Raw genomic sequence first — 144,179 nt, 5'->3', positions numbered from 1 at the left:
CCTTTCTTCAGCTACTGCTGCTGCCCAGGTTACCTCACATTAATCTATTCTTATTATCTTTTTCCCATGAAGAATTTATTTTGGGTGTCCTATAGAAAGCATCCTGATATTTGGTTTGCCCAGAACCAAAGAGAAAATGAGAGGAAATTATAATAGAAGTTAATTGTCTCTTTAACATACACACTTTATCGTGAATCAATTAAAAACTTTTTGGGACAATGACTAAAACTTTGTTCAGTTTGAAACATGTTGAACAGAGATTCGCTCTCCAGAATTAATAAATTAATGTCTATATAACTGTTTTTAATCTTATTTCTCATGTTTTCATATCCAAGTGACTCTCATACCTGTTTTGATGCATTGCATTCCCCATGTACCAGATGAAAAATTAAATCTTTCAGATCCACTGAATCAAAGTGTTCAGTATTTAAATTATTTTATATTTTATAATAGTATTTGAAAGCCACTGATTGTCAAGTCTAACAGAATCTGATTAGAAGGTTCACATTTTTAAAAGGACATGTAATTCAAGTCACATCATATTTTTCTCCCTTGCTTAATTTAATCCAATTTTCATATGACTGCTTATAAAACTAGAGCATTTATAATACTGTCAACCGCACAATATCTTTGCATTGGGGACTGCTTGCTTAAAACATCTGCTGAGTATTATTTTGCATCATTTATCCCCTGTATTCACATCAGCCTCAATTTTCATCTCAGTAATTGCATGTCTGCATCACAAACATGTTTAGTCAACGTGTTTGCAGTTATAATTAATCTGGTTGGCCTTAATATCCCGCTGCACCAGAAATGCTCTCAGCACACAGGCGTGTCAAATAATAAAATCTATTATATTAGAATATATAGAGTGGGTTAGGATGAATGCGTTAAATTTGAAGTAATCACTTCTTATTGTATAACTTGGCTGCATTTATTTGTACTTGAAATTCTTTATTCTTCATTGAGCAAATGTTTGGGTACGAATGGATTTCAGACATGATAATTTATAACCATTGCTACATGGGTGTTCACTACAGACATGGAGGTTTGTAGATTCATTGGTGTCTGTTAGCAGTTTACTGGAGCTAATCCCAATTACTTGCTAGTTTTGTTAGTGTTTGATACTACCTCCTTCCACTATTCATAACATCGGCCATCTAAAATATGATTTGGGCCATTCTGAGTTGAGAGCTGTTACCAATTGGATATCTTGACCTCATTAACATATTGTAATTTAGGCTTTACTTCATTCCTGTGTAAGTGGTGCTGATTTTGGTAGCCACAAAATTTTTTCAACACCTCAACGCTCCTAAAATCATGAGCAACAGCTTGTCGTGCACTGGGCAGCAAACATAGACATTTCTGAACCGAGGTCAGCTGCTAATGCACAGAAGGCTAGCCAGAACACTTCTACTATTTGATACAGCCATCCGCGATTAGTTAATGCTAATATCTACATAAAGCTTGGATCAAGTTCGAAGCTTAATTTCTTTATCTGACAGACCTGAAGGCGAACACGAGGTCAGAACCGGGCACCATAGAGGGAGAAAAATAAATTGTGAACAACAGTTTTAGTATGCTCCCAGGATTTCCTGTAGGGAAATATGCACCAGGTTTTAACCATTGTAAGTAAGCTTGATTGAGGTAGAATTTATTTTCTCTCAAGTCCTTTCATGTGTGCAGTTCTCAGGGTAAGTATTAGTTTTGGTAATTGTTGGTTTGTATAGAATAAGTTTTTACAACGGGGAAGGTGAATTAATTGAATGTTTGAGTTTTACTGTTGATTGAGATGAAGAAAATGAGTTTTTTTTTTGTATGGAAATGTGCGACAGGTGCCATGTTCCTAAATTCTAAACTGTCCTGCAATTTCTTAATATAGACAAATTAAAAAAGGACCAACATCTTAAGAAGGGTGCAATTCTGGTCGATGGGGTGGTGTTGAATGGACCTCTTCTGGACGCAAAAGCTGGTGAGAAGTTCGTTGAAGATGCATTCCCAATCATCATGGAAGAGGCTGTAAGGAAAGCAACTGATGTTAATGAGAAGGTACAAGCCCTCTGATTACCGATGCTATAAATATGATTTATCAAAGGCAGTAATCAGATAAGCATTAGGTACTGAGCTGGAGCTACAATAGGACTTGTTAATTCTCAGCTACAAAAGGCATCAAAATGAACAAGCATGCTATTTTTCTGTTTTGGTTATTTTGTCTCTGTGAGTAAACAACTATCAGCAAATCCCTCAAGAATCTAAGAACAGTTTATTATTCATAAGATAGGATATTGTCTGTAGATTCAGATGATTGTAATTTAACATTGAATAACATTGTGTTGAATCAGTCTTTAGAAATTAGATTTCTTGATGTTACACAAGCCTGATGCTGCAAAGTCCTTGTGTTATTTTATGCACTAGTTAGGCATCTTTAGAAATAGTTATAATCTTTAATCATATTTCCTATTTCAACTCCTGCTGGTTATTATTCAACTGTGTGCCTCAATCAAATTTCTGGAGAACAACGTTTAGCTTTTCTGTTTATCACTCACTGCATTATTTTTATTAATTTTCCTCCAATTTTGGTTTTGAAAGTCTTACAGATAACTAGATTGCCAGTACAACTATTACAACAGCTTCTGCTGCCAGGGTGAAAAAATATTTCTGAATTGTTGTGTGTTTTGTGATATCTGACCCTGTTTCTATGATTTTGAGATATCGATAGAAAACAGTTCTTAAATAAGATGATTGTTAAGTTACAAGGGGTGACTGATATGTTTGTGGCCTAAGGTAGAAGGAGATGAGTTATTAACTTATCAATCACCCCTCATATAATATAGTGAAAATATGATTTTTCATTTGTTACTTAAGGTAACCTATTTAAAGTAAATGTGGTTATTTTTTAACTTGTGTGCCTGCTTGTATTTCCTGTCTTTTCACTGTTATAATCAAAACTACGTGTAAGTTTCACACTGTAACTTCACTAGGGGCATCTCAATGCTACCACTTCGTTTTCTGTCTTCCCATCCAATAAAATAGCTAACTGTTACGTTCACAAACAAGAGAAGATCTGCATACGCTGGAAGTCCAAGTAACACACACAAAATGCTGGAGGAACTCTAGCAGCAGGACTGAAGGGTTTTGGCCTGAAACGTTGACTGTACTTTTTTCCATAGAAGTTGCCTGGCCAGCTGAGTTCCTCCAGCATTTTGTGTGTGTAGCTGTAATGCTCCAAGAAAATTGATTAAAAGACATTATTAAGCAAAATATTTTTATAAAAATAAACCATACGTGTAATATATTTTCACCAACCTAAATCTCTGAATCTGACCACTGGAGCTTATAGTGGAAGTTATGTGTTCCTAACTTTGTATGTATTTTGCAGGTATGTGAATGGCAGCCTCCCGAAGAGCTTAAGAAGCTCCTTGACTTGGAATTGAGGGATGCAGGAGAATCCCATCACCAACTGTTACAACGATGTCGGGATGTTATCAAGTACAGCGTTAAAACAGGTAGGTGATCCTCCTTTTAAATGGTTTTGCATTAAGAATATTTTTCTTTCTTATTTGAAAATAATCCCGCTGGTACACCCATCTGGGATGCCATAAATGGAAGGAACAGTTAGCTATTTTCTCTTAAAGATAGTGGAGTCAAGGGATATGCGAAGAAGGCAGGAACGGGGTACTGATAGTGGATGATCAGGCATGATCACAGTGAATGGCAATGCTGGCTCAAAGGGCTGAATGGCCTACTCCTGCACCTATTGTCTATTGTCTAAATGGTCGGCACAGTCACAGAACTGAATGGAAAATAATACTGTTTTAATATATGTCATAATATCCAATGAATGATATCTTTCATGCTTCAACAATATGTGATTGCAGCCTTTCAACAATATTGGTTGACTCTTAACATACAAAGTAAGAACGTAAGACATAGGAACAGAATTAGACCATTCAGCCCTTTGATTTTGCTCTGCTATTCCATCATGGCTGATTTATTATCCCTCTCAACTCCATTCTCTTCTTCCCATAACGCCCTTACTAATCAAGAAACCATCAACCTCCGCTTTAAACATACCTAATAACATGGCCTCCATAGCCGTCTGTGGCAATGAATTCCATAGATTAACCACCCTCTGGCTAAAGAAAGTCCTCATCTCTGTTCTAAAGGATGCTGTGCCCTCTGGTCCTTGAGACCCCACTGTAGAAATCATTTTCTCCAAATCCACTCTGTCTAGGCCTTTAAATATTCAATAGGTTTCAATGAGATTCCCTTTCATTCTTCTAATGAGTACAGGCCCAGAGTCAGCAAACACTCCTCATGCATTGACCCTTTCATTCCTGGGTTAATTCTCACGAACCTCCTCTGGACCCTCTCCAGTGCCAGCACACCCTTCCTTACACAGACTTCTAGGAGTTTTTGGCAGGCTGCAGTCACTGTGAGCATTGGGAGAATGGGCAAAGAAGTAGCAGATGGAATATGTGTGAGAAGAATTTGGTTGCTCTGGCCTGTACTCAGCCTTTGTTTAATAGTAGGATCCATAGCATAAGAAGAGGCTGGGAACTCTGCCCTAGAGTTTAGATGAATGGTGGGGGGGAAGGGGAAATATCATTGAAACCTTTCGTCTATTGAAAGGCCGAGGTAGAGTGGAGCGGGTGTGGAGAGGATGTTTTCTATAGTGGGGCAGTCTAGGACCAGAGGGCACAGTCTCAGGATAGAAGAATGATGGAAGGACAACCCATTACAACAGAGATGAAGAATTTCTTTAGCATGAAGATGGTGAATCTGTGGAATTCATTGCTATCGATGACGGTGGCCCCCAAGTCACTGAGTATACTTCATTTAAAATGGAGTTTTTAAAATGGACAGGTATTTTGATTATTAGGGTGTCAAAGTTAGCGGGGTCGTGAGGGAAAATAAATCAGCCATGATTCAATGGTGGAACAGACTGGATGAGTCAATTGGCCTAGTTCTTATCTCTGGCTTATCTCTGATGTGATATAACATTGGATGTCTCCTGTGATGCAGTGTTCACTCTGACTATTAGAGTTGCAGTACGTTCAATTGATATTGTCATGTAACAAATCTGAAAGGTGACTTTAACAAAACCTTTAAGTTTTTTTCACATTTTCAATTTGATTTTGAAGACCTAGAAGTGATCATGCTGGAATTAGTAAATGTAATTCATCTGCTGTTTCCAAACACTGAAATCTATCTTTTATTCATGTCTGCTTTTTGCTGCGGTTAACAAAGGTAAGCTTTCTGAGACAGTGGTCAGGTTTGGATGTGGTGCTGACCTAGCAGCACACAAGTGAAATGATAATTGGAAATTATAATTCAATGCAGCTTTTTTTTCCTGCAAGTCAAGTCATACTGCTATTGAATGATGGGATAGTCCAGCTAGAGGGATATAGTACCAAACAAGAGAAAATCTGCTGATGCTGGAAATCAAAAGCAACACACACAAAATGCTGGAGGAACTCAGCAGGCCAGGCAGCATCTATGGAAAAGAGTACAGTGGATGTTTTGGGTCGTGACCCTTCAGCAGGAGGTTCTGCTGAAAGGTCTCAGCCTGAAACGTCAACTGTTTACTCTTTTCTACAATGCTGCCTGGCCTGCTGAGTCCCTCCAGCATTGTGTGGACTATAAGACCAAGTGCCTCTCTGGCCAATCTACACAATCGGACCCAACTGTCTGTACAATCCTGATAAGCGTCCATTTTTCTTCCCACCTTTACTCTTATTCTACTAGTTTGAAGCGTAAAACCTGTGCGTTTGTTGTCACTGCTTTACCAAACGTGCCTTTGCATTTTGTAGCTGAGTGTCATTTTTGTGACTCCAAAACCAACTGTTTGTAATGAATACTGAAAACACAGACGCCTGTCAAGAAACACGTGAAAGAGCAAACCCAATTCCCTTGCACTAATATGGATCTGAAAATTAATAAGGAATCCCACTAGGCTTCCCTCCAGCATTCCACATTTGTAGTGTTTCATTCAACAGAGCTGAGGCATTGTTCAGTGTTGGAGGAGAATGTGACAGCAGGCTGGTTGTGAGGTTGTTTAACAGGTGTAACCGTCATGGCATAAGGGCAAATCCTTTTTGCATATCTGATTGAAAAATGTGCTGAACATAAGCTTTCTGACAGCCTCAGGCATTGGTTTCATGCTGAATAATGAAAAGAAAAAGTAGACTAGCGCACTGACCTTTGTGTCAGCTGTTTGCACCTGTTTTCCTTGCAAATACCATATCAAATTGAGACCATGTTAACAGTGAGCCTCCCAGCTCTAGAGGGGGATTCCTTCAACTCTGCATTTTCTGGTCTGAGCTTCTAAAACAGCTAAGATGGATGTCCAGCAGCAGGATGTTGACTTGGGTTCCCTGTTCATTTTAGGCCAGTATTTAAATTGAGCATCCTACCATATAGATAACAATGAAGGTGAAATCCTTGAAAGTAATTGATGAACATGCTTCTGAATGAATATAAGACAACTATGCCAATATCTCCATTAAACAATAGACAATATGAGAAAATTAAGTTAAAAGAATTTTACATCCCTAGAAAAATACTTATAGCCATATACTGTATTATAGTGCATTCAACAAACTCTTTTGCATTGTAGTGCAAGAACCCCAGGGTAATATTCAGAAAGCAATAATCTCACTTTCACACTATCTAAATTTCTTTGACATTTACGTGCTTAGATAATAAATTGACTTTTTGAACTGTAGCTGAGCACTGGTGCTTTTTCAAATGATTTTAAAATTTACTCCTGTAACTGGATTCCTCCTCCCTGTTTAAGGCTTTGTCTCTTTTTATCGTGCAATTCTGTCTATGCGGAGAGCTTTCAAAACTGACAATTCCTCCAAGTTGCAGCAGTTGACTTTCTGCTGACGTGCGAGGGGTCAAATCACTTTCATGTGTTCCTGAAAGTCTGTCCTTTGTTAGCTTGTTCACTTCCTCTGTTGTCGTACCTTGGAGCTTTTACATTTAATTGACTTGGAGTTACTTTGGACTGCAGAGTAGAGCTATGGCAACAAATCCCACCTGAAGAAAATCTTCATTCACCCGTTTAAAGCTGAAGATTTTCCAGACGTGCCAATCATAAGCAGCACTTTGTGAGAAGTAGCTGATAGGACTTGCAGATGTTGGAAATCTAGAATGCACCCGTCGGTCCTGTTGACTCTTTCAAGCCCAAGAGACTCGATTCAGCAAACCTGACGTGACCTGTTTGTACAGACATGAGAAAATAATAGTTTGCATCAGTTTTCCAGTAAGATATTAAATTAATTAGAGTACCCTTGGGAGGGAAAAATCCACGCAAGATCTCTCTCTTGATCTTCTTAACGAGTGATGATCCTGTTATGAAGTTGTTATTTCATGCTCATGGGATTCACACCTGAAAAATTATACAGGAGGACATGCCAAACCAGCATACTTTAGAATGAGTCATCATTTTCAGGAGAGGAGTGCAGGTGGGGCCATGAAGCTCATGTGGGGATTCGGGGGGGGGGGGGGGTGGGTGGTGGTGAAGCTGGGAGTGGGGCTAAATTCCACCTTTTTCTGTATGACAATGGTGGTTCACGAAGCTACCTGTACTTTTCGCTGGACTGCTGCCCAATCATTGAAATTATGCTCTTTGGCTTTGTGCGTGACACTTGAGCAAATACCAGCAATGGTTTCTTCGCTCTCCTCACATTTTCCACAAGATCTGACATCAACATCTGTTGTCCTGTGAACCGGTGGTGTAGTGCTATCTCCTGAACAGTGCAAGTGTAAAAATAGATCTAATACTGCAATCCCTGCAGAATACTTGAATAATTTCTTACAAACTAGGATTAAAAAACCAACGAAAATTGATTTTTCAGCATTACATAGCAGGTTCTGATAGATTCAATTAAAAAAAAAAAATTCAGTATCTATTTCCTCCTTGTATTTTTTCTTTTTTTTAATCTGCTCTCCTAGGTGTCAAATCCATTACAAATTTACCATTCCTTGAAAGATCCAAATACTGAAGTCTGAATTATCAGTCATAAGGTTACAGGAACGTTTGAAGCTTTTTCTGCCATGGTTCTAAAATGAACTTTTACCAGTTTTAACCCATTTCCTCTGGTTGCACTTTTGCTATTTAATTTAAGTTATTGTGCAAGCTTTACGTGCATTCCTAGCATCGGGCTTCCCTTCCTGGCCGTAAAATCCAAGTCCTTCCAACCTCTCCACAGACGCCAAACCTCCGACACTGGATTTCGAGCTCATGGGCTTTCTCCCCACACTTCACTAAACCAGGTTATAGACTACCATAGTTTTCAAGTTTTCTACCATTGATCCAGATGTGAACTCATGACTGCACAGTGCATCTTTGTAAACAACAAAGGTTTGGATCCTGGTCTTAATTAAAATACAAATGAAAAATTACTAAGAGTGCCATGTGCTCAGGAACAATTCAGTTACTGTGCGGGCACGCACCCACGCAGCTTCGAGGGAACAGTAGTCTCCATCTCACTCAGTACCATGTTGTAATTTTGAATCAGGTTCATGAGAATGGCAAGTGAGACAGAAATCACGACTGCGAATAGGTATATTAATCATTTATTTACAGACAGTAAGAATTCGACTAAACATTCATGTTCCCCAGATTGTAGAAACTATAAAGCTGAATATTCAACAAACAAACTTAGCTAAGAGTGCGCGCAGAGCCTACCTTCCCAATGGTCATGTGCACCACTTGCCTTAAACAAAGGAAGAGAGACAGAACCTCTCACACGTGCTGTCTATATAGCCAGACTATTTGAAACTGGACACCAGGCAGCTCACCCACAGGGAAAAACAGCTGCGGTTTCTAAGCTACCCAATCACGATGGAAGTGACTTTCGACAATCGGAATAAGGCATACCCCCCACAAGACACATATCTAACTTAGCCTTCTCTTCTTTAGGCTATCAGCAGCAACAAGCAGAAGTAGGAGGTCCATGAATGCAGTTTGCTGAGATTGTTTCTTTGCTCTGATTTCGTAGGTCATCCAAGGTTCTATAACCAGCTGTATGCGGGAATGGATCACTATTCTCTTGTTGCTCGCTTTATTACCGAGGCTCTCAATCCCAGCGTGTAAGTAGTTTTCTTAGCTTTTCTTTATCGCATAGTTTCTTTTATATTTCTCATTTATTCTGATGTGTTTTATCTTCTCCCTCTTGCTTGCTACAGGCCATACCACAGCGGTTTAAAAGGGAGATGTTAGGATTAGCCACAAATTTGCATTATAAGAAGCCTTTGGATAACATCTCTTCATCTTGTAGAGGCACTGGCCCACTACTCAGCAAGATGTTGAATAGAGCAATTAGGGATGTTGCCGGCTACCTTTTATTCCACAATGTGACATAGCATTACTGACGTAATATGTAATGTTAACCTGATCCTTGGGTGCTTTAATCACTACTTCACACCAACAAAGTTCATGACATCTACTGAGATGCAATCTGAGAACTCTTCCCTATGAAATCAGAGGAGTGTATAAATGCCATCTTTCAGTACACAATAGAGATGCAAATAAAAAAGTTCTTTAAAATCTAGATATTTTCTTGCACAATCAGATGTTTTAAATCAGCTTTGTGTTTTCCTTTCTATTTTGTTTATTCTGGGTAACTCTACAGGTCTAATAAGCCAGAAAGTTAGATGTAGTACAAAAATATAGGCCTGATTGAATTGGAGAGAGCACACAAAATATTATTTTCCATAATATTCAGTCAATAAAATTAAAGTGTAGTATCGTTTTCACTGTAGAATAACTGATCAATGTAGTATTTAGCACTTTGTACAGACCTTGGAAGGATAAGTAAGCCAATGTCAGTGTCCCCTCCCAGTCACTAGCATCCTAACTGCATTCAGTCAGTTGTGCAGGACGGGTACCATTGTCAACAAACCCCTGAAACAGACACTGAGTTCTGAGCTGTGTCACAGGAAGGAATTACCACACAGACAGAGAAAGTTATTTAATGATATTCCCAAGGCTTCTCTAAAAATTACAGTATCTCCACTGACACCTAAAGATCCTCAGTGCATTACTGTACAAGATAAAGATGGTGTAATGCTATAGGGTTTGCTGAGTGCAAAGTTCTGAACTCAAACGAAGATCTTAAGATCCATCCGATGTGGATAACTACGGGTAAACTCACAGATGATTTCTCTTATAAAAGATTTCCAAGTTACAAAAGATTTCTAAAACACAGAAAATTTCCATGTTACTGATACAATTCTGGTAAGCTAAAAAGATTGAGTTGCAGATAAATGAATCGTCCGTTGCAGAAATCAAAGACAGAAATGGATTCTAGTTTCCTGTCTTTGTGTCATTGCTCTTGAACTTCTTTGACCATTCCTAACAAACCTCTCTGCTCTCTTACGTTTGTACTGTTTTTGCCACTTGGGTGACTTTATAGACGTGATTGTTTTTTTCAGATACCTTTTCACACAGGTAGTCTAAATACTTTTATGGGCAGAGTTCTCAGCTATCCACAATTAATGCTGTGAATGCTGACTCCTTGAGTACACAAACCTTCCAACCATTAATAGATCAGCTGTTTGAAGTGCTAGGTGGTAGTATCAGTCTGGTCTGCAAGCTTCATTGAAATTAATCAGCTTAGCCAGCTTTGTCTCGTTTGATGCAAGCCAATTAGCATAACCCCCTTGTCTTATCCTGCATCTCTTAAGCAATCAGCTTTGTGCTGTAACCAGCAGCTTGAGCTCGATAGTTGGTGATGATAGAAAGCTGAGCTTGGCAAAAAGCCCTCCCCCCCCCCCCCCCCCCCCCCCAGGCACTAGACAGTGAATATCCATCACTCAGGACCATAATGAGATCCTCTGTTCTGTGTTGTGAGCCTGCAGAAGCCAGGTAATGGAGGGAGGAGCATACCGCCTCTCAAAATACCCACCCATCTTTGGAAGAGACACCGTTCCCTATGGTGGCCTCATTAGTCATCTTGGAACTGATAGAACCAGAGTGGAAGTTTATGAGAATCTTATGGTGTGCACACTCTGTCCAGTATCAGAATAGCAATTATATTTCAGTCTTTTGACAGGAATGCTTCCCGAAATAGAGTTGACCCATATCACCATATGGCAGGATTTTCTAATTCCATTGAGTACTGTAGTATAGATACACAAGCAAATTAGCTTAAATCTGTGCTTTGCTACAATAAATGTTATAAATATATTTCTCCATCTAATCCAAAATCCACAAATAAACAGAGGAGATCTTCTTGCCATAGAGTTCTAGTTAGAAATATGCAATTACAGGACATCTCTAAGGTACAGTATATGGATATGATTAATATTTAAGGCTTGACATTGCTGTGCGTGACCTTGCAGCTTGTCAAAAAGAAAGAATAGATTATTCCACGCAGTTAAATATCATCTGGGCTTTCTACCTGATACCTCTTGGCTCTGGCTTAAAGCTGTCTGAAGTTACCTATTATACCAGGGAGAATAAGTTCCAGTCTTTCAGTACTTAGTGTTAATAGTCATTCTTTGTCACATTGGCATTTTGATGTTGGTTTTCCCAGAAAAATTTAAGCAATTTCCAGGTGGGGTGAAACTGAGATATTTCTTTACTCACCCAAGGTTTGCAGTGTTACAAGCTAAGCTGAGAAGGACTGAACCTGATTTTTTTTTAAGTTCCAAGGCCCGAGTTGTCAATTATATGACCAAATCCCTTGTCAAATTCACCCATCAGTAACTATTTGATTGACTGCTTGTTCTTCTTAAAAAAAGATCTCTCAGTAACAATTTTCAGGTTGGATTTCGATCCCTTTATTTTGAGTGAGTTGTTCAAATGATTTTTTTTACACGGTTATAATGATAGTCATGATATAATTTGCTTAGTTTTTTAGCATCTATGTTTATGCCAATGCATCCACATTTATATCTGGATATTTAATGTCCTCTTAGTTATTAGTATCATTTCTCCCTGAGAAGACAATAGCCAGATATACAGTATGTCTTTGAATTTCCTTTGCCTTAATTTTAAGCTGTTGTAAACTGTGAAAGAGACAGCTCTGCTTGGAAATGATATCGATTCACCTGGAACTGTTAGAACATGATAACCTGTGCTGCCCGTTGGTTAAATATGGAGTCAGCAGGAGGTCCTGTTACAGCCGGCTGAGTTTAATTTTTGTGTTTCTTGTTGCTGCACGCGGACAGAATCCAGTCAGATGTTGCTGAGGTTATCTTTCAGATACGTAGTTGTTGAAATACAGCAGCAATGCTCATTGCAATCAGATACCGAGCCAAACTGTCCAGTATTGAGACTGTTGTATCAGATGTCCCAAGCCAGACAAGTAGGGAATAAGCCATTCAGAAAAGATTTTTGAAAGCTTGCCGGATTGATTATTATTAGTAACTATTTACAACAGCAAATATTTAACCAGTCTGTTAAGAATTCCTGTGACAACTTACCCTTTCTTAAAGAAGGTAGTTCAGTGGAGTAAAAGGGAATGATTTAATGTGGATTACTTTCCTAGGTTTACCTACCTAATGAAGTGCTGGTTTAATTTTTTAAATCAGCTGACAACAGCACCCAGAGTATCAATGTTCTAAACAAGAGTTCAAAGTACATTTATTATCGAAGTATATATGCAGTATACAATGATGAGATTTGGCTTCTTGCAGGCAGCCACAGAACAAAGAAAGGCCATAGAATCCGTTTAAAGAAACCCTCCCCCACACACACAAGACCATCAAACACGTGGAGGAGAAAAGACCAGATTGCGCAAACAGCAAAAAGCAAGTAAATAGCACACAGATTGTTAGACCTCAAACCGCAGAGTCCCCCAAAAGTGAGTCCATAGCTATGAGCGGCTGAGGCGGGTGAAGCTGACATAGGAACTGATAGCCACTGAGTTGTTCAGTTCAGCACTGGGTTGACGGCTGCAGGCCACAGCCACAGACCCATTCCAGCCACAAGCCAAGAGGCGATCGAGCTTGGCAGCGTGGGGACCTTTCCGCCAGCAGCAGTCAGGGAGTGACCGGCCAAACACAGGCAGGTGGCACTGAATGCCCACCCGGGTTCTGCTTCCGCCGTGGCGGATTTTAATCTTGCTGGATGCTAAATCCTCCAGCAGATCACAGAAACCTCAGTTCGTTCAGTCAGGTCAAAAATATATTCATACAATGGAAATTACAGGCTGCAATTGATCACAGTTGATAAGAAGAAGCAAAAGGACAAGTGTATTCGGAAGAAGAGTATGCAGTAGTTTTGTAAACTGTCTACAGGATGTCCCCATTGATCACTGGCACCATCTTGCTGGAAGTTGATGCAATGTGCAAACCTGCATATCACCCTGCCAAGTGCATTCTCATCAGCAGTGGCTCAGTAGGAAGTTCCAGGCAGGTACTTCATTGTAGTCCTGACAAACTGTTGCTTTGTCAGCAGTGCTGCCCAGCGTATGCCCATTAGAGGTGCTACCTTTCAGGTGAACACAAAAGGTGAATGTAAGAAAAGCAGGGAGTCATTGTTAATATGGCTTCTCAAGCAACGTTCACTGAAACAGGTTACAGTAATGATATTTTTCATTAAAGAGAGCTGGACTGGACCCTTGCTGTGTGCAGATTGGTGGCTCCGTGTCCGATAATAGGGCCATGGCTGCACTTAAGAACTACTTCATTAGCTGTCAAGCACTTTGGGATGTCCTGTGAGATGTTATTTCAGGACTTTATTTCTTTTCTTGCTTTATTTTCTCATCAATGACCTTGATTGCAGCTACACCTACGAAGTTGCACCAACATTTGTCCTCATGGAGGAAGCTGTCCTAAAGAAGATGAGGGAGCTCATAGGCTGGTCAGATGGCGATGGGATCTTCAGCCCTGGTAAGAGATAAATACACTAATTCTTTTTTTAATTGAACTTTATTGAGATATAATGCCATTAAACTTTTTAAACCATTCTCTTATATTTAAGGGCAATTGTTTGAATAAGAATCAGGTTTAATATTGCCGGAGTATGTCATTAAGTTTGTTGTTTTGTGGCAGCCGTACATTGCAATGCACAACAATAAAAACTATAAATTACAATAAGAAATATATATAAAAAATAAATAAGCAGTGCAAAGATAGAGCAAAATAAATAGTGCACCTGGGTTCAATGTCCATTCAGAAATCTGATGGCAGGGAGGAAAAAGCAGTTCCTAAAATTGTGTGTGTGCGTGCGCTCCTGTACGTTCTCCTTAATGGTAGCGATGAGAAGAGGGCATGTCCTGAGCAATGGGGCTCCGTAATGATGGATGCTGCCTTTTTTGAAGCATTGGCTTTTGAAAATGTCCTCAGGGCTGAGGGGGCTCGTGCTGGCTGAGCTGGGCACTTCCTGCAGCTTTTTCTGATCCTGTCCCTCCATACCAGACGGTGATTTAGGATGCTCTCCACAGTAGATCTGTAGAAGTTATACTGAGATACAATGCAATTAAACTTACTGAACTATTCTCTTGTATTTTGGAGCAATCATTTGAATTTGCTGCCTTTAGTCTTAGTCCACACAGCATAAATATGTGATATGCTAGCTCCCAGGGAAGCAATCCCATTGGTCCCAATCCTTCTTCTCCGAACTTTCCTCTGCCTCGGCAGCATATTCTCTATCACACTATCAACTATCTTTTGATTAATTTTTTTGGCCATTAATCCACACTGAGGTAATTGAGCAGACTCAGTGGAATGTAGAAGGAAACTAGAGCTCACGGTTGGGAAGAGAACCTGTGCAGGCGCGCACACACACACACACACACACACACACTCACACTCACACTCACACTCACACTCACACTCACACTCACACTCACACTCTCACTCTCACTCTCACTCTCACTCTCACTCACTCACTCACACTCTCACTCACTCACTCTTTCATCCCTCCCCTCAAGGTCAGGACAGAATTTGTATGCAGCAATTATCTGCCAGATTTGTGATGCCTGATGCATTTAACAGATGGCACTTGTAGGAATCCGAGTTTGAAGAATATAAATTGTCAGTTAGGAACTTGATAAATGTTGTTGAACTAAGGAATTGCCATGGACAGTGACACTAAATGCATTCAGCAAGAACAGTTGGCTCCAGTTAATAATCTGTGCTCATTTACTTCTCTGATGTGACCTTGCAAAGGCAGGTTCAAAGCTAAATGCTCAATGTATTTGATCATGAACAGCCAGATTGCTTTTTTAACCTCCTGTCCTAACAGGACATTTGATTAGTCCCACAAACAATTTACTCCATGTGTACAATGAAATTCATCCAAGACCTGTCAGCTGTCTTTGTGTACAACTTACTATCAAGAGCTTCAAAATCCTTCAGAATTGCTTCAACCCTCATAATATTGAACCATGACCTTAAAAACAAGTTCTTAAAAAAAACCAATAATGCATTATCATGGAAGAAAGGTACAGTTATTCAGCCAATTTATTAATTGTGTGCAAAATAAGGTGTCATCGGTGCCTGCATTCATTAAGATTATAATGTCGTACACTATCAACTTTTAATATAACAGCATGCTGCCAAGTAATTAAAGCATTCCAATCATGTGATTATAATATAAACAATCATAAGTTAATTGCGGTTTTAATTAATGAGACAATAATGGAATACCAGTATTTTTAAATTGTGCAGAAAGAAAATATTTCACTGATGTTTTTGATAATCGACTTCCTTTTTGTTTGTGAGCTGAAGGAAAATAAAAATGGTCAACCTGGTATGATCTAAGTTTCACTGATTGCCTATCTATCCCACTGCACTGCACTGTTGTGATAGAAGAACTGCTCATTTCCCAACCTAGTGCCTCTCAACCAGTAATGATGTGCTATGCTCTCTGCCTGAACAGGAGGCTCAGTTTCCAACATGTATGCTGTGAATCTGGCCCGATACAAGTGCTTTCCAGGGTTAAAGGAGACTGGGTTGGCAGGTGCACCCCGCATGGCCATGTTTACGTCTGAGGAGGTACGTGACTAGAATTTGGCTGAAGGTTTAGAGGTATTGTTGACTTGTATTGTTCCATTGTTTAGAGAAAATTAAGGCTACTTATTGCATATTATCAGAATAGTAGATGTTTTAAATTTTTATTGAGAGGTGAAGATGAATTTGGACCGAAAGCATTGGGATATCAGGAATGGGAGATCATGACTAGCCTGTATCTCTGCTATATCTTCCTGCCTCTGTACCTTATCCTTCGATGTCTTTTCTAAGCAAATTACCCATCTTGTACAGATGGAAACAATGAAAATGGATGAATAATGGGGTGGGGGGGGCGGGGAATCAGTGTTCTTTGTCCAACAACAGATGATTAAGCCCTCATTGTAAAATAACTATTTGTATGGTAGCCATGAATTTCAGTCTGGTTCCAACATGCATTAATAATTTGTAAGGGTCAAGGTATTGTGCAGAAAATTAATTTTTGTTACAACGAGACAACCCAGCTCATGCTTTCTTTCTCAAAGAAGTATACACTTGGTCTTTATATTTTTTTAAGATGAGTTTCCAGTCATTTATTTCTTCTACTGTGGGGGTCTGCACACACGGGGCTCGAACCGCCATCGTGGCCTGCTCAGGGCGGACCTTCCGGGGACGGTCTGACATCACGTCCGCCCCGCTGGTCGCAGGGACCCATGGGAGGGGGGATTTAAGCGCGCAGGTTTGAATCAGTAAAGCCATTCCAAGTTCAGCTCTCTCTGCCTCCGTGTGTTCCTTTTGTAGCGCATTGCGCGCCACTACATTGGTGACCCCGATGTTCCAGACGGCATCTGGAACTAGTAACTCTGCAACCAGCCATGAATCCGAGCAATTCGCACAGTGCGGTCACTCTGAAGCTTCCGACTTTCCGGGCCACTCAGCCCCACGTTTGGTTCGAGCAGGCTGAGGCCCAGTTCAATATCAGACATTACAGCCAATGATACGCGGTATTACTACATGGTCAGTGCGCTCGACCAGGAGACGGCAGGCCGGATCATCGACTTCCTACGCCAGCCACCAACGGAGGACAGGTACACTAAGCTTAAGGTGCTCCTGATCCGTACTTTTGGACTCTCCCGCCGTGAACGGGCTGCGCACCCCACATGCCATCCGAGCCCATGAATGATATGCTGGTGCTCATGGACGGCCATAAGCCGTGCCTTTTATTTAAACAGTTGTTCCTCGAGCAAATGCCAGAGGACATCTACCTCCTCCTCGCGAGTGAGGATTTCAGTGACCTGCGCAGGGTCACGGCTAAAGCGGATGTCCTTCGGCAGAGCAAGCAATGTGGAGTAGCCTCCATTGGCCTAGCCACAGTCGCACGCCCCAAAGCATCGGCCCCGCAACCAAAGCCGCCGAGACCCACGGGGGGGGAAAAGACGACAGTTCGGAACAATGGTGTTTCTATCACCAGAGATGGGGCTCAGGCACGTGCCGCTGCCGTCCACCATGTGCTTTTCCGGGAAATGCTGGGGCCAGCCGTCACTAATGGCTATGACGACTGGCCACCGAGACAGCCTCCTGTACCTCTGGGACCGGCACTCCGGGTGGCACTTCCTGGTAGACACCAGGGCCGAAGTCAGCGTACTCCCCCCCCCCCCTCAAATATGGACACTCATAACATGGTCCGAGGCCCCGAAATCACCGCCGCAAATGATACCAGTATTCGGACATACAGCCTGTGAACTATCGCACTGCATCTTGGGTCCAGCCGTTTCACTTGGACTTTCACGTTGGCAGCGGTGTCACTGCCACTACTAGGGGCAGACTTCCTACGAGTCAACTGCCTCCTGGTCGACTTGAAAAGCCGCCGTTTGGTCCATGCCGAGACGTTCCAGACTTTCCAGCTCGGAGAAGCCAAGCTGCCAGCCCTCCACTTGGATTCCAAATTCGCCAGGGTGTTGGCAGAATTCCCCTCCATAGTCACCCCGCAGTTCTTCATGGCCGACCCCAAGCACGGCGTGCAGCACCACATCCCCACACAAGGGCCGCCGCTGCACGCCCGAGCTCACAGGCTCCCACCCGACAAGCTCCACCTCGCCAAGGAGGAGTTCCGTAAGATGGGAATCATACGCCGCTCAGATAGCCCTCCTGCACATGGTGCCCAAATCCACAGGAGGCTGGAGGCCCTGCGGAGACTACAGACAGCTCAACAACGCCACAACCACCGACAGATACCCGGTACCCCACATCCAGGACTTCTCGGCGAACTTACACGGAGCAACCATCTCCAAAATCGACCTGGTCAGGGGGTACCATCAGATCCCAGTGCACCCCAACGACGTGCCCAAGACAGCCCTCATCACCCCATTCGGCTTGTTCGAATTCCTGAGGATGCCTTTCGGTATCAAGAATGCAGCCCAAACTTTCCAAAGGCTCATGGATTCGGTGGGATGCGGCCTGGATTTCGTTTTCATTTACTTGGACGATATCCTAGTGGCCAGCAGCTTGCACCAAGAGCACGTGGCACATTTGCACCAGCTCTCCCATTCGCCTGAGTGACCATGGACTGGCAATCAATCCAGCGAAGTGCCAGTTCGGGCGGACGGAGATCGAATTCTTGGGCCGCAGAGTCAGCCGACATGGCGCAGTTCCCCTGCCGGACAAGGTCCAGGCCATCCGCCAGTCCCCCAGGCCCGGCACGGTCTAGGGCCTGCAGGAGTTTGTGGGGATGGTCAACTTTTATCATCGGTTTGTGCCGTCGGCGGCCCGCATCAACGAGACCCTTGTTCAGCCTGATGGCTGGCAAGGCGAAAGAAGTGACATGGGACGCGGAGTCCACGGAGGCGTTTGAACAGGCCATGGAGGCGCTGGCGAAGGCAGCCCTCCTAGTGCACCCGAGAGTCGATGTACCCACGGCACTCACAGTCGATTCTTCTGACACGGCAGTCGGCGGAGTCCTGGAGCAGCTCGTCGAGGACCAGTGGCGACCACTCCCTTTCTTCAGCTGGCAGCTCCGGCCACCGGAGGTGAAGTACAGTGCCTTCGACAGAGAGTTGCTAGCACTCTTCCTGGCTGTCCGGCATTTCTGGTGCTTCCTCGAGGGAAGGGAGTTCACAGTGTATACGGACCACAAGCTCCTCCCCTTCACACTGGCCAAGGTATCGGACCCATGGCAGCAGAGGCACCTGTCCTTTATTTCGGAATTCACCACGGACGTCCGCCACATCGCAGGGAAGAACAACGTCGTCACCGATACACTGTCTCACCCCTGCCTCCACTCAGTAGTGATACTGTCCACAGGCATAGGCTACACAGCACTGACGGAAGCACAACTGTTGGACCCCGAGATTCCAGCTTACCACACCGCCGTTTCGGGGCTCCAGTTGGAGGACGTGTCCATCAGTCAGGCAGTGGATCGACTACCGGCAAACCCCGACCCGTGGTTCCAGCGGCATGGAGACGCCAGGTGTTCAACATGCTGCACGACCGGGCCCACCTGGGCATCCATCAAGCTGGTAGTGGACTGATTCATCTGGCACGGTTTGCGCAAACAGGTCGGACACTGGGCCAGGACTTGCGTACACCGCCAGACCGCCAAAGTCCAGCGGCACATGAAGGCTCCCCTCCGGCAGTTCCAGCCGACACAAAGGAGGTTCCAACACATCCACGTGGACATTGTTGGCCCCCTGCCAGTCTCCCGGGGCGCCAGGTATATCTTTACCATGGTAGACAGGTTCACCAGATGGCCGGAAGCCATACCGTTTGCAGACACGTACACTGACTCCTGCGACAGGACGCTCATTGCAAACTGGACTGCCAGGTTCGGCCTCCCAACAGACATCACCTTCGACAGAGGGGCGCAGTTCACGTCTGGTCTGTGGACAGCACTGGCGCAGCTCCTGGGCACCCAGATGCATCACACCACAGCGTGCCATCCCCAGTCCAACGGTTTGGTAGAACGATTTCACCAGCATCTCAAGTCGGACTTGATGGAGCGCCTCAGGGGCCCCAACTGGACAGATGAGCTTCCCTGGGTCCTACTGGGCATCCGCCCAGCCCCCAAGGAGGACTGGGCACCTCCTCGGCAGAATGGGTCAACGGCGCCCCCCCTAACGTTCCCAGGCGAGTTCGTACCAGAGGCCTGAGATTCGGATGAAACTCCAGCAGCGGTGCTAACGAGGCTGTGGGACAAGGTAGGGACCCTGGCACCAGACCCGACCTCCAGGCATGATCCCACGCCATCCTTCCCTCCCAAAGATCTCCGAGACTGTGAGTATGTTTTTATTCGCAGGGGCATGCACAGGTCACCACTACAGCGGCCGTATGAGGGACCCTTCAGGGTGACCTGGCACAACGGATTAACGTGTGTCGTGGAGGTGGATGGCCGGGAAGAGACTTTTACAGTGGACCGCCTCAAACCGGCGCACGTGGACATTGAGCAACCAGTGAGCTCCACTCCCCCGATGGACGTTTCTGGAGGGGGGGGGAGGTGGTGTGGCGGTCTGCACACACGGGGCTCAAACCGCCATCGTGGCCTGCTTGGGGCGGACCTTCCGGGGCCGGTCTGACGTCACGTCCGCCCCGCTGGTCACAGGGACCCATGGGAGGGGGGATTTAAGTGCACAGTTTTGAATTTGTAAAGCCATTCCAAGTTCAGCTCTCTCTGCCTCCGTGTGTTCCTTTCATAGCGCCTTGCGCGTCACTACACTACGACCATTTATCCACTTCCTTTTGGCAAAATTTTAAGTATTATGGATTCAATAATTGCAATGGTTGAACATGTCAGTGTGTAGCTACAACAATCTCCTGAACTTTCTCTTTACTTTTCTGTTGGTTTTATTGCTCTTTTGTACAAATGGCCCTTTTTCCACATTTACTATATGCTAGCTGACCTCCTCCTGACCCCTCCTTTTCTGTGGAAGAAGTCCCAGTCTTTACTGGCAACTCTTAATAACTAGAGTGGCTCTTACCATACACGATCAAAATAATTCCCCAGTGTATTGTTTCCTTGGGTGTATCATCGTAAACAAACAGCCTTTAGTTTGTGGGAGGGCTGGAAAACAGGGCCAGATATGGATTTCCAGAGTTCTGAGATCCTGAGAAAAAAGAGACCATGGGAATATTTACATGATCTGGTTTTTTCCCTCCCCCGCTATGCAAAACAAAATCTAGCTTGCCGTTTGAACTTGCTGTCCTGAATATAGTGTTGCTACTAACTACACTTTTGGTATGACAGGTTCATTTCCCATGGAATTTAAAATAAACCCAAGGAACAATATGAACGAGTCTCAGTGAGCATGTCGGGGGGAGAAAAGGAAGGGCGGTCTCATGTTCTCATACAGGCAGCTCCAGCAAAGAGCCCCTACTTAAAATATAAAAGGAATGATTTTCACGGAGGGAGAAATCCTGGACATAGGAACATGATTATGGTGATTATAGCTATTCATGGACAACATTAGGCAGCATATCTTCACGCACGGGGAAGTGGACAATATAAAAAGTGTTTAATTGTAATTCTGTCCTTGTAATACAGGACTGAAAAAAGAGTCTTCAGAAATATGGACCTGTAGCGGTGTGCTACACGCAGCGCTAAAATAACGACACGGAGTCAGTAAACTGCAGTTAAGGAAAAAGATTTTATTCGAACTTCACAGCCTTGCTTTAAAACCTCCCTGATCCCGCGCTCCCTGGGCACGGATGCCGTAGGAGGCACGTATTCACAATCCCCCGCAGGCTTTTCCCTTTGTTGGTGAAGCAGACCTGGCGCCCTTTTGGGACTAGCCTTTATGACGGCGCGCTGGCTATTTGTGAGCCGGTTCGAGTGCGCTAGGAAGTGGGTCACCACAGACCTAAGAATGTTAATGAGGCGTAAATTATCTATGATGTAATTGAATGGTTTGACAGAAGTGTGGGGATGTGATGATGGTGGATAGGTAGCCCCCATGGTTTTCACCCTTGCACAATTTGACAGAAGTACTCACAACATTACCTTTTAGATTTCCTGTGTTTTTAAAAAAATATAATGAAGAGCGAAGTTTTGTTTCTTTACTTTTGACTGGATGAAGCAACACTTTCTGATAAAGAAGTCTAAGCCATTGAGTTGTACCTAAGTAACAATGTGTGGCTGAAGCGGCTTAACATTATTCAGGAGATCCCTTTGTTTTGCAGTGTCACTATTCAGTGAAGAAAGCCGCTGCCTTCCTTGGAATTGGCACCCGCAATGTTTACGTGGTGAAGGCGGACAAAAGGTAAGAGCAGTGGTCAGGGACTGTAATAGTTGTGTTTTGGAGCAGCTAGTGGCATCTGCCGTTCTTAGTGCACTACCATTCCACAAGGCTGGCATCTTATGCTGATCAGTCTCCTGACATCGGCAATTAGGTACGCCAAATATTCTTTGGAAGAAATTTCCTCTTCTGCTATTTGTGAATAAGGTCCATTGCTTCCTGCTTGGTCATGTAAACGGGAACATAGGCATTGCTGGATGAGAGAAAAATAATCAGTGTCTGATTTGCTGGCATTCTGGTAGCTACCAAACTGGAATGGAAGCAAAGTCAGCCTCTGGCCTGAGTGATTGCCGAAGAAGAAGAGATTTGGTGTAACATTAGTAGGGATATTGGCCAATAATGGCAATCAATTTCTATCAGTGAACAATATGTCATTAGTTAAGGTAAAGTGAATCTTTGGTGGCGGAGAGTTAAATTTATCAGCTTTTGTCCCTTTAAAGTTCAGGTTCAATTTATTGTCCTTTAACAGTAACCATATATGCTGCCAAATGAAACAACGTTCCTCCGGACCAAGGTGCATATAACTCACACACATAAAGTAATATTACCACGAATAGTAAGGTGCATATTAAAAGGTAAGCAGTATAATACTATTGGCGCTTCATACACAATGAGTCCATATGATGAGGTTTGTACGTGGTGGTCAGGTGTTCAGTAGGCTCATGGCCTGGGGGAAGAAGCCTATTTCCCATATTAGCAGTTCTTGTCCTGGTGTAACAGCACTTCCTGCCTGATGGTCGGGGGTCAAAGAGATTGTTGGATAGGTGGGAGGGAACATTGATAATGCTAAGGCCCCTGCATATACAACACTGCTGATAAATATCTCTAATTTGCGGAAGAGAGACCATGATGACCCTCTCAGCAGGACTCGCCATCCTTTGTAGGGACTTGCGTTCAGGTGCCTTGTAATTCCCGTACCAGACTGTAATCCAGTTGGTCAGGAAACACTCGATGGTGCTCCTGTAAAAATTGGATAAAATAGGTGGTGGAGTAGTCTCACTTGCCTCATCTCCTCAGGAAGTGAAGACATTGCTGTGCTTTTCTTAACCAAAGAGGTAGCGTTGAGGGCCAGGTACTCCCAGAAACTTGGTGCTCCTATCTCTCTCCACAGAGGAGTCGTATATATGCAGTGAGAAGTGGTCAGTCTGCACCTTCCTAATGTCCACCATCATCTGTTTGGTCTTGTCCATGTTGAGACTCAAGTTGTGCTCCCTCCATTCTACCAGCTCTTCTACCTCCTCTCTGTATGCCACCTAGTTGTCGTCGTTGATGAGGCTAACCACTGACATGTCATCAGTGAACTTGATGGTTCGGTTTGAACTGGACCTAGCAATGCAGTCATTCATCAACAGCATGAACAGCAGTGTGCTGAGCACGCAGTCTTGGGGAGCGCCAGTGCTCAGTGTGTCGGAGCTAGAGGTGTTTCTGTCAAAATGGATTGACTGCAACCCACAAAGTCACAAAGTCCAGGATCCTGTTAACAGAGAGAGGTGTGTGACCCAACGAGGACAGTTTACCCACCAGCTCCTGAGAGATGGTCGTGTTAAACGCTGAGCTGTAATCAATAAACGGCATCCTGGCATATGAGGCACCGTTTTCCAGACAGACACATAATAACTTTGCTTCCAATTTTTTAAAAAATCTACGTTGCCTAGACGCATATTCAGACATTAGACTTGGCTTAATGATAGAAGTCTTGAATTAAAACCAACCAATTTATTGTTTTTGCTTTTTTTCTTTGAGTTCCACAGTAAAGAAACCTTAGCACAGTTTGCATATCATGCAAAAAGGAAAGAGATTTCGTTTAAAGACTCCATCCTCTGGGAAAATGTACACTTGTGATGGTGACATGAGCTAAAAAAAAGCATTGTGTTAAATGGAAACTGTGCTTCAGCTAAATTATTTGGCAATTGCTACTGAGCCTTTGCTGAAAGATTTAATAACTGTCCAAATTCAATGTGGCAGTAGCATTAAAAATATCTCATGTTTTCTTATTTAAACAGTTATCTTATATTTATTACGTAAAGAGTAGAGATTTACCTTGAGTCATATTTACTGTAAGTCTAAGGTGTTTGATAACAACAGAAATGCTTTTGAGAGGCAGAGAGGTGTAGGCTAGATTTCCTCATCTGTGAGCCGGTGGGATTGCTTGCAGCTTACAGTCCTGCAGTTCTTCTGAGGTCTCTGAGCCTCTACCAGTTCTGGCTTGTTGCAAATACTTGATTCTTACCAGTCCACAATTGGACTGTGTTGAAGTTGACTCAGGTCTTAAGCCTCGAGTATTTCCTCTTTTCATTGCTGTGTTTCTGCTTCTTTCCTCTGCTTTAAGGTGTTAATTACATTCTCATCAGTATCAATTCTTTTTGATTATCCTCCAGTGAAGTAATAGGGCATGTCTTAGTGTATAAATAAAGCTGCTGCTTCCATCAATTGTTGCACAGTTACTTAAGATGCGATGATTTCCTGCACAATATAATAATAATATTTTTCAGAGGCAAGATGATACCAGAAGAACTGGAGAAGGAAATTAAAAGAGCCAAGAAAGAAGTGAGTGTCTTATACAGTTCAGAAACCAAATAGTAATCTGCTGGAGGAACTCAGCCAGATGAGGTGACTTGACCCAAAATGTCAATGGTCAGTTTTCCTCCAAATTGCTGCCTAACCCACAGTGTTCCTCCAGCAGCTCATTTTTGCTCTAGATTCCAGCTTCTGTGATCTCGTGTCTCCCTTGTACAGTTCTGGTTGTGAATGCACATCATCACTGCAAGTAATCACAAAAAGTGCATTCACAAACATGATCATTACTTAACGTGAATGTTTACAGACATTTGTATAGCTGGATTTGGGAATTATAACCAATTACTTTGTTCAGAGGAAAAGGCTCCTGTGCCTTCAAGCACTGCCCCCCTGAAACATTTCGATTTATAGTCAAGGGTGGAGCTCGGCGCAGTGGAGATTGTAATTTATGATGAGAATGTAAAATATAATTATAAAAATTTGTAATTGTCTTTTTAGTGTTCCCATAATTATGACTTGGGTCACTCTTATGTAACCTGGTTAGGAGTTTAAACAAAAGGATATATCATTTTCTTTTTATTAAGGTAGGCTAGGATTTCTTTTCATGATGGGACTCTGCACTGCTGGAATGAAATGTATGCTTAAGAGGCTGCTCTCTGTCGCAACGCCAACCCTGTGATAAGGCTTCACAAATGAGTTCATGCTAACAGATTAGCTTTATTTGTCACGTGTACATCCAAACATTAACATGTATGGTGAAAAGCATCGTTTGCGTCAGTGACCAATACAATCCAAGGATTGTGATGGGGGCAGCTTGCAGCTGTCGCCTTGCTAACATAGCGGTCTCACTAAGCCTAACTTTATGCCTTTGCAGTGTGGGGGGGGGGACAGGAGCACATAGACGAACTCCACGCTGTCACAGGGAGAACCCACAAACTTCATACAGGTAGCAACAGGAGTTGAACTCCTAACTTACACCCAGATCTGTGAAGCGTTACGCTAGAAGTTATGGCAAAATAAGGGTCATTGCTTCAAGGAAATCCTTGTTCAGTAATTTGTAGTTGTCATCTCCTGGCCTGAAATTTTCCTTTTAATAAAATGCCAGAAGTTACCTAGCACTGATATTATGGATGATTATTTTGTGATTATCTCTTGTTGTTTTTAATGTAGTCTTCCAGGTATAAATCTTTTTGCTGCATTCACTTCAGCACAAAGGAAGAGGGTCGTTTGCAGTAATTATATGTGAGATGCCTTTTGAGATGTCGTTAATAGAAGCTGGCCTTGAGATTTCACAGGATTTCTTCTGTAATCCGCAGTGCATTGCTGACAGAGAAAAGCAGGTTAACCTAATCAACTGGAAAACCATTTATATGCTACCACAATCTCCGTGGAAAATAAGGGCCATTTTAACACTATATGTTGTAACTGCAAGGCTGTATTTTCACTTTGAACAACCTAACCTCCTGAACTAAGATGTTTTTCCCTGTAATCTTTTCAACAGGGGACTTTGCCCTTTATAGTCATTGCCACGGCGGGGACAACGGTACTGGGAGCATTTGACCCTTTGAATGAGATTGCAGACATCTGTGAAACTCATGGAATCTGGTTCCACGTTGATGTGAGCATTAAACATATTTAATAGCTAAAAGATCTACAAACTTCCATGTGAGCTGTTGTTGTAAGAATGATAACAAAGTACTATTTCCAATGATTTGTCTTGTGATCTCAATTAGTTACTATGAGGCTGTGGGAAAGAAGAAGCAGGAGCTATTCTTCTGGAAGTAGCTAGTGCTGCAAAGAAACACTGGAGCTTTCAAATAAGTTAATAGAGCTAGTTGATTTTTACTTCAGAAGTGTGCCAGTTAATAAATTTCATAGCCATGGATAGAAACAGGTTTGGTAGACGTGCCTTTTCCAACCATGAAGACATTTATGTGCTCATGAGATTGGATGACTCCATACTTTTCCTTCAAATTGGATTTATTTTGTTCATAATTTTGGATACCAACAGCTTTCAGTTATAGGTCAATGAGGATTTCACTAGTGTGGAAAATGCACACGTCTTCATGCAAGTCGTGCAACAGGCGCGTATATTTTGCCAAATATTTAAAGGAAATGATGCAGATGCTACCAGTAATGGGCAGATCTGTTCCAAAGTGTTCACTCTTTCAGCAACAACAAGAACAATAACATAATTCTGTGTTAAATATTAGTATGTGTTTCAGGAGTATGTAAAAACTGGATTGATAAGTGGGAATAAATTGAAAGCTGTAGTTTCTTTTAATCTATCTGCATCATCAGCAATAATGTGGTGTAAATCAGTAATCTGGGTTAGGTTTTATCAGGAAACATTTACCTTAAAATGCGTGTGTTTACGTTGCTTTTTAACTGTGATATTCCTTTGTTTTCTTCAAGGCATCGTGGGGAGGCAGTGCACTGATATCCAGGAAGCATCGTTCTCTTTTGAATGGTATCCACAGGTAAATACAAAGTGGGTATTCCATCACTTCTAAACGTTATATCTGATCTCTGTCATGCAAAGCAGTGGTTTGGGCATTTTGCCTGTAAGTGCACAAACTTTGATTTTTTTATGATTTGTTTTTCTCTTGCAAAGTGCCACAAAGGAATTGATCCTCACTGAGAACAAAGTTTGATGAAGTCAGCTTTTGAAATTGCTGATTTGACCAGAATCAAATTATTAACTTCTGTCCTCTCTACTTTTCCAAACTCAGCTATTATGTGTATTTACTACAGAAGTTGAATAAAAAACTGCAGATGGTAGAAATCTTTAATAAGGACAAAAATGTATTAAATAATGAAAGTCAATGTTTCAGGTCAATGACTTTTTTATCTTACATATTGCACACTTAGTATGTTTGTCAATTATTAGACAATTATTAGAATTTTATTGAGTTGGACCCTACTTGTCTTCTTTTTTCCACTTTATCTCCATGAACTTCACTGGATGGGCTGAACATTCTCTCTGTGTGTTGCTAAATGGCAATGGAGGGTATTGTCTAGTGGAATCATAGGCTACAACCAGCATTCATTTCATTGATCATGGAGGCATTGGATAGTAAGGCCCTATATTCTCAGAAGATCAGTAAAATAATGGGTGTAAAAAGGCTTTGAAATTTTAGGGCAACACACACAGACTCAGCAGGTCAGGCAGCATCTATGAAGAGGAATAAACTGTTGATGTTTTGGGCTGAGACCCTTCATCAGGATGTCTCTTTGAAAACTTGACATGGGAGATGGTGTGAGGCTGTTTCTCCATGATGGATATCTAGAACTAGGGGTCACAGAGTTTGTCTATTTAGGGCTGGGATGAGGAGAAATTCCTTTTCTCTACATTCTAAGTCTTTGGAATTCTGAATCCCACGGAGTTAATGTGTTCCTAGTTGTAGGGTCTATTCAATATTGTCTGTACACTTAGGGGATCATGGTGTATAGAGATATGAACACTAAGTGGAGATGCATTGAAAGCGTAGCATTACTTAATGAATGACAAAGGTTTGAGCCATTTAGCCTTTTTCTATTTCTGTTCCTTCCATTTAATTGTTTTCTAAGATTTTCCTCAGTAGTTAATTTGATTTGAATTTTAAATCCCCCATTAAGTGACCAGAGCAGCATTCGTACACTTAAATATTGACAATATTAAGAAATACTGACTTGTAATGATGTTGAAAAACTGAGTCATGCCTTTATATTGAATAGACTGGATTACTGCAATGCACTTTTCTCCGGCCTTCCATGACAATCTATTGACAAACTTAAACACATTCAGAACTTTTAATTAAAACCAGGATGAGGGAGCATATCACTCCTGTCCTAACCACTTTGCATTGGCTTCCTGTATCTTTTAGCATTGATTTTAAAGTTCTCTTACTTGCTTTTAAAGCCCTACATCACAGAATTACTTCCTTTTACAATCCTGCTCGAGCACTCTGGTCTTCTTCTGCCATCAATCTGAAACAATCTCCCTCAAAATAAAATTGGCAAGTCAGCTTTTTTGAACTATACTCCCAAACTGCGGATCTCTAAATCTAAAACTATAAAGGATGTAGACAACACACACAAAATGCCGGTGGAACACAGCAGGCCAGGCAGCATCTATAAGGAGAAGCACTGTCGACGTTTCGGGCCGAGACCCTTCATCAGGACTAACTGAAAGGAAAGATAGTAAGAGATTTGAAAGAATTACTATCTTACTGCCCCAATCATCAAATGGAGATGCAAGAGGTTGTAGATGCTAGGATTTAGAGCACAATACAAGCTATTGGAGGAACACCGGGTCAGGCAGCATCTATGGAGAGAAAGGGATATTTCACATTTTGGTCGAGACCCTGCATCGGCTAACAGTTCAAATCCATACTTCCATCTCCCTTGCACAAAATCTGACTAACTTCTTCTAGTACCATTTTGCATTTATTATGGCACACTTAATCTACAAACGTTTGTAGTAAAACATTCTGAGATACCTGAAAATGAGTATTATGGAGTAGAAATAGAACACCAATCCCTGTCAGGAACATCAGGAAAGTTCAGAGAAGCTGTCAGAGAGGGGAAGAGTTGAAGGTTTAGATATAACGATAGATTGTTAAAGTTGTAAGAATACCGAGAAATGTAACTGTAGGAAGTTATAATGATAGATTGTTAAACTTGGGATGGGAAAATTGTGAGAATACACAGATATGTGATTGTGGAACTAGAGAATATTGCAGAGACAAGAAGGGAATTTGAAAACAAGGGTGAGAATGTTACCATTTTTCAAGTTGCTGGAAGAGTGATCTACTCGCAAGGTTCCAGCCCAGTCTAGGCTGTGCCTTGCAGGAGCAGAGCTTTTATTCCCTCTGTATTGAAACTCTTTCTTTATCCCCACCCTTTAGGGCAGATTCAGTTGCGTGGAATCCACACAAGATGCTGATGGCTGGTATCCAGTGCTGTGCATTTCTTCTGAAGGACAACACCGTAAGTATTCTTTAACATTTGCACCAGTCAGAAGTCGAACAAAAGCATCTGAAACTCAGTGCAGCCCTAAGGGAATTTTGAGAAAGCTGACGAATACCTTTAGTTGTCAAATATTTTTGAAAGCATCAGATTTCTTTCACGTGAAAAGGGCCAAGATTCACAGTTCAGATTTCCTTAACTTTCTCATAATTGTACAAAAATGCTTAGTAACTGTTGGTGAGTTTTTCCATTACATTTGGTATTTTAGCAGCTGTTGTAAGGAGAAGTCATGTAGTGAACAGCGACAATAAATTGTGGAACTTCATCACTGATCATGGAGTGTATCGTGTTTCCCATTTGAGTCATTCCAGATGCTGGGAAATTCTGGTATCATTAACTTCAAATTTTGTCAATCTCTTTCTCCCCCCCCCCCTCCAATTATCAAGTGTGAAGTTTAATATATATACAGGGTTCAGGTGAGGCTGCGTGTGCTAGGGAGGAAGGAAGCCCATTCCTTCCCATGGCCACTGGATTTTCATCAATTGTGCATAGAAAATAGGTGCAGGAGTAGGCTATTTGGCCCTTCAAGCCTGCATGGTATCTGTTGAAGTGTGAGCATGAAATAAAGCCACATCTTAACCCACCTGAACTATCCGCACAGTAAAATGCAAGCGTGCCAATATTATCCAAAAGATAAATTGTGCAAGATTGAGATAGGAAATAGATATTAGTTTAATTTCAACCAGAACATTAGTTCTATTATTTGACAATTAAATTTTAACCATGAACTTGATGCTAACTTGAATCAGCGATGCCATAGACCGGTAGGTTCAGACGCATGCCGAAGGTATCTGTAAAGTGAGCAGGTTGACATTGGTTCTATCTTGAACTCATGCCAGGCTCAATCAGTTACGAATTAAATAAATTGTAAAGTGTTTGGAAACATCTTGCAAGTTAGTATTTAAAGAAGAAGTGTTCTGTTTTCACTTAAAGAATAAAATCATTGTGGTCTTTGTGTTCATTCTTTCCTTTTTGTCCTTTTCCAATTACTTCTTGACATTCACACCCAGTTTTCTAGAGTTCTCATTGTGGGTGTTTCCAAGCAGTGTAGGTGTACACTTGCCAATGCGATTCCTTCCTTTTATGACAGCCAGCATGAGTTGGTTTCAAATGAATATAAGTAAAAAATCTCTCAGGCTTTGTTCTCTGCAACAAGGCATATTTGTTGGAAGTTCTCTATCATGTTCTCTGTTCTGGCCTCCAGCTGAGATGAGTTAAGTAAGTACAGGAACTGCTCCATCCTGTCAGCCTTGATTTATTGTTTAGCTTTGCAATGTTCACAGAACTGATTCAAATTGCTTGCAATAAAAAAAAACAATTTATGGCATAATAAGATAAGAATGACAATAGGGATGGAACATTGGTTTTAAATTAAAGTAGAATAAAAACTTACTTCTGGAATCTCTGATTATGTTTTGGTGCTGGGGACCAGCAGATACAACTTTCAAACATTGGCAAAAGGCTGTTAAGATTTTATCTGCCCTGATGGTCAATGAATAGATTAGGAAAACCAAATGGAACTAGGGTGAAGTGTGAAGGATTCATACTCTAGATACAAGTATACAGTTGGGCAAAGTAACAACCAGCAGAGCACCTATAAACTTTGGAGTTGGTAAGATGCTGGAGTGTTCTCAGGTGCATTGAATTTTTCAGTAAAATAACCAGTAGTACTCTGCTCTCTTTTACAGGGCTTGATAGACAAATGCCACTGTGCCCAGGCCATGTACCTATTCCAACAGGATAAGTTTTACAACGTTGAATATGATAAAGGTGACAAGTCAATCCAGTGCAGCCGGAGGGCTGATGCGTTCAAATTCTGGCTAACTTGGAAGGCTGTTGGGTCAAGTGGACTGGAGGAAAGGGTCAATCGTGCTTTTGCATCTGCCAGGTAAGACATTAACCACGGTAGCTGAACTGGAGCAACCAGTGTGACTTGATAGGGAATTGTGTTACTGATTCATGCACACATGTGGCACTCTGCCAGACCTCAGAGGTCTTGTATGCAAAACATAATTCTGCATAGAATCACTCAGCACAAAAGTTGATCTTTTTGGCCATTATGTCAGTGTAGTCGTAAAAGGTGAGGAACAATTGGAGAAGGTGTATTTCAGTCTAGTCCAGAGCTTTCCAATTCTGGCCTTGTTGGATTACATACTTCCTTTGAACGATCTAATATCGCTGAAGCCCCCTTTTACTGGGCACCTCTGGAAATGCAGCTCGTTAGCCTCTTGCTGACAGCTGCAGGATTCTGTGCCAAGAACCCACCTTTCTCCGGCTTTGTACGTCTAGGGAGTACACGACCCTGGTCCTGCCAGATCCATGGGGTTGTGATGTCTCACCCACTGGAACCCTGGTCTGTGTGAATGCTGTGTGATTTATTGCCCTTCAATCATCCGTCAGCATGAAATAATCAGATCGCACACTGCATACAACTATAAAAAAGTATATTTGTGAACATTAACTGAAGAGTTAGAAATGAAAGGAGAGAAAAAAACCAAAAAGGGGTCCAATATAATTAAACAGTCAAATGTGCACATGTTGGAGCTCAAATCTTCCAAAAGCCACATTCACCGATCCTTGGCTGACCTCTGTGCCTGGGCTCCACTGAATCACATTTCCCCACTGGATCGAATCCTACGACTGGCTCTCTCCCGCATCTTCTCTGTTCATCTCCTGCCGAAGAAGGACAAAAACCCACGCCATGTCAGTCACAAAGCCGCTCCCCCAGCCTTCTCTAGAACCTTCTCCCCATCCCACCCTCCTGACTGGGGTGGCCCTCACTCCTAAGCATCCTTTTCCTCGCACAGTAACCCAGACTCTGCTTCTACAGAAAGGTCATTACATGAAACGCCCTATAACGTTAGCAGTGAGACCTTTACCAAGGCATTACATCTGTAAGCGCTGAAAACCTGAACCAGAAAATGCTAGGAACACTCGGCACTCAGCATTGGCAGCATCTGCGGAAGGAGGGACAGTTAATGTTTCAAATGGAGGACCCCTGTCAAAGCTATCATTTGAACCTTATTTAGAGAAAAAGTACCAACATGAGATATGTAGCTTTCCTCACTGTGATACTGAAACTGTCTAGCAACATGCACAAAATGCTGGAGAAACTCAGTAGGTCACGCAGTCTGTGGAAGAGAGTAAACAGTCAATGCTTCAGGCTTTTCTTCAGGACCAAGAGGGAAGATGCCAGAATACAAAGGCTGGGTTGGGGAGGGAGGCTAGCTGGAAGGTGAGAGGTAAAGCCAGGTGGGTGAGAAAGGTCAAAGGCTGGAGAGGAAGGAATCTAATAGGAAAGGAGAGTGGACAATAGAAGAAAGGGAGGGAGAATGGGATCCAAGGGGAAGTGACCTACTTAAACACTTTGAATCATGAAAATACAGAAGGCTGTTTTGCTATTGGATCTGTGTCAGCACTTTGAAAAGGCTATTTCGTTAGTCAGACACCTCTGCTCTTTTTTTCACAGCCTTGTATAATTTTTCCTCCTCCTTCAATTCCTTTTTGAGTTAGTCATGACTTTATTCAACAGTCTTTTCAAGCAGCACATTGAAGTCAGCATTAAAATCATATTTGCAATTGGAATTCAGTTCGGTGTTGAAAGAGACTGAGTACTTTCCAAAGCACCAGTGGTGCTTGTTTATCAGAGGATGAAAGCAAACAGTTGGTGTTACAGGTAGAGAGGGGAATATGTGCATGATAGATATCAAATATAGAGTATTTAGAAAATATGTAAGGATGAGATTATAAAAAGATGAAAGAGTTAAAAAAATCAAAGAAAGTAAAGCAGATATCTAGTAAAAACAAAAACTGATTGAAGTTTGGATTGCATTTGGTCTAAAAGATCATAACAATTCAACATTGAATTGGATTTGTGGCCTTGAGTATTACTCTGTCCTCCTGGACAGTGTTATTGTACCTCCATAATGTTATGGGTCTTCTAGTTGTGCTGTAATTCTCCAATGCTGCTCTTACTTTGCCTTGGGATTAGAGGACTCTCAACAAGGACCCATTGCTCTCAAAGTCATCCGCTGTTTTAAGTGCTCATTGGCATTCTCATAGGTTAGGTGAAGTGTTACACTTTATAGAAAAACTTTGAGAATGTATTTGAGTTGCTTATTCTGCCTGCTTGATAACCTCTTGCCATTAAGGAGCTCGTGGTTGATTCAAGCAACACACACAATGCTGTAGGAACTCAGCAGGTCAAGCAGCACCTATGGAAATGTTAGGAAATGTCAGCTGTACTCTTTTTCCATAGATGGGGGGGGGGGAGGTGTGTGTGTGTGTGTGTGTGTGTTGGGGGTGGGGGGGTTGCTTGGATTTCCAGCATCTGCTGGTTTCCTTTTGGTAGGTTGTCTATTTTGGGAACCTGGTGTCAGGTATGTAAAAACTGTGACCTATGCATTGGAATAAACTGAGTATAATTTGGATTTCAGTGCTGGGTTTGGGCGAGGACACTGATAATAATGGATCAGTTTGTCTAATTTCAGAGTAGGATTTCAAGACTAGTGGAGGACGTTCAGGAGCGAATGATTGCTATTACTCAAGATTGGTGTTATTTGAATTGATGGGGCTAGCAAGTTCCCTAGGCAGGACAGCTGGTGCCCTGGGATCATAAAAGAAGTGGCGTTGGGATATTGGATACATTATGTATAATTTTATAATATGTAATCTAAAATGGATAACTTAGGCCAATTAGTTTAACGCCTGTAGTTGGAAGATTGTTGGAATCAATTATTAAGGAATTTATAGCAGCACATTTAGAAAATCATACTCCAGTTGAGCAGAATTAGTGTTGCAGTGGAGAGGATATTGTGCCTTGCAAATTTAGAATTTTTGAGGATGTCTTGACAGGGGTAGATAGAGGGGAGCTGGTAGATAGATTGTGTTTGGACTAACAGAAAATACCTTCCAAAAGGCTGTGTCTCAGAATGCATGATGCCTGAGATAACATATTGACATGGACAGATAACTGACTAGCAGTGCGTAGGGATAAGGTATTCATTTTTAGGTTGGCAACCTTTGACCAGTGAGCTACTCAAGGAATCAATCCTAGAACAACAAACATTTGCAACATCTATTGAGGAGGAACGAAGTAACCAGATTTGTGGATGGCACAAAAACAGACAATAAGACAAGTTGTAATGAGGGTACACAGAATTTAGAGGTATTGATGAAATAAATGAGTGAGCAAGAAGTTGGCATATGCAGTATGATCTGGGAATACAGGAAACTGTTTACTGTGGAAGTAGGAGCAAAAGAGTAGGGTATTATTTCAATGGCGTATTATTTAAATGGAGAAAAATTGCAGAAAGCTGCAGCATGGAACTTGGGTGCCTCTCTGCAGAAAACACAAAGGAGCAGAAGGTAGGGAAGGCAAATCAAGGGAGTTTTACTGATGAACGACAGGAACAGAGCATCGACTTAGCAGGTGAAAATTGTGAGCAGTGAAAACTGCGTGGCGTTCAGCAACCAAAAGGTTAGTTGTTGCCTTCATAATAGGAGTCAGTAGGTTGTGGACCCAACCCTCTCTTTGCTGACTTGAATATAATAAACTGAAGGTCCGTAACGAAAGTGCAGTCTCGTAGATGGGCTCTTTCAGCGAGTGCAAACAATTCCTGGCCCTATTATGCAGAGAGCAGCAGCATTTTCTGTAGTGTTGTAGTCCTTGTGTTATCCTTTGACCAGTATCTAGTCACTATCGCTGTGTATGAGGCCTTGCATTATGTAAACTAATACAGGTTTATAGCAGTGAGCCCCTTCAAAATATGTAATTGATGACTAAGTTTTGTGACCTCCTGTGAAACATACTATGTAAATACAAGTCATTTTCTTTCTTAATATTCAGATGTTCTTGCATGGACATCGCTGTTAAATGTAACAGTATTTTTTCCAGTATGCCATTTAAAAAAAAAGTGGTAATTATAAGTTTTAAAAGGGCTCTGCAACTCTTGATGTGATACAAAGTTGAATGCAGTATTAGAGTTAGCAAGGCAGATTCATTTCACAAGTTGAGCCTGCATCTGTGTGGTCAATGAAAAGATTTGCTAGCTTTAATATTCACCTTGGGTGTTGGGAACTACGCAGTAAGATTTCCACATTTATGAGGCTGGTAGTTTAAATGTCTAAAGTGCATATACCTGCATCCTTTTAATTTAAATTGTGATAGTTTTTGCAATGTTTGCGATAAATCTTTTGAGTACCAGTTGTGAGCCTGGAAAGGTAGAGCTAAGGAACAATTTGCACTAGATCAGAATAGGTTGGAACATAGAGGTTGCCATTGAGAATTCTGGCCTGCAAAACGAGTATAGGAGATTCCATTAATAGATCAGTTTCTGTTTTGATCTGGTACTGGACTAGCTGAGATTTCTCTTGTGTATGATATTTGCAAGTGCAGACTAATGTCAGTATGCTAATAGTGATACATTTTAACCCTGGAAAATAATAATTTGATTCTTTTTGAAGGTACTTGGCTGATGAAATTAAGAAGAGGAATGAATTCAGGTTGATTTTGGAGGTAGGCAATGTTATTCTAATCCTCAACTTTGATTTCTCCTGTGGAAATTGTCTCCAAGGAGCTATTATTCATTTATCTCTGTTTAGGGAAGTAACTATTTGTATATTTCCTGACCACACCAATGGTCATTCATCCTTTCAAGTCTATGCCAGCTTCCAGAGGAATCTCACCTCCTCAACTAATTTAACATCAGCTCTTCCCACCACAACTCCCCCGCCAAATTTCCACCACTATCTACAAACATACGTTCTTGGGGAAACTTGCAGTAATCTCAATTTACCATGCTGTCTGTGTTGATAATGTGGGAGGAAACACGGGGGGAAGGGAAATCTGCCCAATCACAGGTTAAACAAGCAAACTGCACAGACAGATCACTAGTTCAAGACTGAACTCAGGTTACTGGAGCTGTGTAGTAGCAGCTCTTACTTGTTGCACTGCCTCGCTTTCCTGCAATTATTGCTCTCATTTCAGAAATTGTTAGAGGCCAACCTGAAATTGAGGAGAACCCTTAGCTCACTAAGGACTTAAGATGCTGGAATGAGGAGGTGCAGTGGAAGGGAAACTGAATAAAGCATCCCTCCGCTCCTAAGCATCTTCTGGTGACTATTACTGGTTACAGGGCTGGGTTTTGGTGTGTTATCACCTGGTAGGGACAGAAACCTTTACTGCACTATTTTAGCTTGGCCATGGTAGCTTACTCAAACTTTGAGTGGGTTATTTAAAATTAAATCAGTCAGTAAGAAATATAGCATTGTTCAGCTGCCCATGAAACATCCCCCCCCCACCCCACCCCCAACCTTACTTTCCATTGATGCCGGCTGGGTTAAGCTATGGTGGCCATCTTCATTTTTATGAGTATAAACTACTGCAGATCCAATTTAATCGCCTCTTTAGGAAGAAGGGAATTTTTAACAAGGTAAAATGTATGCTCATGTGACTTGGGAAGGACATTTTTTCAATCTAATTGCATGGAGATAAATATCTTTGAAATAACATAACAACACAAAAGCCAGCAGCTTTTGCCCATGGAACATTGAAGCTTTTCTTCTGTTTCCAAATGGTCTTTATTCATGAGGACTGGGACATTCCTAAGGTTTTAAGACCTATTTGTGCGATTTAAAAAACACCTTGAATATTATTAAATATTATGTTTTTTAAATTTTTTAAAATGTTATGCTTTGTTGCTGAACAAATCACTCACTTCATATTTATCCTGTTGCACCTTTAGCCGGAATACACAAATGTCTGCTTTTGGTACATACCACCTAGTCTTAGGGGTGTCCCCAAGGACCAGGATTTCTGGAAGAAACTTCACAGCGTAAGTGGCTATGCATAATCAAGTCTTCTAGACCTTAATTTAATATATATCATAAATACCAAGGTTGGCATAATTTCATGTGAGGTGGGGCTGTTAAAGTGGCAGTGCCTTCAAAGAATTTGATTGGCCAGATTGGCTTCTTTGCACAAGGGGTTTCAGAAATCATGGACTCCAGTGACTAAGAGATATCAGAGTGAAAACAGAATGCATTTAAGCAGCAGGTAGTATAAAATAGATCATATCAGATTAGTTGCCTTTTATTTATCATCACTGACCTTCATTTCAATTCAACTTAATGGGAACAAAAACTGCAATATGTATTTAATGGGTGGCCTTGATCCAGCTCATGTCCAAAATTACCTCCATAATTGTGAGTGAACTGGACCTTCTTTTCTACTTTCTCTAATACAAGCTATCTATTTTGAGGTTGTCAATTGGAAACCATCGAGAGGAATCCAGCTAAAACATGTTATAAGCTTTGCCGTTCTGTCCTTCGTACTCTAGAAACAAATTTTTAGGAGACAAAGTTGAGTAGCCCAATGAAAATGTACAAGATGTTTAGATGCTGACATGCTTAAACTGGAAGCTTTAAGAAGTCTAATGGACAGCAAAGCTTTGTTCAAGGACTTGCCACTGCAAAATTCTGTAAGTTGTGTGACCTAAGACATTGTAGATGACCTGCCACACAGTTAAGCATTGCATTGGAGGAAAACCCAGTTAAGACGAGCCCTTTGCACCAGGCTGGACAGCCTGGGTCCTGCAAAAGATAGGACCCCTAGGTAATGATGAAGCGGGTGTCACAAGTGTTGTGGAGATCTGCTACTGCATGAGTATCCAGATGTGTGTTACATCTCATTGAACACTGCTTCAAATGTTCAGGCTCCTTCAGATATTATCCTGTGAGGTCTCTCCCAGAGACCAACCCATATTTCAGAAAATCCTGTGAGAACAACCTTAGCCACAGGAGACCTGTGATGGTGGTCAAAGGTAGCCGACAATGTAGCTGTTAATACCTGCAAGTCTTAAAAATTGTTATAGCCAATAATAGAAATCTTGTTTTCAAGTTGATATACAATATATTCTAGATGAATTCTTTATGGTTAAAATTATAAATAAAACAAGCTGCTGACCTTAAAAAAAGGCTAAAGCCATGTAAATGGCACATCCTGCAAAGGCTGAATGCTCCTCACCCACCTCCACTGGATCCCTGTTCCAACTAACTCATCCTCCAACCTCACTACCCCACTCATCTTTCACTTCAGGTTCCTTGTTCTCAGCCTCTCTATCTCATGTCCTTTGACCTCGTCCCTGCTCTCCCTCAGCCCCATCATGTTTCACCCTTCTACCGTAGCCCCTCCAGCTCAACTCCCCCCAATTTCCATCCAACCACCAAACTCCATCATTCATATGTCCCATTTCCATCCACCCCATCTATCCTCAACCCCCCTTCCATCTAATCTCTTTTTTGTTGGCCCCTTCAAAATTAATTCCCCTCACCTCATCCCTCTTCCTCACCTCCACTGGACTGCCCTATCCACTCCACCTCCTCCACTATCACCTCACCTTCACCTCTTCCACCTGATCTGGCTTTCCTTTTATCTCTTCATCACCCCATCACTCCTCATTTTCTTTCCTACCTCCTTCTCTCCACCCCAATATCAACACCCTTCCATCTAACACACCTCCCTCCCCTGATCTCCCTTTCTCTCTGCCTCTTCAACATCATTCTCTACCACCTCAACTCTGCTCCACTTCACTCCAACTTCACAATACCCTCACAACAATAATCTACATAGCATTAGAAAAATCAATCGAAACTGTGGGTGACTTAGAGGAAAAGCTGAGGCCTTTCAGGAATTAACGGGAGGTTTGGGGACTTCCTGAGATCACCCCTTAAAGTTTACACAGGCTCAGTCAGATCATCACTTTAATTAGGTTTACTGGTACACAATACTTCTCAACCCTAGTCTTGAGCGATCTGACTAGTCTTGGTTTGCTGGTTGAAGAGCTACAATACCAGCAGATGGCGATGATGAGTCTTGGTTATATTAAAAAAAACACAGCAACATGAGGAAATCTGCAGGAGCTGGAAATCCAAAGCAACGCATACAAAATGCTGGAGGAACTCAGCAGATCAGGTAGCATCTATGGAAGTCTGAAAGTGTGTTTTCTTTCATGTTTGTTTTTCATTTCTCATGGATCTTGTGACTCTTCATGGGTCTCATCCAACCCCACAACCCAATGGGATTTCTGCCCAAGTCCAAGTAAGAACAATTAATGATTGGAATTTGGATTGCATTTGGTCTAAAAGCTCATGGCAATAATGTGTCAGAGATGTGTACTTTGTATAAGTTGTGAACACTGTAGTTCTGTGGTATTACTGTGGACCTGCTTTATTACTGAGGCTCCCAGCACTACAGTTATAGAGACCATAAGACAAAGGAGCAGAAGCCGGCCATTCGGCCCATCGAGTCTGGTCTGCCATTTTTTCATGAGCTGATCCATTCTCCCATTTAATCCCACTCCCCCGCCTTCTCACCATAACCTTTGATGCCCTGACTACACAGATACCTATCAATCTCTGCCTTAAATACACCCAATGACTTGGCCTCCACTGCTGCCTGTGGCAAAAAATTCCACAGATTCACCACCCTCTGGCTAAAAAAATTTCTTCACATCTCTGTTCTGAATGGGTGCTCTTCAATCCTTAAGTTATGCCCTCTCATACTAGACTCCCCCACCACGGGAAACAACTTTGCCACATCCACTCTGTCCATGCCTTTTGACATCAAAATGTTTCTATGAAGTCCCCCCTCATTCTTCTAAACTCCAAGGAGTACAGTCCAAGAGCAAACAAATGTTCTTCATATGTTAACCCTCTCATTCCCGGAATCATTCTAGTGAATCTTCTCTGAACCCTCTCCGACGTCAGCACATCCTTTCTTAAATTAGGAGCCTAAAACTGCACATACTATTCCAAGTGAGGTCTTACCAGTGCTTTATAGAGCCTCAACATCACATCCCTGTTCTTATATGAATGAGAAATGAATGCCAACATTGCATTCTCCTTCTTCACCACTGACTCAACCTGGAGGTTAACCTTAAGGGTATCCTGCATGAGGACTCCCAATTCCCATTGCATCTCGGAACTTTGAATTCTCTCCCTATTTAAATAATGGTCTGCCTGTTTATTTCTTCTAGCAAAGTGCATGACCATACACTTTCCAACATTGTATTTCATTTGCCACTTCTTTGCCCTTTCTTTCAATCTATCTAAGTCTCTCTGCAGACTCTCTGTTTCCTCAGCACTACCGGCCTCTCCACCTATCTTTGTATCATAAGCAATCTTAGCCACAAAGCCATCTATTCCATAATCCAAATCACTGATATAAAACGTAAAAAGAATTGGCCCCAACGTGGACCCTTGTGGAACACCACTGGTAACCGGCAGCCAACCAGAATGGGATCTCTTTATTCCCACTCTCTGTTTCCTGCCAATCAGCCAACGCTCTATCTACGTATGTAACTTTTCCGTAATTCCATGGGCTCTTATCTTGTTTAGCAGCCTCATGTGTGGCACCTTGTCAAAGGCTTTCTGAAAATCCAAATACACAACGTCCACTGCATCTCCCTTGTCTAGCCTACTTGTAATTTCCTCAAAAAATTGCAATAGGTTTGTCAGGCAGGATTTTCCTTTAAGGAAATCATGCTGAGTTCAGCCTATCTTATCATATGCCTCCAGGTACTCTGTAACCTCATAAATGATCTTACAGGATTGCTGTGATTTCCCTAGATTTTGCTGGTGGTCCATAGGACTGCTGTCATTATCCATACTCATCTTGTCTTTTTATCGTTCTGGTCCTTCAACATTGAATTGGATTTTAAGTACTGTAGTGGCCTTGAGTATTACTCTGTCCTCCTGGACAGTATTATGGTACCTCCATAACGTTGTGGTCTTCTGTTCTCAATTGTACATCTTGATGCAGGGTTTCAACCCACAACATCAACATCCTATTCTTACCCGTACTGTCCTGTGCGGCACAGGCTGCAATCAAGAGACTGTTACCTTGTGGTCCTTCTTTTAGCTTCCTACCGAGCTCCCTATATTTGCTCTTCATCCTACCTTTCTCGCTGAAAATGTATACCAAGACTACTGGCTGCTCACCCTCCCTCCCCTCAGAGAATGTTGTCACCTGATCTGAGACATCCCTCATCCTGGCACCTGGGAAACTTCTATCTGGGATCCGGAGATGGAGTCAGATTTAATATCATTGTGAAGTTTGCGACAGTGGTACATTGCAATGCATGGATTTATACATACATAAAAAATTAAAAAAGTGTCTTGGGTTCATTGTCCATTTAGAAATCAGATGTCAACTTGTTGAGGCATCATCTTTTGAAGATCTGTTGATGTGGCGAGGCTCGAGTTCCTCAAGCAGTTTGTGTTGCTCCGGATTCCAGCGTCTACAGTTCTGTGCATTTCTTTCCTTTCAAAGCTGCTGGTATAGCTGTCAATCAGTTCAGTTATTATTATTAATATTCAGTTATTGTGGAGATTCGAAAACATGCCAGAATCAGACACAGGCTTAATTTATGTCATGAAATTGGTTGTCTTTGCGACAGCCATGCAAGGCAATAGAAAAAAACACGAATTGCAGTAAGTAGTTAAATAAGTAGTGCAAAAACAGAAATAAAAAAGTAGTGAGCGTTCATGGGTTCAATGTCCATTCAGAAATCGAATGAAGCCATTCCGGAATCATTGAGCGTGTTGCCTTCAGATTCCTGTACTTGGTTACTGACGGTAACAATGAGAACAGGTCATGTCCTGGCTGGTGGGGGTCCTTAATGTTCAGTGTGCTGTTAGGTACAAGGCAATCTAGATGAGTACATGGAAATGGATAAGTATGAGCAAGGGGAGGGGAGGAAAATAATATTCTCCTCTGAGCAATTTCCTAAAATGCATTTCATCTGTTCATTTGAAATGTACAAGTGCCAATTTACCTAATAACAGTTCTTTTCCCAAAGTATAATGAAGTTTTTAAGCAACACCAAAAATTACTGAGCATTCAGCTTTTAAATGAGTATCAATTAACTTGAGGTTCACAACCCCCATACTTAAGATTTGAAAGGTACATTTGATCTCAGGCAATATGGCTCAGTTGGCAAGAGCCAACAGTGGACACTGTGTAATGTGATAATGCCAAATGATCCTATAATTAGATAGTGCATTATTTGTGGCTACTTTATTGAGTACCATCTGTACCTAATAAACTGGTTGCTGAGTGTATATTCATGATTTTCACTTCAAGTTCATGTCCACTTCAAGGTTCAATATTTTGTGCGTTCAGGGATATTCTTCTGTACACTGTTTTTATAATACATAGATGTTTGAGTTATTATCACCTTCTTGTCAAGTTGAACCAGACTGGCCATTCTCCTCTGACCTCTCTCATTAATAAGGCATTTTTGCCCACAAAACTGCCACTCACTTTTGTTTCTCGCACCATTCTCTGCTCTATTTTGAAATCCCAGGAGATCAGCAGTTTCTGAGATATTCAAACCTGGCACCAACAGTCATTCTACAGTTAAAGTCACTTGGATCACATCTCTTCCCCATTCTGATGTTTGGTCTGAACAACAACTGAACCTCCTGACTGTGTGCTGAGTTGCTGTCACATGATTGGTTATTTGCATAAATGAGCAGGTGTACCTAATAAAGAGGCCTCTGAGTATATAACTGAAAGAGAACACAATGCACTGATACACAAGAGATTTGGCTTCATTAGGAAGTGATTTTAATGATGTTTAACTTTTATTGCAATTTCTGTCGAGATCCTTCTCCTTGTGGTGAACGCATGCAACTTCTGTCCCCTAGAATAAAATTCATCTCTCATTTAGAGTTTGTGGTGAGGGACTTCAACCTTTGTTGCCTCAAACCACTCCGTAAAAACACAGCAAATTAGGCACTGTTGCTGCTGGATCATATTTAGTAATTGAGGCTTTGGAGAGAGCGCAGAAGAGGCTTACCAGGATGCTGCCTGCATGTGCTATCATGAGAGGCTAGATAAACTTGGGTTTTTAAGATGCTGGGAAAGATTTGTAGCTCAGGTTGAGGATGTTGTTGTTGAGTGGCTTGTATGATTCGAAGTTGCACAGATGAAGTTGCCTCGCTGGGTAATGAAACGTCTCCAAGCTAACAAGCCAGCTCGGTGAGCCACTCAACTACAACAAACTTGGGTTGTTTTCTTTGGAGCAGTGGAGGCTGAGGGGAGATCTGATTATGATTATTTCGATTATGATTATATCTGATCTGATTATTTTGCAAGATTATGAGAAGCATGGATAGAGTGGACAGAGAGTATCAGTTTTCCATAGTTGAAATATCTGATAGCAGAGGGCATGCATTGAAGGTGAGGGGTGACAGGTTGAAAGGGGATGTGAGGGGTAAGTTTTTTTACTCAGAAAGTGGTGGATGCCTGGAATGCGCTGCCTGGTATGGTGGTAGGGGCAGATACATTAGAGGCTTTTAAGAGATGTTTGGAAGGCAGATGGATGTAAGGAAGATGGTGGGATATGGATGTGGTGTAGGTAGGAGGGATTAGTGTTCGGGCAGTTTTGATTTGCCTTTTATCTGGTTCAGCACAACATTGTGGGCCGAATGGCCTGTTCCTGTGTTTAACTGAAAATGATGAATTTTGTAAATTTCTAAATTATGGCTTTACATAGAAAGATAGTTTTAAAAAAACAGAAAATGCTGAAAATACTCAGCAGGTTAGGCAGCCTTTGTAGAGACAGAAATGGAGTTAATATTTCAAACTGATGACTTGTAAATAAAATTGGGGAAAACATTATAAATCAAACTTCATTCATCATGACAAGAGGCCATTTTCTGGAGAGTACATTGGTAGAATTTCCCAAATTCAAAATACATCACATTTTTAAGAGTGATTTGATAGAATTTTAATAGTTAAATTGACTTTAAATATTTTGAGTCCAACAATGCTTCCGTTGAGTTACAAACCTACAATAGGAGGCTCCTCCTGAATGTTCAAATATCTTTGCTAAGATAAACTATCCACAGGACAGTCTAAAGGCTTCTGAAGACCAAGAACCCAGATGCCCAAAGTTAGTGTTGTCAAGCTTGACTCTTGAGTATATCACTATTGATAGGTAAAATATACATGTGACCCTTTTTGATGTGCATAGTGACAATCCCAGTCTGATTTGCAAGCTTCCATGAACTCTGTCACTGTGGGCCCAAAATAACTTATTACCTGGTTAGGTAAAGGCCAATTAGCCTAACCCCATTGTCTTATGTTTTAAACTGATTACTGCTAACAGTTTACATTAACAACTGAAGACTGGTTCTTGTTTGAGTTAATGTCTACACATAATCTCATAACTCTTGAATCCTTTTTTTTGGTATTTTGAATCCATACTGTATCACCTGAGCATCGTTGTTAGATATTAAGGCAATTATGTAACACAAAGTAGTGTAGACCAAAGATATATATTTTGAGGGATATAGATTGGGTAAATGCAAAGAGGCTTTTTTCCCACTGAGGTTGGAGGAGATTATAGCTGGAGGTCATGGGTTAAGGATGAAAAGTGAAATGTTTAAGGGATACATGAAGGGGATCTTCTTCACTCAGGGGCTGATGAGGGTGTGGAGCGAGCTGCCAGCAGAGTGGAGTTTGTGTTTGAATTCAAGAGTGAAAAGAAATTTGGATAGGTACATGGAAGGGTGGGGTATGGAAGGCTATGGTCTGGGTGCAGGTTAGCAGGACGAGGCTGAATAATAGCTTGGCATGGACTAGATGGGCTGAAGGGCCTATTCTGGTGCAACTGTGTTCTATGACTCTAAAGGAGCAAAGTAATTTCTCCATTTTGTTTTTTCAGGAAGAGAACACTTTTCACGTTGCAGGACTACTCAGTTCAAATTAAGCTTTAAAGTGAGAGTCACAACTGTAACTTAGGAAGTAAGCAGCCGAAGTTTAGACAAAGAGTGATATGATAAAAACTAATAAATCTATTTTTAGGAACTTACAGGAAGGAATAGGCTATTTGGTCCCTCAGGCACATTCTACCTTTCAGTGAGATCCTGGCTGATTCGTCTTTTTTACCCATATCCATTACCAACTTTAGGCTATTTTCAGTAACGTCGTTTGAAGAATAAATATCAGTTAAAAGAGCAGAGAGAGTGGAGACATGGATCTTTTATACTCAGCAGAAGAGACGAATGAGGCTCATTTGAAAGGAGGCACATTTAACAGTTCTACGCTCTTTCAGTCCACATGGCTTGGGTGTGTGACTTGAGATGTGACTTCCTGACCCAGACGCAAGACGATGGCTGTAGCAGAGCAATTTGTTGTGTGTGAGGAATTACTTAGTGGTAGATTTGCACCATTTTGCCTCGAGCCTTTCTCAGATACCTAAGCTTACCTGTCAATGACCCCATGAGTGTCAAGAACTTGTTGTATTTGTACCACAAATGTCCTTGCACCAGATAGGCAGTACAGATATTTAATTTCATCAATATATGATACTCTGCCTGAGAGGCCCAGAATGTGTTGGGGGCTGGTCTCCACCAGGTTTTCAAAATATAGCATTTAATAAAACTGCCACAGTTTTCTCTCTTACTTCATGCTTCTCTATTTCTCCTTCTGGGTCAACTTTGATTGTAATTGACCTGTTTTCTCTGTCATACACCCTATCTTAAATCTCAAGAGCCAAGGAGATGAGACTATTGAGGCCAGCTTTCAGGAGGACTTGGAAACTGCACAGACGTTACTAATTCTCATTTGTCACAGAATATACATCAACATTTGTTGGAGCTAAGGAGTGAACTTAAATCTAATTCATGACACACCAGGCACCATGCTCTGTAAGAAATTCTGGGCCAGTTTCCATTTAAAAAAAAGATTTCTAATTACAAACCCATGGAACAATTTTCATCGTCTTGACATATCCAAGTCAAAGGATTACAAATCTTTGCTTAAACAAAATACTAATCAGAGACAGGAAAATCTACAGCATCATTTGTACAGATGTTGTATTGTTTGGCAGTTGAATTACCTACATGCAGATTCCTGCATATGATCTAGCAGTGCCTGGTGCAAACCTCAGCATGTTACTTATTTCTGGGAACCATTCCAACCTCCCTTGAGATAGTTGGCGAGCTGACAGTGGAGACGCTAGCAGTGATGGTACAGTAACTCTCATTTGTATCTGGCTCCACGGAAGCAGTTTCTTGGTGTCACTGACATTGGACATGAAACAACGGATTATCACTAACACGATTCTTACCACACATTTTCCCAACGAGTTTGGGCCAAAGCTAAATCCTCAAATTGTGTGTGTGGTTTCTTGTGAGAGACTGGCTTGTTTTTAAAAATAACAAGGAACTAGAACTGAACCCCACCTTGAATATACTTATTTCCAATTTTAGCAGTGGAAAAGTGTTGACCAGGTCAGGCAGCATCTGTGGAAAGAGAAACAGTTAAGGTTTTGGGTTAATACCGCTTATCAAATCTGTAGCGTGATGTCTGTAGCCTTCAGTGTGTAAAAGAGCAAACATGCAGTACAGCTGTATTCATAATTGCACAACTTTGAAAGCAGATAAATTATAAGTTATGATTCTATAATGTAAAATGTTTCCTTTTTATTATACTTTTGCATTTATTGTTGCATTGTTTCATCAGTGGCATTCTAATTAATAATCATATCTAATACCACTGTCAGGAAGACAAATCAGTAGTCTTATACTCACTGCTAAATGATGGTTTTAAAGTTTTATTGAACTATTTATTTTCCTTCTTGAATTTACCATGGGGGTGGCATGGTAGCATAGAGGTTAGTACAACGCTTTACAGTACCAGCGACCCGGGTTCAATTCCCGCCGCTGCCTGTAAGGAGTTTGTATGTCCTCGCCATCTCCATGTGGGTTTCCTTCCACAGTCCGAAGATTTACAGGTTGGCAGGTTAATTGGTCATTGTAAATTGTCACACAATTAAGCTGGTTTGCTGGGCTGTGTGGCTCACAAGGATGGGAAGGTCCTGTATCTTAATAAAAAATTATTATTCCCACTTTAGTAAATATTATATTTTTACATTGGAGTGTAAGTATCTCTTATATTTAAGATATATTGGTATTGGTTTACTTTTCTTACAGTGAAAAGCTTGCTTTACGTACTTTATGTTACTGCATGCTTGGAGGTATGACATAGATCATGTATTTAGTGTAGAAAGTTCCTGGGTGAACATTATATTGTTCAAATCTAATTTGTAATGCATATCACACTGACGCTAATATAAACATGAACGGCGCACAAGAAACAGGCGTGAATGAACATGTATGTTATAAAAGAAAAACATTAGGAATAATAGATGCCAAAAGGAACTTTTTGACCAACAGTTACACTTGACTGTTTTCCATTTTCCATACTCTCAGGTTGAGATCTCCCATGTGCCCTGTTTAGCTGTAGACACCAAGTTGCTTTATATAAACATCACCCTTGGGTTAAAGAAACACGATTTACTGTTAGTACAGCCTTATTGCATTTAGTAGGGGAAAAATAATGCCACATCCTGAAACCTATTCTTTTCGATAAAACTCCACCATGCTAAATCATGACTACTTGCACTGCAACCTTGGTATGGAAAAGCATGCTAGAACAATTTCTAACTAGCAGTGAGTATTTCTTTGTCTAAGCTGGGGAAATCTTAGCATTCAGAGTAATACTCACATAATGGTAATAACATCTGGCATTGTTATCCAACCCTTTAGAATGTTGCACAATCAACACAGCAATGTAAATGAGGCCAGACCAGGGTATGGTTTGCTACTGGTGATGGATGTTACTCTGAGCATTTGAGACTAACATGGAATTTTGACAATATTATACTCTCCTCCATGTAGAAAATGGAGAGTTGTTAAATACATCCAGGTACTTCACACATTGTGACGTGGTGAATGAGAATGACTAGTGTTTTTCACTAAACATTTTTAACTTTCGCTGAGTAGAGTTTTGTCGGCTGATTGTTAAAAGATGAATTGACCTAAGTACTTTAAATTTTACTGTCATGGTTCAGTGATAAATATAGTCTTCAGTCATAATAAATATAGACACATGTTAAGCCCCATCTGTCCTTCCAATCAAAATTACTGCTATAAATCCTACAAATAACTATTCAAGAACTATCCATGTTGGCAATTCTAGGTAACTCTGCCACTTGCAATTAATTTAATTTCATTCTCAATTTCCGCGTGGATATTGATAGGATGCAGCATTTGCAGTAAACAGCACTGTGGTGTAATAATTGACACAACAATGGCACTGTGACTCCTTTTTAATGACTGTCACTGTACAGTTATTCAATCTGAGAACAATACTGTAATGAATCTGACATTTCATGTGGTATCTGTGACAACCACAGTTATATTAGATCATTTAATAATCATACAGCATATTACAAGCCATAAGAACATGGATGCACCTAAGGGAATACTGCGGTAATTTTTTGACTTGGCTCATTTTACTGTGTAATTTCCTGGTGAGTGGTGGGTGTTGCAAGTACAACTCACAGGAATTTCTAACAAATGTTGGTATTTCTTCGTTTAACAAGGATTAGAAAGTGCATTTGAAAGAACCTCAGATATATAACTTCCACCAGTAAATGCAGGTGGGAATTAAAAGAATTTCTTTGTACCATGGGACTTGCTGCCGCAGTGAGTGGTAGGAAAAGTGTTGTTAATATGGATAAAGGTTTATTTATTTATTGAGATACAATGCAGAACAGGCCCTTCAAGCCATGCCGACTTGCAGTCCCCTGACTTAATGTTGGCCTAATTTACAAAGACCAATGAACCTAACAGCTGGTATGTCTGTTTAAATTATAAGAAGGCTAAAAAAGGATATGCAGATTGAGCAGGGTGAAGAAGAATTGGAGGAGACTCATGCAGACCATTGGGCCAGCTGTTTTTTTTTCCCTTTCTGCACTGTTTGATCCAATAATAGGTGTGAAAACCCAGTTCTCAATATTAAAATGATCCCAACATTTTCTTGACCACCTGCTCTCAGTGGAGTTTAAATAATTGGAGATCCTCTTCCCTGGTGTTCCTCCCCTGGAGTTTGCATTGTGAAGAAACAAAAGTTCTAGATGACCATGTTCTTACAGAGTCTTACATGTTGCCTTCTGAACTATACTTATTGGCATTTTGTCTGAACTCATTCCCTTTTGATTTTACAGGTTGCACCAGTCATTAAGGAGCGGATGATGAAGAAAGGCAGCATGATGGTGGGTTATCAGCCCCATCGTGACAAAGTCAATTTCTTTCGTCAAATCATCATCAGCCCCCTTGTCAGCCGTGAGGATATGGACTTTATTCTCAACGAGATCGACAACCTGGGGAAGGACTTGTAATTTAGTTTAAGGTGTAGCTGATATGTTTACAGTTATCACGTTTACTAGGAAGTTTAAAATATTCAGACTTTAGCTTAGAAAATGGATAAGCACTAACTTGTACTGTACTCAATTTTAGCATGAACAAAATTAACCTTCACTCAGCAGAACACAAATTTACTTTACAGAACAATGTCGAGGCTTAGTGAAGTATTTCTGTATTTATGTTCAGTTACAGATAGCTGGTCTTATACTGTAAGCATCTTAGCAGACATAGAGATGGTGTATATCTTTGCCATCCTGGGTGTGTCTAAACTTAAAGTAAAACCAAACACCTCCAGAGGTTGGCTACTGCTTGTCTAAACATCTCGCTGCAGCATTACATCTTGTCTTGCTCAGCTTCATTACCAGAAACAATAGTTAGGTTGCTGGGGCTATCTTGACTCCAAATATCATTAAATCTGAAGCAAAGTCATAAGAAGCTGGCTGGTGGTGTAGTGGCATCAGCACCTGACTTTGAGGCAAATGGTCCTGAGTTCAAACCCAGCTGGCTCCTGGCACGCTTTCCATCTGTGCTGGGTTGAGTGTTGAGCTAGCAACTCAGCCTTGTCAAAAAAAGTCAGATGCTAGCGGAAATGGCACAAGGTGCGAAAAGGAACAAGTTGAAAGCTTAAACATATAAGCTTGAACTGTAATTTCTTTCTTGTTGCAGATACACTTCAAATTTTAATTCTCTAGAGTGATCAAGCTTCAGTGAGAAAACATTTGGATTCCGTTTGCTTTTACATTAATTTATAAAGTTAAATTCCCACCCTAGTTTCGCGACCTGGCAAATAAGGGTCAAGAAAGAAGAATTAGGTTTTTCCTTTCCAACTGTGGTATTTTCCTTCCAGGCTGCAGTTAACATGGGAGAGGGTGGACAAAGACTAATTTATTTTGTTGTACGGTAAATTCAGGGTGCAAAGCATCTCCATCTTCCATCCTACTACTAAATTACCACATAATTTGGCAGAGGGACAGAAAATGGCACAAGTCAGGAAAAGCAATCACTAATATTACTGACATAGGGAAAACAATTCATTCAGTCTGAATGTCTGTTGAGCATTTGATAACATTTTTTAAAATTGCTGCTTTGCATATTGTGCATTGCTAGTTACAAGACTTACTCTAACCATGCTAACGTGATCTGTATGCTAAATGGCAGCAAAAGCAATTAGAGTTCATTGTGCACAATATTAAGTAGTTCATAAACACAAGAAATTCTGCAAATGCATGAAATCCAAAACGATACACACAAAATGCTGGACCGGGACCGCTCCTCAGGACTAGTTTTGGCCTGAATTGCCACCTGTCTGTTCATTTCCATAGATGCTGCCTGACCTGCTGAATCCCTCCAGCATTTTGTGTGTATTGAGTAGTCCAGCTGTGTGCAGTTAATAGGACATATAGTTTAGTGCTGTTCTGATAGCAGAAGCAAACTAAGCTTCATTTAATTCTTGCAATTATTCCTGCAGTTTAAAAGATATTTAAAGTGAGCAATTTGCTTTGCACATGTATATTTTGAAAGAACAAAGTTTAAAAAAAACTCTTAAAACGGTGACGATTATGGTCACCAAGGGCAGAATTTCATTTTGTAAGTAACTCCATCTTGGCTCTCCCCACCACCTAAAGGTACCCAAGTGCCTACCTAGGAATCTGCAAGTGGTACTAATGAAGGTTTTGAACTGCATGCTTTTTACCTAGAATATATATTTCAAAGCTTTCAAGTAACATTTTATGGAAAGACCACTCCAGGCTAACAATGCTGCTATGATAGGTTATTGAATTACAATGTTTGCATAATGATGGTTTCTTCTTTCTGTAGGATGACAAAAGCCCCTTTTTTTAAAAAAAAGTAGTCTCTATATTAATGTAATAAGGAGTTTTTGATTACCTAAGGCTAAGCTACACGTTTTTGATCTACTAAGATCATTATAAAGGCGTTAGGTTATACTGAGACAATTATTGTTGTGGGGCAGAAGGAAGGTGATCAAATATTCCAGAGGCAATCTTTCTCTTCGAGCTAGTTTCTGTTTCTGTGTAAAGACTTTCCCAGCTATTGCAAGGCAGGCTTAGAAAAGACAAGGCCTCACACTGATTACTTTTGGAAGAGTTCTTTGTTTTGTTTGAACAATGTTTTTATTTTCCACAGGCATTGTTATTTATTATAATATAATGGTTACATTTTTTTTACAATATTTTCCAGAGTGCCGCACTGTTTATTGTAGAACTGAAATCTTTAATGTAGAAAACTGAGTATAGAGCTCTGGTTAAAAAAAAAGATTAATTTAAAATAATGTATTTGCTGTCTGGTAACTTAAACAGTGTAAAATTTTACGAGTGTCATGTGCAGAATTTGTTCTATAAACATAATTATCATTTCTGAGAATCCTGGTCTGAGGCAGCTGATTCCCTGCCCCACAGACATCCAGTTCCACGCTTCCTGACAGGATTTTCCTTGTATGTACAACAGTCAGCACTCCAGGGAAACGATGTTGTGAGGATGGGGCTGTTGTTTGTGTGGTTCAAAGCACAAATATGGCCACCAGTGTAAAATCAGAATGGATGTTGCTAAATTTATCAAAAAAGATTCTTACTAAATAAAGAGAAGTGTCAAAATACGATACTAAGATTAATAACTAGGAAAAGTAGTTTGAATGAATACAGTACGTCCAACGGTAGGTTCGTCAGTGGACAAAGATACAAAGGCTTGAGGTGCAATCTATGCAACATGGAAAAAGAAAGTCAGTAGCTGGAGAAATTACTGTAATGTTAACAAGGTGCTTCAGCTTCACTAATGTTTGCTGTGTCTGGTCTGGCTTAAACAAGACTCCTCTTCCCCTCGGATGCCTCAGTCCCCTCGGAAGCAGTCTGGTCAGCCATTCAGTGTTAATTATATATGGCAGACACTGGAAATCTGAAACTGAAACTGAAAATGCTGGGGCTACTCGGCAGGGAAGGCAGCATTTGTGAAAGAAACTTAATGTTTTAGATCAGTGATACTTCATCAGCCACATTTCCAATGGGAGGTACTGAATCTTAAATTTTAGCCTTGTTGCTCTGCCTACGGATGCTGGCTAACTCACTGATTATAGAGTCATAGAGAAGCACAGCACAGAAACAGGCCCTTCGGCCCATTGAGTCCATGCCAAAACTATTTAGACTGCCTACTCTAACTGACCTTCGTTGGAACCATAGCCCTCCATACCCTTACCATCCAAGCACCTATCCAAACTTCTCTTTAACATTGAAACCCAGCTCACATTCACCCCTTGCACTGGCAGCTCATTCCACAATCCCTTCATGTTCCCTTCAGTTTCCCTTCATGTTCCCTTTAAACTTTTCACCTTTCATCCTTAACCCATGACCTGTAGTTGTAGTCCCACCCAACCTCAGTGGAAAAAGCCTGCTTGCATTTGCCCTATTTATATCCCTCATAATTTTGTATGCCTTTATCAAATCTCCTCTCAATCTTCTCCACAGTCCTGACCTATTCAATCCTTCTTTACAACTCAGGTCGTCCATTTGGGGGTTGCTGGGTGGTGCAATGCCAACTGGAAGGGCCTATTTCCACACTGTATCTCTAAAATAAATTTAAAAGGACACTCTTCATTGATCTAATTTCCTGGATCCACAATCTTTCAGACACTAAGTTAAAACTTTGTTGGGTATTTTAAATCTGGTTTTAACATTCCTGTAATACTTTGCTCCAAAACACTAATTCAGAATAGTTTGCATTGGAGATACTACCTTTGGATTTCTGTGACAATCAATAGACTCTCTTCAAGTCTTGCAGCTGCTGTATTGAAGAGGCTGGAGAAACTTCATTTTGGCTTGAAAAGGAACAAGCAAAGCAGGATAACAGTGGGAAAGATAGTGATATTTGGAAGATAACAATCTCCATTAGTAACTAAATACACAACAACCCATTTTTCCCACACAAAATTATTCTGTCGCTGTTCATTGACTGACATGTTGTTTTTGTTAAGATGTGAGATTGTGACTACTGCTGGATGGTTTGCACATGAGGATTCATTGTAATAAAATAGCTATCTGCATATTCATAGTATTGAGGCAAAAGACAAATCAGTCACCCATATTTTTTTCTTTTTCCTGGTAAATATAATTGATAATATTTTGACAGAGCACTGATTAATCCGTTAAGCACTTGTTGATCTACATTCTTTTCATTAGTTGGATGATTTCTAATCATTCTTTGTTAAAATTTTAACTAAGATCTGAAGAACATCTTCTGTCACTCCATTCAAATTCCAGTAAGGAAATTTCCTTTGGTCCCACAGTGTCTTTTCATTTTCCAACTGGCCAGGAAGTAAGTGTGGACAGCAGGTTGGGGAAGTGATTAGGTCAGCCAGTGACAGATGTATGAGCAGTTTGCAAAAGGTGGCCATGCAGATCTACCTTCGTAATTAAATGTCAGCTGAGGTGGCCTCATCCAATCGGGTCAGACATTTTGCGCTGTTGTCCACCTCCTAATGAGCAATGTTGTTTTTAAAACTTGGAGAAGTTACCAATCGAGCAAATACAAACCTGAGCACTTATTTTATAGAAAGTCGTGTTGATTTCTTTAATGCTTCAAGTGTATAGTGTGCTGCTTTTACAGTGAGGTGTTGTCAATGCAAAATACATCTGCCAGTGTACAACACTGCCCCTGAAAGCAAAACTGTTTCTGTTAACTGAAGAAATGTTGCAGTGCTGTTATCTTTCTAGTATAATTCAATTCTCCGCAACATGGTGCTTCTCTAGTGAAATACCAAGAGTAAAGATTTACCATGGATTTACTAGCTGGAGTGAGTTTTTTGCTCTCTTTTACGTAACGCAACTTTGTGGGTGTTCTGGACCATTTAAATTTAAAATAGAACCAGTACATCAAACTGTCGCTGAAATTAGACTTTTTTTTTATATATTCAACGTATTGAGCTAAATATACTTGAATTAGATAAGGTGATAACTTACGTTTTAATGTCAAATGAAAGGCAAAATTCTGTATTTAACGTAGTGAAATAAAAGTTGCAAACCAAATCGACATTCACACATCTTTTTACGTGCAGAACGATTGTAGATTTTATATCATTGGGGTTTGAAAAACATCTTATATGTAGTTTTGCTAGCAATGTTTCCTCTTCCTGGATGAACCAGAAGATCATGCAACTCAAAATGGGCAAGTTTGAAGTATCCCTTTCAGTCACTCCTAACTCCCAATCCTTTTGCTTTGCAAAATTTCCACATTAGAAGTATCCCAGACTTAAGTTTTATCCCAGCAATATAAAAACTCTATTCCATATATTCCTAATGAGTTTCCAGACAGTGGCTTACAAATGCTTTTAACTCATTCCATACAATGGCTCATACATAACATTGTTCACCCAGAAACAAGCTGTGGCAAATAGTCATTAGACAGTTTTGTTTGTTTCCCTTTGTCCAGAAATAGCTTTAATAGACGATAAACAAAGGATGGCCTCTGACCTGCTCCCAGAAGAACTTCTGACCACTCAAGACACCAATTTCCACATGCATGATACTGAGTCAAGGCAGCAACAGTTAACTCTACCTGGAGACCAAGCATGATTTTGAACATAGAATATAGAATAGTACAGCACAGTACAGGGCCCACAATGTTCTGCCGACCCTTAAACCCTGCCTCCCATATATCCCCCCACCTTAAATTCCTCCATATACCTGTCTTGCAGTCTCTTAAATTTCACTAATGTATCTGCCTCCACCACTGACTCAGACAGTGCATTCCGCGCACCAACTACTCTCTGAGTAAAAAACCTTCCTCTAATATCCCCCTTGAACTTCCCTCCCCTTACCTTAAAGCCATGTCCTCTTGTATTGAGCAGTGGTGCCCTGGGGAAGAGGCACTGGATGTCCACTCTGTCTATTCCTCTTCATATCTTGTATACCTCTATCATGTCTCCTCTCATCCTCCTTCTCTCCAAAGAGTAAAGCCCTAGCTCCCTTAATCTCTGATCATAATGCATACTCTCTAAACCAGGCAGCATCCTGGTAAATCTCCTCTGTATCTTCTCTGATGCTTCCACATCCTTCCTATAGTGAGGCGACCAGAACTGGACACTACACCAAGTGTGGGCTAACCAGAGTTTTATAGAGCTGCATCATTACATCGCGACTCTTAAACTCTATCCCTCAACTTATGAAAGCTAACACCCCGTAAGCTTTCTTAACTACCCTATCTACCTGTGAGGCAACTTTCAGGGATCTGTGGACATGTACCCCCAGATCCCTCTGCTCCTCCACACTACCAAGTATCCTGCCATTTACTTTGTACTCTGCCTTGGAGTTTGTCCTTCCAAAGTGTACCACCTCACTCTTCTCTGGGTTGAACTTCATCTGCCACTTCTCAGCCCACTTCTGCATCCAATCAATGTCTCTCTGCAATCTTCCAACAATCCTCTACACTATCTACAACACCACTAACTTCTGTGTCATCTGCAAACTTGCCAACCCACCCTTCTACCCCCACATCCAGATCGTTAATAAAAATCACAAAAAGTAGGGGTCCCAGAACCGATCCTTGCCACCAGTCACAACCCTCCAATCCAAATGTACTCCCTCCATCATGAACCTCTGCTTTCTGCAGGCAAGCCAATTCTGAATCCACCTGGTCAAATTTCTCTGGATCCCATGTCTTCTGACTTTCTGAATAAGCCTACCATGTGGAACCTTATCAAATGCCTTACTAAAATCCATGTAGATCACATCCACTACACTACCCTCATCTATATGCCTGGTTACCTCCTCAAGGAATTCTATCAGGCTTGTTAGACACGATCTGCCCTTCACAAAGCCATGTTGACTGTCTCTGATCAGATCATGATTCGCTAAATGCCCATAGATTCTATCTCTAAGAATTTTTTCCAACAGCTTTCCCACCACAGACGTACGGCTCACTGGTCTATAATTACCCGGACTATCCCTACTACTTTTTTTTGAACAAGGGGACAACACTCGCTTCCCTCCAATCCTCCGGTACCATTCCTGTGGACAACAAGGACATAAAGATCCTAGCCAAAGGCTCAGCAAACTCTTCCCTCGCCTTGTGAAGCAGCCTGGGGAATATTCCGTTAGGCCCCAGAGACTTATCCGTCCTAATGTATTTTAACAACTCCAGCATCTCCTCTCCCTTAATATCAACATGCTCCAGAACTTCAACCTCATTCATATTGTCCTCACCATCATCAAGTTCCATCTCAGTGGTGAATACCGAAGAGAAGTATTCATTGAGGACCTTGCTTACTTCCACAGCCTCCAGGCACATCTTCCTACTTTTATCTCTGATCAGTCCTACCTTCACTCCTGTCATCCTTTTCTTCTTCACATAATTGAAGAATGCCTTGGGGTTTTCCTTTACCCTACTCGCCAAGGCCTTCTCATGCCCCCTTCTTGATCTCCTCAGCTTCTTCTTAAGCTCCTTTCTTGCTATATTCCTCAATAGCCCTGTCTGATCCTTGCTTCCTAAAACTCATGTATGCTGCCTTCTTCCACCTGACTGGATTTTCCACCTCACTTGTCACCCATGGTTCCTTCATCCTACCATTCTTTATCTTCCTCACCAGGTCAAATTAATCCCTAACATCCTGCAAGAGATCCCTAAACATCGACCACATGTCCATAGTACATTTCCCTGCAAAAACATCATCCTAGTTCACACCTGCAAGTTCTAGCCTTATAGCCTCATAATTTGCCCTTCCCCCATATAAAAATTTCCTGTCCTCTGTGATTCTAACTTTTTCCATGATAGTGCTAAAGGCCAGGGAGTGGTGGTAACTGTCCCCCAGATGCTTACCCACTGAGAGATCTGTGACCTGACCCGGTTTGTTACCTAATACTAGATCTAGTATGGTGTTCCCCCTAGTCGACCTGTCAACATACTGTGACAGGAATCTGCCCTGGACACACTTAACAAACTCTGCCCTGTCTAAACCATTGGAGCTAATCAGGGGCCAATCAATGTTATGGAAGTTAAAGTCACCCATGTTAACAACCCTGTTATTTTTGCACCTTTCCAAAATCTACCTCTCAATCTGCTCCTCAGTAGCTCTGCTGCTACCAGGGGGCCTATAGAATACTCCCAACAAAAGAGGATCCTGCTACATTACCCGCCCTTTCTGTAGCTGTAATAGTATCCCTGACCAGTAATGCCAACCCTTCTCCCCTTTCCCCCCCTCTCTATAGCTCCTGGGAGCTATACCAGCTGGGACTTAAGTAGGTTCAACCTTGCTGGGCAGGTTCCAGGTGGAGGGCCAGACGAATACAGCACCTGGTCCTCCAGGTTGGGGTTGGGCACAGGGCCAGCAGCCTTACCCTGAAAATCTTTACCGCTACAGAAACTGAAACAAGGAGATTTATTGATACCGGTGAGAGGAGTGATGCAGAACTGGGAACAGAAATTATGATGGACTGAGATCAAAGCCACCAGGACATCTCCGGACTGAGAGCTAATCTTCTTTCACCCAAAGAAACTATCCATATTGGATGCTGGAACGTTCGAACTTTATATCAAACTGGAAAGCTTGCACAGACTATCAAAGGGATGCATAACTACCGACTGCAGCTGCTTGGAATACAAGAAACACATTGGACAGATTCTGGAAAACGACCCCTAGCATCTGGTGATACAATCATATGGTCAGGCGGCAAGGACAACCACTATTTACAAGGTTTGCATCATGGACAAGGATGCCTCAAGCCTAATTAGAATCTACAAAAGGCTCCTGTATGTTCGTTTAAACTCTAAGTTCGCTAAACTGTTCATAATTGTGGTATATACACCTACTGAGGATGTGGAAGAAGAAACTAAAGACGAATTTTATAACAGCCTTCAAACACCATGGAAAAGATCCCGAAACCTGATGTACTCATTATAATGGGGGACCTTAATGCAAGAGTTGGGAGTGAAAACAGCAAATGAGAAAGTACTATTTGAAGGCGTGGTGCTGGAGTCATGAATGACAATGGTGAAAGACTTTGTGACTTTTATGAAATGAACCGTCTTACAGTAGGAGGCACCATTTTCCAGCATAGAGATATCCATTAACTCATGTGGAAATCCCCAGATAGGAAAACAGAGTCAGATTGACCATATCATTATCAACAACAAATGGGTAAAATGGGTAAAATGGGTAAAAAGGCTAGCAGAGGTTGGCAGCGATCACCATCTCCTTGTAGCAAAAGTGAAACTAAAATTGAGGAAAGTGAGAATGGACTTAGGCAGAGGCCAGTGCTTTGATTCCAGCAAACTTCAAAACTTTGAGATACAGAGAAAATTTACACTCCAACTTACAAACAGATTTAGCATACTTGGCAAAGATACTGATATGACAATCCACGACTTTAATAATGTGATGAAGGAGACTAGTAAAGAAATCCTGGGATAACAAAAGAAACCGAAAGAAGAATGGATTAGTGAGACAACCTGGAAGAAAATAACAAAAAGGAAAGAAACCAAGAAAGGAATGCTGAGTATAACTTCCCGTCGCCTGAAGGAGAGACTTACTGCTGAATATGCGGAGAATGACAAGGATGTTAAATGAAGCTGCAGAAAGGACAAGCGACAGTATTTTGAGACACTTGCCTCAAAAGCTGAAGAAGCTGCAAAAAATATGGATATGAGAACATTATACAAAATAACCAAGTGCATGAAGGGGAACTATGGAAACAAGCATGATATTGTTATAAAAGCAAAGGATGGCAATATTATCAAAAACAAGAAAGGAATAGCCACCAGATGGAAAGAACATTTTGAAGCAGTTTTGAATAGACCAACACCTTGGGAAACCCCTGAGATTTGTGAGAGTAATGAAGACCTTGATATCTCCACTGAACCACCCACAGCTGAAGAAGTCCAGCAAGCCATTAAGAAAATGAAATCAGGAAAGGCACCCGGAGAAGATGAGATGAGTGCAGAAATGCTTAAGGGAGGTGGCAGAGAAATGTGCCGTGTGCTGTGTCAAATCTTTAACACCATCTGGAAAAGTGAAGAAATACCCAAGGAGTGGAAAACTGGACTTAGTGTAAAACTACAAAAGAAATGAGATTTAAGTACATGCGACGACTGGAGAGGTGTTACACTCCTCTCAATCACAAGCAAAGTTTTTAGTTGCATCTTGTTAAATCGGCTCTCAGAGGTTGTGAAAGATACCATCCGGAAAGAACAAGCTGGCTTTAGAAAAGGTTGATCTTGCATTGACCATATATTCGTACTAAGACAAATTCTCAAACAATCTGCAGAGTGGAACAGCAATCTTTATGTACTATTTGTGGACTTCGAAAAAGCATTTGACAGTATCCACCGAGAAACACTCTGGAAAATTTTAAGAAGATATGGATTTCTCCAAAAAATTGTAAACATTATCCAAATGATGTACAGCCACTTTCAGTGCAAGGTGATTTGTGGAAAGCAATTGAGAGAAAGCTTCAGGGTATGCACTGAAGTTCACAGCGATGTATCCTATCACCTTTGCTCTTCATTTTAGCAATAGATTGGCTTATGAGGGAAACAATCACAGAAAAGAAACGGGGTATTCAATGGACACTTACCTCAATACTTGAAGACTTAGTTTTTGCTGACGATATCAATCTGATAGCGAGTCATCACTGTGATTTTCAGGAGAAATCAGACAGTCTTACAACATATACATCGCAACTTGGGATGAACATTCAAGTGAGAATAACAAAGATCATGAAGATGAACGCTTCCAACCTCCAACCAGTAATCATCAATAATCAGCAAGTGAAAGAGGTAGGTGAGTTCTCATACCTTGGGAGTAAAATCAGCACTGATGGAGATAGTGATAAGGACATATCAGCAAGACTATCTAAAGCAAATCAAGCTTTTGGCAGCCTCAATGCAGTTTGGAAATCCACACAACTCAAACTTAACACCAAAATCAGAATTTTTAAAAGCAATGTCCTAAGTGTGGTACTTTATGGAAGTGAACGTTGGAAGATGACGGAAGACATCTGCAAGAAACTTGACATGTTCCAGACAAAATGTCTACAACGTATCAAGAAGATCTTCTGGCCTGAGAAAATCAGAAACCAAGTCTTGCTTACATTATGTAATATGGAATCAATCTCAGTTTGTGTGAAAAGAAGACGATGGAGATGGCTGGGCCATGTAATGAGAATGCCAAATGATCAACTAGCAGAAGTTGCACTAAGGTGGACCCCACAGGGAAAGTGAAGTAGGGGCAGGCCCAAAATGATGTGGCAAAGATCTGTGGAAGCAGAACTGAAAGAAGTAGGCATGAACTCAGTAACAGCGAACAGCAGAGCGAAAGACCGGCAGAAATGGAAGACCATTGTGGAGGCCCTATGTGCCACCTTTTAAAGCAATGAAATCCAGGCATATTGAGAATCCTTTCCTGCCCCGGTGCCAGCCAAGTCTCTGTAATGGCCACTACATCATAATTCCATGTATGTATCCAAGCTCTCAGTTTATCACCTTTGTTCCTGATGCTTCTTGCATTGAAGTACAAACACTTTAGCCCTTCTACCTTCCTCCCTTTATACCCTTTATTCTGCTTGTCTTTCCTCAAAGCCTCTCTATATGTTAGATCTGGCTTTACTCCATGCACTATACTTGCAGTTCTCACATGACCTTTATGCTCCTCCACCTCACTATCTGCTCTAACACTCTGGTTCCCCTCCCCCTGAAAATCTAGTTTAACCCCCCCCCCCCAGAGCAGCACTAGCAAACCTTCCCGCAAGGCTGTTTGTCCCCCTCCAGTTCAGGTGCAACCTGTCCTGTTGGAACAGATCCCACCTTCCCTGGGCAAGGCCCAATTGTCCAGAAACATGAAATCCTCCCTCCTGCACCAACTCCTTAGCCACATATTTAGCTGCATTATCTTCCTATTTCTAACCTCACTAGCACATGGCACTGGTAGCAATCCTGAGATTACAACCCTGGAGGTCCAGTCCTTCAAATTTGCACCTAACTCCCTAAACTCTCTTTGCAGGACCTTCTCCTCCTTCCTATCCACGTCATTGGTCCCTACATGGACCAGGACATCCAGCTGCTCATCCTCCCTTTTGAGAATACCGAGAACTTGATCGGAGATGTCGCGGACCCTGGCACCAGGGAGGGAACAGACTATCCGGGATTCTCGATCTCTCCCATAGAACCTCTTATCTGTCCCCCTAACTATCGAATCCCCTATCACTACTGCTCTCCTCTTTTCCCTCCTTCCTTTCTGAGCTGAGAGTCCAGTCTCGGTGCCAGAGACACGACCACTGCAACTTGTCTCTGGTAGGTCGTCCCCACCAACAGTATCCAAAATGGTATATTTATTATTGATGGGAATGGCCACAGGGGTGCTCTGCTCTTCCTGTCTATTCCCCTTCCCTCTCCTGACAGTCAGCCAGCTACCTGCCTCCTGACTTTTAGGGGTGACTGTCTCCCTGAAACTCCTGTCTATTTCTGCCTCTGCCTCCCGAATGATCCGAAGTTCATCCAGCTCCAGCTCCCTAACTCGGTTTGTCAGGAGCTGCAGCTGGATGCACCTTTTGCAGGTGTAGTCACCAGGGACGGCTGTGCTTGTCCTGACTTCCCATATACTGCAAACGGAGCACCCGACTGCCCTAACTGCTGCCTCCATTACCTACTTAAAAGCTAATTAGATTAATTAAAGGAGCTTATCTGGCCTTACATCACTGGGAACAAGCTAGTCCTCAGCCTCTGTTCGCCGAAGCCTCTCGAGCCAAAGCCTTCCAACTCTGTCTCCCACTACTCCGTCACCCGCTCTGTTAATCTGCTCACTTTTTAAACTCTCCCGCTGTCTCACAGGCCGACCTACACGCGCTTGCACAGTCCTTTTTACAGTGATCAGTGGTATAGTAACTATTTAAATTGAGAAATGTTCCGACCAGGTAAAGCTATGTCCTAATTTATGGGTGGAATAATAAAGGCCAGGTCACCTCCTTTTGCCCAGCAGTTAAAAAGCACCTCTGTAGCAGAATCACTTTCTAATACAAATCAGTTTCTATCTGTTAGAAATTGGCTTTTGACAAGTGGCTTGTGTCCTGACATCAATTGAAAGTCCCTTCAAAGCCCCTTTATAAACTGATCTGCACATAACCTGTTCCTCCTACAGTTCAAAGTAAACTTATTATCAAGTGTGCATATATTATACAACCTTGAGATTGGTTTCCTAACAGGCAGCCACAAAGCAGAGAAGCTTAAAAAAAAACCATTAAAATAAACTGTCGAACACCCAAAGTGCAGAGGAAAAAACAGTTCATGCAGATAGTAAAAACAAAACAAATAGCGTTCAGAATTGAAGTCCACAAAGTGAGTCTGTCCACAGACCCTCCGTTCAGGTGTTTGCAATCCTGACAGACTATTTATTGTTTATTGCCCAATAAGAGGCCATTCAGCCATTGGGCCCATGCTGGCTCTGAGCAGAAATTCCACCAGTCCCAAAGTTTCCTGTACCCCTGCAACCTGTTCTCTTGCACGTGCCCATCAACTCCCCTGATGCTTTGACCACTTGCCTACAATGCAGAATCAACTTGCAGCGGCTAATTAATCCACCAGGAGGCAGCACGGCAGTGTAGTGGCTAGCACGACACTTTACAGTACCAACAACTTGGGTTCTATTCCTGCCACTGCCTGTAAGGAATTTGCAAGTTCTCCCAGTAACCACTCCAGTTTCCTCCCACAGTCCAAATACGTACCAGTCGGTAGGTTAATTGGTCATTGTAAGTTGTTGCATGATTAGATGAGGGTACGACTGAGGGTTGGTGGGTGTTGCTGCTTGGAGGAGGAGATGGAGGAATGCCCATCAAGCTCAACTTAAGGATGTGGAAGAAAACTAGAGCACTTGGGGAAACTTGTGTTGAGAGAGCATGCAAATACCAACAGACAAGATCGTGGCTGGACCTCTAAGGCAGTAGCAATAACTGCTACAGTACCTTTGAAAACGCCCTTAAATTGTACCATTTCTCTGGGCACGTCAGATATTAAAAACATCAGAAGAGGTAGACTTTCAGTCAGTCCAAGTCTCAGATGGAATATACAGTACCCACAAGTAAATGCTGCAACGGGGAATTCAGAATGTTGTCAATGACCAGATGAAAGTAACATTTTATAATTTCTTTATTAAATACTTACATTAGTCTTTACATTGCAAAGATGATAAATGTGTGGCTTTGCACACATGTACATATAAGCTTGGCTATACTTTATAAATGAGTAAAATATATTGTTAATCATTCAGATAAAGGTTTCTGTTTCCCTGCACTGCAACAGATTACATTCATTTCCTTTTAATGGACTGAAGTCCCAAGTCATAGCAACATAAACGTTATTACAGATTCAGTTTGTTTTTAGACAAGATCCACCAATAATAAGGTATACAAGAGATCCTGAAAGGTTGTAGAATGTCCCAAGGCACTTCACAAGAACAATATCAAGCAACATTTGATACCAAGTCCATTGCAATATTGGGGCCAAATTCAGCATTTGGAGAATGTCATAAAGGAAGGTAAGAATTGTACAGAGATGAGTTTAGGTAGGGAATTCCAGAAAGGCTAAGTAGTGGAAGGATTAAATTATGGATGATGAAGAGAGCAGAACTGGAGAAGCTGGACATTACTGGCAAGGAATGCATTGATTTCCCATCATTGACTGCCCTCAAACTGTGGCAGTCTTGCAAATTAGGGTGGTGCAGGTCTTGGTGGGGGACCCGCAGATGGTGGTATCCCCATGGACCTGGTCACAGATATCACAGGTTTGGGGAGTTGCCGTTACTGGCAACCAGGTGAGGAACTGTGTCTGTCGGTGATGGAGGGGATGAATGGTGCATGTACAACAGTAACAACCAAAGCTGTCATTTTGCCCTGGAGGAGATTGAGCTTGTTGGAGCTCGAGGCTGGAGAAGGTTCCAGAGGATGAGTTGAGTAAGGCCATAGAGGAGTTTAAAAACAAGGATGGGAATTTTTAAAAATTGATTAACTCAGGAGCGATACAGGTAAATGAGCATAGGGAGATGGAAGAACAAGATGGGACACAATAGGATACACAAGCAGCAGCATTTTGTATGACTGGCTTATGGAGGATTGAAGTGAAACAGTCCTATGCAGAGTTAGGAAAAGCATCCATACAAACTATCAAATAGTGCTTGCAAATCAATACAATAGATGACAGTTCTCCCTTCACTGAGTGGCCCAGGATTATTGTCACTTGGCAAGGTGTTTTACAATGGCTCATAAAGCTTGATGCTTCAAATGGAAAGAGACAGATTGTTATCAGATTAATGAAGTTGCATTCAAAGTAGCAGCCAATGCATACACTCAACATGAGAAATTATGGCGCATGTTTGATCATACTAATTCTGCCTCACTTTTGGAGGTGGATATTGAAGACCAGATTCCTTGTACCAAAGAATGAATGGCACACATTCCTATTAGGACAATTGAAGATCGTAAAAAAAATACATCAGTCAACATACAAAACCTGCTACATAGAGGCAACAGTATACAATAGCTTTTGTCCCGACATTGACATGAAATCCCTTTAATACCATTTTTATTGAAAATACTTTCAAAAAAAGCTGTTAGATAATTTTATCCTATGAAACATTACCTCCTTATATAAATGTCACTTATATTAAGTGCTATATAAAATAGTTTTAATGCAAGTTGACAACTCCAGCATTTACAAAAAACATATAAAAGGATTATATATAGCAACAAATTTTCTAAAAAAATACATTCAAGCAACTTATATGCCCGAAATGATGAATTACTCTCCAAGGCCCACAAAGCCAATATCATGGTTGTAATTTATATGGTCAGTTTTGTGTACAAACGTGCAGCTCATGTTTTGCAATATGTTTTTTTTTAAACCTGTGAAGTTCCAAATATTAATACAACATGTACATTCCTGGACAGAAGGCGAGACAACTAACTTTAATTGAATTCTGAAAGTATAGGAAGACAACAATGCAAATCAATTGATTTGAGCCTGTGCTATCAAGTCTCCTTGAACGTGGAATGAAACCCGTTTATTTCCCTTCATTCCTAAACCTTTAATACCATCACCTAAAAAAAAAGTTTTCAGTGGGTATAACCTCAGCAGCTTTATGCAAGCCTTTGATTTTCACCACTCTGTGTACAGAGTGTGTTTCCTGATAATTCTGAACAGCTTAGCTCTGATGTTAGTACAAATAGCAGCTTTTCCTGAATTCTCCCAACACAGTTGGAATGTCTTAATCTTATCCAATCTTTTAACCATCTGCCTGAGATTACTCCATAAATTTTGGTAAATCGGAGAATATACAATCAGCATCTTGCACATCTCACTCTTATTGGCCCTGGATTACCCTCCTATCAGTTGCAATTCCAGATTGGCCCATGCTATTTACACAGTCCAATGAAGCAGAGGTTGTCGCTGTCGATACCCATGTGACCAGTAACCTTAGCAACCACACGCGTTTGGAACGTGGGGAGAAACCCACAAAAAAGACAGGACGGGAATCAAACCCGGGTTGCTAGTGCTGTGATCGCGTTATGCTAACCACTAAGCTACCATGTTGCTCCTTCAAGTAGCACAGTATTTCCCCGTTTTCGTCCATTACTGATTGACAAGAATCTGTCAGTTTTGTGGGGACCAGAATAATGCGGGGGTTTTTTTTCTATTTTAAGACCTGGTTGCACCAGAAAGCTACTGGTTTTATTGGACTATTAATGCTCTAGTGACTTGTTGATCAATTCATACCAGAGTACTTCAACATTATTAGTTTGAGGGGAGTAATACATGATCACAGAACTGAACAGGCCCTGATATATACTTCACTAAGTTACGCATCCTTCACATAATATCAAATTGGAGCTAGCTTTCTAAGATCCTCATCTCAGCTTCTGGTGATAAACTTTTGCTTGGCTAAATAGGACTATGGAAATGGGGAAATTTTGGATTTTTTTTGTTCAATACACCTGGTTAAGAAGTTTAGAAATATGACCAATTGTAGATAATACAGTAAAACAAGATACAAACCACATTCCAACACCAATCAGGACGAGAATGCATGAAGACCAGAGGTCTGGTGCTCTATTGCACCTCATGTACTCCAGTAAGACTGGGGTGAACTTCTTCCCTCTCTCCCCCTCCCCACTACCTTATTCTGGTTTCTGCCCCCTTCCTTTCCAGTCCTGATGAAGCGTGTCAGTCCAAACTGTCAACTGTTTATTCCCCTCCTGACCTGCTGAGTTCCCTCAGTATTTTTGTGTGTGTTGCTCAAGATTTCAAGCATCTGCAAAATCTTCTTCAGAAGATCTCAGATCATTTGAGGTTTGGATATGTTCATCAACCTGAGCACTTTTTTTTAAAAAAACCTACAATTCTGATTGGCTACTGAGCAATCATTGGGTACTTTACGAAATTAAATACCAATGCAATGTATCTGTGAGAATGGTGTTGGGAGTTAATTCTTAGCTTTCTTCCCTCCCCTTCTATATGCAGTTTCTGAGTGACTTGAAGGCTCTTAGCTTCTTCCAGGTCACATTACTGGCCAGCTGCACCTGTGACAAATAAGAGTCATCACGAAAGCTATTCAGTGCTGAATGACTTGTGGAGCTACAGGATTACCATAAAATCTCTGCTAATTCACCTATCTTTTTGAAGGACATTACTTGCTGCCCTTCACCCAGGAAGGCAATTCCAGTCTCACACCACTGTGGCCAACTCTTAACAGTCACAGAGAGATATGCCATGAAACCAGGCCTGTCAGCCCAGTAAGTTCACACTGGCCATCAATCACCTTGTTACACCAATCCTACAGTCACCCCATTCTTATTCTCCCCGCAATTTACAGCAGCCAGTTAACCCCTCCAAATACCCACCTTTGGGACTCAGTTGTACCCAGGCGAACTCCAGCTGGACAACAAAACCAGACTAACCCAGCGCGCACACTGCAGCAAACTGAAATCTAGTCCAGTCCCAACACATCCCCTAAGCTCAGGGACCCTATAAGCACCCCCAACACATCCCCCCCACCGCCCGCACCACAGCATAGAGATGCCAAAGCCAGTTGCAGCATTAAAAAAAATAATGTGGCCTGCCTGCCTGAGTGACCCAGCTTCACCTGCCTGATCTCTGTGCCACGTTATACAGCAGGCATTTGGGGCTTCCAAATTGTTGCTGTATTTTCTTGCTGCAGAGCAAACAATTGGCTGTACAAGAAACTGGAAACCACTTGGCTCTGTTGCTCAATGAAATCACAGCTAATCTTTTACCTCAAAGCCACTCCACTCTCTGCACCTGATTCCTTTTGCATCTAGAACCTTACAGCTCGCTTCTTGAGGCTGTGGTACTTCAGATGAAACTTTCTCCTGGACTCCGCACCAAAGGCTCCAGACTCACATTTAAGGGGCACTCAAGTAGAAGCATTAATGTCATTACCATCATCCCGAGGATTGCTTCCCACCACTTCAGGTGAATCAGTCTTCCCCGCTAAATTGCAACCCAACGCTCCAATGAGATCTGGTTTTATTTCACATTTGACCAGTTCCACTCTCCAGCGAGAGGACGACAGAGGCCACCAGCAGCCTGATCACCCACTTTCACACCCCAGATCTATAGGTCTTGTTCCTCGACTTCCCCTTCCCTTTATGATCTTTACCTCTTGCTTAAATTCATCCATCTAGCAGCAATCTGTTTTTTTTTTGGTGTTTGATTCCTATTTCCATTGCTGTTCCAGACAAATTGGTTCCTACACTGTACAAAAACCAATGCAGAAAAGAACAAAATACGATTTTTTTTGAGGGAATAGAAATTACAAGTGCCATATTGCTGCATACAACTCTTAACAGGCACACATGATTATGATACTTTGAATATAAAAAAGTTCCTCAAGATATATACCTGTACTTTATATATACACATATATTAATAAAGTGCACAATTAATGGTTACAAGATGGAACCTTTGGCTTCCTGAGCAGTTACCAATCAGAATATGCCTGGAACAAGTCAGAAATTCTGGCCTAGGTTCCTGCTCCCAGAATTCCACTGTAGTTGTGAAGAACTACTTGTCCGTCAGTAAGAGGCACAGAATTGCTCCTGTAGGACATCAAACTCTCCCTTCTGGTACAAATTCCTTGTTATCTGCTCTGGGTTGTTTCTCCCACTCAGTCAGTTGACCACGGTGACTGTACTCAGGATCTTACACCACGGTGACCGCCTTCAGGTTCTGCTTGGTCTCACTGACGGTGCAGTCTTCCGGAATCTTCTCCTCAGAGCAGCTCCGACCAGAGAGCTTGTCCATTTGCTCCAAATCATTGAAACGTTCCACTATGCACTGGGCGGTGAGGCGGGCTTCGGGATCGTGATCCCAGCATTCCACAATAATCTCACACACCTGCTGGACAAGCTTGGAAAGACAAGAGAGAGGGAGAGGACAATGATTACCTGAACCCAATGTACAGGCTCCAATAAAAGCTCTACGTGTATGCAGTAAAAACTACTCCTCAAACTAGCTTGCTCCGTGGTTTCATTTTGTCATTCTAATAGGCAGGGTGAAGCATTTGGTCAATGACCTTGTGAAGAAATCTACAGCAAGTTTCATTTGTACCACAGCTGCCTCATGGGCCTTTGCTCAACATCTTGAATCACTGTAAGAAACTGAAATGACTAGAGAGAGACTTTCGCTTCTTTAGTGATCAGCAGGTCAAGTGCCCAACGATAACAGCTGTCTATTCTCATTAAATGCAACAGACAATTACCCCTCACATTAATGTCATTATGTTCATTGTGTACTGTGTCCAATTCTGGTCGGCTGTGTTCATTTCTGGTCACCTCACTACAGGAAGGATGTGGATACTATAGAGAGAGTGCAGAGGAGATTTACAGGGAGGTTGCCTGGATTGGAGGGTGTACCTTATGAGAATAGGTTGAGCGAACTCAGCCTTTTCTCCTTGGAGCAACGGAAGATGAGAGGTGACCTGATAGAGGTGTATAAGATGATGAGGGGCATTGATCATGTGGATAGCCAGAGGCTTTTTCCCAGGACTAAAATGGCTAATATGAGGGAGCATAGTTTTAAGATGCTTGGAAGTAGGTGCCGTGGGGATGTCAGGGGCAAGTTTTTCCACACAGAGAGTGATGGGTGCGTGGAATGGGATGCTGGTGGCGGTGGTGAAAGCGCATACAATAGGGTCTTTTAAGCGCCTCTTAGGAAAATGGAGGGCTATGCACTAGGGAAATTCTAGGCAGTTTCTAGAGTAGGTTACATGGTCAGCACAACATTGTGGGCCGAAGGGCCTTAATTGGGCTGTGAATTTCTATGTCCTATGTTCAGAAAACGTTTATAAGAAACCAGCTCCCAGTAGAGCATTCCTGGCAGTCCCATTGTCCTTTCCCCCCAAGTAATCTGCAAATTATTCTCTTTTGCTTGCCCATCTACTTATTCAGAAGAGTAAGGAAAGGAAGAGGATGGTAGCAGTGATAGGGGACTCCATAGTTAGGGAGTCAGACAGGCGATTCTGTGTACGCAGGAAAGAGACACGGATGGTAGTTTGCCTCCCAGGTGTCGGGGTCCGGATGTTTCTGATCATGTCCACGATATCCTTTGGTGGGAGGGAGAACAGCCAGAGGTCGTGGTACATATTGGTACCAATGACATAGGTAGGGAAGGGAGGAGGTCCTGAAAACAGACTACAGGGAGTTAGGAAGGAAGTTGTGAAGCAGGACCTCAAAAGGTAGTAATCTCAGGATTACTGCCTGTGCCACGTGACAGTGAGTATAGGAATAGAATGAGGTGGAGGATAAATGCGCAGCTGAGGGATTGGAGCGGGGGCAGGGATTCAGATTTCTGGATCATTAGGACCTCTTCTGGGGCAGGTGCAACCTGTACGAAAAGGACAGGTTACACTTGAATCTGAGGGGGATCAATATCCTGGCAGGGAGGTTTGCAAAAGCTATTGGGGAGAATTTAAACTAGAATTGCTGGGGGTTGGGAACCGAACTGAAGTGACAGAAGAAAGGGAGGTTGGCTCACAAATAGAGAAAGCTTGGAGACAGTGCGAAAGGGAGGATAGGCAGGTGATAGAGAAGGGACACACTCAGACTGATGGTTTGAGATGTGTCTATTTTAATGCGAGGAGTACTATGAATAAAGTGGATGAGCTTAGAGCGTGGATCAGCACTTGGAGCTATGATGTTGTGGCCATTACAGAGACTTGGATGGTGCAGGGGCAGGAATGGCTACTTTAAGTACCGGGTTTTAGATGTTTCAGAAAGGATAGGGAGGGAGGCAGAAGAGGTGGGGGCAAGGCACTGTCGATCAGAGATAGTGTCATGGTTGCAGAAAAGGAGGAAGTCACGGAGGGGTTGTCTACAGAGTCTCTGTGGGTGGAAGTTAGGAATAGGAAGGGGTCAGTAACTCGTCTGGGTGTTTCTTATAGACCACCCAATAGTAACAGCGGTATCGAGGAGCCGATAGGGAGAAAGATTCTGGAAAGGAGTAATAATAAGAGTTGTTGTGGTGGGAGATTTTAATTTCCCAAATATGGATTGGCATTTCCCTAGAGTGAGGGGTTTAGATGGGGTGGAGTTCGTTTGGTGTATTCAGAAGGTTTCTTGACACAATATGTAGTTAAGTCTACAAGAGGAGAGGCTGTACTTGATCTAGTATTGGGAAATGAACCTGGTCAGGTGTCAGTTCTCTCAGTGGGAGAGTATTTTGGAGTTAGTGATCACAACTCTAACTCCTTTACCATAGCATTGGAGAGAGATAGGAACAGACAAGTTAGGGAAACGTTTAATTGGAGTAAGGGGAAATATGAGACTATCAGGCAGGAACTTGGAAGCATAAATTGAAAACAGATGTTCTCAGGGAAACATACAGAAGAAATGTGGCAAATGCTCAGGGGATATTTGCATGGGGCTCGAGTAGATATGTTCTAACGAGACAAGGGAAGGATGATAGGGTACAAGATCCGTGGTGTACAAAGGCTGTTGTAAATCTAGTCAAGAAGAAAAGAAGAGCTTACGAAAGGTTAAAAAAACTAGGTACTGATAGAGATCTAGAATATTATGAAGATAGCAGGAAGGAGCTTAAGAATGAAATTAGGAGAGCCAGAAGGGTCCATGAGAAGGCCTTGGCAGACAGGATTAAGGAAAACTACAGGAAGGATGTGGAAACCATAGAAAGGGTGCAGAGGAGATTTACAAGGATTGGGGAGGATGCCTTATGAGAAAAGGTTGGGTGAATTTGACCTTTTCTCCTTGGAGCGACGGAGAATGAGAGGTGACCTGATAGAGGTGTACAAGATGATGAGAGGCATTGATCATGTGGATAGTCAGAGGCTTTATCCCAGGGCAGAAGTGGCTGACACAGAGGAGATGTCAGGGGTAAGGTTTTTTTTTTCCTTTTTTAAAAAAAACGCAGAGAGTGGTGAGTGTGGAGTGCGTGGAATGGGCTGCCGGCGACGGTGGTGGAGGGGGAAACTATAGGGTCTTTTAAGAGACTCCTGGATGGATACTTGGAGATTAGAAAAATAGAGGGATATGGGTAACCCTAGGTAGTTTTAGGGTAAGGACATGTTCGGCATAGCTTTGTGGGCCGAAGGGCCTGTATTGCGCTGTAGGTTTGCTATGTTTCTATGGTTACTTTTGGCTTCCTGCCCACCTTGCTGTACCAAGGGGATCTTCAGTGGCCCACTAAGCAGTTAGCACATCTTTGGGATTATTGGGAAATTGCAAGGACCTGGAGGGTTCTCTGCAGTCAACGACGGTGCCTGAAAGCTTCATGCAGATAATACTCAAGGATATAATTGAACTTGGATCCCTGAAAATGCAAATAATAGCACTAATTGCTGCTCCACAGTATCACCTGAGAGACAGCTTTCACGCAAGTACTGTATGAAATACAGTGTTGGGAAAAGCATGGTCATCTACTTTGGTAGCAGAAATAAATGTGCAGACTATTTTCTAAACGGGGAGAAAATCCAAAGATCTAAGATGCAAAGGGGCTTCAGAGTCCTCGAGCAGAACACCCTGAAGGTTAGCTTGCAGGTTGAGTCAGTGGTGAGGAAGGCAAATGCAATGTTAGCATTCATGTCAAAAGGTCTTGAATACAAGAGCAGGGGTGTGATGTTGAGGCACTGGTGAGGCCTCACCTCGAGTATTGTGAACAGTTCTAGGCTCCTTATCTAAGAAAAATGTGCTGGCATTGGAGAGAGTTCAGAGGAGTTTACAAGGATGATTCCAGGAATGAAAGGGTTATCATATGATGAAAGCTTGATAGCTCTGGGTCTATACTCGTTGGAATTTAGAAGGATAAGGGGAGATCTCACTTAAACATTTCAAATGTTGAAAGGCCTAGACAGAGTAGATGTCAAAAGGATGTTTTCCAAGGTGGGGTAGTCTAGGACAAGAGGGCACAGCTTCAGGATAGAGGGGTGCCCATTTAAAACAGAGATGCACAGAAATTTCTTTAGCCAGAGGGTTTATGGAATTTGTTACCACAGGCAACTGTGGAGGACAGGTCATTGGGTGTCTTTTAGGCAGAGCTTGTAGGTTCTTGATTGGACATGACATCAAAGGTTACGGGGAGAAGGCTGGGGAGTGGAGCTGAAGGGGGGGGGGGGAGAAGGATTGGCCATGATTGAATGGCAGAGCAGAATCGATGGGTCACATGGTCTAATTCTGTTCCAATGTCTTACTATCTTATAAGCTTTCCCATCTCTAGATCTTGTAAAACACTCTAACCTTTTGACTCTGAAGACGTACTATCACAGAATAAAATCTTTTCGCACTGTGCCTTTATACGACCTCAGGAATCTCCAAAGTGGTTTATCACCAATGTTATTTTTTTTAAAATTGTGCTGGCTTCAGGGATTCAGTCTGAGAGTCAACTTGTACACAGCTAAGAGCCACCAGATCAGGAAATTTGTTTTTGGGAGGGGAGCGGAGATGCAAGTACTATCCAGAGGACTGGAGGGGGCGGGCTCCTTGTTCTTCTCCAAGCGGAGCCGAACGTTTTCTCTCACCCTGGCTGGTAGCTGGGTTGGCAACTCCGCACTTCTGACAGTGAAACAATCTCTCCATATGTGATCGGTCACAAGGCCCTGAAGTTAGACAAGCCCAGAACCTTATGAGAGCATAACTCCACGATCAGCTACATCTCCGAGCAAGGTGCGTGGAAGAAGGTTCTGCTGCCACGTCTGGCCATCAAGCCGCTCGGCTACTCGCTTTTCAGTTTCCATTTGTAGTCAAGTCCTTATCTAACCCAGCCCGAGTCACTGTTCTAGTAAAGGTGCAGGGGCTGAAATGGACCATCTTGTTTTGTGAATGCATTTCTTTGCAGACACAAATATTAGAGCAGATTAACCACTGACTAATAGATCATTTACTGATGACGTCAACAGTTTTGGGTACCTGGTGATTGAGCCAGCTGTTGGGGATCTCCGGCCTGCCCCGATCCCTGAGAACAACATCCTTCATGCTTTCCACACACGGATGCTCCCGGACTTTGGAACCGAAGGCTGGCTCGTAATCTTTCACTTCTGTAGGGAAAGAAAGGTTTACAACTTTGAACAACGGATGTAGTGGAAACAGGTCTGGCGGTGGTGCATTATTTTGAAACACCATCAAGTCTGTTTTGGTGCAGCATCAGGAAGGGAGGTTGTTGTTTGGCCCCCTCCCTTCCAACAAGTTATGTATGGCAGGGACGACTGGAGCAGAGCAGGTAGAGCCAGAGAGGATCTTCGATGGACACAGCTAACGGAATGGCGCAGCATTTGGAATAAGGTGGCGCAATTACAGATTGGTTGGTATGACGTTGTGGGCATCACTGAGTCGTGGCTGAAAGAAAGCCATAGTTGGGAGCTTAACATCAAAGGTTGTACAAGGTTGTATCGACAGGGCAGGCAGGAAGGCATAGGCGGTGGTGTTGGTAAGAGATGGAATTACACCTTTAGAAAGAAATGACATAAGGTCAGGAGTTCCAGGCTGAATATTGAATCTTTGTGGGTGGCGTTAAGAAACTGCAAGGGTTAAAAAAACCCATTATGGGCATCACATATAGGCCTCCAAATAGTAGTCAAGATAGTAGTGGGGTTGATATTGCAAAGGGAGCTGGAGAAGGCATGTAATAAGGGTAATGACACAATTTTGATGGGGGGGGGTTCAATATGCAAGGGGGTTGGGAAAATCAGGTTGGTGTTGGATCGCAAGGAAGGGAATTTGACGGCTTTTTAGAACAGCTTGTGCTTGAGCCTACTTGGGGAAAGGCCATCTTAGACTGGGTGTTGTGTAAAAACCCAGATCTTATTAGGGAGTTTAATGCAGAGGAACCTTTAGGAGGCAGTGATTATAATATGATTGAATTCACCCTGCAGTTTGAGAGGGAGAAGCACAAGCCAGATGCATCAGTATCACAATGGAATAAAGGGAGTTACAGAGGCGTGAGAGAGGTGTCTGAAGTTTCTGGGAATAGTTCACAAAGCGCAGGATAGATTTGTCCCACTGAGGAAGAGGTTCTCAAATAGCAGTGGTAGGCAACGGTGGCTGACAAAGGAAGTTAAGGTCTACATAAAAGCCAAGGAAAGGGCACATAAGGTAGCAAAAGTGAGTGGAAGTAGGATGATTGGAAAGCTTTTAAAATCCAACAAAAGGCAACTAAAAAAGCCATACGGGAAAAAATAAAATATGAGGGCAAGTTAGCCAATAATATAAAGCAGGATACCAAAAAATTTCCAGTTATATAAAGAGTAAAATGGAGGTGAGAGCTGATATTGGGCCAGTGGAAAATAATGCTGGTGAGGTAGTAATGAGGGACAAAGAAATGGCAGATGAACTTAGTGGGTACTTTGCATCTGTCTTCATTGTGGAAGACACAAGCAGTGTGCCAGAGGCTTGTGAATGTCAGGGAGTAGGAGTGAATGCCATTGCTATTACAAAGGAAAAAGTGCTAGGCAAACTGAAAAGTCTTAAGGTGGATAAGTCACCTGGACCAGATGGACGACATCCCAGAGTGCTGAGGAGTTTGCTGAAGAGATAACAGATGCATTGGTCATGATCTTTCAAGAATCACTTGAGGAAGGAAGGCAAAGTGAAGGAAATTATGGTCCAGTTAGCCTAACCTCAGTGGTTGGGGAAGTGTTGGAGTCTATTATTAAGGATGAGGTTTCGGGGTAATTGAAGACTAATGATAAGTCAAAGTCAGCATGGTCCTGTAAAGGGAAGTCTTGTCTGACAAATCTGTTAAAGTTCTTTGTGGAAATAACAAGCAGGGTGGTCAAAAGAGAGGCAGTGGATGTAATTTATTTGGATTTTCAGAAGGATTTTGATAAGGGGCCTCACATGAGGCTGTACAACAAGATCCTATTGCATTACAGGAAAGATATTGACATGGATGGAGGAATGACTGACAGGCAGGAGGCAGTGAGTGGGAATAAAAGGGGCCTTTTCTAGTTGGCTGCCAGTGACTAGTGGCTTTTCACAGGGGTCAGTATTGGGACCGCTACTCTTCCCATTGTTTTTCAGTGATTTACATAGTGGAACTGATGGCATTGTGGCAAACTTTGCAGATGATATGAAGATAAGTGGAGGGGTAGGTAGTGCTGAAGAAGTAATGCAATTGCAGCAGGACTTAGACAATTTGGAAGAATGGGCAAAAAATTGGCAGATGGAACACAGCGTTGGGAGATGTGTGATAATGCATTTTGGTAAAAAGAACAATAGTGTGGACTATTATCTAAATGGGGAGAAGGTTCAAACATCAGAGGTGCAGAGGGACTTAGGAGTCCTCATGCAAGACTCCCAGAAGGTTAATTCACAGGTTGAATCTGTGGTAAAGAAGGAAAATACGATATTGCCATTTATTTCAAGCGGAGCAGAATATAAAAACAAGGAGATAATGCTGAGGCTTTATAAGACACGAGTCAGGCCGCACTTGGAGTATTGTCAACAGTTCTGGGCCCCATATCTCAGAAAGGATGTGTTGTCATTGGAGAGAGTCCAGAGGAGGTTCATGAGTATGATTCCGGGAATGAAGGGGTTAACATGTGAGGAGCGTTCGGCAGCTTTGGGCCTGTACTCACTGGAATTTAGAAGAATGTGTGGGTATCTCATTAAAACTTACTGAATGTTGAAAGGACTAGATAGGGTGGAAGTGGAGAGGATATTTTCTAATGTGGGGGTATCCAGAACTAGAGGGCACCGCCTCAAAAATTGAGGGGTGACCTTTTGGAACAGAGGCAAGGAGGAATTCTTTTAGCCAGAGAGTAGTGAATCTGTGGAATGCTCTGCCACAGACTGTGGAGGAGGCCAAGTCTATTTAAGGCGGAAGCTGATAGTTTTCTGATCGTTCAGGGCATCAAGGGATATCTCAAGAGGGCAGATGTATGGGGTTGAGTGGGATCCACGAGTAGCCATGATGGAATGGTGGAGCAGAGTTGATGGGCTGAAAGGAGCAGAATTAGGCCAATGTTTCTTCTTATCACCGCATCCAGGTCAAGGGGCGCCAAATTAAGCTGAGTTGAAGCTTCAGCCTTGATCTGAGAGTATAGTGGGGGAAGCCAGCTGGCTGAATTGCCTCTTCCAGCCTCTACCATTTCCAAAGCTGGGATGCTCAAAGGGTCGATGAATCATGGTTTGGGAAATTGCCTTCCCTGCTGCCAGTTCAATAAGTTGTGCAACTTTATATAATGATGTTCCTTTTAGAGCACAGTTGGCTTTCAACTGAAACAGAATCCATAGGGAACAATTGCACATTTGACATATTTCCTTACAAAACAAAATGAGGTAATTTAGAGCTATCGAGTCTTATACTGAATCACAATGTGGTCCCATCCCCCTTCAGTTTTCCATATAACCCATTCTTACTCTATTCCTATTAACTTTCTATAGGTTCTTCCCCTTATCCACCTACTACAGGCAGTTTACAGTGGCCAATCAATCCATCAGCCCCCGTCTCAGGAATGGGGCAAGGAAACCCGAGCACCTGGTGGGGAAATGCAAAGTCACGGAGACAAAAAGTAAATGCCCAACAGGCAGGAATGGAGGGCAGGGCTGAACTCAGCTCTACCTGCTGCTCCAGTGTGCTCTCCAGTTCACATCAGGTCCACTAATCTGGCCGCCACCAACTCGTGACTACAACATTGGCTCTACTCGATTAAGATGAGTAATTTCCAACTAATGCACCCAGAGGAAACAGCTGAGATAGATTGCCCAGACTGCTGTCATTTCCAGTAAGCTCCCTCCCATCTGGCCAAGTTTCCACTCCCTCTTCCCAAGGACGCTGCTGTCAACCCAAGGGATTACATTTGGGAAGCATTTGCCGTGTGATCTTTAAGATATTGGCTTTGGCTGCATGGAATGACATTCAACGTTAAAAAGGGAAACATCTTTTAGCTCTGTACTGATGTGATGAATGGGTAGGGCGCACTTGCACTCATAAAGCCTGGTTTTAGTAAAGGAACTGATTTAAGGACCCAACCCCATTGCACATGAGAAGGAAAGCTACACAGACAGAGCTTTCTCGGGTGCTGAACTCCATCCTGTTTTGGACCATTGGTCCTGGCCTGGCCACTCCACCCCCCCCCCCCCCCACCCCTTCCTGCTAGAGATCAACAGAGGATTAAACTCCTTTACCTGACCCAGTTTAAATCCACTCTGAAGAAGCACCGCCCAAAGCACAAGACTGATATGTACTTTACCCCCAAAGAATCAAATAGTACCGTCAGTGGCTATTCGGCCCAGCATGCCAGTGCTAGATATTTGAAAGAGCTTCTCAATGACTTGCTCCCCACTTTGCCTGCACAGCCCTACAAATCTACCCTCCACAAGTGTGTTTAACTCCCAGCTGTGTTTTGGCCAAAGCAGACAGTAAGGCTGCATGTGCTGAACTCTCGGCAGGTTTACTGAATAGCCTCACCCTCGCGCAGCTCTGTTCCTGTGGAGGTGTGCAAGCTGGTGACTGGCACAGTAAAAAGGGCAAGGAGAAGATCTGCCGCAGAGAGCGATTTTTTTCTGCAGGATATCTTCTCGTTAACCATCCGCTGGATACCAGCAGAGGGGCCTGCTATATATCACAGGCCTCCCACACCATTTCTCTGGCCCAAGGTATTGGCAGAGACACCTTGGTATACGTTTAGAGATTGGTTATGAACTACTGCGAGCTCATGTGAATCCAGAATTGGGAAAAGCCTTTGCCACTTTCCCCAAAGTTCCAAATATCATTAACTGGTCAGGGTCTTGGTGGGCTGTCATAAGACAGGAAGCAAGTTAATAAATATGTATGCCAAGCCCAAGCAGATAGAAAGTTAATCCAGTATATACACAATAAACCCACTAATTCATCGTTCAACCAGGAATAGGTGCGTGTTAAAATATTACAGTCCTTTTCTTAGGGACAGCAAGTGGACAGAACTCAGACACCTCCCTACCAACCTCCTCTCCCTTTGCCCCCACCAGCACTCCGCCTGACTAAATGTGAACGCCGGCCATGAAGTTCCTGCAGTTTGTTTCTGAAACTCCAGGGCCTCACGTTGAACATTAATAAGATACCAGGCCAAAGATCCGGGAGCAATTGAAGTTGCAATCATTTTGTTGTGGGCTGGTTCAGTGAGAAATAGCAATCATGCATTAGTGAGCATTTGTTTTCGAATTTATAGATAACAACCTCTTTAAAATCTGGTAATGGCCCCCCAAACCCCCTCTCCTTCACCATTTCCCATTCCCTTTTCTCTCTCTCACCTCATCTCCTGCCCACCCATCAACTCCCTCTGGTGCTCATCCCCCCTCTTCTTTCTTCCATGGCCTTCTGTCTCATTCACCCATCAACTTCAAAGCTCTTTACGTCATCCCTTCCCTCCCCACCCCCAGGTTTCTCCTATCACCTTGTGTCCTCTCCCCTCTCCCACCTTTTAAATCTACTCTTCAGCTTTTTCTTCCCAGTCCTGCCAAAGGGTTTTGGCCTGAAGTGTCAACAATACTCTTTTCCAGAGTTGCTGCCTGGCCTGCTGAGTTCCTCCAGCATTTTGTGTGTGTTGCCTAAAATCCCCTGGTCACCTCATTACTGGAAGGATGTGGATGCTATAGAGAGATTGCAGAGGAGATTTACAGGATGTTGCCTGGATCACAGGGCATGCCTTGTGAGAAAAGGTTGAGTGAACTTGGCCTTGTCTCCTTGGAGTGACGGAGGATGAGAGGTGACCTGACAGAGGAGTATACGATGATGAGAGGCATTGATCGTGTGGATAGCCAGAGGCTTTTTTTCCAGGGCTGAAATGCCTAACTTAAGGGGCATAGTTTTAAGGTACTTGGAAGTAGGTACAGAGGAGATGTCAGGGGTAAGTTTTCACACAGAGAGTGGTGGGTGCGTGAAATGCATGGCCAGCGATGGTGGTGGAGGCAGATACAATAGGGTCTTTTAAGAGACACTTAGATAGGTGCATGGAGCTTAGAAAAATAGAGGGCTATGCGGTAGGAAAATTCTAGGCAGTTTCTGGAGTAGGTTACGTGGTCAGCACAACATTGTGGGCTGAAGGGCCTGTAATGTGCTGTTGATTTCTGTGTTCTTTACCACACAACTCTGGATTCAGTGAGGAACATCATGGGTTTAAGAGGCCACAGAAAATGTGCTGCATTTAACTGAAACCAATGACAAAACAAATATAGCATAAAAGGAAAAGCTGGCCGAGCAAAATTAATATCAGAGATCTCTGTGATTGGCACAAGGGCAGATCTCCCACAGTATGAGATATGGCTGGAATTGGAGACATTCTTCTGGTAAACCAACAGGCAAAGCACAAAACAAATGAAGCATGACTCAATAATGCAACCCGAACATTTTCAGAACAGGACACAAGAGACTGTGGATCACAAGCTATAGGAGCAGCAGGCTACTGGCCCATTGAGCCTTCTCCACCATTCAACCATGGCTGATTTATTAGCCTTCGCAACCCCATCTCCTGTGTTCTCCCTGTAACCACAGAACGTCAAGAGAGTCATCCTACATGGACGCACACTTGAAACACACTGTTCGTCATACCAGCAAGGCTTGCTCAAACCACTCTGGATCCACAACATTGTTTACTGTATTTTAATGCTCCCTAAATCCTACTTGTCCCTCACTCTGTGCTACTGACATACATTTTATTTGTTTCACCAAAGGTCTCAATTTGAAAAAGCCCATCCTTGGTCAAATATCTTTGGCATTTTCCACCTCATCTGTCTAATTTCTAGAGCCTCACAAACCCCCTAGAAGTCCATGCCCTTCCAAACCCACCCTCTAGAGCTTATCGCACACAAATGCAGACCAGGAGTTAAGGCTTAAATTGGAGAAATACTACCAGCTGAACTAGATCTTAACATAAATGAATCTGTTTAAGAGCAGTGGATGAAATTCCAACTAATCACATTGCAAAACAGGAAAGGAGTTGGGGGAATTCTCCAGTTTTAGACTGTGGATGTTGTAGATGGAGAAATATATGCAACAGGGTAAAGCAAAGTAAGAGGAGTTTGTATCAAACGATCAAAAATGGAGTAAGTGTGGATGACTACAGAAAATGGAAGGATATAGTTAAAAAGCAGATACAGAGGGTTGGTTGAGGACCTAGGACTCGAACAGAATACATTCACCAGTTAAACTCTACAAGCTGCTTTAGCTGGTGATCAACAGATGATCAGGAGGAGGAATAGTTCTAATATTTTTTGGTGTAATTATTCTAAAGTGTATGTGTTTTTTTAAATTTAAAGATATTTTGAAGTATCTCTCTTTCTGTGTATACTGACAAACAGAAGACAGCGTTATTAGGTTACAAACAAGAATTCGTCATCTTTGCCAATATCCCTAGTAATTGCATCACAGGAGGATCTTATCATTATAGGCCACGCTCTCCTTTTTAAAAAAAAACTTGTTTACATACTGTCATGGAAGTGCTATCTTGCTGCTGTAGAATCCAAAGGGCTAAAATGTTACTTATACGTGTTAAAATGTTACTTTAAAATAAACTCATGGAAATAATCCAGTTTATCTGTTTCTGAGAGCACTACCAATCTGCGACAATAACAACTCCCATTTATTCACAGTTTATAATGTAGTGGCTTCTCCCACAGTAGTGTACAGCACAGCCATCAACTTCATACAAAGCTTGAAAGGCATGTTCAAAGTAGTTTTTAAAGAAGAAAATCAGGAAGAAATCCTTAGCCAGAAAACTAGAGATTACAGTCCACTTCACATTTTTCCACACAACAAACCCTTTATCCCCTCTTTGAATGTCCATAAGGGACAATCTCTCCAACAGTAATGCCCTAGGTGTGCACAGTATTTGGGCAATGGAAATCTGACTGTATTGTAGGCAGAAGTAAAAGAGTTATTGTTTTAACTAACCTGAAATGGGCGTTAAATTGTCTGGTAATGTAGCATACAAGTATGTTATAGATGAATAGAAAAGGCCGACCTAACAGTTACCAAAGTGAATCCCTTTACTGGCCTCCCACTGTGAATTGGTAGCCCATAATCGTCGCCTTTAGTAAATTAGGTTTGTTCTCGATATATGCATTATGTTTATTTATTTTCTTCATCCTCCCCTTCCCCCACAAAATAAAATCTGAAAGGCCAAATTACCATGACCTGAACAGGTGTAAAACTCTGCAGGCTAGGTGACTGAAGGCCCGGTTGCCCAGACAGAGCAATACGAAAGACGCAAGCACAGTATGTGGAATTGAAGGATCACAAAGACGGCAGGAGGCACAAAAATCACAAACACAAGAGACTCTACTGACACAGAGCAACACACGCAAAATGCCGGAGGAACTCCGCAGGGCAAGCAGCATCTATGAAGTGTGGATGTTTTGGGCAGAGATCCTTCGCCGGGATCTTGGAAGGCCACAGGTTACAGAGGAAGCAAGGAGCAACTGCATGGAGGGATCGGAACACGATGTTGTGAACTGGTAAAATGAGGCTAGTTACTCAAGTGACAAAAATAGTTAAGTGCATGGATACTCTGACAAGTCATTCCTTTCCTTGTCACGCTGCCAACACCACCTTGCTCTTTATTAGGACCAACTCGCGTTTCAAAAATAAAACACAAGCAGTGTGTGTCAAACAAAACCCACATTTAATAAGCAATTTAAAACCGTCTCATGTTGAAAAAAAAACAAATGTCGAGAAGTTTAAAAACCACCAAAGAAAATTATTGCAGTGACCGACCCCATGTCTGGACACGTCCCAGACGGGTGCGTCTGAAACTAGAGATCGGTTGATAAGACGGCAGGGAGAAAGACATCACAGGGACGGAAGTTTACTTGCTGCAATGCCAGAACTACAGGAAACAGACGTTGTGTATGTGTGTGTGTGTTTTTTTTTATTGTTGCTCGTGGGAGATAGTCCTGGAATCAAGGCAATTTTGATTCAACACTAGCACCATGATTGTTTCTGTTACAAAGTGGCCTTTGGTTCCATATAGCCGTAGGCACAGGCTACTTCTAATCTGCAATGTAATTCAGTAGGTGGAGCAATACTGAAACACAAGTACACATTTTGTTGACTGATAACTACATAGTTATCTGGTAAAAAAAAGAATTTTTTTTTAAAAAAGGGAAAATGCCCTCAGGCAGATCCAGTTAATAAAATCCCATTCAACTTGAACAAATGGATTAAGGGGAGATCTTAACTCATGATAGTGCGTGGCCCTGGTAAGAGATTTCTAATGTTCAGCGTCTGAGTAAACAGCCGTGAAAATGCAGTGCCAAGCAGAGAGCTCCAGTTCCGTCACGGCTAGTCACTGACTTAACAATAGCTTCAGCCTTTGCTCTGTGCTGTGTCAGCGCCTCCATTTACAAGGTGGTGTCGATTTAAGACAGCGGGCCACTGACATTTGTTGCTCTGAAGCAGCTTTCTCGACACCAGAGCCTTATTCCTGAATTTTTCATGATACCACGTTCAGTTCTGGCTGCCTTAGGAAGGGTGTGGAAGCAGTAGAGGGGACACAGACGAGGTTTGCTAGGATGCTGCCCGGGTTGGAGAACGCATCTTACGTGGAGAGGTTGAGCGAGCCAAGGCATTTTTCCCCCTTCAGAATGGAGGACGAGAGGTGACTTGATAGAGATGTAAAAGACTAGAAGCAGAGTGGATAGCCAATACCCTTTCCTGGGACAGCAACGATCAATACAAGAAGACTTCTTCTTGAGTTGAGTGGAGGAAAGTTTAGGAAGAGGTCACAGGTAGATTTTTTTTTAGAAATGATACAGAGAGAGCAGCAGGTGCCTGGAATGACTGCTGGAGGAGATGGTTGGGGTTATTACATTCAGGACATTTAAGAGACTCTTAGAGAGGCACATGAGTGAAAGAAAAGATGGAGGGTTCTGAGCTATACAGGATGGAGGGGATGGATTGACTTTGGAGTAGGGTTATATAAATCAACACACCATGGGCTGAAAGATCTATACTCTTCCATGTCCTAACACCACCACTTCAGATTTCATTTAATCAGTGCTATTTTTGCACACTTCTGTAACCAGTTAACACTTCAGTGCCACGTACAACACAAAGATGGACCACTCAATTCGCTTCCCATACCGCTCAGTCAAACCCCACCTTCCATTTCCTTCATGAACCTCTCCAGCTTCCCTTTAAATGTATCCTTCTCATTCTTAAATGTTCCAGTTTCACCACGTCCCAGCACTGCCTGTATTCTGCATGCACAGCAATAAAGACGCACATTCTGTGACTGCATTAGAAAGAGATTAAGCATAACACCTCTCACCGTACACAAATGTCAGTAACAATAGAACTTGGCTGGAAAAGAGCAACAGTCAGCACGAGAAAGGGAAGTTATTAGTCTGATGAATAAGTCATACTTAGAACAGTAACTGCACCTTCCCTCCCAGACTATGGTTAAGCCATATTCTTGTGATTATCCAATTGGCCTTCAGTATTTCTTTTAGGGACAGACTGCATAAGCTTGTTGTCTGACATTTGGTTGAGTGAACTTGGCTTTTTCTCCTTGGAGCGATGGAGGATGACAGGTGACCTGATAGAGGTGTATAAGATGATGAGAGGCATTGATCGTGTGGATAGTCAGAGGCTTTTTCCCAGGGCTGAAATGGCTAACGTGAGAGAGCACAGTTTTAAGGTGCTTGGAAATAGGTACAGAGGGGATGTCAGAGGCAAGTTTTTTTCATACAGCGAGTGGTGGGTGCGTGGAATGCACTGCCAGCGATGGTGGTAGAGGTGGATGCAATAGGGTATTTTAAGAGAGTCTTAGGTACATGGAGCTTAAAAAAATAAAGGGCTATGCAGTAGGGAAATTCTAGGTAGCTTCAAGGATAGGTTATATGGTTGGCACAACATTGTGGGCTGAAGGGCCTTAATGTGCTGTAGATTTCTATGTTTCTAAAATGGCACTCGGCTTCAAAGAAATATTTGCCATTGGAAAAGCAGTTTCAGGTTAATAACTGCTGAAATGCAATGTTCAGTCTTTCTAACCAAACAGTGGTGAAAAAACAGCTGTGATAATTAACATACTGACCAAATTCCTCAACTAGTGGAGATAATAAAAGGGTTTACGTTGATCTAAGGAGTCATGTTGTTTCTCAGTTCATGTTTTATCAAACAGCCAAGAGAATGACTAACTGAACATTTATTGGTACATATGATGGCTTCTCCTTTTTGTGGCGATCACAAGGATCTTTGTTATAAATGCCAGTCTCTTTGAGGTTTTACGATAAGAGTTTTAAAGCCACTCACCGCCAACAGCTGTACATCGCGATACCATTTCCCACAGTACGAGTGCCAGCGAGTACACATCTGTCTGCTTAAACGCCTCAATGTCCTCCAAATTAATGCGCGACTCCAGCACTTCAGGGGCCATATATCTGGCTGTGCCAACCTACAAGGTACATAAAATAGGTAAAAATTGTCAAGCCGGTCATTGGAATGTTATAAAATTTACAAGAAGCAGAAGGAAACCCCACACGACTAATACCCTGATTTAAATTAACTTATCCTTAGACTAAGGTCTTTAGTTAATTAAAATTTTATCCATAACCTTGACCAACTTCCTTTCTCCCTGCATGAAATCTGTAAGGAATCTTCTCTCCTGATCCACTGCTATTGAGAGAGTTGTGCAAAGCCAGACACGAGTTAACTTTATGGAGGCATTCCACTAGGACTTTCTCTGTTCTCGTTCTTGTGGTATGGGTGTGGGTCATGGGCTGAAAGGCATTCAATCTGGGATGACCAGGTAAGACGGCTGATCATTGCCTGGGTGCTGATGTGTGTCCATGTTATATTCCCAGAAATATATATGTTACTGCTCCCACTGACTATTTCAAAGTCAAGTCAAATTCTCCTGATTAATGGCCCCTTTGTATCCAATTGCAACTGCTTTCAGGAGACTGACGAAAGATTTCAATTTGGCTCGAGACATCGAGCTTGTTTCGGGAGTGAAGCTGTTGGAGTGACTATTACAGCTTTGGGCATCAGAGCTTGGAGTTCAATTCAGACGTCATCTGTAAGGAGTTTGTATGTTCTCCTTGTGACCATGTGTGTTTCCTCAAGGTGCTCTGGTTTCCTCCCACAGTCCTGCAGATTAATTGGTCATTGTAAATTCTACCATGATTAGGCTAGGGTTGCTAGGCTGCACCATTCATTGGGCCAGAAGCACCTATTTCACATTGTATTTCTAAATAAATAAACTAATTAGTAAAGTAGGCCAACTTTAAACGGGGTCAATGTATAATTTCTATACATTAAGTAAGCTCTTTCAGCAGCATAGGCTGTTTTAAGGAGCAAGATTTCCTTAGGTGGTGAAACCAAGGGCTTCTTGCATCCACCTCAGAGTCCTCTTGTCTGGACATGTGACAAGCCCCCATTTGAATACATCACAATAACAATGGATAGTGACCAAGGTTATTATACAACAGCATTGGACTATCTAGAATGCCAAGAACCTCAAGTAAAGCGGGAAAACAAAATGAAAGGCAGTGAATTAAAATAAAATGAATTTCAATTTTTTAAATTATCGAGATGGCTAGATAGGAAGTTTTAGATATGTGCCTGTGAAACCTTTACATCTAATAGACAATAGACAATAGGTGCAGAAGTAGACCATTCGGCCCCTCGAGTCTGCACCGCCATTCTGAGATCATGGCTGATCATTCACTATCAATACCCAGTCCCTGCCTTGTCCCCATATCCCTCGATTCCCCTATCCATCAGATATCTATCTAGCTCCTTCTTGAAAGATAATAATCTATTATCTACAGTCACAATCTTCTTTCAGTTGGTCGATAAACAACTTCCTTATCAATGACATTACTATGAAATGCTGCTACTTGAAGTTCCCTCGTCTTTTTTTGAAATTGTCCAACAGTAAAGGTGAAACAAATCAATATTAAACATTCAGCAGGAATTCAGTTTTGGAAAGAGGAAATTCAAGCTGATGAGTAATTAGCAAACATAGCAATCAATCCTTTTCCCCCCTCATTGGGATTGCATCTCCTTCATATTGGACTTGGTAGAAGAATGAGAATTGATTGCAGGAAGACTCCCCCAGTGGGGCTATCCAGAACTAGAAGACAGTTTCTGAACACGAGGTCAAAATGAAGCTGAGGGGAGAAAACTTCTCTTGACGGATTGTGAATTTCAAGTCTTCTCTACCCTGAGAAGCTGTGAAAGACAAATCATTCAATATATTTAGACTGCAAAGACGTCAAGGGGCACGGGAAGAGGGCAAAAAAAAAGTGATGCTGAAGCCATGTTTGAATCAGCTGTGATCTCAGTAAATGGTGGAGGTAGTTTCAGGGACAATTTGGCCAACTCCTGATTTTATTTCTTAAGTTCTTGCCTGTGGTACTTGATACATTGGGCCTCATTACTTCTATACTGAACAATGATGAACTAGGAGTGAATGGGCGTCAAATGGACTGCTTCACACAATCTTACATGCACTGTCCACTTCCTAGAAAGATACATTTTAACAGGAAGGACATCAAACAGGTCTTTAAATGAACTGGCTCCCAATTTGTTGGCCAAAAAGAAGCTTCAATCGATGTAAAATCCAACTCACAACCTGTTACTGGCGACAAGAGACTACAAATGCAGGAATGTAGAGCAACAAGACAGTCTGCCGGAAGAACTCAGCGGGCCATGCAGCTGTCATAATGCAAGGTTTCAATCTGAAATGGTGACAATTTATTTCCTTCCCTCCCCCACCCCCCTCCCATGAAGTTTGACACACTGCATCCCTCCAGCAGACCGTGTGCTGCTCTCCAACTTCTTATTGTTTGTAAAGGAATTCCTTACCAAGGCAAAGCATACCCCCCCACCCCCCAGCTACAAACCTTCTGGACGCTTTAGCTTGGGCAATCAGTTTTATATTTCACAAGCTCACATGCAAACACCACAACCCAGCCCACATTAACAGGGTCGTACCTTTTAGTCCGAAGCACAGTCATGAAAGTTGCATAAAGGTTGCATAAAGTTGGTTTCTCTTGGCATTACCACACTCCCAGTAGTTTTGCGTCTCCATTAATGCAAACGCAATTCTACTTTACCATAACCGAGTTTACACAGTACCATTTTTGTGATATTATTGGCACAAGCTGTTCAACTCAGATGAATAGTGGTATAATTTCACAAAGATTACAACTGAATTTAAATGTGGTTACACAACACCATGGCAGGCCCCTTATGACTGTCGATATCAAATGCTGTGACAGCAGTGCGATATCCTTGAACTAAGGTGTCATGTTGTGGAGAGTGTGAAACGCCCATCAGGGCATGCTACCAACTGATACATTGCAGGTTGGAGGAAAATGTGCACTGATAGTTCAGTGGGGCAGGACCACAGTCTACGCTCCTTTCTCTGCAACCCTTGGAACGGCCGAGTTGGGTGGGGACACTGAAATGGCACATCACCATAGGGAGCCACACAAGCAGTGATGGTACTGTGGTTTGAAAAAGCAAGCCAACACTACTGAATGTATTAATGACAAATGTTTAAGCTTTGTATTGCTTTCTCTTTTGTATTACTATTAAATTATGAATTAAAGTTTATTTTTGAAATAAAGAATTCTTTGAACCAATACCAAAATGCACTTCCTGAGAGAGACTGAAAAATCAGGATCATGTCTGTTCTCTGAGCTAGAGAAGCCCGTAACGCTTGACCCTTTCTGGAAGAGCGGGGTTGACACGCTTCTCATCGATGCTCTAATTAACATTTAATCTTTAAGCAATATCATTTAAAGCATTGCTTGAAGATACATTCCATTGTTGTTTTCAGGACCTTGCTGTGTTTAAATTAGTTGCCATGTTTACATCAATACTAGAAAATACTTGCATCTTAATTGGTTTTGCAGTGCACTGGGACATTTCTGGGTTGTGAATGGTGCCTGCAGGCAGGGTTCCTTATTAAAACATCACCACTAAGAAGGGACGGCTGCAAGGACCTTGAATGCTTAAGAACACCATTCAGCTTGAAAATGCACGGAACACCAAGCTCAGGCGAGAGCCCTGTGAATCAGAGGTCCAGCCTTTCTCCTGAAGGACCCCATCCAGGAGTTACAGAAGGAATATTCAAGAGTCAAAGGAATCCGGCCCGGAAATATAAAAACACGTGTGCAATATATGCTTCCTGTGAGAAACATAGTACCCCAGTGGTATTGCCCAGAATGACTGAAATGGTGCTCTTGCTGAAATGAAACGGGAGGCAAGTGTGCTGGGGCAATGCTCATCTCACCTGGGCTACAGATTGATGTGTTAGAAGTGCCACAGGAAACAGACAAGCACAGGTTATCAAACCACAGAAAAAACAAAAATAACTTTAGTTAATACCATTGAAAAGTAAAAAGAGCTGGGCTTAAGATTTGGGTTTTAGGTGAGACACACACACACACACACACACACACACACACATACACCCCCCCTCCCCCCCCCACCTTGAAGTCCTCCTGTCTCACAGAAAATACCTATACCACACGGGCCAAGATCGATGAAGCTTCAAGCTGAAAGACCAATGTCAACCTGGTAGGATTCTCACTACCATTTATATATACTTTTATAAAAGGAGTATTACGTATAGATTTCAAAATGCTGAAGAGACTCAGCTGGTCTGCGATGTGTGCTGGTCACTAAGTGGTGGGGGGAGAACTCAGGACATACTGACACATTTCAACATTGTTTTCAATGTTCAAGTTTTCATTACTGACTTCAATTCAGTTGTGCCATATGGAGACAGGATGTTAATCCTTGACTAATCTTCATTCCAAGCAACCAAAAATATCCTATTTGGCAAATCCAATAAGATGCCTCCGAACGGAACAAAACTTTTAAAAAAATGGAAGAGTAAAGCATGCAAAATGCTGGAGGAACTCAGCAGGCCAGGTATGGAAAGGATGGAAGCGCAGATGTTTTGGGCTGAGACCCTTCATCAGAAACCCTAGACGGAAAAAAATGAAAATTTCAGAATGTATAAACAAACAAAAGACAGATTTTTAAAAATTTGTGGTGAAGATTTGCATTCCACTGGTACAGGAAAAATTCTATTTCACAGGAGCAGTAATCAAAACTGGCCATTGTGCCACAACAGTATACAAAGAAATAGATCAAAGAACAGAAAATAGTTGAAAGGTGAATGGAAGACTGAGAGTTTCAGGATGCACGGTATGTAAATAAAGCCCTAGTTGGATCACACTAAGAACACCGGGCTATTTACATTAATATCACATTTTAAGATGTGCATTATGTTTACACTGGATGCCACAGACAAGGATTAACTTCACATTTATCTATGCATTCTTATCTTAACCTTTAGAATGAATACTATGTAGATTTTACTTGAAATCAAAGGGTTAAGTTAGAGAAGGGATTGCATGGATAAATATGAAGATAATCCCCAAAATTCAGATTTGATTGAGATTATAACTGAAACTGGAGAGAACCTGTTCTTATTAGATTGGAAGTTTAGCAGACAATGTAAACTTCTTTGCCTCAAGACTGAAGCCAAAACAAAAACACTTCAATGTGCAAAGGGTGGCAGAGATTCACAACTGTCCTGCTGAGGCCCAGTTAGTTCCAACTCTTGGCTTGGTTTATTTTTGATATCCAATATCATGGGGGAGAAGTTGGGTATGCGGAGTTAGGTTACAGATCAGCCAAGTTGTGAGTGAACGATGGACCAGACCTGACCACCTAGTCACCAACTCCAGTTCTGGTATGGTTGAAAGGACCTGCGACCCAGAAATCAGTTCTCGAGCTGTGGTCACCGACTCTAATCGGATTAGAGTCGGTGACTGCAGCTACTATCTACACGCGGGTCAGTGGAGCAACAGTACACACCCCAATCATCAGTGCTCAGTCTGTATCCCAGTAACGGACCCGCAGTAAAGAACTGACTTGGGACTGCGGTCTGGGATCTGCATTCTGTACACTGGTAACTGACTGTGATTTCTAGTGTTCCATTGCTGAGGGAGGGTTCAAGAACCAGATGGTTATAGGAAAAGAGCGGTTCCTGAATCTGGTGGTATCAGACTTTAAGGCTTCTGCACCTCCAGCCTGATGGTAACAATGAGAAGAGGGTACTTTACATCACTGAGATGCCATGTCACGTGGTTTTGTTTTGATCCGGGCATGTGATAAGGCCAACAACAAAGAAGTGGGAGGGAAGGTGATGCACCATCAATAACTCACACTGAGACGTAAGGCGAGATATCGGCTTTTATTGACTGGAAGAAGGAACCAGGAGTGAGTGTCTATCATACAATGTCTTGGAGACTGAGGCCGAGCGTCAGACCTCAGATCTCCTTTATACAGGGGCCTGTGGGAGGAGCCACAGGAGCAGTCAGCAGGGGGCGTGTCCCGACAGGCACATAGTTCACCACAGAAGGCATGGGGCGAGGGAGGCCAAATCAAACATTTTCTCAACTCCACTGCTCTTCAGTGAGTTGAAATCAACCGGGTCTTTTTCCTTTACACAATGATGATTGAACCCGTTTCTGCATTTAGTCTAATCATACCAAACAATACTCTGGGATTTCCACAATCTGCACATTGCAGCAAAAGCGGTTTCTAAGACCAGTGCAGGGGAAAGAGGATGGGGTGGGTGTGTGGTCCGCAGCATAGGCTCACAGAAAGGCTTAGCATACTTGAAAGTCAATGACTCATTATTAAGAAGTATTAGCTAAAATCCACAGAATGAATGCTATTTTTTTTATTAAAAGACAGATTTGGTCTGACACTTAGCTGCTAAGTGCAATGTTAATGCCACTCGGGGCTACAAGGCTAGAGCTCAGGTTTATGTGCTTTGAGGAACGCTCCAGCTGCAAAATAGGGACGAAGCCAGCCATGAGAGGACTATATTGTTCACGGCAGTGGATTAGAAGAAGATCCATATGCTGTCAATACTTTGGAAGTCTTGGCTTCAGCAAATCAGCGGAGGCAGTAAAAAAAACATTAGCCAGGAGTCTGTGGGTTCACGGCGGTACTCCTCCAGACATTTGGCGGAGTGGTCCCAGTTAAACGGGGAATTGTCACATCAATGGAGAATTTAAACCAGGTATCTGCCTTTCACTTCATGTGAAGTTAAAGGCCAATGGTTTTCTTTCAGAGGGAGGGAACTGGAACGCGGCAGACCACCCCTACTCTGCCATATTCTCCCTCAAACAACTGAGGAAGCTTTTCAGATCATCGTTGGAATGTTGTATGCTGAAACTTGCTCTATGTCAAAAGATTGCAGTACAGGTTGAGTACCCCTTATCCAAATTGCCTGGGGCTGGCAGTGTTTCGACTGCTTTGGAATATATAGTGAGATAGCTCGGGGTTGCCATCATTTCTGACTGTATTTAAGTGCTACTGGTAAGCAGTCTTCATCTCACACTTGTTCATCACACATATGTACTTAACAGTAAAAATTATTACATACCATTAATACAATGCAAACATAATGTGTGCAGGCTAACAAAAGCAGCACAACAGCATTGGGAGAACACCTGAATCAGCTGTTGAACAACAACAAACAACGGCAGGCTTTCAGTCTGTACCTACGATGTGTGTTTTGATTAAAAGGTTACAGTGCACTATCTGTATTTTACTTGAAGGTTAATATGTAAGGTACAAAAACAAATCAGCATTGTAGACTTGTTCTGGTGTAAGATTTTCATCGGCGACGCTCTGCAAACCCAAATGACTTCTGTTGCTTTGGGTCTTTCTTGTGGCTGCTGCTTATATGATGCAATGTGCCTGCCCTGCGACAGTCAAGTTAATTTTTCATGACATCTGTGTATACATGTACAGTACTTGTGCATACGATAACAAACAAGTTTTTGAAGTACAGGGGATTCCAGTAAATTGGGACACATCAGGTCCAGTACATCTTGGTCCAGTTAAACAGCTGCCCAATTAGTTGAAGTTTCATGGCATCAGCTAAAAAGATTTATTTTAAAAAACTACCATTTAACTGAATAACAAAATACAGAATAAATTGGAACACTATCAATCCTACTACAGTACTATAAAACTATGCGTTAGTTCCTGATTGCTATCGATTGAGGAATTCATTCAGTGTACCTGTAAGCTGCCGCATTTTTTTTGATTAAATGTAATTGAACCAAATTAGTGCAGACTCTTGGTGTAGATAACAGACTGCCTTCATACAATGCTATTGGTGATCACATCATCCCAATCTTCATTTTCATTGTCATTCAAGATGATTGCTGATACCTTCCAGTTCTTTTATGCTCCTAACTCGAAGGAGTGAAATCATTATATTTTCACTCTGCGGTGTTTCTGGCATCTCCAAGCCCAAATGCTTGAAAATGCAGTGAGCAAAACAATTCTGATTAATCTTACTGCTCATTTCTCAACAACTACCAGTCACAAAAATCACTGCTTTTTGAACATGAGCACAAAAATGACGCTATTTAAAAACTGTTCACTCTAAGCGCAGTTTAGTGTCTAAAGCCCCAGAAGTACATGCATCTGTTTGGCATAGTCTCATGGGCCAATTAAACCTCAGAGTGTCCCAAATAAATGCTATTTACTCAATCAGGTTTTGTTCTTTAAGAATTGTTCCAATTAAGTGGCTGTTGTAATCCATTGCACTTCAAAACATTTCACTTGCTTCAGATGTGCTGAGATTATAAAGAGCAATCTACAAAGACAGAGCTGAGGCAGGAGAAGCTTGGCTGGACAGAGCATCGAGGGATATAAAGCCAAGGCATGAAAATTGAGCTCAGATGGTCCGCTTCCTCTTGACCTGAAAAATCCTTAAACTACCTTGGACTATATTTCTTCAGTATTGTACTAGGTCATCATGTCTACTTTGTACAACTCATGCATAATTTGAGTTAACTTAAATTTGTTAACTTGCGTTTGTAATACAACATGCTGCTGAAAGAGCCAATTTTCATGGCATGTATACCCTGTGTATGTATGTCCAAGATGACACCCACACTTGCTCCTGTAACTACCCTCCTGCATGTTAGCACTTCACTTACAATACCACAGGACCAATATCTGAACGATCACCCCCATTTGGTCATCCTTTCAATATTGAGCATTCTTCAGACACCCCCCACCCCTTCAAATTCTTGCCACCAGTAAAGAGGAACCAACTTTCCAATGTGCATAAGACGAGGAAGTAAATGACTGGCGACAGATTCAGTAGAAGTTATCACGAGGTGCTTTGATAAGGAGGGAACGTTTCCAGAGACACACAGAGGACAGCGTGGTAAGGTGGCCACAGACACAGCTGGGACAGGAGAATATTTTGAACTCAAGTGGCCTGTTGTCATTAGAAACGGACTATCAGAATGAGCTGGGGGGGGCGGGGGTTAGAAATCAGACTCAATAGTAAGTTTCAGAACAGAATTGGACGTGTAACTTCTGTTCTGAAAGTTACTACTGAATCTGATTTCTTCCTCCAACCACGCACCTCTTCTGATAGTCACAGCCACAAGGCTGCAGCTTTTTTCTGTTTTAACTGGATGTGTAACTTAAAACAGAAAAAAGCTGCAGCCTTGTGGGACAGGCAGTCTGTGCAACAATAGGGATGGCCGTTTTAAAATGCTGGCAGAGGCTGGTGGGCCAAATTTGCTCTATGATTCTAAGATCTACTTCTACGTCACAACAATAACTGAAGAAAATATATACATCGCAGTGAAATCATACACGGACAAATAATCTACAGTGACGGTTTAAAAAGCGCTTGAGAGATTTCCTGCTTGCTTACTTCTGGATGGATGACTTAATTTTGAACTAGTGGCAGGTTCCACAACAGTAACACAAGCAGCTCATTCACACGCCACGACTATTAAATAGCATCGATCTGCTGGCTGAACGCCTGCTTACCCTCGTTTATTAGCGCAAGACAGTGACATTAATTGAGTGACAAATAGCAAACCCCTCACCAGACGAAGCCTAATATGCTGTGCATGTGGCTTTCAGAGATGCTTCTCAAGGCACCAGCACCATAAGCACATTAGCACAATTGGATGAAATGGACCATGACAACGTGAGTATGAATCTGGCCAAGGGACAGGAGAGGAGGTGCATGGCTGTTCTCAGGCTGAAAGGAGACTTACAGTAGCGTTTGACAGAATGAGAATCACTGCTCTTTTTGATCTCTCAAGGCATGGAGAAAACAGGATATTGTTTACAAGTCTGAAAAAAAACACCATACATGGCAAGAACATTTTGACAAGGGAAGAGACACACAAATGAGTTGGGTTGGTCCATTCATTAAGAAGAATAAGGAAAACTATAAAATGCATCATGATATTTTAATTCATGTGTGGTAACCAAGGAGATGGAGTTGAATGCAGGTGATAGGATAACTTGTGAAATGGAAGCAATTAATCTATAGTTTGTTTACTGAGGCATAGAAGCAAGTGCCTTTCTCAAAGACAGATTGCATTCAGATGAAAAACTGTGCTCAATACTGATCATACCCTTGAAAGACTCAAGAGTGCAGAAGAGGTCTGCTAGGATGTTGACTCTAGTGAGGAGACACCTCGGTACAGTTAAGTTCACAGAGGAGATTTTTTAAAAATCAGTAGTGCAGTTAATAGTGGGGAGGTGAGCTTCAGGACACAGAATGCCATCAACCAGTTGGTAAGCTGGGCAGAACAAAGTCAAATGAAACTTAATCCTGATGTGTAACAGGGCTCGGAGGTGTGCGCTGCATGGCAAGGCCTCCGGGAGTACTGAGGAACAGAGGAACCTTGGCTGAAAAGTAAGGAGATCTCTAGATATAGTACTGCAAGTAGGCAAGGTACACTCATTAAACAAGTGTAGAACACAGGAGTACGAGAAGTCACGGTATAAAACATTGCTTAGGCCACGACTAGAGTAATGTGTTTAATCCAGGTCAGGTGAGAATATGACTGCACCGGAGAGGGTGCAGGGATTGGAATGCTTCATATAAAGTAAAGGCTGGATGGGCCGTTCTGACTGAACGGTGACTTTGGAGAGTTAACCCTCTTAACAGTAATCCTGGGTATCTAGCTCCCTCAGAAGCTTTTAGACAATCTGTGTGAATTAGTTTGTTTCAATTTCAAACCTTCAGAGGTGTCTAATCAGCTAGAATGTGCTTGCACAGTAAAGATGTACATCAGTCAGGCACAGCACGTTTAAGTAAATAACATCATTGAAGTTATTGAAATTATATTGTCTTTAAGAGTATAGAACCTTGATGTACCACAACTTTGGGAAGACTTTGCCGAGAGAATGTCCATCATGACGGGAAAAAAAGTCTTTCACATCCACAAATTTCTCCAGTGATTTAGTCAGTGACAAAAACAGATACTTCAAGAACACAAGGGAAGGGGCCTGTGCTTATGGGCACGTAACAGAGTTGGTACAGGAAAGGAAATTTGATGATGATGACGTAAATAAAAAAAAACCCAGATGGAACAGAGTTCACACACACAAAGAATCAGAAGTTTTTGCTTCTGTGATCATTTGACTGGGGGGGGGGGGGGGTTGGGTGGGAAGGATGGCTATTTCCACAGGAAGTTTGTCTAAATTTATTTTTTAAACTGACTTTTCCTCAGAGACTCCAGGAACTGTTGAAGAGCCCTGGACAGGTTCAAGCACCTGCTTTTTTCAACACAACTTTTCCCAAAGTTTATCTGCAGGTGTCAGGCTCCTAATTAGCACATGCCAAATCCTTCCGGAGGAGCTAATGACAAGCCTAAAAATAGGCCTGAGAAGTGCCTTAGTAGCATAGATTAGGTGCGGGATACATTTCAGTCAGCACTGTGGCTCAGAAACGAGTGCAAAGTGGCAGATACCAATGACGAGGTATTGCAGGCGCAAAGCTATGTGGATGGGGACAAACAGATGACCTTCCACTGTGGCCAAGGGACAAAATGAACCAAGGCAAAGCAAGCAACCTGAAAAAACACACTACAAGCTCAAACCATTCGGAGCCAAGAATCCCACAAACAGCAGAATAGAGTTACTCCTGTTCTATTAGAACAGCAGGTTAATGGAGAGGATTAATGCTGTAGAATTGCAGAGAGAATTAGTACCGTAACTGTATCCCTAAATTGCACAGGGTATAAACTACAGTCTGGAATCAGGCTCCCTACAGCTTTGCAATTAGACTGAATTCCAAATAACAAAAATAATAGAAACCTAATGGAAGGTGTTTGTTAATTAATCCAACAGCAATGAGCCAGTTACAAGCCTGCCTTGCATTTTAATGTGTTTTTCAGGAGCACGTTTAAAAATCGTTTGATAGAACCATATCTGAGGTATTAGGGTATTGGTAGAAGGGTGCAAGTTCAGAGCAGAGATAGTTTGAAAAAATAAAGGCTTCCACTTACCTGCCCGCTGTTAGCCAAGTCATCTATTGACAGAGATGACTCCAACCGCAATGACAAGCCAAAGTCACACAGGCAACAAGTCATGTCATTCTTCACTAGAATGTTGGAGCTTTTGAGGTCCCGGTGGGCAATGGGAATCTTTGGCCGGCCACAGGGGGTGTATTCACTGTGCAAGTGGGCGATCCCCCTGGCCAGCGACCCTCCTAGCAGGCACAGATCCTCCCAGCTCACAACGTGCCTCATCAAGTAGTCCTGCAGGTTGCCCTGGGGGTGATAGGCGGTGATCAGCCAGTACTGCTTGCCCATTTCTGTATCCCGCTCCTCTGCCGTCAGGAACTGCAGCACGTTCTCGTGCTTCAGGTTGACGTCAGAGAAGATCTCCTTCTCGTTCTTCCAGGACACGTACTCATCGAAGTGGAAGATCTTCGCGGCCACAGTCTCAAACTGTTCAGAGGTGCTCTGCCGTAGCTTGGCCTTGTAGACCTCGGCGAAGCGGCCCTTGCCTACGATGCCATCCAGCTCCAGGGGCAGCAGTTCGGTGTTGTGGTTAATGTTGTTGGCGCAGGTGGAGCTGATGTCAGACTGGTCATCGTCCAGGCGGATGGTGCAACCTTCGCTCCGGTCAATCGGCCCCCGGATCCGATGACCCGCCTTCTTGACCTTCTGATCCTTTGCCCACTCTCTGTTCAGGGTCTTCTGCCTCTGGACCCGGTACAAGTAATAACCGAGGGTCACCACTAAAGCAATGACGAGCAGTGGGATGAGAGTGACGAGGATCACTTTGGTGATAGATTCCACGTCCACTGGGATATCTAAAGTAGATGGATACCAGCAAAGTTGTAACAAAACACAGCCACCACAATCAGTTCTCAAAGTCACCCTTTTGAATTGAATATTAAAAACAGAAACCATAGCCCGAAATTTAACCATCCCAGTTCTGTGGAATCTCCCCCGAAGAAACAATACACCAAAAAAAGAACAAATCACACATCTTATGAATGGATCAGAGTTTATCAATGTTGACCAGCTCTGGAGCATTCGAGCAAAAAAGAATCAATCGAGCATTCTGGCGGCTGTCAGCAACTGAACACTAACTGGTTAATCCCTGGGCTCTTTAAGGATAGAGAAGGGGAAACTTTACTTCCTTTTTTGGAGAGTGATGGTTTTTCCCTGCTTACCTTTAAACAGTTAGATGTTGAAATTTAACACAGAGGAACATGTCAATGCCCACTTAACTGCTACATTTTCCAATAATCTTCAGGAACTTTGTTCAGTCTATAATATTAAGTCGGTTTCGGGAAAGATTATGAGGCCTTCTGTTGCTTGGGGTTAATCATGGATATGGCATTTTAACAGCCCGCATTTGCCCCTTCTTCTGTCAGTAGAAATGGTTTCACCGGGCTTAGTAGCTAAGCCACACATGAAGGCCAGGAGCAGGACTTGATTGTCAGAGGCTATTTGAGACACACACCATTAAGAGCATTTAATGGGTAGTGGGAGCTTATCCCAACTAGCTCCCCTGACATTAAGGAACCATTACATCTCATCAATCGCTTCCATTGTCTTGAATTAAGACTCCATAAGCCACCATGTTGCTTTGAGGTCAGAAGGTTATGGGTTTAAGATCTCAGCCAAAAAAAAAGGCATGGATACATAATTTGGGAGAAGATTCCCACATGGCAAAGTGGGAGTGCTGGGCAGTCAGAAAGGTTTTCTTTCAGTTGAGATTTTAAATGCTTGTCTAAGTTGAAAAGATTTCACTGGAGTATTTCAAAGGTCAAAGGCCTCATTCTTTTAAAAGTCTCTCAATCGTCAAAGCCTCATTCTTGTTTCGGCCAACATCTACTCCATATTATAGGATCATTATCACATTTACACTTGCAATGTCTGGCTGTGTGCAGAGTGGGTACCTTCCTCTATCATCGGTAAAAAGGGGTCTCACTGAGTGCAAGATGCCTGGAAGATCCTGTGGGCCCAAGAAGGTACAACAAAGAGGAAAGCATTTCCTGTAAAAGTGTGTGGAAAGGACTACCTGTGTACTCTCACTGCTCAGAGTACTCCACCTTCAATGGAACTAAACAGCCCAGGAATCAAACCAACTAAGCTTCACAGGACCAATGTAGGTACTACATGGATCACAAAGGACTTTCTAACAGTGGTTCAAGTTGCTACCTGTTCACACCAAAGAAGCAGCAGCAGCTTCCTAAAGGGAGGATGGGGCAAACATGGCTAACAAGGGAAGTCAAAGCCAGTATAAAAGCAAAAATTCACAGCAGCACCAGAGGATTGAGAAGCTTTTAAAAGTCAGGAGGGAACTAAAAGACCATAAGGAGAGAAAAGCTGAAATTAGAAGGTAATCTAGCCAATAATATATACTATTGAGGACACCAGAAGGTTTTTTTCCTCCCCCAGTTATAAAGAGTTAAAGAAAGACAAGAATGGACATCAACGGCTGGAAAATGGCACTGGCAAAGTAGTATTGGAGGGACCAAGAAATAGCAGATGAACCGAAGGAGTATTTTGCGGCAGTCTTCATTGTGGAGGATTCTAGCAGTATGGCAGAAATTTTAGAGTGTCAGCGGACAGGGCTGAGTGTAATCACCAATAATAAAGAGGAGGTGCTTGGGAAGCTGAAAGGTCTGAAGGTAGACAAGTCACGTGGACCAAACAGCACACATTCTAGGGCTCTCAAAGAGGTAGCTGAAGGGATTGTGGAGGCATTAGTAATGATCTTTCAAGAATCACTAGATTCTGGAATGGTTCCAGAAGATTGGAAAACTGCAAATGCCACTCCGCTCTTTAAGGGAGGGAAGCAAAAGACAGGAAATTACAGGCCAGTTAGCCCAACATCAGTGGCTGGTAAGATGTTAAAGTCCTTTATTTAGGATGAGGTTGAGGTACTTGGAGGCACATTATAAAATGAGCCTGGTTGGGCTGCATGATTTCCCCAAGGGGAAATCTTTCCTGATAAATCTGTTGGCATTCTTTGAGGAAATAACAGGCAGGATAGACACAGATGAGTCAGTAGATGTTGGTTATTTGGATTTTCAGAAGGCCTTTGACGAGGTGTCACAGCTGAGGCTGCTAAACAAGAATTCATGGTATTGCAGGAAAGATAACAGGGTTAATTTACAGTTACAAAAAAAAAGCTTGTGAACCTTTACAATTAGCTGGTTTTCTGCATTAATTACTCATAAAATTTGGTCTGATCTTCATCTAAGTCACAATAATAGACAAGCACAATCTGCCTAAACTAATAACACAAATATTAGTTTAAGTACACAAACACTTGTACTTCTCCTTGTCAATGCTGAGCTCACCATTTACACAATCACAGTCTAGGTTCAAAATGTATGGGAACCTCTGGGGTAATGCCTTCTATGAAAGCAATTTGGAGTCAAGTGCTCGAATCAATGAGATGTGTTTGGAGATGTGGGTCGTAGAGGTGCTCTGCCCTATAAAAAAGGCACACTAAGTCATGTTACTGACAGAGCCTGCCCTTCTCGAGAAAGATGTGTTTATATGCATCATGCCTTGATCAAAACAATTTTCAGAGGACCTTTGGAGAACTGTAGATATGCACGAAACTGGAAAAGGCTACAAAAGCATTTCTAAAGACCTGAGTGTTCATCAGTCCACAGTAAGAGAGATTGTCACAGATGAAGGAGTACTGTTGCTACTCTCTCTAGGAGTGGGCATCCTGCAAAGATCACACCAAGAGCACAACGTGACAGGCTGAAGGAGGTGAAAAAGGGCCCAAGGGAAATCTCTAGAATTTGCTGAAGTCTGTTCATGTGTCCACTATAAGAAAAACACTGAACAAGAATGATGTTTATGGAAGGACACCAACGAGGAAACCACTGCTCTCCAAAAAAAAAACACTGCTGCACATCTCAGGTTTGCAAAATATCACCTGGATGTTCCACAATGCTTCTGGGACAATGTTCTGTGGACAGATGTGACAAAAGTTGAACTTCTTGGCAGAAACACACATTGCTATGCTTGGAGGGAAAAGAGCACTGCACACCAACTCCAAAACCTCGTCCCAATAGTGAAGCATGGTGGAAGAAGCATCATGGTCTGGGGCTGCTTTGCTGCCTCAGGACTTGGAGAGCTTGCAGTCATTGAGGGAACAATGAATTCAAAATTGTATCAAGACATTTTACAGGAGAATGTCAGGGTAGCAGTCTGTCACCTGAAGCTTAATAGAAGTTGTATGATGCAAAAAGACAATGATCCAAAAGGCAAGAGTAAATCAACAACAGAATGGTTTAAAATGAAGAAAATGTGTGTTTTGGAATGGCCAAGTCAGGATCTAGACCTTAACCACTTGAGATGCTATGCCATGACCTGAAGGGGGCTGTTCATGCAACGTATCCCAGAAATATTCATTAACTGAAACAGTTTTGGATGGAGAAATGGTCTAAAAATTCTTCCTTGCCATTGTGCAAGTCTGATCAGCAGCTACAGGCAACTTTTGGTGGAGGTTATTAGTGCTAAAGGAGGTTCTACCAGTCATTAAATACAAGGGTTCACATACATTTCAAAGGTACATTTGATGTCAGAGAAATGTATACAATATACATCCTGAAATGCTTTTTCTTCACAAACATCCACGAAAACAGAGGAGTGCCCCAACGAATGAATGACAGATAAATGTTAGAACCCCAAAGTCCCCCCCAGTTCCCCTCCCACCCACGCGCAAGTGGCAGCAAGCAACAATCCCCACCCCCACCAGCAAAAAAAAAGGCATCGGCACCCATCACCGAGCACTCAAGTGTGCAGCAAAGCAACAGCAAAGACACAGACTTGCAGCACCCCAGCCTGGACTGTGAATGATTAAACAATGTGTTCAATAAAGATATGAAAAGTACAATTGTCTGTGTTACTAGTTCAGGCAGTCTATTATTGTGACTTAGATAAAGATCAAACCACATTTTATGAGTAACTAACGCAGAGAGCCAGGTAATTGCAGAGTGTTCACAAACTTTTTCTTGCAAATGTATGCTTAGCATTAGATTCCTCTGGGCATGTACTCACTGGAGTTAAGAAAAATGGGGGTGGGAAATCTCACTGAAACCTATCGAATATTGAAAGGCCTACGCAGAGTAGAGGTGAAAAGAATGTTTCTAATAGCGGGAGAGTTCAGGATTAGAGAGCACAGCCTCATAAAGGAAGGGTGTCCCTTTAGAACAGAGATCAGCAGGGATTTCTTTAGTCAGAGGGTGGCAAGTGTGTGCAGTTTTTTTTTGCCACAGTTGTGAAGTTCAAGTCATTGTATATATTTAAAGTGAAGGTCGATAGGTTATTAGTAAGGGCATCAGAAGGCAAGAGAATGGGGTTAAGAGGGCAAATAAATCAACTTTGATGGAATGCTGGGGCAGACTCGATTGGCCAAACAGCTCAGTTCTGCTCCACTGCCTTATGCAAATCAAGAGGGCTTAAAGGAGTGACTGACAGTAAAACAGTCCAGGCAGATAACTGCAAATGATACTGTAAACACAGATTGCAATATCCTCTCAAGAGCTATAGGCAGTGGATAAAGCCTCGCGTGTTTTCCACCTGAGTTGTTCTTTGCCAGTGAACCATTACTTATTTTAAAAAAACCTAACTTTTGTACTTATACTTGATGGGTCAACACGGGTGAACGCTGTCTGCAAATTAATGAGAACAGTGGAAAATAACACCACCTGCAGCAAATTACTTACTCCTGGCAGTAATCCCTCATGGGCTACTATCAGGAACCGAGTCTAATTTATTATGCATTTGGAATGGAGTGCTCAGCAGATACAGTCCCCCATGCTCCTATCCTGACCAAAAAGATATGGGAGTATAGTTCTGCCTTTAGTTAACCACAGAACCACCAGCCCGAGAGACTAACATCAGTGGCAGATAACTTACTGGAAGGCATTCTACCTGCATTTGGAAAGGCAAGGGCTGATTAGGATAGTCAGCATTGCACTGTGCACGAGTGACAGTGCCGCGATTGTGTGTGTTCTTTTTGAAGAGGTGACTGACAACAGCAGAACGACTTATGTTTTCTACAAGGCTGCTGACAAGCCCTCACATGATAGGCTGGTCTGAAAATTTAGAACATCTGCGATCCAGGGTGGGCTAACCAACTGAATGCAAGATTGGCTTGGAGGAAGGAGTCATAAGGTTATGGGTAACCCTAGTTAATTTCTAAGGTTCAGCATTGTGGGCCAAAGGGCCTATATCGTGCTGTAGGTTTTCTGTGTTTCTACGTCTCAGTTCTGTAACCTCCTTGAACAGCATGTTACTGAAACTACAAGGGAACGTGCTTTCTTGGATCTGGTCCTATGCAATGAGACAGGTAAAATTAGTGATCTTGTAGTTAGGGATCCTCCTGGAAAGAGTGATCACACTATGATTGAGTTTCTCATACTAAAGGAGGTTGCAATAGTTCAATCTAAAACTGATGTATTATGCCTAAACAATGGAGACTGCAATGGGATGAGGGAGGATTTGGTTAAGTGTAGACTGGGAACACAGGCTATGTGGTAGGATGGTTGAAGAACAGTGGAAGACTTTCAAAGAGATTTTTTTTAATATATAACGGTGTTCAACAAGAGTATATTCCAGTTAAAAGCAAGGACAGTAAAGGATGGGCAGGGCCAGCCATGGATAACTAATAAAGAGAGGCATCAAACTAAAAGCTCGTGCAGACAAAGTTGCCAAGAGTAGTGGGAAACTGGAAGTTTGGGAAAACTTTAAAAAGCGACAAAGAACTACTAATTGAGCAATAAAGAAAGGAAAAGTAGATTATGAAAGTAAACTAGCGCAAAATATAAAAACGGATAGTAAAAGTTTTTATAATTATACAAAGCGGAAAAGGGTGGCTAAAGTGAACGTAGGTCCCTTGGCGGAGGAGAAGGGGAAATTGATATGGGGTAATGAGGAAATGGCAGAGGCTTTGAATGACTATTTTGTGTCAATCTTCACGGTGGAGGACACGTCTAACATGCCAAAGAGAAATGTTATGGATACGATGGGAGGTGAGGACTTTGATACAATAGCATTCACTAAAGAGGTAGTGCAGACCAAATTTGTGGGTCTGAAGATACACAAGTCCCCTGGACTAATGGAATGCATCCCAGGCTACTGAAAGGAGTAGGCCAAAGTTATAGTAGAGGCTTTGGAGATAATTTACCAAAATTCTCTGAACTTTGGGCAGGTCCCAGCGGATTGGAAGACAGCAAATGTCACGCCACAGTTCAAAGAATGATGTAGGAAAAAGACAGGTTGTAGGAAAAATGATGTAGGAAAATAGGCCAGTTAGTTTAACATCTGTAGTTGGGAAAATGCTTGAAGCCATCATTAAAAAAGAAACAGTGAGGCATCTGGAAAGAAATGGATCCATCAGGCAGACGCAGCATGGATTCAGCAAAGGCAGGTCCTGTTTGACAAACTTACTGGAGTTCTTTGAGGATCTCATGAGCGCAGTGGATAGAGGGGAACAGATGGATGTTATTTATTTGGATTTCCAGAGGGTGTTTGATAGATTTAGGATGGAGATGAGAAGGAACTGCTTTTCCCAGACGGTGGTGAATCTGTGGAATTTTCTGCCCAATGAAGCAATGGAGGCTACCTCAGTAAATATATTAAAGACAAGGTTGGATAGATTTTTGCAGAGTAGGGGAATTAAAGGTTATGGGGAAAAGGAAAGTAGGTGGAGATGAGTCCATGGCCAGATCAGCCATGATCTTATTGGATGGTGGAGCAGGCTCGACAAGCCAGATGGCCAACTCCTGCTCCTATTTCTTATGTTCTTATGCTAGGAAGGGTCTCGGCCTGAAATGTTGACTGTTTATTTCCATAGATGCTGCCTGCCCTGCTGAGTTCCTCCAGCATTTTGTCTGTGCTACTGTGGTAGAGTCTGTTGTTTTTAGGTCTGGACCAATGGTGTGCTGCAGGGAAAGTGGGCAAAAGCAAATGGCAGACAGAATTCAACTCTGACAAGTGCAAACAGATGGACACACACATCGAATGGCAGGGCCTTGGGCAGTGTGGTACAGGAGAGAGAGACCAACGGACATGTTGACAGTTCCTTGAAAGTGGTAACACGGTTAGACAGGACGATAAAAAAGGTGTATGGCACACTTGCCTTCATCAATTGGGGCAGTGAGTACAAGATTTGGGTGAAATCAAGTCACAGCTCTACGAGAGATAGGTGAGAATGTACTTGGGGTATTGTGTGTGGATCTGACAGCCACAACATAAGAATGACATGATTAAATGAGAGAGGGTGCAGAAAAGATTCCAAAGAATATTGCTGGGTCTGGAGGGCTCAAGTTAAACGCAATACCTGTTTTCCCTAAAACTAAAAGAGGCTGAGAGGTGACTTGTTAGATGTTTATAAAAGCACAGGGGTCATAATTACCGTGGTTTTCCCAGGCCAGGGGAACCTAGAACATGAGTGGGGCAATTTTTAATAAACAATATGCCCAGAGGGTTGTGGGGACAGGAAGCATTTTAGTGGCAGGTGAAACTATACCATTTATCGCTGTCTGGGCAGGAGGGGGACATGGGGCGTGTGCAGGCAAATGGGATTCGCTCAGGAAGGCAGCTTGTTTAGCAGAGTTGGGTTAAAGAGTTCATTTCCATGATGTATAACTCTACAACTCTGCATGCTTGTGATTCAAGTTCTGTCTTTCACTTTTAAACACACACATTACCGGCCGGTGGGGGGGGGGGGGGGGGGGAGAGAAATTAGAACACAAGCGGGAATTTCACAATAGGCGCATTGGGATAGAGCAGCTCCACCCAAGAGCAAGGAGTGGTATTAACAACTGCTGAGCATCACTTAAGCACCAAGGAACCAAATGTTAGACCAAGCAGCCTTGCTTGGGGAGGCAAAGAGTCTCCAATTTCACTAAATTTTGGATTTTACTAAAATCTAGAGCCCTGCAAGATGCGGAAGCAGAACCTTTCAATTGTCTTCACTAGTGCACCTTGGGAAGCAAGTGACCAGTGCACACTGGGAAAGGTCCCAGAAACAGCAATGTGATTAAAAAAATTACAGATCATTTGTTCATTCAAGATGCTGTTTCAGGAGTAGCAGCCACAGCACTGACAAGAATTAAATCTTGCTCTTCAAAATAGTGCTGTAGAGGTGTTTTCATCTGTTATACATGACAGACAGAGTTTCGTACAATGACCCCATTAACTACACGGGACTCCCTCTGTATTGCGATGGAAGCAAGCTTGGATGGTATAGTCAGGAGGAGAGCTTAAAACCATGCATTTACTCAAAAGGCAAATGGGACAGCACTGAGCCAAGACAACGATGGTAGAAAATGTCCTTGATGCATCAGCCCCAGCCTTTTAGCAACAGTAATATTTGGCCACAACAGATACACTTCAGGGATTGGTGTTTGAACAGCTGTGTAAATAACACACACCTCACTGTTAAAAAAAGGGCGGGCCCAAATTCTTTGCCAAAAAGGGGGCCAGCTAGGTTTGTAGGATTTGTGCGCAAACGCTGGGAGTCTTTGGAGAATGCATTCCCTGGCCCTGTTCACGAGGCTCGACTTATTATGGCAACCAGCAAAAGGTGTGGGAAAATAGCCCAGAGCTTTCAAGGCAGCCTGGGTTGCTGCCCATTGTCAATTTAAAGCACAGCAGAGCAAACTATCAGAAGCAAATGAAACAGAACTTATTTTAAGTCAGACTGTTTATTGGTTTCTAGAAGAGGGTGAGCGTGCATTCCAGTGCAGGGGGCTGAGGAAGTTCAGACAAAGCACCGCAGACTTCCCTAAAGATCAGACTTTTAAAAAGTCCGACAGACATTTGTTTGATGTGGAACTAGGACCAAAATTTAGCAAGGCTATTGTGACCAGACCGAGGCCAAGGGGGCAAGAGCAAGTCGAAGGAAAAGAACCGGCCCGCAACAGACACACAGTGGGAGGGGGGAGAAAATCAGTTTCTGAAGGTGAGCCTTGGGAGCTTTGAGGAACAGACTGTGACCATCATCTTTGTTACGTGCTGCATCTTTATATTGGATGCAACTTTCTCTAAAATCTGTTGTTCTGATAATTGCAGCAAGAGATTTTAAATTGTGGTTATGACTAAGGTTAGATATAAATTGGCGGGGGCAAGGGGATGAGGAAGGAAAAGAGCTGGTGATTATAATTCCTAAATATGAAAAGGCTACACAGCAGGGTTATTTATATGGGGACTTAATAGTGGACAGAGAGCAGGAATGGCTGGTTGATTGAAAGAAGAAATCTTGAACTGAGAAGCAGCTTGCTGAGTTTCAGCTTGTGCACAACAGATAACAAGTTCAGACTGTACTTTACAGGAGCCAATAAAAACGTTCAGAAAGAGCCAACTTTTGAGACACTGGAGTTGGACATCAGTCAGCCCGCAATAAATGAGAGACAGTATTATCTGCTTGTAAACATGGTCGAGTGGTAGCAGGCTTTGATGTGCTAGTAAATTTAAACACAGACAGGAAACCACATGTCTGAGATCAGACGTACGATTCGCCTCCAACCACAGATGCAGTGCGCAACACAAGCTGCAGAGTCTGTTTTCACTTAGGAAGAGGGAGGACAGCTGAGATTGTCAAATGGCAATTAACCAGCGCCTTTCACCTCATTTTGGGGGATTTTAAAAACAAAACTGGCCTTTGAGGAGTTAAATTGACTGAAAGCAGCCTTCTTCTACTTTGAGCAGGTTCCTGAGATTGCCCGTGTTTAGTAATGGTCTTCCCACGGGTTGCAGCCAACTGCGATCCCAATGTCCGATTGGTCAGATTGCTTGTCCCACATCCAACACTGGACGAGAAGGAATTTCCCCCAACACCGGGGAGTCAGTGACTTTTGCCTTCAACCCCCACCACAAACCATCGAGTTCTAGCCACCAATCCAGTCTCTCTCCCAGGAAATAAAGGCAGAAAACAAACTGTTTAAATCATGGCCTCTGACTGGAGGAAATTAATGGGCTTCAATGAGATACAGGCAGGCTGGAAGAAGAGGGCAGACCTGTGCCTGATGAAGTCAATGGAGAGAAAATAGTTCTAATTTTTTTACTAAAAACAAAACACATGGGATCTTGGGTTTTATAGTGACAGGCATAGCGTGAGAGCATGGTGAACACTAGGTTAACCACAGAGTACTGTATCCTGTTGCGGAAGCAACTCTTTAGGAAAAGTGAGAAGGTTGGACAGGGTGCAGGAGAGTCCCAACAGGGATGCTTCCAGAGACGAACTTACTACATGGGGAAGAGTAGAGTAACTGGAACTGCCATTGGAGCAGACAAGTTGAGAGGGGATCTGACGCAGGGCGAATGGAGAGAAGTTATTCCCAGGACATAAAGGTAAAAAGAACCAAAAAGTGGATTAGCTGAACTCTTTCCAAAACAAAACGCAGTGTATTTGGAGTCCAGAATGCACTAGCGGGGGTGGTAGTGCAGGCAGATTCAACTGCAGCTTTCAAGCGGGATAGGGAGAGCACAGGAAAGAATTTGCAGGACTGAAAGAGAAACTGGAGGGGGGGGGGTGGGGGCTTGTGCTTGGAGAGGTGGAACCAACATGAATAGAATGGGCCTGACACACCAACACTTCTCAAATTCTATGAATCTGGTGTGGAGCTCCTGTTCCCGTTATTCTCCTCTTTAGAAGAGCCTCTAATGATCAGTTCTGTTAACAATGGCCACCTCCGCCAGGAAGAGATCAACAGAGGGGAATCTAGAACACAAAGAAAGCAAAAGCAGGCAGAGAAGGAGAGTAATTTGCATAAAGATAACAAATTACACCAGGAATGGACAGAGCATACAAAGACAGGACTGCACCAATACACAGGCTTCAGAAATTAAAAAAAAATGGAGTAAGGCAAATAGAACTACAAAAAACTTGTTAAAAATGTTTGAGACATCAATGAAATATGCTGTATCTGAGTGTGGGAACAAAGATAGATTGTAAACTGATACAACTCCAATCACAGAATCATGGCTACAAGGCGACTAAGGAAGGGAGAAGAATGCTGAAGGATGTTTGATATTTAGGAATGACATCTGAAAAAGTGTGGTGGCCTTCTTTGTAAGATCAGAGCATTAGGGAAAAAATGGTATTGGCTCTGTAAATCAAAATGTGCAATAGGTCTCAGTTTAGACTGCTTGCATCTCCACAATCTCCATCAGCACAGGGGCACCACAAGGCTGCGTGCTTAACTGCTTTACTCTCTTTACTCCCTGCTCTACTCACTTTACACTTACGACTGTGTGGCCAATCACAGCTCCAGTGCCATATTTAACTTTGTTGATGACACCACTGTCACAGGCTGAATCAAAGGGGGCGATGAATCAGCCTACAGGAGGGAGATTGAAATTTTTTGCTGAGTGGTGCCACAACACTAACCTGTCACTCAATGTCAGCAAGACCATGGAGCTGATTATTGACCTGAGGAGGAGGAAACTGGGGGGGGGGGGGGTCCACGAGCCAGTCCACCTCGGAGAATTAGAGGTGGAGAACATTGGCAACTTTAAATTCCTCCGGGGTTATTATTTCAGAGGATTTGCCGGGGCACAAGGGCAATTACGAAGAAAGCACGGAGGCACCTCTACTTCTTTAGAAGTTTGTGGAGATTTGGCATGACATCTAAAACTTTAACAAAGTTCAATAGATGTGCAGTGGAGAGTATACTGTCTGGCTGCATCACAGCCTGGCATGGAAACTGCGATGTCTTTGAATGGAAAAAAAAATCAGACAAAAAGTAATGGATGTGTCCCAGTCCATCACGTGTAAAGCCCTCGCTAACACTGAGCATATCTACATGGAACACCGTCACAGGAAAGCTGCGCCCATCATCAGGGACCACCACCACCCAGGACATGGCCGCTTCTCACTGTTGCCATCAGGAAGGTGGTACAGGAGCCTCAGGACTCCTGTCACCAGGTTCAGGAACATTTATTACCCCTCAATCATCAGGCTTATCAACATCATTGAAATGTTCCCACAACCTATGGACTCCCTTTCAAGGACTCTTCATCTCATGTTCTTGGTATTCATCACTTCTTTATTTATTTTTTATTTTTTTTCTATATTTGCACACAGTTTGTCATCATCCACACTCTGGCTGAGCTCCCAAGTTGGGCGGCCATTTACTGATTTTGTAATGTTATTATTCTTTACGTTTACTGAGTATGCTCACAAGAAAATGAGTTGCAGGGCTGTATATGATGACTTATATGTACATTGATAATACTTTTACAGTCATCGTTACTAGCTGGGATCCTTCAGGAACATCGTAATACTGTATACTGTTTTAGTCTTCTTAACTCCAAGGATGAGATGTTTGCTATAATGCAGTAAAAAGTCTCAAATTAATTCCTGAGATAGCAACACTGTTGAAATGATATTGGCTGAATGGCCCTATATTCATTCGAGCTTAAGGTTCAAAGGGAATTTTATTATCAAGGTACACGTATGTCACCATATACAACCACGAAGTTCATTTTTCAGCAGGCATACTGAGCACATCTATAGAATAGTAACTATAACAGGATCAGTGAAAGATCAATTCGAGTGCAGAAGACAACAAGCTGTGCAAATGGAAATACAGTCAGCCCTCCTTATCCGCGGGGGATTGGTTCCGGGACCCCAGCGGATACCAAAAAACACGGATGCTCAAGTCCCTTATTTAACCTGTCTCAGTACGGTGGTCTTTAGGACCCAGCAGAACCCTGTACCTTATTTAATCTGTCTCAGTGTGGTGGACATTAGGACCCAGCGGTGCTGCTCTGAATCTGCAGTGTTTATGTTCATGAAAATAATGACGGTCACGATTGAAAATGAAGTGGAAGTAATAAAGCGATCAGAAAGAGGTGAAACACCATCTGTCATTGGAAAAGCGTTAGGCTACAGTCGGTCAACAATCAGAACAATTTTAATGGAGCATGTGAAAGGCCCTGCCATTATTAAAGCTACAATTATTACTAAGCAACGCAATGGTTTAATTATTGAAATGCATATGTTTCTTAAGTGTTTTATATGCATAGAAAGGTAAAATATATATTATATACTAAGACAAACGTTTGACTAACTGATGCTAATTAATACCAGATGTACCTGTTCTGACTTAAAGACGGACTCAGGAACGGTACTCGTTCATAACCCGGGGACTGCTTGTATTTTAAAATCATCTCTAGATTACTTAAAATACCCAATACAATGTAAATGCGATGTAAATAGTTGTTATACTGTATTGTTTAGGGAATAATGACAAGAAAAAATAGTCTGTACATGCTCAAACAACGAGTGCTGGAGAGAGAACTTACAGGTTTTCCCAACCCGCGGTTGGTTGGATACGTGCATGCGGAACCCGCGGATAAGGAGGGCCAGCTGTAAATAGCAATAGGTAATGAGAACATGAAATAACAAGATAAGGATTTCTTTAAGTGAGATATGGTTGTGGGAACACCTCGATGGATGGGCAAGTGAGTGTAGTTATCACTTTTTGTTCAGGAGCCTGATGGTTGAGGGGTAGTAACTGTTCTTGAACCTGGGGGTGAGAGTCCTGAGGCTCTTATACCTTCTACCTGATGGCACCAGTGAGAAAAAGGTATGGCCTGGGTGGTGAGGATCTTTGATGATGGATGCTGCTTTTCCTACAGCAATGCTTCATGTACATGTGCTTAATGGTTGGGAGGGCTTCACCGGTGAGGTACTGGGCTGAATCCACTACCTTAGAGGAATGTGAGAAGATGTCATTGAAATTTACAAACTTTTGACAGAATTAGACAGATTAAACATGTGGGGGGGGGGGGGGGTGAAATGTTTTCCCTGGTCAGTAGGCTGGTGGGTACCACAGAAACCAAGGATTGAAGTTGATGATGAGGAGGGCAGACATTGGTATTGATTTAATTGTTGTCACGTGTACCAAGGTTAGAGGTAGACTGTTTGCATAGAGAAAGATCATGCCATTAAAAAAAATGACATGAAGGTAGTCAAAACAAAGCAGAATGCAGAATATCATGTTGCAGTTACAGAGAACGCGCAGTGCTGGTAGACAAGCAAAATACGAGGGCTACAGTGAGAAGTTCAAGAGTTCATCCTTCACAGATGAGAAATCCAACCAAGAGTCTGATAACAGCGAGATAAAAGCTGTCCTCGACTTTAATGGTTTTGTTTTCAAGAAGGAATTATTTCCCGCAAGGGATGGTGAACCTGAGGAGAAAAATGCTACTGAACGTACATAAGGAGACCAATTTCTAGACATTAAAAGACATCATTGGGATAGAATGAGAATATATATATCAGCCATGCTTTCATTGAATGGTGAAGGAACCTAAAGAGTGAAATATTCTACTATTTGGTCACTCAGTTAACAAAATCTCCAAGACAATGTCTGACCTGAGCAGGAAACCCATTTTCATTCTCAATTACACATAGGCTTACAACACAACCCAGTGTCTGATGGAACCCCAGGTCAAGGTGCCTTCACTCCTAAGTTAGAGTGTCACTTTCTAACAAATTAATGGGACCTACAAATAAAAAAAGATTCGAGCTGATAACCTGAGTATTCCTTCCTGCTGTGACAATAACTTCAGCTCACAGCTACCTGCAAGTACCAAGGAGGGGTTGGCGGTCAGAAGCAATCACACTCTCAAGGTATCAGGTCGCAAGAAAATCGATTGCGTTGCTACATAAATTTGTTAGTTAATTTACAACTGGAGCTGTAAGCAAGACTAAAACCTGTATAAAAGGCTTCCAGCTTTCCTGACAACCACTACAGTGACAAAAGGAGGTGCAGACTGCCATCCAAAACCCAAACCCCAAACACTTACATACCCAGGATCAAAGGAAATATAATAGAATATATCCCATCTCAAAGATAGCAAAACATACTGAGCCGCTGCAAAGGAATGCCACTGAACAGAATTTCCACAGACTACTTTAGGAAATGGCATAAACAAATGCATTGTCAAAGAGGCTTTTAAACAAATATCCTTCCTGAGAAAAGGTTCAGATGAAATTCAAGGTCACAGTTCTGACCAACTGCAGACACAACTGGCAATATTGAGACAACTGACGCTGGGGGTTGGGTGGGTGAAGACGATGACAGATTTGGGTGGAATAAAGCACCTGAGGTGGTTACAGACCTGGAACAGGATGTTTTAAGAGGTTGATAGAGGTAGAGAGGCAGTAGATCTGTAAAGGAATTCCAGAGTGTAGCCCCAGGCATTTGAAAACACGAATTGCAGAAGCTGAAATGGAAACACTGGTTCTGCAAAGTGGAAAGAGAGGTGGCGATCCCCGAAAGCTGTAAGCTGCAGAAGCAACAAAACTCCGAATCACATCACCAAATGTTTCATTATCTGATGCAACTCACCATCTGTGAATATCAGCTTGTCATTACATTCTGCCTCCTTTGAGCACGAGCAAATGTAGAACACCGAACCTTCAGCCTTCTTTTCTTTCATCTCACATCTCGTATTATTGTAGTCATCCAGCATGTGCCCATACAGAGGCTTTGCTGGATCGTGGCACAGAGTTTCTATAGTCACATTGGCATCTTGCTTCCTCCTGCAAGTCAAGGGAAAGCAGAAGCCTTTAAGATCGGTCAAGCCAAACACCAAAAGATTCCAATGAAGCTCGATACAATTACTTTCCAGGTCTTGCCAATGACCTCTATGGGTCTTGGGCTTCACTTTAATCTTTCACATCCTTAAAGTAATGAAAGAATTCATTAAAATTTGTCCATGAAAAAAATCTGCTGGAAGTAGCCATAATAAAGGCTATAATATTCAAATTAAAATCAGGCACTCGAAAGGGACTGCTGGAAAAACTCCAAGGGAGTTATAGAAATTGCATAGCCTTCTCTGAATGGCAACGATTGCTGGTTCTAGGAGTGTTCTCCATAATGACAGACTTTAAGCCACCAACGAGTATGGAGGAGATACAGACAAATGGTACTGAGGTGACATAAGATTACAAATTTCCTCTAACATGTGTGGGGAAAACCTCTCTCCAAGATACACTCAGCTTATCGTTATTGCCCTGGTTGAGGATTCTACCCACTGGAAGGGAGTGTATCTTTGGATCTACTCTCTGGGAATCCGCTGCAGCTTCAAATACTTCTCTTTGTGTTCATTTGAGTTTGGAAGATTGAGGGATAATCAATATAGTGTGACACTGGCATTGCAGCTCATTTAATCTCAAAAGGTCTGCAGGCTCTTAGGCAATTAAAATATTTTTTCCCCAGAATGACATGATAGTTCCTGCTCTTTCACCTCTTTCGATCAATTAATCAAATAATGATTAGGAAGGGATGAATGAATCTCCATTATAACTTGCATCTTGCCTTAGCCTTACCATTGAAGATTACTTGGCAAGCAGTATCCAATAATTACCTCCTACGAGAGACTAATAATAATTCCCAAGGAAGGAACTGCCATTTATGGAATGACTTTTATGTTGTTTAAAACACCTTACAAGCAATCAAATATTTCTAAAATATGGGGAATACTTTGAACACACTCAAACAGCAATGAGAGAGAAAAAAAGAGGCTACATCTTTTGTTTCAATAGACAAGAGGTATTGCAGATGCTGGAAGTCTAGAGAAATACACAATTCTGAATATGCTATTTAGAATGTGTTGTGTATGCTTTTACACCCTGGCCCCAGAAGAATGCTGTTCCGTTTGGTTATATCCATGTATGGTTGAATGATAATTAAACCTGAACTTGAAATCGATTTAATTTGAAATTTTTGATTTGACATTGTGCTGGAGGAGCTCAGCAGGTCCGGCAACTTCTATGGACGGGAATAAGCAGTCAACATTTTGGGCCGAGACCCTTTATCAGGGCTCATGAATGAAGGGTCCTCATGGGGTCTCAGCTCGGAACAGGGACCATTCATTCCCACTAGATGCTGCCTGGCCTGCTGAGCGCCCCCCAGCACACTGTGTGCAGCCACTGTTTCAGTCACTGGTTATCAGAGATCTAAAAACTGTAACTCAAGTAACACCTCAATGATGTGAAGTAGCACCCTCACTACTGAAAAGTCAGAATGCAAGAAAGGGTGAAAGGGGGTGGGGCAGGGAGAGACATTACCAGATTGAGACACACACTTCATCCCTGTTCTCGCAGATGGAGGACCTGTTGCAGTTACTTATGCAGGAGCCAGTATTGGTGCAATTAGTAGGCTCCATATCACAGAACCGGCACAGTTCGTTGAAATGCATCATTTTATCGAAGATAGTGCCTTTCTGTTTCCCTGGAAAAGAGAAAAGGAAGTAGCATGAATTAATCTTTCAGAATAAATCAGCCCTTTCTTGCTAAAAATACTAGGGAAAAACCCACACATTACAAGTGTCAAATTGCTTAAATCCGGGAGGAACAGTTTTATAGATGCAATGCAGGAGATGTCCGAGCTGGGTTTGAAACAATTTGTCCTGTTCAAGAGAGGCCATAAAACAGAGGAACAGAATTAGCCATTCAGCCCATTGAGTCCAACATGGCAGACTTACGATCCCTCTCAACCCAATTCTCCTGACTTCTCCCTGTAAGCTTTGACATCCTTACTAATCAAGAATCTATCAACTTATCAATGGCATTCTTCACAGCCGTCTGTGGCAATGTATTCCAGAAATTCAACACCCTCTGCCTATAGAAATTGCTCCTCGTCTCTCATCTAAAGCGATACCCTTCTATTCTGAGACTGTACTCCATCCTCTCCATGTCCACTCTATCTAGGCCTTTCAATATTCAATAGGTTTCAGTGAGAAACCCACCATCCATTCTTCTGAACTCCAGCAAGTGTAGGCCCAGGAACATCAAAAGCTCCTCGAATGTTAACCCTTTCATTCCTGGGATCATTCTCACGAACCTCCTCTGGACCCTCTCCAATGCCAGCACAACCTTTCTTAGATCAGGGGCCCAAAACTGATCACAGTACTCCAAATATAGTCAGAACATTACCTTATCAAGACTCAACATCACATCCTTGCTTTTATTTTGGTCCTCTTGAAACAAGTGCTCAAATTGCCTTCCTTACCACAGACTCAATCTGCAAATTAACCCACAGGGAATCCTGCACGAGGACTCCCAGGTCCCCATTTCTGAAATTTCTCCCCATTTAGAAAACTGTCTGTGCTTTGCTCCTTCTATTGAAGCACACGCCCATACTCCTCCTTACATGATTCCATCTGCCACTTCTCTGCCCATTCTCGAGCCTCCCTGCTTCCTCAACACTACCTACCCCTCTACCCACCTTTGTATTGTCTGCAAACCTGGCCACAAAGCCATCAATTGTCTTCTAGATCGTTGACACAAAATAAAAAGCAGCAGTCCCAGCACTGATCCCTGCAGACCACCACTAGTCACCAGCAGCCAACCTCTTTATTCTCTAAGCAAACACGAGGAAACTTGCAGATGCTGGAAATTCAAGCAACACACACAAAATGCTGGTGGAACACAGCAGGCCAGGCAGCATCTATACGAAGAAGCACTGTCGACGTTTCGGGCTGAGACCCTTCGTCAGGACTAACTGAAAGAAAATATAGCTTCTATTAGTTCCGAAGAAGAGTCTCGGCCCGAAATGTTGACAGTGCTTCTCCCTATAGATGCTGCCTGGCCTGCTGTGTTCCACCAGCATTTTGTGTGTGTCCCTTTATTCTCTCTTTTGTTAGCTAATCTTCCATTTATGCTAGTATCTTTCCTGTGATACCACGGGATCTCATCTTGTTTAGCACCTTCATATGCCTCCTAAAAATCAAAGTTAACACCATCCACTGATTAGCCCATCTGTTGCATCCAATACCTTTTTAAAAATCTGTACAGAATGTAGTTACAACATCTCTTCAGACAATGCATTACAACCCCAACAAGTCAACTAAGACAAAATATTCTCCAGAACAAGTTCTTTAACAAATTAACTTAAATCAATGCTTTCGGGTTACAGATTCACCCCGAGTCTATGTAACTGGTGCAATTACTAATCCTAAATTCATCCCTGCTCAGAATGCACATTTCCCCACTCCATAGTTTGCTCAGACTTGCCTTTGTATTTCCCGTGCCACAAAGCAACTGGATAGAATTTTGGAACAGAATTAAACTTAACAAAAAAGTATGATACATTTTAGACAGATAATTCTGTTTCACTAACACAGGCAAAATTCATGAAAGATACACACTTTATATAAAATTATTGTAATTTTTCAACAATCAGCTTTTTCAACAAAAAAAAGTGGCAAAGAAGATTTGCAATAAATTTGTAGAAAAAATATTCTAGATATGGAGTAGCATAGTCAATTATTCATAGTCAAGTATTCAAGTGCTTTTTAACACTGTGTCTATGCCCTGGCACTCCAATGCCGTGAAGCCATCATGACTCATTCACCTCCAGCACAATGGCAAACTTAGATTCTATTCCCCCCCACCCCTGAAGCAAAACCCCACTTTCAAATAGACTTGTCATCAATTTAAAAATGCAACCTTTATTTAGGCTAGGTCTCAATGAGCTATTCCAGTGGTATTACATCCCCTTCACAACAGAGCTCAGTTGCCAATACCGTATTGAATGTCAGTCTGCACTGGTCTAACCAAAAAAAAATCATGGCCCTTGTGCCTTTGACATACTTTGAATGTCGAAACTGCTAGATCAACTCATTTTCACACAAGTGTTCAATGTAACAAGATAACCCAAGGACAGTCACAGGATTTTTAACAAACCAAATTTATTAGAGACGTAGAAAATTTTGGGCAGATTTTGGTCAAGGAGGAGGGATTTACAGAATGCCTGAAAGGAGGGTAAAAGAGGCAGGCCCAAGGGAAATCATGGGTCATGAATAATTAAATTTGATAGTGACCAACAAGCAAGGATTGGAAGAGCACAGATTACAGAGATAATATGAATCAAGTCCATGGATGAAAACCCGGGAAAAAAGGACATAAGAAATAGGAGCAGCAGTAGGCCATCTGGCCCGTTGAGCCTGCTCTGCCATTTAATAAGATCATGGCTGATCTGGCCATGGACTCATCTCCATCTACTTGCCATTTTCCCATAACCCTCAATTCCCCTACTATGCAAAAAATCTATCCAACCTTGTCTTAGATATATTTAGTGAGGCAGCCTCCAATGCTTCATTGAGCAGATGATTCCACAGATTTACCACTCTCCGTCCTAAATCTACTCCCCCAATCTTGAGGCTATGTCCCCAGCAAACTGAGCAAGTTTAAGCAATGCACATTATGTTTATCATATTAGATGATAGAAGGCAATAGCATCCCTTTCTCCACTGGTAAAATACTCTTCCAGTAGGATCTTTATACAAAATGAGAAATGCCTTTCACCTGTTACAAGGCAGGCAGATGTGCATTTTTTCTCCATTATCAATGTGGTGGGTGATACATTGCTGATTTTATCAGCTGACAAACAAGAGAAAATCTGCAGAGGCTGGAAATCTGAGACACCCCCCCCCCCAGGCAGCACCTATGGGGGGTAAAAAAGTACAGTTGACATTTTGCATTTTGGGCCAAAACTCTTCTGCAGGACTGAAGAAAAATTGAGGATTAGGTATAAATGGTGGGGGGGGGGGGGGGGACACTAGGTGATGGGTGATGGGTGAAACCTAGAGGGGGAGGGATGAAGTAAAGAGCGGGGAAGTTGATTGGTGAAAGAGACAGAAGGCCGTGGAAGGAAGAAAAAGATGGGAGGAGCACAGTAGGGTGGGCATGGAGATAAATTGACAGAAGGAAAAGGGGATAGGAAATGGTGAATGTTACCAGCTTTTGTTTTCTGTTCTCAGTTGAGTAGATTGAGGAGGCCCCTCAGTGGCTGAAATGATGTTAACCCACACCATCTGTGTAATTAGGGTATTCATACATAACAATTACAAGAGCTGGATAAAATACAGATATCCAAAATTCAGAAACAATTAGTCAATGCTTCACACTGGGCAAGGACGGGTTAAAATCTACTACAAAAGGCCAAAGCCTCAATAGTGTAAAGGCTCAAAGCTGTAATCGTAACATGGCACAATGATCAAAAGTTAGAGCTGGTCAGAGTTTTAACCAACAGAGTTGCACTGACTGTTTATTCATACTTCTGCCACAAGATCTGCATTATTTCAACTGGGTATTGTTTTAAGCCTGGTCATGCACAACTATACGGAAGGATAGCAAAACATATTCACAAGTCTGTTTAGGAATAATTTTTTTAAAAAAAGGTTGAAAGAATAGTTAAATAAAGTCACACTGTTACTTACATCTAAATGCTTAAATTACATACATCTTTACTGGAGTCACTTTGACTGGAAAATGATCACCCTCAGATCCAAAAATGCTGTAGTGATTCTTAAGATAATCTCAGTGAAAGAAGCAGGATCCAAGAGTAGTTCAGATCCAAGAGTAGTTCATTCACTGCTGACGTACAGGAATATCTGCTTGAGTCACAGAGTTTGGCTTCTTCCAAGGTACCCTTTAAATGACCTTGGAGATACTTGGAATTCTCCACTATATTTTTTTTGGGTTACACCCACTAAAAGACAAGTGACAGAGGTCTGCAAAAGACTCTGTGATATCTTAGTTCTTTGTCACCATTTTTACTCAGTTGGGGATCTTATTTCACATTGCCTCACGACCGTAATCATTCTACAAGTACACACTGTGTCATAAATCCTATTGTGCAGTGGGAAGCTCCAAGTGCTGTTGATGTATTTGACAGCCCAGGCTTTCCCACAGCTCGATTCCCAGTGCTGTTTAATGGACAAGAGTGACTTGCACTCATTCCGCATGGTCCTTTGTTGACCTGCTGAGATCCAAACCAGAAGTTGGTTTTGTGATTCAAGACGTTGCCGCTTCCTTGGCCATGTAGTGTGAAGCTTCGAGTGCTTAGCACACGAGATTAAGCGTCAACCAGCGGGCAGACAGCCGAGTGTGCAGCGTGTCGGAAGAGTGGGAAGATGTACTTTTGCTGATTGTGTGAACTGCTCAGTCCTCATCCTGTTCACCAACTGAATGTGCAAGGATTATCAGTCAGGAGTAACTGGAGACCATTCCAACCCATGGATCAATACAAAACACAGCTTTCCTTCAGAGAAGCCCAGACCCCAGTGGGTATAACAGTCCAACGAGATTCATGAGCCCAGGGTGGTTCGTACAATACTTAAAGTGTTATGATTGCAGATTTTAGTGTTAAATTAGATCAGGGCTGATGCCAACACAAAAGATGCCAACTAAGTTACTAACTGAGCTAGTCCCAAATCCCTCTAAACCTTTCCTACTCACTGACATTCCCTCCATTCCAAGCAAATTCTCTTCCAACAGAGCACAGCTCCTGCAAATTATTTGCAACTCCTCAATAAGTGTAACATCCACAAAATACTTTATTGTCACCAAACAATTGATACTAGAGCGTACAATCATCACAGCGATATTTGATTCTGCGCTTCGCACGCCCTGAAGTACACGTCAAAGTAAATATAATAAAAATTTAAATTATAAATCTTAATTAGAAAATAGAAAAGGGAAAGTAAGGTAGTGCAAATCAGGTCCGGATATTTGGAAGGTACGGCCCAGATCCGGGTCAGGATCCGTTCAGCAGTCTTATCACAGTTGGAAAGAAGCTGTTCCCAATTCTGGCCGCACGAATCTTCAAGCTCCTGAACATTCTCCCGGAGGGAAGAGGGACAAAAAGTGTGTTAGCTGAGTGTGTCTTGTCCTTGATTATCCTGGCAGCACTGCTCCAACAGCATGCAGTGTAAAGTGAGGTCAAGGATGGAAGATTGGTTTGTGTGATGTGCTGGGCTATGTTCACAATCTTCTGCAGCTTCTTCCGGTCTTGGACAGGACAACTTCCATACCAGGTTGTGATGCACCCTAGAAGAATGCTTTCAACGGTGCACCTATAAAAATTAGTGAGGGTTTTAGGGGACAGGCCAAATTTCTTCAGCTTTCTCAGGAAGTAAAGGCGCTGGTGGGCCTTCTTGGCAGTGGACTCTGCTTGGTTAGACCAAGTTAGGTCATTTGTGATATTCACCCCAAGGAACTTAAAGCTTTTGACCTGTTCCACCTGTGCACCACCGATGTAGATGGGGTCGTGTGGTCCGTTACTCCTTCTGAAGTCAACAACCAATTCCTTCGTCTTGCTGACGCTGAGGGATAGGTTATTGTCTTCACACCATGCCACCAGGTTCTTAATTTCCTCTCTGTACTCAGACTCATCGTTACCCAAGATACGGCCTACAATTGTGGTGTCATCAGCAAACTTATATTGAGTTCGGTGGAAACTTGGCTACACAATCATGGGTGTACAGTGAGTACAGCAGGGGGCTGAGTACACAGCCTTGTGGGGCATCGGTCCTCAGAGTGATTGTAGAGGAGAGCTTGTCCCCTATTTTTTTTTTTGTTACAGCCTGGGTCCTGTCTGTGAGAAATACTTCAATGAGTCCTCACGCGACCACCTGTAAGAGAGCACAAGCAAGATGAAGGAACAGAAATATTTTCCTGATGAAGGGTCTCGGCCCGAAACGTCGACTGTTTACTCTTTTCCATTGATACTGCCTGGCCTGCGAGTTCCTCCAGCATTTCGTGCATGAGCTTGGATCTCCAGCATTTGTTAGAAATATTTTCTAACAGGCCTTCTCAAAAGCTCAGGGTGGCCTCAAGTGCTTCACTGTCAATTAAATACTTTGTCTTCACGACTGGGAAAATAGCAGTCAGTGTGCACGGGGAATTGAAATAAAAACCGGAAGTGTCGAAACTCTCCTCAGACAGCATGTAAGGAAAGAGAAGCAGGATTACGGTTTCTTCATCTTCAGCCAGAAAAGTTAACCAAGTTGCTTCTTCCAGAGATGCTGTCCTGACCTGTTTTTAGTTGATTCTCACCGTCTGCAGCTTAGGTTTCGATTTACCATTTTTCCACCATTTAATGTCATAAAAACAATATAATTGATTGAAGGAAACTAACATACTCTGCTTTGAATAATGCCATAATCTCCTACGTTTAGTTCCAAGTTCAAAAAAAGCCAGGTTTAAATATCTCATCAGTAAATAAGGTATCTTTGACAGTGCGGCCTTCCACGAGTCTGCTCTGCCATTTCATCATGGCTGGTCCATTTTCCCTCTCAGCCCGAATCTCCTTTGTTCTCCCCGTATCCCTGCGTGCGCTAACTAATCGAGAGTCTATCAACCTCTGCCTTAAATATACCCAATGACTTGATCTCCACAGCTGCCTGTGGCAAGGAATTCCACAGATTCACCAACCCTGGCTGAAGAAATTCCTCCTCATCTCCGTTCTAAAAGTACACCCCTCTATTCTGAGGCTGTGTCTTTGACTCCCCCACCATAGGAGGCATCCCCTCCACATCCCCTCTATTGAGGCTTTCAGCTACATTATACTGAAGTATAATGCACCTCGTTTAAAGTGCTCAAGTCTATGCAGCACAAACTCAACATAGTCTCAGATATGGAAGTGAAAGTGCACTCGGCTGATACGAATTCAATTCAAACCTTATTTCGATCTGCCCGGTTCTACAGCTTCCTCTGTGTTCTTGATCTGGTGAGAACACCAACCATCAAATGAGCCTTCAGAGCAGGAGGCTCAGTAACAACCTCTCACGGCCGTGATGCTCATTTTCCCTGAAGGAATTGCTACACATCTTGTCGATGGACGCACTGCAACCTTTGTTTACCCTTGCTGGAGGAAATCACAAGTCGCAGGATCAGAATTGGCCTTTCCAGATATCCCACCCTAAAAAAAAGCTCACTTCAGGGAGGTAGCACCATCAATTTGCGGGAGACTCCCGGAACTTCCGGGAGAGGTGGGATGTCTGCCTTTCGGCCTATCGAGTTTGCTCCACCACTCCATCATGCCGATTTGTTGTCGATGTCCAGAGTGGCTGAAAGTCTGCTAACCAACTGGGCTGTCCTCTCTTAGATGGCATCAACCTTCAAAAGATGAGGATATTTTACAGTTGGGGAGTTTGTGTCCTTGAGGTGATGCAGGAGCGTGGAGGTGTCAGGAAATTAGTTATTTGCCAAAGGATTACCAACCTATGCCTTGCTCTTGTTGCCAAGATATTTCTTTGGCCGATCTAGTCAAGTTTCTGATCAACAATGACTTCAAAAATAGTGAAAATGGGGCCGAAAATATTCAATGAAATTGTTTTTAAATTTTATTTATTGGGATACAGTGTGGAATAGGACCTTCCTGCCCTTCGAGCCACACTGCCCAGCAACCCCAATTTAACCCCAGCCTAATCACAGGACTACCACCAATGACCAACCAACCTACCAGCTGGTGGGTCTTTGGACTGAGAGAGGAAACCTGAACACCTGGAGGAAACTCACAGGGAGAACCTACAAACTCTTTACAGGCAACAGTAGGAATTGCTGGTACTATAAAGCGTTGTGCCAACCACTACGCCAGCATGTCTTTCATATCATTGCCAAGGTTATGTACTTTCTTCCCATTACACCGCTGGCATTTAGGGCAGCAACGAAGATCCTCCATCTCTGTTGGTATTGAAGGATTCTTCATTGCTGTTTCCATAACAATTTCTTTGACTAGTCAGGGTCGTCAGCCCCGAGCTGAACCCCTGAACTCGGAGGACAGGTGGGCCACTCTTAGCCTGGCCTCTACCCTTTGACCTGTCTGGCATGGCTAACCCTATCAAGAGCCGAAACACAAGGCCCCGACACCAACCACCCTAGTTCTCCAGCTGACTGAGGCATGCACGCCTCCAAATCATGACGAGGTTGTGGTCCTCTTGGAAGGTAAGGTTACGGGGTTAGACTCTTATTGGGATGGACATTACCTGGCCCACGTGCAGCACAAAGGTTAAATATCACTTAATGGCCCCTGCCTGAAAGCAGTCAAACAAAGGCAGATGAAATCCCATGCCAATTTGAGACGAGAAAAGTAGAATGCTCCCCTACTCACCTTAGGCAATTGAATCCGGGGTTTGGCACTGCTCTGGCCTGCACTAACTTCAGACAGTGCTTACTCCAGCTCAGAAGGAGTGGTTGATGGGTTAACTCTTTTAAAGGAGCAGACCGTTTGATGATGCCTGAAACTGAAGCCATTTCCCTTTGATCAACTGTTGCCAGTAGCAGCACATAGGCCTCCCCATCCCACCTTGTCCGACCGATCGGTACCTTACCCAAAAGTGTCTGCACATTCAAGGTGGGGAGGTGGGGAGGAAGGCCGTTACTGGGAAAAGAACAGTGGCTACTTCATTACAGGCCCCAGGACTTCAGGCAGAGACCGACAAACGAGTCCATTCTGTTCTGCGTGCATTCCCAGTGCCTCTCAAAAGAGATTACTGAAGCCGTCTCTTGTTCGAGCAGAGTCAGCAATCAGCAAACAAGCCAGCACAGATTCCAGGAAGGCGAGGAGAGCACTAACTAGCTTCAACACAGCAGCGGAATGAATGCCTTGTGGCTATATATATACACCCGCACTCATGCATATTTTAGTTACTTTCACAAGAGCCCATTCCACACATCTCGAGCTGGAAACCAGCCCATTGCCAGGTGCCGAACCACAGATTTGTTCATGCATATCCTTGTGGGGAAGTCAGCAGAGTAAAAAAAATACCCAGAAGGTAATAAACAAAATAACTCTGCAAAATAAAGTTGGTTGAAATCTGCACTTTAAACAGGAAACAAGCTGGCATTGTACACAAAGCCCGAGTCAGCAAGTTCCTCCAGTAGTTTTTTTTCCCCTTTTGCTCTAGATGCCAACCTTTGCAATCTCGTGTGTCAACTACCCTCGCCCACTTCTCCCTTACCCCATCTGCTCATCTACTCGCTCCTCACCAAATTCCACCTATCGTCTGCCAACCTCCGCCTCACCCCTCCCAGTCCTGACCCAAATCACCACCCCATCTCTTTGCCTCTACAGACGTCGCGTCACCAAGTCCCTTTGCTACAGGTATTTTTGTTTCTCTTTGCTTCAGATCCCAGGATTCCTGCAAATTCTTGAAAATCTGCCATCTCCTGATTTTGTTAATGACCAACGATAATCACTACAAGGGCTGCTCCTGACATAGCTGTATGACTATTAAAGGTCTGCTTCATTACTTCAATAAAGGGACAGTTACAAATCTGAACAACACGCACAAAAGGCTGCAGGAGCTCAGAGATATTCTGTCTGGGTAGCCTGTAACCTGACTGCATGAACATTGATTTCGCGAACTTCCGGTAATAGTTCATGAATATGAACAAATTGCTAGAGGAGAACTTCATTCAGTATACCAAGTTTGGCGATGACATTAAATTCAGCGGAAGAACAAATTGTACAAAGGCTACAGAAAGTCTGCAGAGAGATGGATTAAGTGAGTGGTCAAGAATCTGGAGGGCAAAATACATCAACAATTTACTTATAGAGCACTTTTCATACAAATGGTTATTAAAAGTTTTATTTTATTGAAATACAGCGCAAAATAGGCCTTTTGAGCCATGCTGCCCAGCTATCGCCCGATTTGATCTAAGCCTAATCGCAAGACAATTTACCATGGCCAACCAATGCCTTTGTACTGTGGGAGGAAACGAGAGCACCCAGAGGAAACATACAAACTCCTTACAGGCAGTAGCGGAAATTGAACCCGTCACCTGTACCGTAAAACTTTGCGATAACTGTGTCACCCCACAAACTTTGATATAGATTAAAGTGCTTTACAGTGGGATAAAGTACAAGCATAAAAATAAAACATGAAAATAGAAGACAAAAGATATTTGTTAAAAGCAAGGTTAAATAAGTAGATTTTGAGCTAGCGTTTAAAAGTGTTAACCGAGCCCGCATCCCTTATAGTTTTAGTTATTGAGTTCCACAGCTTTGGCGCATAGTTCAGAAAAGCTGACCTGTCAATTATCTTTCAAGACAGATTGTTTAAAATTAAGAGACCGGCAGAAGAAGACCTAAGAACTCGTGCAGGATTCTAAAAGAAAGTGATTATGTGTTGTAGATTATTGAGAGCTTTAAAAACAAGGAAGAGAACTGACAACAACTAAATGACAAAACTGTAAAATGCATTGAGATTGCAAAGAGGCAATTTGTAAACACACCATTCTTCTCTTCAAGTATTTAGTAGGATTAATTACACCCCAAAAAAGGTTGAAAACAAATCTGAATTCCATAATTGGCCATTTGAAGTTACATCCATTTTTAGACAAAGTTATTGTTACTGTCATAGGTCAATTCAATGACAGAGTTACTCCTTAGCTTGTGTCCAATTATAAGAAATTAAGAGGCCTTGCATAATTAATGGACATTTCAACACTTAGTATCTGGTCTTGCCACACTCGGCATTTCACAATATGAATTCCCATGCCCCTGATGCCTGGTTGCATTGTAATCAAATCCTTCTGCCTGTGGTGGTGCTACAGTAACGCATAAAAAAACATCTGCAGTCATGAACTTACATGAACAGTTTCCACTGCATAGGGAGATACAACCTTGAGCCAATTGTGTCTGCATTGATCAACTATCCACTTACACTAATCCCATCCTGCATCTCCACACACTCTGATCACCAACCCCACTCTCCACAATTCTACCAAGTATGGCAATCCAGCCTACAGGCAAACACACATCTGAGATGCAGGAGGAAGCCCGGAGCACCCGGACAAGCTGGAGCACACCCAGAGGAAACCCATGCCATCACAGGGAGAACATACAGACTATATAATGGTAGCCGGGGTGAGGACGTAACCCGAGTCTTCAATGTCGCAAGGGAGCAACTACCGGCTGCAAGGCTGTGCCACCTCAGTAACGCAGCAAATCAAAACACAACATTTGGCATTCAAAAGGGAGGCCAAACTGCAAGGCTCACCCGATCTAATTATCCACTGAACCCCATCTCCATCAATAAATGACCGCCCAGAAGTAGATGTGGGGGGAGGAAAGCGCTCTGGTTCTCTTCAGCCAACTTTCCGGTGCCGACTTTCTGCAAATTGGCAGCACAGGCAGAAATAAACTTGGTGAAACATCTGATAATAGGGCAAGTGGGAAGAGAAAGCACAATATAACTGAACATTCAAAGTTTCAGGAACACGTTCTTCCTCCTGCCATCAGACTTCTGAACAGCTGATGGACACTTTGCATCTTATGCAATTTTTATTTTTTGCAACACATGTTAATGTTTAAGTTTTGCACTGTGCCGCTGCAGCAAAATAACCAACGTCACACCATACTGTGTGTCACTGAAGCAAAGAAAACTACCATCAGACCAGCAAGGAAGGAAGAGTAAAGATTCTGCGTTTGCCAGATATCCAGAGTAACACGCACAAAATGCTGGAGGAACTCAGCAGGTCAGGCAGCATCCACGGAAATTAATATAAAGAAACGGAGCCCCTGGGTGTTGGCCCAAAGCACCAAGTCTTTATTCCTTTCCACAGACAGAGAAGGCAGGAGAACGGAGTTGAGAGTGATAATAAATCAGCCACGGTGGGATAGCAGACTTGATGGGTTGAAGGGCCTTGTTCTGCTTCTGGCTTATGCTGCCTGACCTGCTGAGCTCTTCCAGCTTTTTGTGCGTGTTACAAGAACGCTGGCAAGGAGGCAAGTGCAAGCAAGGGTGGAAATAACAAGAAAAAACTTCAGCTTTGCGAGAAACACAGATGCGAGGAAGTCTGCAGATACTGGAAATCCAAAGTAACACACTCAAAATGCTGGAGGGACTTGGCGGGTCAGGTAATAGGTGAAAGAAACTGATAGGAATAGAGAATGGACAACAGGAGAAAAGGACCCAGGGGCAAGTAATAGGCAGGTGAGAAGAAGTGAAAGGTCATAAATTGGGGGAACAGCTTTGTCGAGCACCTCCATGACATATACCACAACAGGACTGCTCGGTGGCTGAGCACCTTAATTCCCATTCCCATTCCGACGTGTCGCTCCTGTGCCAAGATAAGGCCACCCTCAAGGTGCAGGAACAACACCTTGTGTTCTGTCTGACTACCTTCCAACCTGATGGCATGAATGTTGATTTCTCCTCACGCTGAGCAAATTTCCACCCCCTGACCGCTCTGATCTTTCTCTTTTACCTCTTCCACCCACCTAGCTGCACCCATCACCTTCCAGCTAGCCTCATTCCCCTCCTCTTGCCTTTTTATTTTGACATCTCCCCCTTCCTAGTCCTGAAGGGTCTTGGGCCAAAACATCGACTGTTTAGTCGTTTCCACAGATTTGCTTGACCTGCCAAGTTCCTCCAGGGCTCTGTGCGTGTTAGCTTTGTGAGAAGGCTGTCTTTGACAATTCTGTCAAGTCAGGCAAGGATGTTTATAAGATTCCCAGGGCACAGTGGGACTATATTCTGCACCAGCACTCTCCACATGTGGTAGTCAGCTCAGGGTTTGGAAAGTATGCTTTACAGGGGGAGGGGCAGCTGCATCGAGGGGAGATTAAGAGACGGCTAGTATTGGGGAGGGGGAGAAAATGAATGAAAACAAAGAAAATGAGTCAGAACCCAGTATACTTCAAGTGGGCACAGACTAAATGTTAAACTTGCTGCGAAATGCCCCTAGTGTGCAACTAATTGGCAGAACCGGAGAGATGTTGATGGGAACGTGGGGAGAATAAAGTGGAATTAGTTTAAATGGGCTAGTATGACTCTATGGGGCTGAAGGGCCTTTATCCACATTGTATCTAAATTGACTTGTACATTCACAGAGCTGACAAGGCACAAATTCAGTCAGCAGGACATTCCTGATGAACCACATCGGCCTCTCGCTCCCAGAAACTCTCCAGTTTATTCAATAGGCCCACCACAGAATGCTGTTTAGTCTTGCAATTTAAATGCCACTGACTCACTTTTCATGCCATTGATTGCTAACTTTAAACTTAAAAGTTATAAAAAGTGGATTTATCTACTACATTGAGGCAAGAGCACAGACTATTTAAAGAACAGTGGAAATCATGCCCATTTAAAAAAAACAAGAAAACCTATTATTACTGCTTCTCTGCCTCTTCGTCTAACCTATGCTTGATTCTAGAGAGTTAATAAATACTGTAATAAGTATGGGATTGGCACCCTTCCATCTCTGGCCTGGCGTCTCCAGGAAGTGCAGATAAATTCTGGGATTGTGCTATAACAAGCATGGGGAAAACTCAGTGACTGGCCTACAAATGTTATATGGTGATTAAACTGTAACACGTGGCCAATGAGCAGCCAGCCAGCCACCTTCTAAAGACCTCCAGGATAACGGGGCTAAAGGAGGGGGTCAGGGTTCCAGAGCTAGGGCCATCCTCTCCAGGCACCATTTCATCAAGGGTAACATTTTTTTACCATACATGCCGGTGATATTAAATGCAATTCTGATTGTGCGTCACTGAATTGTGGCTCGTTTTCACGTACCATGGTCGTGCATGGCTGGGTTAACCAGCTGAAGGGGCATGACAGTTGGACAGAAATATTGGCTCTTCAGATATTTTAAAGTCTTTAACTCTCAAATCTACCAGATTATTAAAAACTCACATACATGTCCTTCAGAACCCGAATTGCTGTAATAAAGGCAGAATTATAATCGTGATTCCTGTAACAATGCTCTTCAATATCAGATCATCAATTAGGACTATTTGTTTGTCTCCTGAACTTCTCTTTTTAAAAAATCATCTCTCTTCATCTTTGCTGACCTCTTGTCTTTGGTGTTATCATCAAACTGATCACCCGGTTCAGATTGACGCAATACACAAAGAACCTGCCTGGGTGAGGTGACGTGTTAAATTGCACTTTCTAATAAAACTCATTGCTAATGCATTGCAATAGAGAAACTTATTTAAATACTCTAAAAGAAAAGAAAATATTTTATTTTTCTTTTAAAGTGTTTAACCAAGCTTCTCACCCCTGAATAGATGAAGCATCAGATCTAATTAGGAAGGTCTATGCTGCCAATTCATTTATTGGAGAGGGCTTAAAATCTTAGTTTGGACTGTGGTCATTGACACCGACAGCATCCAAATGATGCTTTGAAAGGGTAGCAACCACGAAGCCATCACTAATAGGACACATTAGGTCATGTGACAGAAACTTTGATCGAGAAACATTTCAAACAGGGAGCAGAGTGAGCTGAGCATCTTTAGACAAAGCATTTGAGTTTCAGTCCTACCAGTGTCACTGGCACTGAGGTGCAGGAAATGTGCAATGTGCCAGAGAAACCAAAGAGTTAGACAAAGTCACAGAGAAAGGGCAGAGCAGGGCCTGAGCAAACTTGAAGGCAAATTCTTTGGTGGACCAGGAGCCCATGTTGTTAACAAGTCCAAATGATGGGCAAGTGAGACTGTATGAAAGTTGAAAGTGAATCAATAATGGAATATGGAAGGCTGGAGGCAAATGAAGTAATACTGGAAGGAATAATTCATCTAATGTTTAAATATACGTATCTAAGGGCACATAGCAACACACTGGAGGAAAAAAATAGCAGTGGAATGGAGAGCCAGCAATCACCTCCATCCACGTGTGAGGGCAACATGCTGAATCTAGACAGTTACACAAATAAATTGTGGTTCTATTATTTCAAACAGTTTTCATTCATGGACTAAACATCTTGTAACATCTTTCAAATATTTGAAGTTTTTGAGCCACAGTTTGTGATGACTGGACATGGAATATCTTTTGTATTTGTCATCAAATACACTTCCAGAAGATCTGAAAGAAAATGCTGAATGCAAAACTAACAAGACTGACCTAACAATTTCATCCTCGGTACAACCAAAACCTTTCCTTTTATCTGGACTCTCACAAAAGCACCAACTTGGAGAATGCTGGTGTTCAAAGAAACAAACTCTGGCAGTAAACTCCGATGGAAACCCTCTTGGAAGCTTTTTGCCTCCACAACTTACTTCCTTTCCCTCCCCCCATGACTGTGCTGCCCACCCACCTCACACTGCTAATTTTACCAGAGTCAGCTGGTGATTGTTGGCACAGTATGGGTTCTGTGCAAGAATCACCAGCTGACTCTGGTAAAATGCTAATTATCAGGGCTAGGCCAATCCTTATCCAATTTGTAGAAAATGGGTCACAGTGAAATATCTGTGGAAATGAATAAACTGTCGCTGTTTCAGGCCGAGACCCTTCATCAGGACTGGAAAGAAAGTTTCGTCCCCCTTCCTTACCAGTCCTGAAGGGTCTCACCTTGAACTATCAACTGTTTATTCATTTCCACAGATGCTGCCTGACCTGCAGGGTTCTTCCAGCATTTTGTCTGTGTTGCTCCAGATTTCCAGCCCCTGCAGAATCCCATGTGTTTAATCACAGTAGAAGTATACCGCCCACAGTAGTGACTGGCTTACTGAGATTTAATAAGCGTACAGCGTGACTCAAATCCACCCGGAATGGTACATTTATCCTCAGTCTGAATTTTTCCTTCCTTAAAAGCAAGAGCTATCCTCCGCATGTGCTGTTGCAGGTGCACAGATAAAATCAGGAAGATCAAGAAGTCAATAAGATAAATGTTTCCACGCCCAGAAGGCTCACCAGAGATGCAGGTACTGTATTTGAATATTCCAGCTCAGACCTGGCTTGATCCATATGCATTAGAAAGCAGCAACCTCAAAGCAGCCCAAACCACAATGACAAGCTTTCTGAAGCAAAGAGAATGTAGCACTCCCTCAGTGGAAGATTCGAAACAGATACAAACAGCAAAGGTAAACAAAGAAATATATCAAGAATGCATTAAAAACCTCATGCAATAAGAGGTAACATCCTTACTAACAACGTCTCTCTGAACGTATGCTGCCTGACATGCTAAGTATTCCCATCACTTTCTCATTCCATTTCGGGATTTTCAGCATCTAGTTTTAGGCTTTTTACTCAATTTGATTAAAAGGTTCAGCTTTAACGCTGGTCTTGGGTCAAGTGACACCCAACATCAGGAACGATATCTTTATTAAGAAATTTAAAGTTGTAATGAATGGTAATTCCTGGGTTTTACCAGTTCATTGGACCAGTCCAGGACCCAGGGTGTAAGTGCAATTGCGAAGAAAGCACAATAGCGCCTTTACTTCCCTAGGAATTTGCAGAGATTTAGCAAGACATATAAAACTTTAACAAACTTCTATAGGTGTGTTGTGGAGAGTATACTGACTGGCTGCAACACGTATGGAATCACCAATGCCTTTGAATGGAAAAATCCTACAAAAGGTAGTGGATTGGGCCCAGCACATCATGGGTAAAGCCCTATTAACCACGGAGCACTGCCACATGAAACACTGCTGAAGGAAAGAAACATCCATCATCAGCAACCCAGTCCATGCTCTTTTTTCACTGCTGCCATCACGCAGAAGGTACAAGAGCTTCAGGACTCACACCACCAAGTGAAAAGAACAGCCACCTCCCCTCAACCATCAGGCTCTTGAACAAAAGGGGAAAACCACACTGACCTGCCCACCATTGAGTTGCTCCCACAACCAATAATCTCATTTGAAGTACTCTTTATTTTATTATTTCATATTCTTGTTATTTATATTTGCATTTGCATAGTTTGTTGACTTCTACAATTTGATCTTTTGTTGAATCCTATTATGGTTACTGTTCTATAGACTTGCTGAGTTTGCCTGCAGGAAAATGAACCTCAGAGTTGAATGTGGTGACAGATACGTACTCTGAAAATAAAAGTTACTTCAACTTTTGACCTTTTAGACATTAGAGTTGTTTTGATACACATGGAACGATCAAAAAGATGCAGAACCTACGCAGGGATTGGAACAGGACTCCGCACATTGTATGATGCACACCAATGTCATTCACACCAAAGAATGACTAGACATGGGCAAAATTATGAATTGCTAAACACTCATTAACTTAGGGTGGCCAGATAGTTTAGATACAATAATAAAATAGTAACTGGAGCACTGTCAAATAAGCAGGATCTTCACTGGAGAATATTACAGCTTCTGTTAAACAAGACTGATCTACTTATGGAAGGCCCTACAAATCACACAATAACTAGGCAAAATAAATGTGTACACAAAAGAGGGAGGTATTTTCAGTCATCAGTCATAGTAATTAACAGTACAGCAATCACTAGATTTAAAGAAAAAAAACAATCAAAAGCTTTTCTCAGTAAATAAAGGAGAAATTGGTTTTCCGGTAATGGAATTAATTAGGTTTATTATCACTGACATATTGTGTGAAATTTGTTCTTTTGTGGCAGCAGTGCAGTGTATAAAAATTACTATAAATTACAATATTAAGAAACAGTGCAAAAAAAGCAAAATAGTAAAGCAGTGTTCAGCAACCGTTCAGAAATCTGTTGGCGGTGGGGAAGCAGCTGTTCCTAAAGTGCTGAGCGTGCATCTTCGGCCCTCTGCGTTAACGGCGAGAGAGGGCACATCCTGATTGGTGAGGGCCCTTTCTGACCAGAGGCCCTACCTTCTGAAGATATCCTTGATTGCAGGGAAGCGGGTGCCCATGATGAAGCTGGCCGAGATTATAACCCTCTGTAGGTTCCTCCAGTTTGTGCATTGGTGCCTGCATGTCAGAATGCTTTTCGGTACATCTGTGGAAATTTGTCAGTCTTTGGACACGTAACAAATCTCCCCAAACTCCTAATGAAATACAGCTGCTGGTGTGACTTCTCCATGGTTGTATCAATATGTTGGGCCCCAAGATAGATTTTCAGCGATGGCGACACCTGGGGAACCTGAAGCTGCTCCCCCTTTCCATCGCTGACCCCTCAATAAGAACTACAGAGTGTTCTCCCGACCTTCCCTTTCTGAAGATCACAGTCAATACCATGGTCTTACTGACAAGGTCATTGTTGCGATAACACTCAACCAGCTGATCTACCTCACTCCTGTATGCCTTCTCGTCACCCGCGATTCCGCCGATATGTAGGTGGCTGTTCCTCGGCGCACAGTGCTGAACATCAGCACAGTAGAAAAGTAGGTCAAATACTCATTCTTGATGTGTGCCCACGTTGATTAAAAGTAGTTTTTAGACTACACCCAGGTTTTCCAGAAGGTGTACTCTTTTAGTATATAAAAAAAGATTTAAATTCCCTTTACAAATTATTTTGATTTTCCAAGTAATTCAGAGGGATTGGTACATCGTTTTACTGGCACCCTCCTGGCATCACCAATGGATAGGATTCGCTTTATTTGCCACACATACATTGGAACATTACAGTGAAATGCATCGTTGTGTCAAATCCAATGAGTGAGTATTGTACTGGGCAGCCCACAAGTGTCACCACACTTCCAGTGCCAAAATAGCCTGCCTACAGCTCACTAACCCTAACCAGCATGTCTTGGAACGCCAGAGGAAATTGAAGCACTCAGACGAATCCCACATACATACTCTTTACGGGCAGTGGCAGGATTTGAACCCCAATTGGTGATCGCTGGTGCTACAATGGCATTACACAAATGCAATACAAACTGATCTTTCAGCCCCCTAATCCATCATAGATACCTCCTCAAAGCCATCTTCAATTGTTCATTCTTCACAGCCATTTCTTCAATTGTTCATTCAGCTTCCACCTCTTTCCACCCCAAACACCAGCTAATCAACTGGTCCACATGATATTCCCAATGCCGTCTTAACCTTTCTGTGGGTTTATCCTGACCCGCTCACTGGAACTCCTCGATCTTTACATTCCCATAAGCATTGTCTACTCTATTGAATCGAAACTTGGATCAGGTTCTAACCTCAGTGGTGCACATGGAGCGCAGGAACAGGAGGTATGGACACACAAGTCAGTGGATGTGGCAGAGCACATTGAGAGAATGGTTAACACAATGTACACAGCTCTGTTAATTGCGGCCCAGAGTACAAAAGCAGGAAAGTCGCATTGGCATCCCCGCTTCAAATGGAGCATCATGTTCAATGCTGGCTGCCATATTATAGTGAAAACATTAAGGCTTCTCTGATGATTTACGGGAATGCAGTTCCTCAGCATCCGAGATCAGGACTGCTTTCTTCGCAAAGAAGGCCAAGAGGATACTTAGTCAAAGTATGTTCAGGGAATGAAAGGACAAAGGGAGACGGCAGGAGATTGGGGCTGACAGGGAAAATGGACCAGCCATGATGAAATGGCGGAGCAGACCCGAAAGTCCAAATGGCCTAATTCTGCTCCAGTATCTTGTGGTCTTCTGGTCCATATAAAAGGATGAGTGGTCTGTACAGAGTGGATTGTGGGAAGTCGAGGAATAGACTTTCCAGGTATGAAATAAAGAATAATAGAATTATAGTGATATGAGGGAAATGGTTTTTTTTAAATATGGGCATGTTGGAATCTGGATTGTACTGCTTCAGATGGAGTGGAGACAGACTTTGTTGTTTAATGAAATGATCCAACTGAGAAGATACGGCATGTGGGAATGCAGAAATAGAGGTAAGAGGTTCAGGATAAACACCTAGAAAGGTTAAAGTGTCAATGGGCTATCATGTTGACTCGTTGATTCTGCCAAGGAGAGGTACAGAGAAAGGGCCTGCTGTGGAACCAACAATTGGCAGGAGAACCACTGGTACTGCTGTTTATTATGCTGATGAACAGCTGTGCCAATTCCCCCTACCCCGACCAAGGGGTGCATTTCAGGACTGATTTTGTCTGCCGTTGTCTCTTAAGCTGCTTGGGAAATGCAGAACTTAGAGATTGGGTGGGTGGGATTTCCAGCATTTCAGCTGGAGTCCACAAGCAACAGGACAGACAGGTCTGAAAAAAGAAATAGGGAGAACGTAAAGTATTAAAATACATGCATAGTCACCAATCATCCATCATCTCCATCTCCATGGATATGGTTTGTAACGGCTTGCCAGTGGCAGATGTACCAGTGTGGCTGAATGCTAGACAATGGGAAATCAAGTGGTGAGTGGATCTCAGGTTACTGGACAAGCAATCCCGAGCTAATAATACAAATTCCCTGGCAATTATGAATTTGACTCCAAAATCTAAAATAAGTTTGAAATTAAAAATAAGCAGCATTTAAAGCAGCTGTAAAGATATTGGACTGTCAAGATTCAAAGTGGTTCACCCGAGTCCATTGGGAAGGGGGAATCAGTTGGTCTTTTTAAAGTTAAAACACAACTCAAGTCCCACAGCAATATGGTTATCTATTCTGAAAAATGGCCTATCAAACTACTCAACTGTAACACCACTCTGCAAGAGCAATAAGGATCGTTCTGAAAAATGGGCCCATGTCCAAAAGAATAATTATGTGCTTTTATTTGTAAAAAAGTCAAATAAAAAAGCTCCCAGACTGAATCTGCTCACTTGCCTCTCTCCTTCAGGATATCTGTCTTAAGGGGGCACTGCTGCATTCCCTGACTAAACTTCAGGCACATTAAAGGCACAGATTAACTTTGTTTGCTGTATACAGTATATTAGGAAATTGCTGTGGTGATTGGCACGACGTGCCACAAAAACTGACATTCAATAATTATAAAGAACAAGGAATTTTTTTTTAAACAACAAAATTAGAAATACAGATGTGGAATAAAATGAGCACAAATACAAATACCAGAAAGTATGTACAATTTAAATGGAATTTTTAAAGTGTTTAAGGTGCAGTGCAACAGGGGTAATAGAAAGAGGGCGAGGGCTAACTAGAACAGTTGGGGAAAGAAACTTTTAGGATGGCATGAAGTTTTTGTTTTAGTAGCCCTATAGTGCTTTCCAGAATGGAGCTTTTGGAAAGGCAGTTTTGGAAAAGGCATTATATCAGAGTGACTATTTACATTGGGATTGGAAAACATGACAAGAGCCTGATGGGAACATCGGTTAGTAGAGAACACCAGATCAAGTGATTAAAACTTAGTCCGAGGCAGTTTTAGGAAGCATTTTCATCAGAGAATTCTTTCGGAATGAGCCTAAACAACAGAGTGACCACCACTGGGAGAATGATTAAAATCAAAGGGACCAGAATCAGAGGAGCACAGAGACTCCTGACGTTTGTACTGCACCTCCAGAGGTTAAAGAAAAAGGAAGAAAGCGTGCACAATTTTGAACTATGGTGCTTTGCACAATATGAATTCTCGAAAGGAAATGGCGTGAATTTTGCGGGATAATGTCACCTTTTCCACACGAGTTCTAACAAGGGAGAGTAGGCTGCAGGAATCCCAGCCCTTTGCTGGCTGGGAATCTGCTCAAGTCCCTTATAGACAAACTAAACTTACTCAGGCAAGGAAGCAAGGCACATTTGAAATTAAGCACGTTCTAAATCTAGATGTTTAGATTTAAAGTGCTCTGTTTTTGAGAATTTTATGATTTGAATTTAAGATGTCAATATCTTTGAATGCTGGTTTGACAACTGAGACAGCTGGCTGAAGGACTGTGGCGGAACCAGCTGTTACTTTTTCTCTTATTGTGTATGCATGGGGAGGGGGCCCGTTCCCACTCCAGCTGAAGGCCCCAACATTAAAGCAACTTGGAAGAAATGGAGGAGGTTCCATACAGCTAAATGCCCCAGGGACCTGCAATGTGGAAGTACAAACAGCTCTCTGCTAACCACAGACCCTGCACCAGTGTGAACCAGCACACTAGTGTTCCACAGCACATCAATGTTAATATGTGTCCATATGTCAAAACCAAAACGTCTTTGTGAATCAGGGTGTCAAGTGAACTGTGACTCCTCTGCCGGCACAAGACAGCTCTTGTTTTATTCTGAAGCAGTGCTTAGCTCTCCAAAATATAAGACTTTTTTCCTACCCCCTCAGTAAACCATGCTGAAAGGGACAATTTTGGTTCTTCAGTAATCCTGAAAAAAACTCTATCAACACCCACATTACATTCAGGCCATTGTGCTGATTTTTTTTTAAAACCCAACTCCCTTACTTTACCTCAAAAGTCTTACAAATATCAAATACATGCCAGTGAGTGGATTGTCAGTTACACATTTCCCTAGGCGATTAATGTTTCTGCACTTCTATTGCTTTGAAATTGAATACAATTTCTTCCTATTCATTCAGTGTGTCATAATGATGATTGCATGTATTAAATCTGTCCTTAACCTGTTATGTTCAAGGCACCAATCTAAGCTTTGCTGGTCTTAGCACATACTTGAGGATTACCATTGCAACAACTGTGTGGAACAAACAACAATTCAGGAGACCGCAGTCACCGGGATACCCCACACCAACAAACACTGTTACTAATACACATTCTCATTAAATGTGATAAGGCACTTCACAACATCGGGCAAAAGTCGATCGATAGTCAACAAGTGGTTAAAGAGAAAGTCGAAAATACTTTGTAGCGTTTGGCTACAAAGATAGCCTTTGGATGGTGGGGGCATTAGGGCCCCCAATTTCTTGGGGTAGGGTTTTGATGCAACCCACTGTGAATGATAATCCTCATTCAGGGCAAAATACTGATGCAAGGCAAAGAAAGCCCCAGTGAAGGCAGTTCCTTTTGCCCTAGGGAAGCACAGGCTGCTGAAGACAGCCAATAGAATAAAGGTCAAGAGGCTGGAATAGGAGATACCAATGCCTCGGTGCAGAGAAGGACTGCAGAAAAATACAGAGCAGCAGAGTAACAAAGTGATGAGGGCTCTTAAAATAGGGATCATAATGAACAGGTGTGAAGACTGGGAGTGGGGGTTACAAGCAGGTGGAGAACTCTGCAGATGAACACAGAAATACATGGAACACACACAAATGCTGAAGGAACTCAGCAGGCCAGGCAACATCTTTTCCATCGATGCCTCCTGGCCGGCTGAGTCCCTCCAGCATTTTGTGTGTGTTGCTTGGATTTCCAGCACCTGCAGATCATCTCTTGTTTGTGACAGAAATAGACGTGCTCGACTGAAGCAGAGCTGCTCTTGACCCAGGTGAAGTTAAACCTCACTCCTGACACACATATCCGGATTGCAGGAAATGTGAAGTTCAAACTTTGGAAAAGCTCTCTGATCACACAAAAACTTCAATCTGCAAAGACATCATTGTGCTTGATATGCAACTATAAATTCTCTTCATTTACTTGAAAAACAAAAACACAAACGAGAATTGATTGGACTTTTGATTGATTGCCTTAAAAGGATCCAATGAAGATTTTAATTGAAGAGCAGATTTAAAAAAAATTAATTGTAAACTGCTTCCTGTTTTCCAAGTATTGGAATGAAAGCCACATTTCATTCCCTTCTATGTCAGATCTCTTGAATAAACTTATTTCCTCACTTGGTTATTTTGCTTTTCACAGGATACATAATGTAACCCAAAGTGTGCATGTGTATTCCAAATCCTTTGTCAGTGATCATCTCATTCAAAATATAGTTTTGGGAAGAATATACAAACCCCATTTCCAGAGAAGTTGGGATATTTTTTCCTAAATGCAATAAAAACAAAAATCTGTGATATGTTAATTCACGTGAACCTTTATTTAACTGACAATAGTACAAAGAAAAGATTTTCAATAGTTTTACTGACCAACTAATTGTATTTTGTAAATATACACAAATTTAGAATTTGATGGCTGCAACACTCTCAACAAAAGTTGGGACAGAGTTAAAATAAGATTGAAAAGTGCACAGAATATTCAAGTAACACCAGTTTGTAAGACTTCACATTAAGCAAGCTAATTGGTAGCAGGTGAGGTATCATGACTGGGTATAAAAGTAGTGTCCATCAAAGGCCCAGTCTTTGCAAGCAAGGATGGGTCATGGCTCACCCCTTTGTGCCAAAATTCGTGACAGAATTGTTAGTCAGTTCAAAAGGAACATTTCCCAACGCAAGATTGCAGAGAATTTAGGTCTTTCAACATCTACAGTACATAATATTGTGATAAGATTCAGAGAATTCAGAGACATCTCAGTGCGTAAAGGGCAAGGTCGGAAACCACTGTTGAGTGCACGTGATCTTCGAGCCCTCAGGTGGCACTGCCTAAGAAACCGTCATGCTACTGTGACAATTATAGCCACCTGGGCTTGGGAGTACTTCGGAAAACCAATGTCACTTAACACAGTCTGTTGCTGTATCTAGAAATGCAACTTGAAACTGTATTATGCAAGGAGGAAGCCATACATCAACTCTATGCAGAAACACCAGCGAGTTCTCTGGGCCTGAGCTCATTTCAGATGGACCGAAAGACTGTGGAACCGTGTGCTGTGGTCAGATGAGTCCACATTTCAGCTAGTTTTCAGAAAAAACGAGCATTGAGTTCTCCGTGCCAAAGATGAAAACGACCATCCTGTTTGTTATCCGCGAAAGGTGCAAAAGCCAGCATCTGTGATGGTATGAGGTGGCATCAGTGCCCACGGCATGGGTGAGTTGCATGTATGTGAGGGTACCATTGACTCTGAGGCGTATATTAGGATTTTAGAGAGACATGTGTTGCCATCAAGGCGACATCTCTTCCCGGAACGTCCATGCTTATTTCAGCAGGACAATTCTGCACGGGCTACAACAGCGTGGCTTTGTAGAGACACAGTGTGTGTGCTTGACTGGCCTGATGCCCGTCCAGATCTATCTCCTATTGAAAATGTATGGCGCATCATGAAGAGGAGAATCAGACAACGGAGACCACGGACTGTTGAGCAGCTGAAGTCCTATATCAAGCAAGAATGGACAACATTTCCAATTGCAAATCTACTACAATTAGTATCCTCAGTTCCAAAATGATTAAAAAGTGTTATTACAAGGAAAGGTGATGTAACACAATGTTAAACGTGCCTCTGCCCCAACTTTTGTTGAGTGTGTTGCAGCCATCAAATTCTAAATTTGTGTATATTTACAAAATACAATTAAGTTGGTCAGTAAAACTATTGAAAATTTTTTCTTTGTACTTTTGTCAGTTAAATAAAGGTTCACGTGAATTAACATATCACAGATTTTTGTTTTTATTGCATTTTGGAAAATATCCCAACTGTTCTGGAAATGGGGTTTGTACTTTCTGTGGTAAAATTGTAACACTTCCAAACTGGTTGTTTGGAGGAAGAGTACACAGTTATAAAAATACAATTATGTTTGGGAATAAATAAATGAAATGAAAACACACTAATTGTTTTGCTCTCATTTCAATTTCCATTTCTCATTGACACACAAGGCATGGGTTCAACCTAAAAGAAATCACTGAGGCACTGCAAGAATGTAAAGTTCACTTAGGTGAACCTTGAAAACTATTCTAGAAATCTGACTGCTCAAAACAGACCAGCCTTACAAAAATGCCCACCCTGTAAGCAAAATGACATTTAAGCAACAGCCCCCCCCCCCCCATGGAATCAGCAGCAGGGTATCTTTGCAGGAGTGGTTTTATGCACAGGTCACTGTTGCAGCTGCAGTAATATACATCCCACCTCTACTACTGATCTAAAATACTTCCCATCTTCGGTATTGCACAAATAAATGCACACTTCCACAATAAAACAAACACGGCCCAAAAATTTCCTTTAAAAATACATCCTCACACAACCCATGTTTATAACAGCCCAAATAAACTGCCTATTTTAATTCATGCAATAACACATTTACTACTGCCCCCAAACAGTCCACTTTGGTTAATAGGCATATGCACAACACAGCCCACATTTACACAGCACACAATAAACACAGTTCACGTTTAAAGTGTGGATAGGAAAGCTGTGTGCACTTTTACAACAGATCCAAAACCAGCTCAGCATTATACCTGTGCCAATAAGCGCAACCATAAGACATAGGGGTAGAATGAGACCATTCTGCCCATCGAGTCTGTTCTGCTGTAACATCATGGCTGATTTTTGCTTCCCTCACCCCATTCTCCTGTCATCTCTTTGCAACCTTTGACTCCTTTAATAACCTATTAACCCCTACTCTAAGTGTAGGCAATGACTTAGCCCGCACAGCCGTCCATGACAATGAATTTCACAGATTCGCCAACCTCTGGCTAATGGAATTTCTCCTCATCTCTATTCTAAAGGGACATCCTTATCTGAGGCTGTACCCTCTGGTCCTAGCTGCCTCCACCATAGCACACACGACTATTAAAACAACACATTAATACAGTAAAGTAACCCAGACCCTCTTAACCACTGAACAAAAAAACTAAACCACTTTTACAATTATGCTGTTGAATGCAGCCCGCCTTTACAAATGTCTCCTTACACTTACACACACACCAGTCACTCACTCCTCTTCTCTCCTTTGCTCAGTTCCGCCCCCAACAGGCAACACAACGCTGGTGCACATTTCCAGCTCAGGGCAGGGGTTGCCCCTTGCACCAATCTAAGTGTCCGGACTGAAGCCGGCTCCATTCCCCTCACCAAGAAACTAAGTGGGGCTACGCCCTGCTGTGTTTACAGGCTGCGCTTGACGGCTGTCAAATTCAGTCCTTTGCCGCTCTGCTCTCCCGCCTCTTGAGCTTTGCTCCAGCCTGGACCGTAAGCGCTGCCACCGGCGTTCCGCAGCCCCGAGGACGCGGCAGTGCCCAAAGCAAACTTACCGCAAGCTCGGAGAACGCCGGAAAACTCCAGCGCTGTAAAAAAGGGGAAGACCCAAAGGGAATCCATCAGTCCCGTAGTCTAATAATCCCGTTCGGGAATGATGAAGCGAATAACTAACAAAAAGTTTGTGAAGTTTTTTTTGAGCCGCCTTGTCGCGAAACTAAGTTCGCTCCTGTCTTACTCAAAATCCGCCTATGAGTCACTGGTTTATGCATTTTAAGGGAACAGGAAACTTCAAACTCAAGGTGGGTTGGGCTTCTAGCGAGAGAAAATAGTCTCCTCCAATCAATCATCAGGGTGGATTCACTGGGCAAGAAGCAATTACTGAGTGGGAGAGAGAGAGACTACCAAGTGTGTACAGAACAGCAGCGCCTCTGCCAGCAGAAACGAGTCGTTTTGTTAGTGTGGGAGAGTGAAGGTTAAATGCTACATTTCAAACCCTCCCCACAGTAAAAAAAATTCTCAGACTATTTTCTTCCTTCTAATTAGCAGCGAGTAAGGCTGGAGAAAGGGAAGTGCAAAGAGCGAGGTGTGAGGGTGGGATTCTGACAGACAGGCTGAAAGACGACCCTCTTGCCGGGCTAACCCTGCATCCACCTTTTTAGTACCTGGCAAGAGAGAGTTCTGTTGCGACCAGGACTTGTCTAAAACCAGAGGGCTTGCATTGAAGGTGAGAGGGGGTAGATTCAAAGGGGATGTGAGGGGTAAGTTTTTTACTTGAGAGTAGTGGATGCCTGGAATGTGCTTCCTGGTATGGTGTTAGAGGCAAATACATTAGAGGCTTCTAAGAGATGTTTGGACAGGCACATAAATGTGAGGAAAATGGAGGGATATGGACATGGTGTAGGTAGGAGGGATTGGTGTTTGGGTATCTTTGATTTAATTTTAGCTGGTTCAGCACAACATTGTAGGCTGAATGACCTTTTCAGTCCTGTACTATTCTATGTTTGAACTGTATGCCTTTAAAACTAGTACACTGAGTGAAATTGATACTTGTTTCTCATTGGCTAATTCATTTGCTTCAAAATACTGTTCAATTTGTT

General features: G+C 42.4%; 2 protein-coding genes across 5 annotated transcripts in view; one reads left to right on the top strand and one right to left on the bottom strand.

Annotated features, from left to right (window-relative positions):
- Positions 1-55,039, top strand: part of LOC132378474 (acidic amino acid decarboxylase GADL1-like) — a 64,337-nt gene extending 9,298 nt beyond the window's left edge. Inside the window, exons 2-16 of one of the 2 annotated variants that reach the window (XR_009507046.1) lie at positions 1,883-2,049; positions 3,380-3,506; positions 9,012-9,102; positions 13,745-13,851; positions 15,845-15,960; positions 22,081-22,160; positions 24,689-24,743; positions 26,215-26,331; positions 27,129-27,193; positions 29,603-29,684; positions 31,412-31,611; positions 36,189-36,240; positions 37,469-37,558; positions 49,808-52,779; positions 52,829-55,039. Coding sequence is in view for 1 of the 2 variants with exons in the window: in XM_059945413.1 (XP_059801396.1) it covers positions 1,883-2,049; positions 3,380-3,506; positions 9,012-9,102; positions 13,745-13,851; positions 15,845-15,960; positions 22,081-22,160; positions 24,689-24,743; positions 26,215-26,331; positions 27,129-27,193; positions 29,603-29,684; positions 31,412-31,611; positions 36,189-36,240; positions 37,469-37,558; positions 49,808-49,981 (1,523 nt within the window). In the remaining variant the exon portion in view is untranslated. Of the gene's footprint in view, positions 1-1,882; positions 2,050-3,379; positions 3,507-9,011; positions 9,103-13,744; positions 13,852-15,844; positions 15,961-22,080; positions 22,161-24,688; positions 24,744-26,214; positions 26,332-27,128; positions 27,194-29,602; positions 29,685-31,411; positions 31,612-36,188; positions 36,241-37,468; positions 37,559-49,807 lie in introns of both variants that reach the window. The other variant, XM_059945413.1, reaches the window with a different exon arrangement.
- Positions 55,040-64,419: 9,380 nt separating this feature from the next.
- tgfbr2b (transforming growth factor beta receptor 2b) lies at positions 64,420-143,349 on the bottom strand. Of its 3 annotated transcripts, none has more exons than XM_059945410.1 (7): positions 143,136-143,349; positions 115,902-116,064; positions 114,178-114,371; positions 97,826-98,637; positions 85,746-85,887; positions 74,426-74,553; positions 64,420-69,416 (listed from the first exon to the last, which is right to left on the bottom strand). In XM_059945410.1, exons 1-7 carry the CDS (start codon positions 143,200-143,202, stop codon positions 69,210-69,212), a joined length of 1,713 nt encoding a protein of 570 aa, XP_059801393.1. In that variant the 5' UTR covers positions 143,203-143,349; the 3' UTR covers positions 64,420-69,209. The 3 variants fall into 3 exon arrangements, with proteins under 3 accessions (XP_059801393.1, XP_059801395.1, XP_059801394.1); XM_059945412.1 differs by lacking the exon at positions 143,136-143,349 and adding an exon at positions 124,952-125,322; XM_059945411.1 differs by lacking the exon at positions 143,136-143,349 and adding an exon at positions 124,732-124,934.
- Between the last annotated feature and the right edge of the window lie 830 nt (positions 143,350-144,179).

Source organism: Hypanus sabinus, chromosome 20 (assembly GCF_030144855.1).
Source record: "Hypanus sabinus isolate sHypSab1 chromosome 20, sHypSab1.hap1, whole genome shotgun sequence".
Classification (NCBI taxonomy): Eukaryota; Metazoa; Chordata; class Chondrichthyes; order Myliobatiformes; family Dasyatidae; genus Hypanus; species Hypanus sabinus.
Note: the sequence above shows the minus strand (reverse complement) of the source record. Positions and strands in the feature narration are given on the sequence as shown.

Bases quoted from the DNA above. Each gene is read 5' to 3' on its own strand.
- tgfbr2b (XM_059945410.1), bottom strand. From the start codon at position 143,202: ATGGATTCCCTTTGGGTCTTCCCCTTTTTTACAGCGCTGGAGTTTTCC. The intron at 98,638-114,177 runs GTGAGTTGCATC...CATCTACTTTAG, and splicing joins CAAGCTGATATTCACAGATG to ATATCCCAGTGGACGTGGAA. The intron at 85,888-97,825 runs GTAAGTGGAAGC...TGTACCTTGTAG, and splicing joins ACTTGGCTAACAGCGGGCAG to GTTGGCACAGCCAGATATAT.